At 43.4% G+C, this 143,559-nt stretch overlaps 4 protein-coding genes and 1 long non-coding RNA gene across 5 annotated transcripts; 4 read left to right on the top strand and 1 right to left on the bottom strand.

Moving 5' to 3' along the window:
* Positions 1–12,983: 12,983 nt before the first annotated feature.
* Positions 12,984–24,964, top strand: LOC116423070 (zinc finger protein 501-like). The gene is made up of 4 exons (XM_031964139.1): positions 12,984–13,683; positions 18,367–18,493; positions 20,189–20,281; positions 22,833–24,964. The coding sequence occupies exons 1-4, from the start codon at positions 13,651–13,653 to the stop codon at positions 23,918–23,920; spliced, it is 1,341 nt and encodes a 446-aa protein (XP_031819999.1). The 5' UTR covers positions 12,984–13,650; the 3' UTR covers positions 23,921–24,964.
* A 12,111-nt stretch (positions 24,965–37,075) lies between these two features.
* LOC100928972 (zinc finger protein 154-like) lies at positions 37,076–46,710 on the top strand. The gene is made up of 5 exons (XM_031961843.1): positions 37,076–37,692; positions 38,141–38,276; positions 39,512–39,638; positions 39,939–40,031; positions 42,852–46,710. The coding sequence occupies exons 1-5, from the start codon at positions 37,076–37,078 to the stop codon at positions 43,709–43,711; spliced, it is 1,833 nt and encodes a 610-aa protein (XP_031817703.1). The 3' UTR covers positions 43,712–46,710.
* Positions 46,711–58,218: 11,508 nt separating this feature from the next.
* On the bottom strand, positions 58,219–63,496 carry LOC100929229. Its single transcript, XR_001120905.3, has 3 exons — positions 62,148–63,496; positions 60,695–60,818; positions 58,219–58,576 (listed from the first exon to the last, which is right to left on the bottom strand). It is a non-coding gene; the product is annotated as an uncharacterized LOC100929229 (long non-coding RNA).
* LOC100928454 (zinc finger protein 135) lies at positions 62,507–85,578 on the top strand. Its single transcript, XM_031963560.1, has 6 exons — positions 62,507–62,570; positions 67,964–68,053; positions 68,752–68,868; positions 75,156–75,282; positions 76,438–76,533; positions 81,309–85,578. The coding sequence occupies exons 2-6, from the start codon at positions 68,003–68,005 to the stop codon at positions 83,357–83,359; spliced, it is 2,442 nt and encodes an 813-aa protein (XP_031819420.1). The 5' UTR covers positions 62,507–62,570; positions 67,964–68,002; the 3' UTR covers positions 83,360–85,578.
* An 8,528-nt stretch (positions 85,579–94,106) lies between these two features.
* Positions 94,107–133,645, top strand: LOC100930200 (zinc finger protein 879). The gene is made up of 7 exons (XM_031961842.1): positions 94,107–94,287; positions 94,495–94,575; positions 95,812–95,909; positions 103,138–103,264; positions 104,261–104,356; positions 109,461–111,032; positions 133,113–133,645. Exons 1-7 carry the CDS (start codon positions 94,107–94,109, stop codon positions 133,643–133,645), a joined length of 2,688 nt encoding a protein of 895 aa, XP_031817702.1.
* The last annotated feature ends 9,914 nt before the right edge of the window (positions 133,646–143,559 follow it).

The raw sequence follows: 143,559 nt of genomic DNA, 5'->3' as shown, positions 1-143,559 counted from the left end.
GAGGTTGAAACATCAAATGAAGAGAAGGGCATATATTTCAGAGATGTTGCAAAGGTGAAAGTGAATAAGTTGAGGTAAAAAAGGGATTCAAGGAGAACACTTTGCTTGTGATCCTAAGGGACTGGCAAGAAAGTGTGACTTTTGAGAGGAATAGAGAAAAGAAAGAGAAAGAAAATGAGTTCTGTTTTACACATGTTGATTGTAAGACATCTTGAATTAGTCACTAGTCAAGTTGTGTAAAAGGCAATTGGGAGCAGAAAGGGCTAAGCTTGAAGAGTCTTAAAATTTAAAGTATAATAAAAGCTCAGGTATCCAAGTGAGAGTATTTGGGGGTAATTAACAATAAATATTCCTTAAATAGCTACTGTGAGTCAAGCACAATCCTAAAGGCTAGGCATACAAATATAGATAGTCCCTAATCCCAAAGAACTGGCAATCTAATGGTGAAAGAGGAAAAAAAAACAGAAATTGAGGCAGTGGAGCAGGTATCCAATGTGAAGGTAGGATGGAGAAGTGAGTCTGAGAAAGCCCCAAAGTATTCGAACCAGGTCAGGAATTAAAAGATGTCTGAGAGGAACTTTCTCCTTAAATGAAGTTTGGGAGTTCATATGCTTGTCTCAGGGTGGAAAATGATATATGTGGAAAGACTGGGAAGAAAAGAGGTTTGGAATAGCTTCTCTTGGGTGTGATTTATTAGAGAATTTCCAGTAAAAATGAGTAGATGCCCATCAATTGGCAATGGCTAAACAAATAGTGCTATATGGTTGCAATGGAATTTGATTTGCTATTAAAAATGAAAAGCAGCATGATTTCAGAAGAACCTGGAAAGACTCCCACAAACTGATGCATAGTAAAGTGAATAGAACCAGGAAAATGTACATCATAATAACAATACTGTTCCATAAATTGTGAATGATTTAGCTATTCTCAACAAAACAATGAAGTAAAATAATCCCAAAGGACTATTGATGGCTTAGGGCTAAAATGACAGGAAAAGGTAATGATGAATGTTGGAGAGGATTTGGGAAAATTGGGACATTAATACATTGTTGTGAATCGATCCAACCATTCTGGAGAGAAATATGGAACTATGCCCAAAGGGCTATCCAACTGTGCATACCCTTTGATCCCTCAGCGTCTCTACTGGGCCTGTATCCCAAAGAGATCATAAAAGAGGGAAAAGGGCCTATGTATGTAAAAATATTTGTAGCAACCCTTTTTGTATGACAAGAAACTGGAACTTGAGTTTACCCATCCATTGGAAAATGGCTGAATAATTTAAGATATAAGAATGTTATGGAATATTATTGTTTTTATAAGAAAAGATCACCAGGATGATTCAGAGAAGCCTGGAGAGACTTAGATGAATGGGTACTAAGTGAAATAAGTAAAACCAAGAGAACGTTGTACATAGCAACAGCAAGAATGTATGATGATCAATTCTGATGGACGTTGAACTGAATATGGATCACAACATAGTACTTTCACTCTTTTTCTTGTTGGCTTGCATTTTGTTTTCCTTCTCATTTTTTTATCTGATTCTTCTTTTGTAGCATGATAACTGTAGAAATGTGTATAGAAGAATTGCACATGTTTAACATATATTGGATTGCTTGTTGTCTAAAGGAAGAGGTAGGGAGAGGGAGGGAGAAAAATTTGGAACACAAGATTTTGCAAGGGTGAATGCTGAAAACTATCTATGCATGTTTTGAAAATAAAAAAAAAACTTTCTTAAAAATATTAATAGTCTAATTCTAAAGTGCTTAGCATAGTAAGCAATGTATAAATGTTGACTATTGTTATCAGGATTTGGATTAAATAACATATCAAAGATAATATCAATAATAATTTGTAAGAAGAATAAGTTAAAATTTTATCAAATTGAATAGTTGAAATTTATGAGAAGGACTTAAGAAGTTTGATGTTATGTTTACAAACAACAGAAACAAACCAACATGATATTTCTTAGATGTCTAGTTTTTCAATACTATGTACTGAAGAATATTAGCCATAATTAGAAACATGAATTCTCTTTTAATTAGGACAATATGCCCTTAAATTCATGCTCTTATGTGAAATTTTTCTAAAATATTGCAAAATGCTGTTAGAGAGGTCATTTCTCTGTTGAGTTATTAAAATTAATAAGGCTTAAAATTATAATAATGAAATGTCTTTTGCCTTTGTCTGAAGTGTCTTTTTAATTATTCAGTAAGAGGTTGGAGGACACCGACCACCACCACCAATTGTAATCTGATTTTGTCAGTGTGCTTGGATAAATTTACTTTGAAATGGGCCAAACCAATGTCATTTGGAGTTTAATATGTTATGAATCGAACTGCTATGATTTAGCAAAGTTGTTCCAAAAGGATTAAATATACAGTGGGAAACATTTTTCCTCTAAAAGAGCCTTCTAAAGAGAAAGAGTTCAGTCTTATTATTTATAACAGCCCTGTGGCTCAAGCAATAACTGAGAAATCAAAATCTAAACATCCTGGAATATTACAGAAAGCAGCATTAAAATTCTTTAGAGTAAATTTTAAGAACTAGAAAGAAAGCCTGGCATGTGGTAAACACTAAATAAATGATTGTTACCTCTTTAACTGACTGTAGTTGCTCCATACTGGGTAACTCTACACCAAGTTTTAGATGCCATTAATAATCTGCCAAAGGAGATGAGTAATCATTTTTTCTGTAACATAATTTAAAAATAAATTCCATTGAATTACTATCATCTGACTAGTAATGACTTTCATATTTCAAATACATGGTGTTGCAGTTGCCAAATTTTTCTTTTTTATTACAAAATCTTTTTTTTTAAGCAAGAAATTTACAAGTTTGGGGAAATAACAAATATCTGATGAATCTGAATCACTTGATTTGTGATTAGGTCAGGGACATCCTGAAGCAAGTTGCTCTGATATCATTGCTAATATTGGAAGTATGGGCATTTTAGGGGCGAGCATGACAGGATATTTTTAGGGTGTGACAACTATTAAACCTGGTGTTCTATTGGATTAGGACTAATGTCTGCCATCCTGCCTGTCAAAATGAGATTGCCTTAGAAATCCTGTTCTGCAGCTGGACATTTGTGGTCATGAATGCTACTATTACTGTACGTGTGCAGCTGCTAGAAAAAAAGAAGTTTCTTCAGAGAAAAGAGGAACTATCCCACTTAAGTGGGAAAAATAAACTTAACCTTTAGAAAAAGCATTACAAAATTTAGCTTAATGCAGTGACTATTTATACTTACAAAGATATATGCATATTTGAAATTTTCCACTGTTAAGTAAGTAATAAAGATCTTTGCATTGAGTGACAGTAAGATGAAAGTTCCCTTTGTTAACCCGGAAGCTGTTGCTTACTGGTTCTAAGGAACCTGAGGGTTAAGATCAAATGAGTGTTGAAGGACCTCAGATTTGTAAGTCACCTTAGAGGTTGTTCTAGTCTAACCTGAATGTGAATGTTGTCTGCCAAATCTCTGAAACCTTGGGCAGCTTTTCCTTAGAGCTGGGCAGTGAAGAGAAGCCCTACCTCCCAAAGCAGCCTCTTCCTCTTTGGGTTGAGTCTGGTTTTGTTGACAAGCATGAATTTGTAGCTCACGTTCCTAGTGTTAGTCTCAAAAACCTTATATAACAAATGTACCCTTGATCCTGCTTCAGACTTCCCCCAAAGTCTAGCACTAATGGTGGGGAAAGAAGGGAACAGAATAAGTATATATATACACACACACATATATATATATATATATATAATGTGCCAGTGCTGTGTATTTTCTAATTTAGTCCTCACAACAATCCTCTAAGTTATTTTAATTTTACAGTTGAAGAAACTGAGGCAAATAGAGGTTAATTGACTTGCCTGGGGCACAGAGGTAATAAGTGAATGGATTTAAACTTAGGTCTTTCTGAATCCAGACCCATGGCTCTCTGTACTGCACCCACAACTGCCTCTTATTTTCTAGATAATGCAATCTATAGAAGCAACCCAGGCTTCTGTGGAGGAAGTCAAGCAAACAGAATTTTCTGATTCCAAACTGGCTTTTCAATGATCTCCTTGCCATCCTCCACCAAAGTTCCCAACAAGAAATGCTATCACCATTGAACATCCTGGAAACTGTCTTGTGGCCCCTCCTGCACACTCCCTTTCCCTAAAGAGAACTAAATTACAGGGTTCTCTTCATCCTCATCCTGTCCTTCTTCCTCAGGCCCATAACTTCCATTATCAGAGATGATTTGATCTCCCAGCTTGAGCAAGGGGAAGTCCCATGGATCCTGGAGCAGGAAAACCCAAGAACCTCCTGTGTAGGTGAGTGAGGTGAGAGCAGGTGCAAGAGCATTGATTGTTATCACAGGAGATCAGAGTGGAAGGAGCTGGGCACAGGAAGGCTGGACTTGTAATTCTTTTTAGAGACTTTTTAGCAACGAAATTGGGCAAGTCCCTGACCCACTGTGCTTCTGTTTCCCCATCTAGGAAATGCGAAGGGCTGGAGTATATGGCCTTTCAGTTCTCTTACAGATTCTATAAAGAAGGGTTGTTTGATGCTTAAAAGCATGGACTTTTGCAGAAAGTATCTAAAGAGGGCTGTCCAATATGAGTTCTTTCCTAAACTTTAGTCCACAAGAATTTATTAAGCACCTACTATGGGGTATACCCTGTGCTAAACATCAAGAATATAAAGAGATTCAAGGAATATATCATACCAGAAATCCAGAGCAGGAGACACTCCAGAAGTCCTTGTGGTCTTCAATAACTGGTCTGGTCAGATCCCATTCAAGTGAGAATGAAAAAAAGTTACCTGCTTATAGGTGATAAAATGAAAGAAAAAGACTGAAAGTATAACTCGAGCAAGAACCCATAGTTGACCACTGGGAGAGAGACTAGATTCCATGGACTGAATAGGAACTGGGACTCTGCCTTGACCCCAGGACTCATTAAGTTAATGAACATTCATTCAATGCCTATATGTTCACAATCTAGTATGAAAATAGGAAAGTGGTTTGAGAAGAATCAACAAATCATGAGCCTTGGTCTTAGTTGATCCAAGCAAAAAAAGGGTGTTTTGGAATGGAGATACATTCAATTCAACAAGGGCATAAGTAATACAAGTATAGAAAAAAAATGGCAATTCAAGAAGAGGAGCAGTTTGAGGAGGAAATAGTCAAAATAATAATAGGAATAAAAATAGTAGTTCTGTTGCTCATGACCCAGTCCCCAGGTCAGATCTCCCAGTGGAGAGGAGAGATAAAGATTATGATAGAACAAGGGGCCCTACCTGTACAAGAACCAGACTAGGAGGACAATGACTATCCCTTTTCCTACATCACAACATTTTGGAAGCACCTCAAGCTTACAGGCCCATATACCTAGCATGTCAAAAAAGCAAAATATAAAAATCAGGAACTCAGATCAGGTATTCCCTGCCACCCCCAACTCCACTTACAATGGCTAGGAGAGTCCGATTCTAACATGAAGTACAAAGTCAAAAGTAGGATGGAAAAATGAGAAAACAACAGCAAAGAACCTGACCACATAGGGCCATTTTGATGATAAGAAATTTATGCTATGAAGACTCAAGCACAAAAGATGACAATGACTTGAAGACATCTATAAGCAAAGCCTTAAAGGGGAAAGGGCTACAAATCCAGAATACCTCAAGGAACTAAATAGATTTTTTTAAGTGTACAATTTTAAAAATTGAAATAAGTATTAAAGGAAAATTTGAGGAAAGAAATAAAGTCAATGGAAGAAACTGATATTAAAAAAAAATAGCAGTTTAGCAAGAGCCAAAAAATACTGAAAAATATCCCTAAAACATTATAATTGGCCAAATGGTAAAAGATGTATCTAGGTGGATATAGTGTATAGAGTACCAGCCCTGAAGTCAGGCAGACTGGAGTTCAAATCTGGTCTCAGTCACTTAATACGTCCTAGCTGTTTGACACTGGGTAAGTCACTTAACCCTAAATGCCTTAGTTAAAAAAAAAAAAATGTTTAAAAAATTCACTGAAGAGAGTAAATCCTTCAAATCCTTTCAAAATTGAGATTTGTGAAGTTGAACTTAATGACTCTTTGAGACATCCATAAACAATAAAAGAAATTTAAATAACTTTTTAAAGAGAGCAATAAAATATGAACTATATTCTAGGACAAAAAACAGCCCATAGAATTGATGACTTAGTGGGAAAGTAACATTTCAAAGAATTTATGGTCACCACCTGAAAGAAATTTCAAAATGAAAACTTCCAGGAATATCACAGGCAATATTCAGAACCCTTAGGTCAAAGAGGAAGTATTATAAGTACTAAGAAAGAAAGAAATCAAATATAAACTTATAATCAGGATGATGTAAGATTTAACAGCCACTACTATTTCAGTTTGTGGGATGGAATATGATATTTAAGAAGGCAACAGAAGTAGGATTCAATCCAAAAATAAGTTCCTCAACAAATTCAGTGTAATCCTTCAAGTTAAAAAAAATTTATATTTTATGAAATAGAGGATTTTTACACCTTCTTGAAGAGACTAGAACTGAATAGGAAATTTGAGGTTTAAAAACTATGTAAAAGAAGTATAAAAAATATGAGTGAGAAATCATAAGGGACTTGAAAAAGTCAAACTGTTGGAATTCCTATATGGGAAAATGGATAATCCCTATATAATCCCCATATCCCCTAAGATATTTATAATCATTAGAGTGGTGAGAATGAGTCTAGTTAGAGATTATGGGTATTGGGATGATTCCCCAAAGAATGAAAGGATGAGAAAGATGAATACACTGGGAGGAGGGGGAAGAGAGCTGAGTTAGAGGGAGAATTATCTCATATAAAAGAGGTGTGCAAAAAAGAGTTTTTATAATAGGGGAAATGAAATGGTTAAAACAGGGAGCACAAACACACATATGTATATATACATCTACATATGTTCATATATACACACATGCATAGTATAAATAGCTATACACATATATGCATATAGGTATGTATCTCTCTGTGTGTCTATGTATCTGTATGTCTGTGTACACACACAGTTGACTATAGAAATTCATATTACTTAACAGAGAAGTAAGAAAGAAAAGGACCAAGAGAAAGGGTGAGGTAAGAGAGAGTTTAGATTCGGAGAGATTAGCAAAGCAGACTTTTGAAGGGGGAATAAGGTAAAAAAGAGAAATATAAATAGAAGAGAATAAGATAGAGGTAAATACACAGTTAACAGTTATAATTGTGAATGTAAATGGGATGAACTCACCCACAAAATAGATGAGGATAACAGCTTTGATTAAAAACTAGAATCTAACAATAAGTTTTTTATGAGACATTTCCAAAAAAAAAAGTTAAAATAGGAGACTAGAATAAAATTTATTATGCGTCAGCTGAAATAAAAAAGGCAGAGTTATACATCATGATCTCAGACAAGGCAAGGGCAAAAAGAGCCCCACTTTAAAGAGAAGACTTCAGGGGAAACCATTTTTTGCTAAAATGTATCACAGACAATGAATTGATATTTAAACATAGATGCATCATATAACAAGCCATCCAAAATCATGAGACAAATAAGTGAGTTACATACTAGTTTACACACACACACACACACACAGAGGGAGAGAGAGAGAGAGAGAGAGAGAGAGAGAGAGGAGAGGAGACTTCGATTCACACCTTCAGGCTTACATAAACCTAATAATAAAGTAAAGAATTAAGAGAAAGAATAAATTTTAGAAAAGTGAGATATGATAGACTCCTGAAAAAATATGAATAAGATTATGATGGAGTATTTTCAGCTGTTTTTCAGCTGTGCATGACACCTTCACAAAAATTAATCTCACAAGAAATGAAGAAAAACAAAGCTACAAAATGTACCCTTTCCAGTCCATAATGTGGTCAGTGCTGCAGAAAACATCCCCTAGTGTGCTGCTTTGGGGCTACCTGCTATTTATCACACTGCAAAGGTTGAGAAATGTTAGGGGCTCCCTTAAACTGTCTGAATTGCCAAATCACATCATCCTCTACCTGTTTGTTAGCCCTCATGTACTTGTATTTGGGGAGGTGCTGACATGGTCCCTCTTACTGTCATGGGCCTATCCAAATTATCTTTTATCTCATTACAAAAATTATCAATAAAAGCTGGTTCCATCTTGAATCCCTTGCTGATCTGTAGTGATAAGCCCTTCAATGAATTGCAGGCTTGTCATATTATAATAAATTTCTTTCAATTCCCTTAATCCAGAGTTTTGAAGGTTATTTAAAGATTATTTGTTAGATATTCACCTAGTTATTCAAGGTAAAAGCCCGAACAAAGAATTGTCCTTTTAACAATAAGGAAAATTTAAAAACTTTTTTTGTATTTTCCTCAAAGAGTAAGTTCACCTATCTATGAGTCTGATTAGTTATAAGCTCCATGTTCTAATTTTCTTGTAGAATCTCACTGTAGGTCAAGGACCCATTTTGACCTTGTCTTGATAAATGGTGTGAGATATCACGTAATAACCTTGTATTTGATTAGTGTAAAGACTTACGATTTGGGGATACAAATTCATTTTTTGGTAAGAATTATTCATTTTATGATCAACAGGATGATTTCAGAAAGGCCTTGAGAGACTTACACGAACTGATGCTGAGTAAAACAAGCAGGGCCAGGAGATCATTATATACTTCAACAACAATACTATATGATGACCAGTTCTGATGGAACATCTTCAGCAATGAGATGAACCAAATCAGTTCCAATGGAGTAGTAATGAACTGAACCAGCTACACCCAGCGAAAGAACTCTGGGAGATGACTAAGAACCATTACATTGAATTCCCAATCCCTATATTTATGCCCACCTGCATTTTTTATTTCCTTCACAGGCTAATTGTACAATATTTCAGAGTCTGATGCTTTTTGTACAACAAAATAACGTTTGGTCATGTATACTTATTGTGTATCTAATTTATACTTTAATATATTTAACATCTACTGGTCATCCTGCCATCTAGGGGAGGGGGTGGGGAGAAGGAGGGGAAAATTGGAACAAAAGGTTTGGTAATTGGCAGTGCTGTAAAATCACCCATGCATATAACTTGTAAATAAAAAGCTATTATATATTTTTAAAAGTTTATTGCCTTGCATTTATCAAGTCCTTAATAAGTCAAATAAAAAAAAGAATTATTCATTTTAAACAAAATATACCCAATTAAATAGATGAGAGGTTTTTTTTAACATTGTAACTACATTTTCTATGATTTAATTCATAATTTTAAAGTATCCAGATCAAAAGGACAGTTCATTTTCTAAAGGAACAATTACATATTCCTCTAGAAATCTTTTTTTTCAGTATTAACGACATTTCTTACAAAATGGTTTACCCATATCCCCAAAAGAGAATAATTACAAGCATAATAATAGTATCTACAATGGTACAAATTAAAATATGAAACAAAATTGATGGTCAAATAACATTGTCTATTGATTACCTTATAATTATATTGGATATATATATATATATATATATATATATATATATATTTTTTTTTTTAAACGCGTTATTCTTTCTTTCCACCTGCTCCTCTGGATTGATTCCATTCAGAGAGTACAACAGAATAATTCTGATGCGGCCACATTCAATTTTCATTCTTAGCTCCTAACCCTAACCCTTAATGTCAAATGTTAGGTGTATTTGCATTAAGTGCTTATGGACCCTAAGTGGGTGCAGCATCCCGAGGATCCAGATGAACACATGGGACTTTAAATGAGCCCATTCTAATTTAGATTGGGAGAAATGTGCTGCTAACCAAACCGTCTGGATCTGGGGAACAAACTCTTTGGAAACTAAACTCCTTTTTGCTGTAAATCACTTGTTTCCTGGACATCTCGAGATTGCCTCCTTCTGGCTGGACTCGGCTCCGCTAGGAGAACCCCCAAAGTTTCGGGGAGCGCTCAGCCGGTGGGTGTGCCCAGGTGGAAGCGGAGCCTTGGGGCGGAGTCGGGAGGCCTGGGTCGGGGAGGAGGAGAAGGAACCATTTCAGTGGCCGAGGCGTCCAACGTAATGGAGGCAGGGCTTGGGGAGAAGTGGGCGAGGCCTGAGGTCCTGGTCCTGGGTGTGATTGGAGGAAAGGAGCCGTGCTGGGGGCCTCCGGGGCCGGGCCCCGAGTTTCGGGGACTAGGAGGCCCCTCACGGACCGAGATGACTGAAAACAGGAACTCAGCGCTGAGATCCTCTCTCTTCCTCCTTACGGGTGAACAGTCTCTTCCCTAAAGCCGAGATCAGAGTTCCTTCTTCCCTCTGAGCTGCAATCTCCGCCTCCCCTGGACCCGCGATCTCCGCCTTCCCTGGACTGAGATCTCTGTCTCCTTCCCGGGACCCGCGATCTCTGTCTCCTTCCAGGACCCGTGATCTCTTCTCCTTCCCGGGACCCACGATCTCTATCTCCTTCCCGGGACCCGCGATCTCTGTCTCCTTCCCGGGACCCGCGATCTCCGCCTTCCCTGGACTGAGATCTCTGTCTCCTTCCCGGGACCCGCGATCTCTGTCTCCTTCCCTGGACCCGCGATCTCTCCGCCTTCCCTGGGACCCGCGATCTCTGTCTCCTTCCCGGGACCCGCGATCTCTGTCTCCTTCCCGGGACCCGTGATCTCTGTCTCCTTCCCTGGACCCGCGATCTCCGCCTTCCCGGGACCCGCGATCTCTGTCTCCTTCCCGGGACCCGCGATCTCTGTCTCCTTCCCGGGACCCGTGATCTCTGTCTCCTTCCCGGGACCCGCGATCTCTGTCTCCTTCCCGGGACCCGCGATCTCTGTGTCCTTCCCGGGACCCGCGATCTCCGCCTTCCCTGGACTGAGATCTCTGTCTCCTTCCCGGGACCCGCGATCTCCGCCTTCCCGGGACCCGCGATCTCTGTCTCCTTCGGGACCCGCGATCTCTGTCTCCTTCCGGGACCCGTGATCTCTGTCTCCTTCCGGGACCCGCGATCTCTGTCTCCTTCCGGGACCCGCGATCTCTGTGTCCTTCCAGGGACCCGCGATCTCCGCCTTCCCTGGACTGAGGATCTCTGTCTCCTTCGGGACCCGCGATCTCTGTCTCCTTCCGGGACCCACGTCTCTGTCTCCTTCCGGGACCCGTGATCTCTGTCTCCTTCGGGACCCGCGATCTCTGTGTCCTTCCGGGACCGCGGATCCACTCCCTGGACTGGATCTGTCTCCTTCCGGACCCGGATCTCTTCCCCCGGGACCCGCGATCTCTGTCTCCTCCGGGACCCGTGATCTCTGTCCTTCCGGGACCCGGATCTCTGTGTCCTTCCGGGACCCGCGATCTCCGCCTTCCTGGACCAGATCTTGTCTCCTTCCCGGGACCCGCGATCTCTGTCTCCTTCCCTGGACCCCGATCTCTGTCTCCTTCCGGGACCCTGATCTCTGTCTCCTTCCGGGTACGGATCTCTGTCTCCTTCCGGGACCCCATTCTGTGTCCTTCCGGGACCCCGATCTCCCCTTCCCTGGACTGGATCTCTGCTCCTTCCCTGGACCCGCGTCTCCGCCCTTCCGGACCCGCGATCTCTGTCTCCTTCGGGACCCGTCTCTGTCTCCTTCCGGGACCCGGATCTCTGTCTCCTTCCCGGGACCCGCGATCTCTGTCTCCTTCCCGGGACCCGCGATCTCTGTGTCCTTCCCGGGACCCGCGATCTCCGCCTTCCCTGGACTGAGATCTCTGTCTCCTTCCCGGGACCCGCGAGCTCTGTCTCCTTCCCGGGACCCGCATCTCTGTCTCCTTCCCGGGACCGTGATCTCTGTCTCTTCCGGGACCCGCATTCTGTGTCCTTCCGGGACCCGCGATCTCCGCCTTCCCTGGACTGAGATCTCTGTCTCCTTCCCGGGACCCGCGATCTCTGTCTCCTTCCCTGGACCCGCGATCTCCTTCCCGGGACCTGCCTTCTGAAAGCCAGCGCTGCGCTGTGGGTTGCGGGTCCAGGTGGTCCTGGCCAGCCCCCCCGCGCCTCCTTCGGACTTGTGGGCGCTGCTTTGGCCAAGGGTCTCATCTTCCTCGTCTGACCTCATGGGGAGGGTCCTCCACTTCCACCCCGAAGGTGCCTCCCTCCCAGGCCTGGCTACTGGGCAAGCTCCCTGCCCTAACTGCAGTCCCTTCCCAAATGTCTGGTAACCCTGCCCCCTCAGCACTGCGTCACCTTTCCCCCAAATTCAGACTTTCCCAGGGACCCGGTGTTCTGTCTCCCTGTCCCCAGCTTTTCGTTAGAGATTCAGCTGTTCTGCCTCCAGATCCAGCCCCTCATAGGATCCTCGGTCCTGCCTGCCCTGAGGCCCCGCTTTGGGTGCAGGCACCAGAGCTCCCTGCCTGGCCCCTTGTCTGACCCCTCAGTTCTTGGGCTGCTGCCCTGCCAGCTCCCAGTCCTGGCTCCCTCTACCCAGGCTCCCCTTAGGGACTCCGATCGTAAGTTCTGTCAGAGGGTCCCAGACGTCCTCCCTAGCTCCTAGCTAGACCTCGAAATACGATCATGCTGCTTCCCCAGGCTCAGTATCCACCGGGAGCCCCTCTGTCCCTCCAGTGTCCCCGAGTTCCCTGCCATGAGCTGTTAGACTGTCTTCCTCCCAGACCCTCCCTGGGCTCCCCTATCCTAGGTCTCCTGCTTCCCTGCTCCTGCCCCCTGTCCTCTCCCCCTCTCTAGAAAATCCCAGACTGGGCTGGGGCTCCCAAACTCAGGCTTCCCCTGGTCAATTCTGGCAGCCTTATCTTGGAGCCCTTCCCCTCCCCAATTTTGTCTCGCACCTGCAAGCAGTCTGTTGGCTAGAGTGTGTGTGTGTGTGTGTGTGTGTGTGTGTGTTAGTTGGGATGAGGGGATGCAGGGAGGACAGAGGACCAGGTGGGGGGAGATCTTTGACCCAGGGTTCTTTGAGGATATAACTGGTCTCATCTCTTCTGGAGCCCGGCCTTCTGCCCCTGGTCTCTGAAGGAGGAATGAGGGAAGCAAGTGGGGAGGAACAGAAAGATGTAGAGGAACTCCTATTTAGAACATCTTCATTTGCAAGACTGTCCCTCCCTGCTGCCTCCCTCCCTCTGCAGACTGGGGTCTCTACCCGAGGGCAGGGCCAGGGGCTTTATAACTGTGAGAATTGGGGTTTTCTAATCTTAGCTGTTGTTATTCCACCCCATCCCAGGAAATGGATTGTGGTTGCCATTAAGGAGAAGGTGGGAGAGCTTGCCTCGTGGACCTGGAAAAACTGGGAAAGTGACTTTTACCTCGAGCTCTAAGGACTAAGGAAAGAGCTGCTCTGAATTTTTGCTTAGAATTGGGTGTATTATTACTTTTTTAAGGAAGAATTATAACCTGGAAGGATCTTAACCAATCAGGATACTGACAGGAGGAGTGGGACTGACTAATATAAAAAGGCTTGATCTGGCCTCTGTAAAGTGTGTTCCTATTCTAAGAATTAGGGTACACCCATTTTTGCAAGAATGTCAAAATCTTTCAGTATTTATCAGTTGGGCAGCAGAGTTCTCAGTAAGATACCTTTGTTTCTTACATAACTTTTAGGGGGTCTCACCCTCTCTTAAATCCCCACAGATCAGCTTCTTGCCCAGGAAAAGAAGAGAAAGAAGGGTCTCCCTCTGGAGTCCTGCTCCCAGCTTAAGCCTGCAAAGGTCCAAGGCCTCTCCCAGTCAACAATGGCCCCTGGGAGGCACAGACGCCCACCCCAGGTGAGTGTGCTCTGCCCACTGACGGGGCCAGCGTCCCTGGACAGGGAAGGATTGTCTGAGGCTGGTCTAGGGTGTTTATAAAAATAGGGATGAAATTGAAAACGTAGTGACCCCCTTACCCTGCTCTGGCCTGACTTGGGAATTGTTTGGAAGTTGGCTTCTGAAGCACTAACTCCACCCCCAAATTGCTGTCCTCTGGGGGTTATTTTCCCAAAGTTTTCCCTCCTGATCACTGAGGCACAAGGATACTACTCATCCCTCTATGTTCTGGAGACCTCATGTTCCTGCCCTATTTATGCCCACCCAGCACGCACACAACTCCCCCCTGCCCCTTATTTCTTGTGGCCAAGCTCTCCCTTGTAGAGGAAGGAAGGGCTCACCAATTCTTGTTGGGAGCAGAGCCCTGGAGGCTTTCCCAGCTCTCATTGTTCACAGAGTTGTCACCCGAGAGAAATGTTCCTCCTGGTTCTGGACATTTCCTTCTGCAGCAGGTCACAACTCTTCCCTGGTGTCTCTGCATCCCTCCCAGTTCAGTCAAGTCCACAACATTTAGAAATGTTGTGCCAGGCCCTGTTGAAACCTTCCCCAGGGACAAAGACATATTGAGCAGAGGGCTTGGCCCACTGTAGGTGCTCAACAGATACATGTGTAATTGAAAGGGAAATTACTAGTCTTGATGAGACGTTGGTATATTGCTCTTGTCTCTCTACTCCCTCTTTTCCAGTCCCCTTTCAGGGTCTTCCCAAAGAGGCATTCTCCTACAGTTAGGGTCCTCTTGTCTGTTACTTTCCCCGGATTTCTTCATTCATCCCTATTCCCTCATCTAATTTTAGAAAAATGTTGCTTACTGATCTTTCCATTGTCACTCGGTGTTTGTTTGGATTCTTGATTCCTCCTGCATTTGTGATCTTCAAGTAGCAAATAATATCTTCAGTTCTGTTTTCTTTTTTTCAGAGGCAATGAGTGCTAAATGACTTGCATAGTGTAAGGCAGGATTTGATTTCAGGTTCTCGACTTCAGGGTCAGCAAATTCCCATCCTGGGAATCAGACCTAGTAGTAGTATTGTTGGGTTACAAGGCATAGACAGCTTAATAACACTTTGGACATAACTCCAGATTGCTCTCCAAAATGATTGGAGCCATTCACAATTCCCCATGCCCTCTCACATTTGTCACTTTCCTCTTCCATCACTTAGCACGTGACAGGTGTAAAATGATATCTCAAGATTTTTTACACTTGCATTTCTCTAATCAAAAATGACTTAGAACTGGCATATTCATATCCTTTGACTATTTGTCATTGGGCAAATGACTTGTATTCTTATAGATTTGACAAAGTTCTTTAAATATTTGAGATATGAGCCATTTATATGAGAATGTCTCCCTTAAGAAATTTCCTCCACTCACACTTTTCTGCTTTTCTTCTGATCTTGTCTATATTTTTAAATTTAAAGTGATCAAAATTATCCATTTTATACCTCATACAGCCTTCTATCTCTTATTTTTTTTCATAATTGTTTATCCATAAATCTGATAGGTAAGATATTTTATGTTCTTCACATTTTCTTTTACTCTCTCTTTTTTTATATTTAGGTTATGTCTGCATTTTGACATTATCTTTGTAAAAGATATAAGATATTGGCCTATGTTCAATTTTGGTTAGACACATTTCCAGTTTTCCCAACAATTTTTACCATATGATGAATTCCTTTTCCCCAAATTTCAGTATTTACACTTGTCAAATATAAGATTTATATATTTCTTTGCTGCTGTAAAATTTATGTCTACTCTCTTCCACTGATCTACCTTCCCATTGCTTAATACCAGATAGTTTTGATGATTACAACCTGATAATATAGTTTATGATCTGGTATAGTTAAATCTTCCATTACATTTTTCCCCATTAGTTCTTTTGACAGGCTTGATTTTTTTTGTTCTTCCAAATTTTGTAACTTTTTTTCCTAATTTTTTGTTCATTTAATTGGGCTGACATTGTATACATATAAATTAGTTTAGGTAAATTTGTCATTTTTATTACTGGTGCTGCCTACCTATGAATATTTAATATTTCTCCAATATTTAAATTTGTTTTTATTTGTAAAAAAAAGAAAGAAAGAAAGAAGAAACGACGTTTTTTTTTTTTTTTTTTATAATTCCTGAGTTTGTTTTGGCAAGGGTACTTCCACATACTTTATATTGTCTAGAATTATTTTAAATGGAGTATCACCTGGTTTTCTTTCAAAAAAATATTTCAGACTCTTAATTATTAAACATCCACTTTTTGTCCCATATGGCAAAGTTCACATTGCAGGATAGATCATCCTGGGCTTTGCCCTTACACACACACAATTCTCCTCATTCATAGAGGTTTTGGAATAGTCTTGCATATTCCAGTGGCCTTTCCATTGTATGTGAAAATCTTTTTCTTGGTGGCTTATAGAATTCATTTAGCCTCCAAGGAACTGATAGTCTTAACAGAGGAACACACTACACAAAAGAAAGATGAAGAGGGGTCCAGAAGAGGAGACATTGATTCAGGGGCAGTGTGAAGAAGGCAGTCTGAAGGCAGTGGAGCCTTCAGGTGAGAAATGGGATACTTCAGATAAGCTTTTTTCCTCAATGGTACTTTGGAGTTCCCAAGTACAGCCCATTGTGATAAAGGAAGGATGTGGGAAACTTAGAAAAGGATAGAGTTTGGGTAGCTTCTGTTATGTTAGGCATTAGTGATCAAGCAATAAAAGGCCCTCCTTCCAATCCTGAGAGCCCACATGATGAATACTCTGCAATGAAGAAGAGTGATTCAGAAGACCCTAATGAAAAGGGAAAATGTATATAAATCCATGTGAATCTCAAAGAGTGTAAAAATACAATAGATTACTCAATTGTTCCAAACTGAAAAAAAAATTAGTGTAATGTTGTCTTTGGTTTGGTTTTCTTGGGTTCTCTAGAAGCAGCCTTCATTTCAGTTCAGTAATCATCACACGAGTAACCAGAGGGTTAAAGTCCAAATCCTTTATTGCCCCTTTCCAAGTCTTGTCTCCTTTCCTGGGGCCCAATTAGCTTTCTTAGAGGACTATCTCTCTCCTTGTTTCTGAGAACTTGAGCTCCCACCTGTCTTCTCTGCCCTCTGAATCTCCCTGACTTCCAAGGTTTGTGCTTCAGCTTTCAGCCACCACAAAGGTGGACGGTGGAATGAATCTGTCTCAGTCTCTGAGAGCTTCTGGTGCACTTGTCTTCTCTGGCCCTGATACCTTCCCCTCTGTGGCTCTCAGTCCCTGCTTATATGCCTCACACTGAGTATTCACCAATGATTATATCACTAGGAAACCATTATTTGTTGTAGGATTAAATCAATGCTAAACTAGATAACCATCGTCTCCTCAATTCCACCTAGTACCTTGTAAGCATTCTTTGTTTCAAGTTCAGAGTTCTGGCCCAAAATAGAACAAAGGTAATGAAAGGTAAATATATAAATTAAAAATAGACAAAGAATCAGATGTTTTAAAGAAGAAATTACAATAATAAAAAAGTAAAAAGACAATTTAATGCATAAAGTACATGTATTGTTCCCAAAGGTCAGAATCTCTGATAAAGCGAATCATGTCTTTCTGATGGAAATGGAAGACCCTCACATCCCAAGTATATTAGCCAAATACATATTGTGCCAGTAGCAGTCTGAGAATATAAATGATTGTTCCCAAATGTCAGGGTGGTTCCAGATCTGGCCTCTGACAGGCCTCTACTGTACATGTAGTCTAGCAGTACCCCTCTTAACTCAGGTTCTACATTTTCCTCCCAAGTTTCCAGAATTCTAGGAGTGTCTTCATTTGTCTTAGGGAACCTGAAATTGGCTTTTTCACGAATTACTTTAATCACAACTCACATTAGTTAATTATTGTTTTGATTTTCTCCAGTGAATTAAGGAACCCTCCTTTTCCCATTACAGTTACTTTTATGTCTGTGTAGATAAAAATTATAATTAAAGAATACATGCCATTGACAAATGAAAGCAACATAAACAGAGGCATTAGACGGTTTGGCCATGGCACTTCAAACCCAAAGTAGCCTAAAGGCCTCCATGGAACCACAGAGAACTCTCCTTCAGGTGGCCAGGAAATCTCATGGCACGCAGTTCAGTTTAGATGATAATTAATATCTCTTTGGAATTCTCTTGGTATTTTATCTAGATAAGACTTTATTTCACTTTCTAGAAATAAAATAGATCTTTTTTTTCTTTCCTCTATTTTCTGTGATCACATATAAATTCCCTCCCCACCCCAGAATCCACTGTACTTGTCAGCTTCTCATAAAATCTTCACAGGATTTTCTTTATAACATATTGCTAAGGAAGAACTTTCACATCATCTTTCCTTCTTTTCCACAGATCCACACACGTCACAGATAAAACACTCCTTTTCTCTCAGGTTCCATAGGGAGACATATTCCATAATCAGCCCTTTCTCTGCTTTCTTCCAAATGACCACAGCAAATGCTTTGCTCAATATTCCTTTGGGTTCTTAATGACTATGGTTTCAAGTCTGGACTGTGACCTTCATCAAGGGTATGACCTTTGGGTGAATTCCCTTTCTTTGCTTCAGTTTCCCCATACCAGTTGATTAAGATGGAACTCTTTAATTCTGAAGTTCTTTTCAGCTCTAAGCCCTCTGACTTTTGGTGCTGTAGGAGTTGGTGACATTCCAGGATGTGGCCGTAGACTTCACCCCAGAGGAGTGGGGACTCTTGGACCCTTCTCAGAAGGAACTGTACAAGGAGGTCATGCTGGAGAATACCCGGAACCTTCTCTTCTTGGGTAAGGGCACTTTTCTGCAATCAAAAGGAATATCTTTGTTCCCTGCTGTGCTGGGTTTGGAGCATTTCTCAATTACTAGAAAGGGAAAAGTGCTGGTCTCCTGTGTCCCAGAAACAGAATCCTCCTGCTGTCCAGTTTTCCTATAAAATGTCAGTACATTGTTGAAGAGAAACTGGAGGTCTCTCAGTTGCTCCTGAAGCCATCTCTCCCCAATTCTAGGCAGCTTGAAGTCAAAGATCAGATCAGTGTTGAAGCATCTCAGATATGGAACTAATATCACAGGTTATTTAGTGCAAGTGTAACTTCTCCCTGAATTTTGTCTGTAAACGTTCTGAAAATTGCTTAAGTAGTTTTTCCTTGTGACCCTTTTATCTTTGCAATGGGCCCAATATTGGGAATAAACTTCTTTTAAAGAAGTATCACAGCTCTTAAAGCCTAATATGGCACATTTGTCCCCAATCTTCCCCCAAACTCCAGCACAGATGGTGCAGAAGGAAGAATGAGAACAAGCATTGATTTTCACCTGCTGTTCCCCAGTAAGTGCTTTCTTCACCATATTAGGCCATTAAGTGATCCCATTGTCCCCATTTTACAGTTGAGAAAACTGAAACAGCAGTTTAAGTGACTTGGCCAGTGGCACACAGCCGGTGTCTGAGCCCAGATTGAAATCCTGGCATTGCTGACCCAGGCCTTGGCACTCCACTCCCAGATGTCTCTAATTCTGGGTAATGGAAACTACACCATGAGTCCCTCCTTCCATGAAGAAGGGGCACCAAGACTGAGTTTTCTGGTTCCAAACCAGCTCCCTGACCTTCCCCTGTAGAGGACTGGAACTCTGGAGAAGTCTACTTGAAACAAGGATACTTACAACAAGGTGTTAATTCAGTGGAATTGATGAGATGATGGTTCTCTAGTTTACAGGTACTTAGTACTTAATATGGTGATGTAATGGTTCTCCAATTCACACATACATAATGTGCTGTAATGATGTAATCACAGCAAGGTATTTAAGGGCTAAGAAGACTAGAAATGAGACACTCCATCTTTGACCATCCTCCTGGTGGCTCCCCTGTCTCCTGCACTCCTGCACTAAGATCAAGGCTGGGTCAGACTGTGAAGGAGACAATAAAGTCTTTAAACACTATTCCTCTCCATCCTCATGGTGACTATCCTGCTGAAACCAAGGCCCATCTGGAGGTCCTCCCCCCGGACATTACTTTCCCCAGTTCTCCCCAAAGCTCCCTAAAGTAAAAGGTATGGAGCCCTCCTTAGGAGATCTGGGAACCACACCCCTGCTCTTGCTTGCATGCTCCCGTCAATGGCAGGAACAACAGACTGGCCAGGAATCAGAATTGGGACGAACTAACTTCCTTGAGTTCAGCAGCAGGAGAATCTCCCCCCCTGTGGCAGAGAGCTCCTAAATGAACAAAACTAAGGTTTTTATAGATTTCAGTAAGGGGGGAGCTAAATAGGGGGCAGCTGAAGGGTGATTCAGCAAGGTCTCTTTTGCTGGGGCTCAAGGGTGATCTAACCTGTCTTATTTGGGTGATTGTATTACAAGTGCTGATGGGAGGAAACAGCCAGATGTGTGTGAACCCAATGGAGTGATTCTGAGAATGAGCAGCTTTGCATGCACACTCTTCCCTAAAAGAGGACTAAATTTGTGTCTCTGCATCCTCACCTTTCCTTCTCCAGGCTTGCCGGCTCCCAAAGAAGTGATCTCTCATCTTGAGCAAAGGAAAGCACGGGGGATGCTGGAGCAAGAAGTCCTGAGGAGCTGCTGCCCAGGTGAGAAGTGAAAATAGGTAGATGAGAGCTGTGATTACAAGAGGGTTCTAGGTGTTGTGGTGAAGCAAGAGCTAGAACTGGGGGCAGCAGGACCTCACTTGGAGTTCTTTTCAGATACTGTATAGAAATGGCATTGTGGATATGGAGCCTCAGTTTCCCCATCCATAAATTGGACTCCTTGGTCTTTCCCCTCCCTTCCTGAGATAAATCTATGATCCTACAAAAAGCCATCACTGAGAATTTTGGGGCCCATTTAGTGGAAGTCTCCTCAAAGTGCAAAGGGGGCTTAGGCTTTCCAAGCTGAGCTCCTTTTTAACTTTCTTCAAAGCAACAAACTTTTATTAAGCAGCTACTTTGTTCCAGATGCTCTGCTGAGCACCAGGGATCTAAAGAGATACAAGGAACCTCCCCTGCTCCCGGTAGCTCACAGACTTGTGGGACAAATACCTACAACTGTGTCAGGCAGGGAGGAGAGCTTGAGGCTTCATTTGTGAGCTTGCACTCCTGGGAGGAGGCCTTGGAGAGGCTTAGGAAAGAAGGAAAATGGAGGAGCTGGGGAAGGAGACTGAGTTTGGTTTTGTATACAGTACAATGAGACCCAGGAAAGAAAGTTCAAATCTGGCCTCAGACACTTAACACTGTGTAGCTATGTAACCCTGGGCATAGTCACTTAACCCCAATTGCCTCAGGAAAAAAAAAATTGTGATTTAAATTCAATCTTCTTTTTATTATGTGATATGAAAATGCTTGTTTTAATCCCTAAATTAAAAATAAAATAAGTTTAAAAGAATTAGGACACTTGAAAAGGGAAAATACTGAGGAAGAAGACAAGATTCTAAGGGATGATTCACACCTGGAATGGGGCTAGCTTTAGCCAAGAGCATCTTGCATTTAGCGAACATCATTTCATAGCAAGCAAAGTTCATTAGAGACTGATCTCAAAAGGGAAAAGAATGCATGTGGTTTAGGGGAGATGAGAAGAATCAAATTGCTCTTGATAAAAGATCTAGATTTTTCAGAGAAATGTGAGGCAAGTTCTCTGCTGAGAAGGCAAGTAGGGAGTGGAGGATAAATGGAAAGATTTGGAAAACCTGTTTTGGTGAATGGGATGGGGAGTCAGTTTGGTTGTTGCTCAGTCACTTCAATTCGGCACAACTGTTCATGACCCCATTTGGGATTGTCTTAACAAAGATATGAGTGGTTTTCAATTTCCTTTTCCAGCTAATTTTATAGATGAGGAACTGTGACCAACCAGCCTAACTGCCTTGCTCAGGGTCACATAGCCAAGTGAGGTTGGAATTTTAATCTTCCTGACCCAATATGCTATGTACTGCAGTATCAGTTAGGGAGATGTCCCAGCAAAGCTTTGCCACAGTGAAGGCCACACTGAGATTATGTAGCCTACATTTAAAGTGGGTCAGGTGTGCTGGTTTCATGATTTTTCTGTCTCCATTCTGCAGCATATGAGTAGTAGCAAAACCTGCTGCCCTACTTGGACTTAAAGGCTACACTGATGAATCCTCAACCTGTGTCCCTCCCCTGATCTCTGAGTCTCCATCTTTGGCCCATTCTTGGAGAATCATAGGCCAGATTCAGGGAAATGACAGCCACTCTCTGTTGGAGGGAAAGGGAGGTAGAGATTCCCAGGTATCCCATAGTACCAGTTGTTTCAGGAGCTTAAAAAGAGGCCTCTGTGGTCTTCACCATGGGTCATATCAGGTTTAGAGACAGAGGCCATCTACTATAGGGAATAAAAGGCAGAAACTCAGCTGAGATCAAAACCTGTATTTGCTGGGACCAGAATACAGGGACTGAGGAAGAGGCTGGGACCTGGTGTCAGCTCTGGGGCCAATCAGTAAGCATGGATTAAGCACCTCCAGTTTTCTAGGCATTGGGCTTAGACCTAGAATTGAATACAAAGGAAAGGAGCTCCCAATCTGGTCCACAAACATAGGGGTGGTGTGAGAAGTGGCAAATCAGGAACCTCACTCTTAAATGATCCAGGAAAAAGAAAGTCTTTGGAAACAGAAATGCATTTAGTTCAATGGGATTTAAAGGAATACAAAGTGTGAGGCTAATGATGGTTATAGAAGAGCAGAATTAAAGAGGAAAGAGTCAAAATCAAAATAATGATAAAGATATGATAAAAATGGAGGTACAGCTCAGAGATGTTTCAAGTTGTTTCCAGAGCACCACAGTAAAGTGAATATCCCAATAAAGTAAGTCACAAGTAATTATTGGTTTCCCATTGCATATGAGACTTATGTTTACAGAACAGTATAATCTATTACATGTATAATGCTGTCCTATCTGAAAAATCCATTTATATAGCTTAATTAATAAATTCATTAGGGCTACAAAAGTCTGGCTGTCATCCGAGCCTTCATGATCTTGTTGCCCAGCTCACGGTGAAGTTCGCCACAAGGATTGATTCATCCTTTCACTTGAATACTTACAGCCCATTATGGAGGGCTCTGTGGAGGGAAGGGTATAAAATTATAAATGTGTGTACGTGTCTGTGTCTGTATGTTTTATTGTTTGTTTCTTGCAGGAGAGATTACACTTGCCATGAAAGAGCCTACTGCAAAGCTACGCATTGCTCTGGAAGGAACTCCCAAGCCAAGCTTCATGAGTGCTAGGCCCCAATACATCACTAGGAGACAGACTCGTGTTGTACTTCCCAGAAACCACACAGGAGAGAAAACTTATGATTATCACCATGGGAAAGACTTAAGTCAACAGTCATCCTTTATTAAGCATCAAAAGCTTCACACTGAAAAGAAACCACCTGAGTGTCATGAATGTGGTAAAGCTTTCAGCGAACACTCATCCTTCCTGTTACATCAGAGAATTCACACTGAGGAGAAACCTTATGAATGTAGTCATTGTAAAAAGTCTTTTGGACAGGAATGCCGTCTTGCTGTACATCAGAGAATCCACACTGGAGAGAAGCCTTATGAATGTCATCAATGTGGAAAGGCTTTCAGATGCAACTCCAAACTTTCCCTACATCAGAAAGTCCACACTGGAGAGAAACATAACGAATGTAGTCAATGTGGAAAGGGTTTCAGAAGCAGCTACACTCTTTCTGTACATCAGAGAATCCACACTGGAGAGAAGCCTTATGAATGTGATCAATGCGGAAAGACTTTTAGATGTAACTCCAGTCTTCTTGTACATCAGAGAAGTCACACCGGAGAAAAACCATATGAATGTATTCAATGTGGAAAGAAGTTTCGACAGTACAACAGATTCGCTGACCATCAGAGAATCCATACTGGAGAGAAACCATATAAATGCCATCAGTGTGCAAAAACTTTTAGAAGAAGTTGTGGTCTAGCTAAACATCAGAGAAGCCACACTGGAGAGAAACCTTATGAATGTCATCAGTGTGGAAAGGCCTTTTCACAGAGATCCAATCTTGCTTTACATCAAAGAATCCATACTGGAGAGAAGCCTTATGAATGTGTTCAGTGTGGAAAGAATTTCCGACAGTATAACAAATTGGCTGAACATCAGAGAATCCACATTAGAGAGAACCTTATGAATGTAATCAATGTGGAAAGACTTTTCCAGAGGACCAGTCTTGCTGTACACCAGAAAACCCACACTGGAGAGAAACCTTATGAATGTATTTGATGTGGAAAGGGGCTCATATGGCACTCCATCTTACTCATCACCAGAGAATCCACACTTGTGAAAAACTTTAGGAATGTGTTCAGTGCAGAAAGAATTTCCAACACTACAATCAATTTACTGAACATCAGAAAATCCATACTGGGGAGAAACCTTATGAACATAATCACTGTAGAAAGGCTTTTCCACAGAAGACCAGTCTTAGTGTACATCAGAGAACCCCACTGGAGAGAAACCTTATTAATCTATGTGGAAAGAGTTTCATATGGTGCTCCCATCTTACTCTTCATCAGAGAAGTCACACTGGAGAGAAAATTTATAAGTGTCTAGAATGTGGTAAAGCTTTTAACGCATGCTCTTACAAGTAAATAAAAGAGAATAAATATTAGAAGACAAACCCCTTTAAAAGAATTAATATGGAAAATCATGTAAGCTTAATTCTCACCAGAAAATACATAGGAGGTAGAAATCACCTCCCTATAATGAACATAAAAGAGTATATAAAAGGAGTACAGAGCTTGTTAGATATCAGAAAATTCATCTTATATGAATTCAATGTAAAAAGATCTACATCTCTTCCTTTACATCAAGAATTCATACAAGAGGGAGGACTTCTGAATGTGTCCCATCAGGAACTATTTTTCCCTGGAAGATGGAAGTTATAAATGTGGCAAGGCCTTCACTTGAAGCTCGTGTGTGTGTGTGTGTGTGTGTGTGTGTGTGTGTGTGTGTGTGTATGTGTATATTGGAAAAAATCTGGTGAGACTTTGGATGTAATTATTGAGAGAAGGCCTCTTCCTACATTACATACTTCAGGAGACATCACCAATTCCATACTGTACACAGAACCTTAAAACTGGATTAACTAGTTCAATGAAATCCCAAGGATTCTTATTCTTTTATTCTAATCTGCCACGGCATTCCTATCTCAGCATTTTAGCCATTTCTCTCTTGATTGGCACTCACTGTGACTCATGACATTAGCTGGCAGAAAAAGACTTGAAAATAAATATTTTGGTATCTGTTGAATATTTAATTTGTAATGATTTTTTTTAATGTTGCTGGGTGACACAATGAAAAGAGAGCTGTTCCTGAGTCCACAAGACCCAAGTTCAAATTCAGTCTCTGATACTTACGATGTGACCCCAGATAAGTCTCCTATTCCTGCCAGTTTCCCCATCTGTAAAATGAGGGATGATAATAACAGCCCCTACCTCTGAAGACTAATATAAGGATCAAATGAAATAATATTTGTAAAGTATTTTGCAAGCATTAGATGCCAGCTATTATTATTTTTCTCTGGAATCATAAGACTCATAGCAATTAGGGAGCCTGAATAGCCTGAAAGATATGAATACTTTAGGCACTTTTTCTTGTAAATTCACATTGACATTCAGAAAAGTGTAGGTGAGAACAGGGGGAACATAATTATAATAGACAGGGGGAAGGGTTTAGACTTGGAAAAACTTGACATCAAATTCTCTGACTCAGATGCTCTCTACCTCTATAACTCTGGGTGAGGAACAACCTCTCTGTGCCTCAATTTGTTCATCTCTAAAATGGGGTGGTTTTTATGGTCCCTCCCAACTTTGAATCTATGTTCTAGAACATCAAGAGTATCATAGGTCTCTTTCCAAAGTCGCCTCTGGTATTTCAGAATGAAGGCATAGCAAGATTAACTCTCATAGCAGATTGTCAGTCACTGAAACTCTCTTGTCCTGTTTGAAAATAGTCTGTGAGTGTAATATACTAAAGAAAGTCACCATAGCAACTCAACAAAGTCACCAAGTGTGTCATCAAACAAGGGATAGAGCTGATCATACATAAGATCGACAAAATATAAAATGGTGGGTTTCTATCACACACACACACAAAAAAAAAAAAAAGTAAAAGGAAATTAGCTGGAGATGTGATTTATACTAAGTTTCTCTAATAAAGCTTTTATATCCAATGTATTTAAAAGATAGATAGAAATTTATAAATAATAGCCATTCCCCAATTTACCTGTGGCCAAAAGCTATAAGTTGTGAAGACTGAGTTAGCATCCTGGGTACCATAGAATTAGCCAGAATCAGGATAAGCAAAAGTCCTTCATCTTTATTCTTGGTCTTTAGGAGTAGAAGTGAATTGGATGGACACAGAATCTCCACAACCTCTCCTCTTCCTCTCCTGCCCAAAAAGTGACTCTGGCTAGTCTTACTCAACCCCCTAGTCCCTCCTACAGTTCTATGTATACACCAATTATCAAGCCAGCACAGAATAGTGGGAAGGGCCATTTTCCAAGCATATGCTTACAGAGTATTGTCCAAGTGGTAATTAGCCTTAGGTGCTCTATTGTCCGCCTCAGTGCATCAAGAGTTTCAGCCCTTTACATCTCCCACTTTCTTTTGTTTTAGAACACAGGTGGTCACACCATCTCTGACTTCTCAGGAAAGGAGGTGAAAACACTGAAAAGGAGGTGATCATGACCCCCCTGACTTCTCAGGGAGGTGAGAACCCCAAAAAGGAGGTGATCACTCCCTCCCTGACATCTCAGGAAGGGAAATGAAAAGCACCAAAGGGAAGTGGAGATTGCTAGAGGATTTCTGGGCTGAAGGGTCTTATTAGAAACAGGTATGCACAAACCCATCAGCATGGGAGGTATTACACAAGCACATAGCAATAACACAGAGGCTATTAGTGATGACTCTCCCCACAACCAGTGCAGGCTCAATGTGGTGTAACAAACATGAATTGTACATGCAAGTAGTGGTATAACAAACAATATAAATCAACATGGTATTGTAAAAGATTGCCAGAACTTCTAAAAGGAGGGTATGTAAACAAGAGTCACACATATGCCTTCTTGAGCAGCCAAGAGATAGTCCAAAACCACTCTACTGTCCATTGCTTCATGTGTCAGGGAATCCAATGATCCCCACAAGTTTTTGAAGTCCTGAAACAGTCTTTTCATGTCTCAAAGAATCCAATGATTCCTTAGGGTTTTGAAGGTCCTATAGTTCATTTCATTGTTGAAGAGAGCCACTTCCATCAAAATTGATTATCATATCATTGTTGCTGAAGTGTATAATGATCTCCTGGTTCTGCTCATTTCACAACAGCATCAGTTCGTGTCTCTCCAAGCCTTTCTGAAATCATCCTGCTGGTCATTTCTTACAGAACAATAATATTCCATAATATTCATATACCACAATTTATTCAGCCATTCTCCAATTGAGGAGGTCCCACTCAGTTTCCAGATTCTGGCCACTACAAAGAGGGCTGCCACAAACATTCTTGCACATACAGGTCCCTTTTCCCTCCTTTTAAATCTCTTTGGGATATAAGCCCAGTAGTAACACTGCTGGATCGAAGGGTATGCAGTTTGATAACTTGGTGAGCATAATTCCAGATTGCTCTCCAGAATGGCTGGATGCATTCACAATTCCACCAACAATGTATCAGTGTCCCAGTTTTCTCACATTCCCTCCAATATTTGTTACTATCTTTTCCCGTCATCTTAGCCAATCTGAGAGGTGTATAATGGTATCTCAGAGTTGTCTTAATTTGCATTTCTCTGATCATTAATGATTTGGAGCATCTTTAAATATGGCTAGAAACAGTTTCCATTTCTTCATTTGAAAATTGTTATGTTCATATCCTTTGACCATTTATCAATTGGAGAATGACTTGATTTCTTATAATCAATTCTTTATATATTTTAGAAATATGGCCTTTATTAGAACCTTTGACTGTGAAAATGTTTTCCCAGTTTTTTGCTTCCCTTCGAATCTTGTCTGCGTCAGTTTTGTTTATACAAAGACTTTTTAATTTGATATAATCAAAATTTTCTATTTTGTGATCAATAATAATCTCTAGTTTTTCTTTGGTCACAATTCCTTCCTCCTCCACAAGTGTGAGAGGTAAACTATCCTATGTTCTTTGATTTATAATCTCATTCTTTATGCCTAGATCATGAACCCATTTTGACCTTATCTTGGTGTACGGTGTTAAGTGTGAATCAATGCCCAATTTCTGCCATACTAATTTACAATTTTCTCAGCACTTTTTGTCAAACAGTGAATTCTTATCCCAAAATCTGGAGTCTTTGGGTTTGTCAAACACTAAATTGCTATAGTTATTGACTATTTTGTCCTGTGAACCTAACCTATTCCACTGATCAACGAGTCTCTTGCTTAGCCAATATCAAATGGTTTTGGTGACTGCTGCTTTATAATATAGTTTTAGATCTGATACAGCTAGACCACCTTCATTTGATTTTTTTTTCATTAGTTCCCTTGAAAATCTTGACCTTTTGTTATTCCAGATGAATTTTGTTATTTTTTCTAGGGCATTAACTAGTTTTTTGGGAGTCTGATATAGCACTAAATAAATAGATTCATTTAGGTAGTATTGTCTTCTTTATTATATTCACTCAACCTATCCAAGAGCACTTAATATTTTTCCAATTGGTTAGATCTGACTTTATTTTGTGGAAAGTGTTTTGTAGTTCTGCTCATATAGTTCCTGACTTTCCCTTGGGAGGTAGATTCCCAAATATTTTATACTATTCTCATATCATTTCTTTTTTTTTTTTTAATTTTTTAATTTTTTTTATTTAATAGCCTTTTATTTACAGGATATATACATGGGTAACTTTACAGCATTAACAATTGCCAAACCTCTTGTTCCAATTTTTCACCTCTTACCCCCCCACCCCCTCCCCTAAATGTCAGGATGACCAGTAGATGTTAAAATATATTAAAATATAACTTAGATACACAATAAGTATACAATATTTTATACTATTCTCATATCATTTCTAAAAACATTTTAAACTCTATTTATCTGGTCTGATTTTAATATTTTATTTTCCCAAAATTATAGCAAAAAAACACTTTTTACATTTATTTTCAAAGTATTGAGTTCCAAATTCTCCTCCTTCTCTCCTCCCCCTCTCCACTGAGAAGGCAAGCCATTTAATATTGGTTGTTGTCCTTCAATCTCAAAGAAAACTGAGTCAAATATTTAACATGTATAGGACTGCTTGCCATCTGGGGGAGAGGGTGGGGGGAGGAAGGCTAAAAGTCGGAACAAAAGTGAGTGCAAGGGATAATAATGTAAAAAATTACCCATGCATGGGTTCTGTCAATAAAAAGTTATAATTATTAAAAAAAAAAAAAAGAAAGAAAGAAAACTGAGTCAAGTTACAGTGTGTCTGACAAACCAACATGAGCTTAGAATGCTCTACCACTGGTCCTACACAAATACAAATATTTGGGGTAAATTCTCTAAGTTTGCACATCTCATATTTCTTCAGAGCTAATTCAATTCTGTTTTGCTCATAAAGCAAAACACCTTCTCTGATGAGGGCACACCATTTGGGGTCGTCCTGTACTAGTGTCTTCCATATCATATAATCAATTCTAAAATTTTTGAGACCTTGAGAGTGTCCTTGTGTCGTTTTTTCTGACCACCTTGTGAGTTCTCCATAAAATAGTCTTTTCAAGCAACCATGCATTTGGCATTTGAACAATGTGCTCAATCCAATAAGTTGTGCTTGCTGCAGCAGAATTGGAATTCTTGGCAGTTTAGTTAGAGGACAGACCTGCCAGCTGATCTTCAGGATCTTTCTAGGACAATTCAAATGTAAGAGATTCAGTTTCCTGGCACAATGCTGGTAGCCTGCCTAGAATCATGGGGGTACAACAATGAGCTCATTTAGTGGTCAGTCTAATACTTCTCCTCTCCCACATTTCCCTTCAGAGCCTCCCAGACACTGAGCTAGATCTGGCAATGTGTACATCAAACTCATTGTCAATGTAGACATACTCAGGATATATACTGCCAAGGTAAGTGAACTTGTCCACAGCATTTAAAACTTCACCATTAATTGATTCTCCATATGGATGATGGGTGCTGGGTGATGGAGTGCCGGTGTTTTCTGGTGTTAATTATTTAGGATAGAATCCTAATTGCTAGCCTAATCATTATTGGCCAAAATTAGCCCAAGCAACAGAGAATTGATTCATATTTTGTTGCATCTCAGCTCTAGAGGCTGCAGTGAGTGTACAATCACCTGCGAACAAAAATGCAGGCACCAGCATTCCCTCCACTTTGGTTTTGATTTGTGGCCTTTTCAAATTGAAGAATTTACCATCAGTGTGGTAGCTGATCTTGATGCTGTGTTCATCTTCATTGAAGGCATTTGACATGATTACAAACATGCTGAAAGCATGAGAACAAGCACAGCCTTGTCTTCCTCCATTGGTGACATTATCTACAAACCAGGCAAGGATGTTGTCATGGAACTGATGTACAATACTGATGAACTTTTTCAGGTCACCAAAATGTCAACATGATTTGCCATAAGTTCTTATAACTGACAGTATCAGTATCTACAAGTGTTATGTACAGACCTCTATTCTGCTCCTGATGTTTCTGTTGGTGTAGTCATACAGCAAACTTCATTATAAACTATTACTCAGCCCCTTCTGAAGCCATACAGGTTCTCAAATAGATGACCATCTTTCAGGTGAATCATTAGCTTATTAAGGGCTCTGGCAAAAATCTTACTGAGAATAACTCAGAGAGAGGATCCCTCCTCCCCCTTGTGATTGTCACAAGACAATCTATATCTTTTATAGAGATGGAAAATGGAGGTGACCTTGAACTCCTGGGGGATAACCTTTTGCCATATAACCTAGAAAATTTCAGTCAGCTTTCATATGAGCCACAAATACATACACACACACACACACACCTACTTTGTTAATCTCATCTGGAATAGAATCAACATCAGTTTCTTTGCCACAGGAGAGAATTCACTTCTTTTAATAGGTGTACCAGCTTGTCGACTAAATTAATTTTTCCTTTATCTTATTCCTCCTCCCCCATTTATTATCTCTCTCCTTTCACCCTGTCCCTCCACAAAAGTGTTTTGCCCCAGATTACTGCCTTCAATCCACCTTCCCTTCTGAGAACTCCTCCTTTCATCTCTTTCCCTTTTTACTTTCCCAAAGGACAAGACATTTGCACACCCAATTCAATACATATTTTATTCCTTTTAAGTCAGTTCTGATGAGGGAAAGGTCAAGTATTCCCCACCACCACTGCCATTTTCTTCTGCATTGTAAATGTTCTTTCTTGTTTATTTTATAAAAGATAATTTACTTACCTCCATTCTACTCACCCTTTTCCTTTTTGCCAGGGTATTCCCCTATTTCATCCTTTAATTTATTTTTTTTTTGTAGAAATTTGGCTCATATCTGTACCAGTCTATATATCTAATCTTTCTAATTCCCTAATAATAAGTAAGTTCTTATGAGGTGCAAGTATCATTTTCCCATGTAGGAATGTAAACAGTTTAATGTTTTTAAGTCCCTTATGATTTCCCTTTCCTGGTTACCTTTTTATGCTTCTCTTGATTCTTACATTTGAAAGTCAAATTTTCTATTCAGCTTTGCTCTGGATTTCATCAAGAATGCTTGAAAGTCCTCTTTCATTAAATATCCATTTCCCCCTCAGAAAGATTATACTTAGTTTTGCTGGGTTGGTGATTCTCAGTTAGACTGTGTTAGGGTGCCGGCAGAGCCAGGAGATGCCTGGAGCTAGCCTCGGAACCCTCCTCCGGCCATCGTCTGTGGCCGCTCCCCAGGGGTTAAAGTTAAAGTGCAAATCCTTATTATCTCTTGTCTCCTTTCCTGGGGCCTTTCTTAGAGTCCAGATCCTTTGTTATCTCCTTCCTGGAGATTTCTGCTTTCTGGAGAGCCTTTCAATCTCTCCTTGGTCTTATTGGGGCAAATGCAGGAGTCCAGGCCAGCCACCATGAAGATCAAAGATGGAATTGAATTTTTCCCTTGGTTCGGAGAGCTTAAGTTCCTGTCATAAGTCCTTTGTCTTCTCTGCTTCTTGAGGTCCTCCTGAATGTGTCTTGGTTTCTGGGGAGGAGTCAAGAGGACCACCACCACAGTCTCCTTCTTCTAGTTCTGTCTCTCTCTGAGTTTGTCCAAGTTTATATGCTCTCTTATCATAGGTGTGGTTTGTGCAAGACTGAGCAAGGGTACAACGGGGAGAGTTTTTCTGGAACTGTGGCCATAAATGATGGCATTTTTCAGGGGGTCAGCTGTCTGAAAAGGCCTCACTTCCCCTCAAACCCATCCAATACAATTTAACAAGATAAGGTCAAAAGTAGACCTAAGCTACATTTACAGAAATTTTAAAAAGAAAATTAGAACATGGAACATATTGCTTATCACACAGATGGTAACTAAGAATTTAGGAATAAACAAGAGAATGAAGAAGAAAATTAAATAATAAAAACAATTTAAAATCATACAAAAAATTCAATCATTATTGATTGAGAAAAAAAGATTAAAAAAATTGGTTTCCCCCATTATAGACTCTTCTTTGGACACCAATCTTGGGATTTCAGAGAAAAACTCAAATCTATTTTCTGAGCTACATACACAGTATAAAACTGCAATGTCTAATGATATCTGTACTCTAGGAGAGGCCTTCCCTCATTCATTATATCCACATGTTTCATTTGCAGCAAGATTTCTACATAAAGTACAAGATCCAAGTGAAAGCCTTTCTGCAAATACATTTTGGATAATATTTCTTTCCATTGTGAATATTGTGATTTATATTGACTTTATCTTCCAGGTAAAGGCAAGTCTTCATTCAGTACATTTGTAAGTCTTCTCTCTACTCTGTATCCTTAGATGTAAACTCAGAGAGAAGCCTGGGTTAAAGACCTTCCCATGACAAGTCCATAGGAGATTTGTTCCCAAGTAGAAAATGCCTGCTTGTTAGTATAACAAGCTCTGTCCTCAATCTTTATGCCTTTATCTATGATTTCAATCTTCTAGCAATTTTCTGGAGGCAATTCAGGGATGAAGTGAGCCTGAATCATTTTCCACATGGATTATATGAATGAGATTTTATATCTAGTATGGGATCTCCCAAGTCTAGTCAGGGACAAATATATATATATATATATTAAAAACTTTGCCATGATCCAGACACTCAAAAGTTTTTCCCTAATGTGCATTCTCTCTTGTTAAGCAAGATTTGACCTTTACCTGAAGCTTTCCACTTTCATGAGGTTTATGTCTAATGTGGATTTTCTCATATTTATCAAGATTGCTGCGCTGGGTGAAAGGCTGTCCACATTCATTACATTCATAAGGCTTCTCCCCAAAGTGGATTCTATGATGGTTTACTGGACTGTTTTTGTTTGTGAAAGTCTTTCCATATTCATTGCATCCATAAGGCTTCTCTCCAGGGTGGATTCTCTGATGGACAGCAAGACTGAAGTGAGCTATGAAAGCCTTTCCGCATTTATTACATTCATAAGGCTTCTCTCCAGTATAGATTGTCTGATGTTTAGCAAGACTGGAGTAATATGTGAAAGCCTTTCTATTGGAATCCTTACAAAGTGTTAAGTCATTAGAATTGATAGAAACAATAAATGTCTAATTTAGAAGGTTCAGTATGATTGGTCTGATCCTACAAGGAGATGTTATAGGCCAGAACCTGAAACAAGGTACTAAGTGGAATTGAGGAGACGATGTTTAAATCTAGTTTAGAATTGATTTAATCCTACAACAAATAATGGTTTCCCAGTGATATAATGATTGGTGTGTACTCAGTGTACAGCATATAAGCAAGAAGCTTTCAGGGCCAAAGAACACTCTGGGAGATTGAGAGCCAGGAATGAGTGAAGGCGTCAGTTGAGAAGATTCATAGAGAGTTGGAGGCAGAAGCTGGCAGACAAGCTGCAAGAGCTCTTGGAACCAAGGAGGGAGAGAGGCCTCTAAGAAAGCTACCTGGGCCCAAGGAAAGAGATAAGACTTGGAAGGAGAAAATAAACGTTTGGATTTTAAGAGCTGGCTGCATTTGGGGTGATTATTACTTGGAACTGAAACTAAGGCTGCCTCTAGAAAACCTCCCCGAGAAACCTGCACCCAGAGAACCATCATATATTATAAAAAAGAAGAGAACACCACACCTTCCCACATTCATTACATACATAAGGCTTTTTTCTCCTGTGTGGATTCTCTGATATTGAGCCAATTTGGAATAACATTGGAAATCCTTTCCACATTGATTACATTTGTATATTTATTTTTCTGTGTGAATCCTCTCATATTTACCAAGATCAGATTGCTCTCTCAAAGTCTTTCCAATTTTCTTACATTCATGAGGTTTCTCTCCAGCATAGATTCTCTGGTGCTTGGCAAGGAGAGTGCTAGAAAAAGCTTTATCACATTCATGATACTTAGGTGTTTTCCCTTCAGGATGTATATTCTTATCTTTAGCAACACTGGAACTCTTTCTTAAAGCTTTTTTGTGTGTATTCCATTCACAGTGTTCCTTCCCAATGTGGTTTCTTTTGTGCTTAGTAAGAATAACCCTGTATTCATGATCTATTGAAAAAGGTCTTTCCATGAGATCATTTTCAGATTTGCACTCATCTCCTTCCCATCAAACCATGTCTCTGCATGTGAAAGAAACAAGCACACACATATACAAATAATCCTTTAATGCTGGCTGATAATAAAATCATGACATTTAATTTCTTCAGGCAAAAAGTTTTCAAAGTGAAATGGACACATTCATTTTTAAATGCTATTAGCTCACACCAATAAAGTGACACAAAGTTCCACACACAATATGATGACATTGGAACCCCACAACACACCTGAGACAAAGGCCAGGTGAAGGTTCTCATAATTTAGAAACCAGGCTATGAGCTCTGAATGGCTGAGTAACCTGATCCAAATCCCTGCAGCAGAGATTAGAACTCAAAACTAGAAACTGAGGCTTCTCAATCCATCACACTAGACAGATATTCTCCATTTTACTTTCAATCTTTTCTTTCAAATTCTCTCAGGCACAACCTAACTCTGCACCCCTGGGAATGTGCTTATTTGCCTAAGTTTTCCTGTAGAGTGAAGGTAATATTTGCACCTACTTCCCAAATAGCTGTGAGCATCAAATGAGCTAATACCTATAAAACTTTTGGCACACAGTAGGCACCATATGCTTGTTAAGCACTATCATTGTCACTATGATTTTGATTCTCTCCACCTGGACTCTTCCTTCCTTCATAAACTTCCCCCCCCCCCCCACCCTCTATATACATATGTCTGTTAAACATGATGCATTTCCATGAAAAACACTTTCCTTTGCCTGGATTAGCTAAGAATAAGTTTCATAAACTGTTGCTTATTCTGAAACCATCTATAAATTTATATGCTGGATTTAAAGCTTCTTGACAGCTTTTCTTTGTATACCCATGCAATGCATAGAACAGAACAGGTGGTTAATCGATGTGTATTGATTGGTTGATATTCCCCAGGGCTGATCACATGGCCTAACCCCCTTCAGTGCTTGCATCCTGGTCCCTTCGAGGGGCCAAAAATCTATGTGTCTATTTCTGTCTGTTTCCTGCTCCCTCTCACCTATGAACAAATCCCATAGTAAAGATAACAAGGGACTAGGGCTTCTGGTCCTGTTATGGAATAACCAGGAGTCTTTCCCTCCCATATCCCTAACCTTAGGGAAGCTGTTAGTTATGTAAATTAGACCAATGATGTTCCAAGAATGGGAAAAGGTTGGTCAACAGGAACCAGGACCAGTCAGAAAGCGGATAAATTAGGTTTGAATTCTTTCTGAGTAAGAAGGTGGTCTCCACTCCCATTCACAAACTGATGAATGGAGACAGAGGAAATCACAAAAGCAGAGTCAGGTCCACTCTCGTCAGTCCTTTTTTCTAAGAGAGGACAATGACACGATGGAGGACACACCAAGACCCGTAAGGGACTTGTAATTAAGTGAGGGAGGGTGCCCAAACGCACCAGCCTCATTCCCCCCCAGAACCATCTGTGTCCAGGGTCCAGTTATAGACCAGGATTACTGCAGCTGGCTCTGTGTAATGGGTCAGGACTCTGAAGAAAAGCGTTAACTCAGGGGAATTGATAATACAATGGTTATCTAGTTTCACATAGTGAACGGATACTTCTTTAGTTCAGAATGATTGATTCAATCTTACAACAAATGTCTCCCTCGTACTATAATGGTTGCTTTATACTCAGGATACTGTAACGAAGCATATAACCTGGGACAAATTCAGCCAGACACAGTGGGGGAGAAGGCAGAGGACTGGAGGCTGGAGCTGAAGACCTCGGAGCCAAGGAGAGACATGCATTCCATCCTTGACTATTCTCCTGGCGGCTTCTCCTGCCCCCTGCACTTCTCCACTAAAATTAAGACTGGGTCAGACCGGCAGGCTGTCACAGGCTGCAGGAAGGGAAGTTAATTGAGTTACAGGAAGAAATAGATAGCAGAACTAAACTAGAGGGCATTTCAGCCTCTTCCTCTCAGGGCTAGTTAAAAACCACCACAATCAAGAAAGAAAAGTGTGACAGACTGTGTAATGTTCAGGTTCAGCTTTCTGGAGGTCTTGGGACCAGCCTTCCTTTCAACAGAATAATCAGCTCCAAAATAGTCGGGTTAAAGTCCAAAAATCTTAATGTCTGCTTCAAGTTTGCCTCCCTTCACTCTGGCCGGGCCAGCTTTCTGAAGGGCCTTGGTCTCAGTGGGCGGCAGCAGGAGGAGAAGCCAGCCAGCACCGGGCGCAAGATGGAGCCAATGTCTCTGCCTGGCTCCCAAATCTCCAGCTCCATCTGCAGCGCTCTGTCTTCTGGAGTCTCAGTCCTTTTTCTAGATCTGACCGAGCGCTAAGTGCTTTCTTACAATTAAATGCAGCATCACCCTGAGTGTAAGCCGGCATCACTAGGGGTTGGAATGCTGAGTCGGCGCAGTCGGTCAGGGGGGAGGCCGAGAAGCGAGGAGTCGGGGCTGGGCCGAAGGCAAAGGACCAGCGGCGCCCTCGGAGCCAGAGAAAGCTGGCCGGGCCGTGGGAGAGGCGGTACAAGGCCGAACTTTTGTGGGCGGCTGCGTTGGGGGTTGCCTTCGGGAAGGCTGCCCCAGGCCCCGGAGCCGCCCCGGGCGCGTTCGTCATCGGGAGGGGAGGTGCTCCCGGGCGGTCACGTCATACGGGGGGAGGCCGCCCCCAGAGCCCCCCAGGAGCCGCTCCCGGACAGCGGTTACGTCATACGGGGGGGCCGCCCCCAGAGCCCCCCCGGGAGCCGCTCCCAGACAGCGATTATGTCATACGGGGGGGCCGCCCCCAGAGCCCCCGGAGCCGCCCCAAGCGGTTACGTCTACCCGGGGGAGGCTGCTCCCGGACAGCGGTCACGTCATACGGGGGGAGGCCGCCCCCAGAGCCCCCCAGGAGCCGCTCCCGGACAGCGGTTACGTCCTACAGAGGGAGACCCAGACCTCCCTCCCCATTACACGCCCGCGCTCCCTCGGACCGGCACCTCCCGGGTGAGGGCGAGGCCCCCTCAGCGCGGCCTGAGCCTTCCCTCTGCCGCAGCCAGGGAGCTCTGGGGAGCCGGGGGGAGGGGGAGGAGTAACGCCCGGAGCGGACGCCGCCTCGCCAGGGAATGCGGGGCGGCCCCGCCCGGGCCCCGCCCCCGCCCGAGGCCCCCCCTTTTCGGGCGGCGGGCGCGGCTGCGCAGGCGCGGTTACCGCGCGGCCCGGCCGGCCCTTGGTCCCCGCGTTGCGTGGCCGAGCGCCGGGGCGGGGCGTCAGAGGGGAGCGTCCGAGTGTGATTGGTCAGAGCGAGCGCGTCACGGGGGGCGGGGCCGCCGGGAGCGCGAGCTCTTCCTCCCTCCCAGAGCTGAGCGCGGCGAGGCGTCCGTCCCGTGCTTGCGGCCCCGGTAGGTCCTCGCGGGCCGGGCTGCGCCGGTCTGGGCCGGCCTGTGCGGCCGCGCGCTCCTCCTGCCTTGGCCCTCGCGGGCGCCGGGAAGCCCGAGACCCCGCCCGTGCTTCCCGGGCTCCGGGCCCCCCCTTTCCCTGCCGTGCTGTGGGGCCCCTTCCCCCCGGTCCCGGGCCGGCTGCGGGATCCCAGGCCGGGCGCGTCCCAGCCCAGATGATTCCCCTGGGGGTCCCCGCAGCTCCGTCCCCGCCTCCCAGACCGAGCCCGGAGGGTCACAGGTAGTTTGTGGCTGCGGGGGGGGGGGAAACCCCCGGGGCCCGGGGGCCCAGGCCGGGCTCTTCTGCCGCTGGGTCTGTGGGAGGGAGGGCGGGCTAAGGCCCCCCCCTTCCCCGCGTGGGGGTCTCTCCCCAGGGCGGGGCCCATGTGACCCATGTTCTGAATCCCTGCAGGTCAGCCCCCCGCTGGAGAAAGAAAGCCCTCCCCCCGGCGTCCTCCTCCCTTCCCAGCCCGATCTGCGGAGGACCAGGGCCGGCCCGGCAGGGAGCCGCGGGAATGGCCCCCGAGAACTTGGGGCGCCCGCTCCAGGTAAGCGCTGCTCCTCCCCGCCCGGAGCCACGTTGGAGGCTCCCCAGAAACAATTGTCTGCCTGGCTGGCGACCGTTTCCCCCCAAAGACAGGCTCGCGCTGGATCCAGCAGTAGCGCCGGCCGCGCTGCCTTTGAATGGGTTTCCTTGGCGCTTTGGCGTTAAGTCTCTAGCAGCCGAATTGCTGCCGTGGGACGTTTGTTGTTTGTTTGCTGAGGTGGACGAGCGACTGGCCCGGGTCACGCAGTCGGCAGCCCCGTCTGCCCTCCGACCCTCCAGACTTTAGGGCCGGTGCTCTCTCCGCTGCGCCTACTAAGTGGCCCTTGTAAAAGCGCCGGCAAGGAGCAGCGCTTCGCTCAGTAGCTTCTACTCCACGGACACAATGTCCGCTCTCTGTGCCTGCCCGACGTCACCTGCCCCCACCCCCCCACACACACACAGACAGAAACTTGCAAGAATACGTTTTAATCATTAATTTAACAAAAAAGCAATTTCTTTTCAATAAATTAGCTCCAGTGCCAGGTAATAAAATGTCACGTTTCCCATTTCTCTGCGACATCAAAATTCATGAATATGTATCATTCACAAGTAAAAGGAGTCATAAAGTCAAGACATAACATGTTTTCAGTAAGATTCATACCGGCTCTCATGGTAACCATAGATGCCTCTTTCACTTAGATGGAAACAGTCTCCTTCACTTTAATCCAGATTGTAATTAATATCATGGAAGAATATTCTTCCAAGTTTCCATTCCATGTATTTCAGATTGTGAGAAGCTGTTATTCCTTTCTTTGTATTTATTGATCCTAGGAAGCAATTTATGCCTTGAATTCTTGTGGCTTGATCGTTTCTCATAAATTCTGTCTAGAGTTTCCTTAGCAGAGCATTGATGCCAGTTTTGATTAGGGGAAAATTTTATACCACCTCTTTCTCCTTGAGAGCTGCTCAGATCAATTTATTGACTGTATAACTTCTTAACTTCTCTGATTCCATGAGAAATGGTACTTCAGTGTAAGATATTTTTCAATTTTATTACAACTGAAAATGTCAATTGTTTTTTTAAATTGCATTGGGTTTTTCATGACTATGGTTCCAAGTGTCAACTTGACACTCATAAAGGATGTGACCTTTGGGCAGATCTCTCCTCTGTGCTTCGGGTCCCTTCTGTAAGCACTGGATTAGGTCAGTTATGAAGCGTACTTCAACTCTTAAGTCCTCTGGGTCTTGGTGTTTTAGAAGTTGGTGACCTTCAAGGATGTGGCTGTGGACTTCAGCCTGGAGGAGTGGGGTCTGTTGGACCCGGATCAGAAAGAGCTGCACATGGAGGTCATGCTGGAGAATGCCGAGAACTTGCTCTCCCTGGGTAAGGAGCGTTTCCCTTGGAACTCTGGAACTACCTTCAAAACTAAAGTTTTTATAGAATTTCAATGAGGGGGGAGCAGAGCAAAGGGTGATTCATCCAGGTCTCTTTTGTTGGGGCTCAAAGGTGATCTAGCATGTCCTGTTAGGGGTTATTTATTACAAGTGCTGATGGGAGAAAACAGCCAGATAGATGTGTGTAAACCCAATGGAGTGATTCTCAGAATGGAGCAGCTTTGTATGAATATTCTTCCCTAAAGAGGACTAAGTTTGTGTCTCTGCATCCTCACCTTTCCTTCTCCAGGCTTGCCGGCTCCCAAAGAAGTGATCTCTCATCTTGAGCAAAGGGAAGCACAGGGGATGCTGGAGCAAGAAGTCCTGAGGAGCTGCTGCCCAGGTGAGAGAGGTGGAAACAGGTAGATGAGAGCTGTGATTACAAGAGGGTTCTAGGTGTTGTGGTGAAGCAAGACCTAGAACTGGAGGTAGCAGGACCTCACTTGGAGTAATTTTCAGACACTTTATCAAAATGGCATTGTGGTTATGAAGCCTCAGGTTCCCCACCTGTAAAATGAGGGAGTTGGACTCTATGGTCTTTAATCTCCCTTCCAGAGATAAATCTATGATCCTACAAAAAGCCATCACTGAGAATTTAGGGGTGTAGAAGTCTCCTCAAAGTGCAAAGGGAGTTTAGGCTTTCCAAGCTGAGCTCCTTTTTAACTTTCTTCAAAGCAACAAACTTTTATTAAGCAGTTGCTTTGTTCCAGACGCTCTGCTGAGCACCAGGGGTCTAAAGAGATATAAAGAACCTCCCCTGCTCCCGGTGAGCTCACAGACTTGTGAGACAAATACCCACAACTGTGTCAGGCAGGGAGGAGAGCTTGAGGCTTCATTTGTGAGCTTGCACTCCTGGGAGGAGGCCTTGGAGAGGCTTAGGAAAGAAGGAAGATGGGAGAGCTGGGGAAGGAGACTGAGCTTGGTTTGGGATACAGTAGAAAGAGACCCAGGAAAGGCACATCACTCAAACCCAGTGAGAGGGAAAACGAGTGACTGGCAGAGTCAAAGGCAACAGAGAAGCCAGGAAGGATGAGGATGAAAAAATGGCCATTGGATTTAGCAAGTTTGAGATCTGGGGTAATGTTGGAGATGGGAGTTTTAGGTGAACAATGAAATTGGGAGCTAGAACTCAGGGACTTTCTGAGAAAGCAAAGGAGAGGACTTGGACACACCTATTATAAATGGCATCTAGGGCTGTTTAGCTGTGAAATAGAATAAAGAGACTGGGGAAATAGCTCATGAGGATGAAGAAATTAAGGGACTGTGTTTGAGGATTAGAGAGACATGGTTTTATTAGAGTCACTAGGAAAAGGTAGGAAAGGCTGAAAAGTGGTGAAAAAATGGAGATGCTAGAGAGGCAGTATACTGAGGAACATGTTGGGCCCAATGAACCTGAAAGAGGTTTGCTTTAGGTAGCAGAAGAACCATTTCATCTGGCCTTTGTGTCAAAAAGGAAAATTAGGTTCCTGATTTATGGGGTTGAGGAGGAGAAGATGGCACTGGATTAATGTCCATTTTTTCCAGAGCAATGTAAAGCAGTATCTCTGATGGGAAGAACATATGGGAACATATGAAAAGATTGGGAAACCTTCTGTGGTGAATAGGTTAGGGAGTCAGCCAAGTAATATTTGGTCATTTCAGTTATTTTTGACTCTTCATGACTATTTGTTTTGTTTTTTTGCCAAAGATACTGAAGTACTTTGGATTTATTTCCTTTTCCAGCTCATTTTACAGGTGAGGAAACTGAGGCAAATAAGGGGGAGTGACTTGGCCAGGGTGACAGAACTAGTAAGTGTCTGAAACTTACATGTTCTTGATTCTATGTCCAGCTCATTTCCCATTGCTTCACCTAGTTGCCCCAAGGGAGACAGTTTGGTATTTGTCAAAGGGTAGCCTTGCCACAGTGAGAGTCACACTGAGATTTTCTGGCCTAAATTTATACTGGAACCTGGTTTCATGATTTTCTCCCTCCATTCAGCAGCATGTAAGTAGCAAAAAAAGACTGCTGCCTTACTCAGAATCAATTTAAGGCTGTGGTTTACAGAAGTCATCAGCGTAATTTCTCTCTGATCTCTTAAGTCTCAAATTTTAACCATTTGTGGAGACTCATTGGCCAGATTTATGGAGGTCCCTCTCACTTTAGGGAGATGAGAGGTAGAGGCTCCCCAGTGTCCCATAGAATGAGTTGTTTCTGGAGCTTAGAAAGGGGCCTCTGTGATCTTCACCAGGGGGTTGGTTAGTCAGGTCCCATCAGGGTTAGAGCCATACCAAGGTCACTTACTGTAGGGGGGGTGTAAGAGACAGAAGCTGGCTTAAGGCCAGAACATGAGAATGCCGGACCAGCCTTTGTCATAGGTTTTGAGAATTCTGAGGTCCAGAATTGTTCAGTCTCCAAGAAAAACCACTTTATAAAAGGCTGCATGGATCCCTCCACTAAGTGGACTTAGATCTTCCTGAGATGGCCCTGAACCCTAGGATCTTGTTTTTCTAGGGTTTGATAAGTGGACACTCTAAAAAGAGAAAACAAAGTCCAAGTCCCCATTCCTTGGTAGACCTTGTTTTGAGGGCCAACAACGATACATCAACTAAAAATTTATCAGCAGAGAGGTTGGGTTATCTCTGCCGACATAAGAAGGATGGGTTCTTCCTAAAGAAGAGATGGCAAAAATTGTACGGAGATACCAAAAACAAATTGGGGGATTACTATACCATGTCACCCATGCTAAGTGTAGACTTGGAATTTGAGAAAAACAATGTAGACACAGGATTCTTGGGGATGCTCCAGTAGTCTTTATATCTGGTAAACAAGGAGTCAGTGTTCCAATAAAGTTTCAGGCTTACTATAAAGACTTCCTATAAAAATTTATCTATGATTTATGTAAATTATAAAACTGATTAATACTGTTTGGAATGGAATCGAGGTTATAATGGACCATATCTCCTGGGATCTAATGTGATTCTACATGAAAGTATAAATCCAGTCATCCTGCAGATGTGAGCTAATGGCATTTTCAAATGATTGATTGTGCCCTTTCAACTTTTAAGACTTTTATCTTAGCCTGAAAAAATAAGGCTGTGGATCAGTTTACTTTATACCAATGGGTTATAATTATATATGTCTGTACATGTGTCTTTGTACCCATGTTTTATTTGTTTCTTGCAGAAAGACAGATTAGACCTGAAATGAAAGAGCTGAGTGGGAAGCTGAGCATTTCTGTGGAAGAAACTCATCAGCAAAGCTTCATGAGTGATGGTATCTGTGACTTCACTAGGAGACCAATCTGTACTGTACTTCACAGAGCCAGCACTGGAGGAAAACCTTATCAATGTCATGAATGTGGAAAGACTTTTAGGAAAAGCTATAATCTTGTTAAACATCAGAGAGTTCACACTGGAGAGAAACCTTATGAATGTGATCAGTGTGAAAAGGCTTACAAAAACAAGACTGGTCTTATTGTACATCAGAGAGGTCATACTGGAGAGAGACCTTATATATGTGAACAATGTGGAAAGACTTATAAACAGAAAGCTGGTGTTATTATACATCAGAGAGTCCATACTGGAGAGAGACCTTATGAATGTGATCAGTGTGGAAAGGCTTACAAAAACAAGACTGGTCTTATTGTACATCATAAAGTCCATGCTGGAGAGAAACCTTATAAATGTGAACAGTGTGGAAAGGCTTTCATACAGAAGGCTTATCTTGCTGTACATCAGAGAGTCCATACTGGAGAGAGACCTTATGAATGTGCTCAATGTGGAAAGGCTTACAAAAACAAGACTAGTCTTACTGTACATCAGAGAGTTCATACTGGAGAGAGACCTTATGAATGTGCTCAATGTGGAAAGGCTTATAAACAGAAGACAGGTCTTACTGTACATCACAGAGTCCATACTGGAGAGAAACCTTTTGAATGTGATCAATGTGGAAAAGCTTACAAACAGAAGATAGGTCTTATTGTACATCAGAGAATCCACACTGGAGAGAAACATAAATATAATGAATGTGGAAAGACTTTTTAGAAAAAGCTCTGGTCTTGTTAAACACCAGAGAGTTCACACTGCAGAGAAACCTTATGACTGTAATGAGAGTGAAATGCATTCAAGTAGAGTTCTATTGCTGCTGTACTCCAGAGAATCCACAGTAGGCAGAAACCTTATAAATGCAATCAATGTGGAAAGGCTTTCATATGAAAATGAATCTTTTTGCACATGAGGGAATCCACACTGGAGAGAAACATTGTAAATGTAATGAATGTATAAAGGGCTGTTTAGAAAACCACAATTTACCTGCATATCAGAAACCTCATGAGTGTGATCAACATGCAAAGAATTTCCAACAACATAACACATTTTCTGCCCATCAGAAAATCCCAGCTGGAGAGAAACCTTTGGAATATTATTCGATATGGAGATGCTTCTAGATATCCCTCTGATATTATCTACTTTAGAGAAGCCACACTGAAGAAGGGTTTAGATTGTGGTAAGGTTTTTTTATATGCTCTCTTCCTTGACCTAAAATAAAAGAATCCATACCAGAGGATAAAAATCATTAATGTAGCCACATAGAAAAGACTAAATTCATCACTTATTTCCCATCAGGGAAGAGGAAGTAAAAGGAAATAGAAATTACATCCCTGTAACAAATGTGGAAAGGCAATACAGAGCTTGTTAAATATCAGGGATATTCATTTTGTGAACATGCCCTGCCTGGACTCAACGTGGGAAGGTCTTCAACCAAAGATCATTTCTTAAGACCCTCAGTGGAGAAAAGATTTCAGAATCTGTTCAATGATGACCCGCCTTCCTTACAAAATGGAGATATTAGACACAATGTACTACTGTGTACATTGGAAAAATCTTCATGTAGATAAAAATTTATGGAGCTAAGAGAAGGTATTTCTATAAAGCACAGATTTCCTTAGAAATTACATTTCATATAGTACTTTAAGCCAGAAAAATGGGCAGTATTTCTCAGAATCTTAAAGCTTTGACTTGTGGGAACCAACATGACAGAATAACCTGGAAATTGCTCAAACTCTTTCATATTCACCTCTAAACAGTTATAAAATTATGCCCCAAAATGAATTTTGGAATTGTAGAACCAGTGAAAAAGAAAGGCTCAGACAAATCTTTTCGCTAAAAGAAACTTGGAAAGTTGTCAGGTAAGGTCTCCTAAACTTCTACAAAAGGGGAGTATGGTCCAGGACAGAAAGCATTACAGGAAGTCAGTAGCATTCCCTGCTTCAGCAAAACAGCAAGATGCCCTAAGCCCCGATGCAGTTCCTGACAGGCAGGCAGACAAGACAACATTGGACCCCATCATGTGCCTCAATGCAGCTCCAGTGAACAGGCGGAGACCATCCAGGAACCTCTTCTCTGCCATATGCTTTGCATTCCATCTTTCCAAGGGTAGCTTCCATCTTCTTGAGACATGGCAAAGTACTTGCCACTCACCTCCCTGACTGTCCACAGCCGTAGCAGAGCAGCAGGAATTCCTACGGTCCTGGTGTAGCTCAGCGGTGTCCCATATGGCTCAGCATAGTATCATGCAACTGGGTGGAAGGTCCACAGCCCCATTCCACAGAACTCAGTGCAACCCAAGGCCAGCTCCCTGCAGCATTCACCCATATCAGTCACCCCGATTCTTCTGCAGGTCCCCAGGACAATATCACGCATAATGGTCTCTGTGAGCCTCAAGGGAGTGCTGTCTCAACACTAAGAAAATATCTAGGGCCCACAAAGCACCTGGCAAAAGAAGCTTGAACCTATTTCCCTTGTACCTCAGGAGCAGAACTCAAATTAAGGGGAAAGGTTGGAGAAAGAAAGAAGGAAAGAAAGCAAATGAGCATAGAAAGTTATGCTAACAAGATCAAACAAAAATTGAGAAGAGGGCCAAAATGTCAAATACCTAAGGGAAAATTATAAAGAAAAAACAGGATGGGACTCAAGCTCAGAAAGAACTCATGGAAAAGCTCAAAAAGAAAAACTACGAAAACCGCTTTGAAAAAGTAAGTAGGTTGAAGAAAATAATGTTTTAAAAATTAGGAATGGGCAAGTGGAAGATAAATAATTCTATGGGACGTCAAGAATCAATGAAACAAAATTAAAATACTTTTTAAAATAGAAAAATATGTAAACCATTTCATTGGAAAAACACCTGGTCTAGAAAATAGATTCAGGAATGATAGTTTAGGAATCACTTGAAAGCCTTAATTTAAAGCAAGACTTAGACATTATACTTGAAGAAATTAATATCAAATGTGCTAGAACAGAAGGTAAGAGATTGAAAGAATCCATACACAAATCAACTGAAAGAGATCCCTAAAAGAACATTCCAAGGAATATTCTAGCCAAATACTAGAACAATCAAGTCAAGGAGAAAATAACTTCAAGCAGCCAGAAAGAAAAAATAGATATAGATATATATACCAAAGAGTCAGAATTAGGCAGAACTTTGAAACTTCAATATTAAAAGTTTTATGGGCTTAGAATATGGTATTTCAGAAGGGAAAGAAGTTTTGCTTATAAGAATCAACTGCCCAGCAAAAATAAACATAATCCTTCAGAAGAAAAAATAAACATTCAGTGAAATTGGGGACTTTCAAATCTTCCTGAAGAAAAGATCAGAGCTGAACAGAAAATTCGATCTTCAATTACAAAAATCAACCATATTAAAGTGGTAAAAGGAAAAAAATAATTAAGATTATGCTTGTAAGCCTTAAGAACTTACCTCTATTAGGGCAGCTGGAAGGAGTATATATAGAAAGAATGTAGGCACAAGTTGACTTTGTGATTACATTTTGAAAAGTTAAACGTTAGAAAAAAGGATTGTACTGAAAGAAGAGCAAAGGTTACATGTGAGTAGAGTAAATTATATCACATTAAGAGATGCAAGAATTATTATTGTAGAAGGAAAGGAATGAACAGTGTTTGAATCTTATTCTCATCAGGTTTGTCCCAGAGAGAAAAAATACAAATGCAATTGGGTATTGAAATCCATCCTGCCCTACAGGAAAATAGAGGTGAAGAAAAAAGGGGATGCTGACAGAAGGGAGAGTAATTTGAGGAAGGTATTAGTAGTAAAACACTGTTGCAGAAGGACAGGAGGAAAAAAGAGAGAAGTATAAACAAGCAAAGAGGATAATGGGAAACCCACAGTAATCAAATCTGTGATTATGAACTTTTTCATAGAATGGAAGCAGATAGTGGAATGGATTATAGGAGCAGGATCCTACAAATGTTGTTTACAAGAAACACGTTTGAAACGGTAAAAGTGAAAGGCTGGAGTAGAATATATTATTTTTCAACAGACAAAGCAAGGGTAGCACTTCTGATGCCAGGCAAAACAAAAGCAAAAGTGGATCTATCTAATTAAGGGGTAATTAAGGAATTTTTTTTTAAACTATCATAGACAATGAAGTAATAACGATATTAAACATAATCACCAAGTGGTGTAACATCACATTCTGAGAGAAGTTAAGTGAGTTACAGGAAGAAATTGATAGCAAAAGCATACTAAAGGGGCATTTCAACCTCCCCTTCTCAGAACTAGTTAAAAACCACCACAATCAAGAAAGAAATTGAAGTGAATGGGATTTTAGAAATTTAAATATGATAGACTGAAGAAGGGACCCTGAAATTCTAAAACTCCTTGAAGGAGAAAATTTCCTTCAACTCTGCCTCAGTGAGGGATCCCACCCGAGGGAAACAAGAGTTTTATTCTGTTATCTAGGCGGGGTTGGGTCAGTCCTGAGCAAAAGGATTCCAACCCTATTGAATTAACAATTCCAACTTGAGCTGAAACCCAACTTGTAACTAATAATTTGGGAATGAGTGAATTCTTTCACTCTTAGAACCTGCGAATGATTAAAAGGGGATTCTTAACAACTCTCTTATAGCCACTAATCTAGACTATTCAAACAGCATCAAGACCTCTGGAGAAAATTAAATAGGAATTGAAAATAATATATCTCGGAAGTGGATTTCTTCAACAAAGAGATCTAACTCGGTTTTAATTGATCAATAATGTACAGAAGCAGCTACACCCAAATAAAGAACTCTGGGAAATGAATGTAAACTGTTTGCATTTTTGTTTTTCTTCCTGGGTTATTTTTACCTTCTGAAACCAATTCTTCCTGTGCAACAAGAAAACTGTTTGGTTCTGCACACATATATTGTATCTAGGATATACTGTGACATATTTAACATACATAGGACTGCTGGCCATCTGGGGGAGGGGATGGAGGGAAGGAGGGGAAAAGTCGGAACAGAAGTGAGTGCAAGGGATAATGTAAAAAATTACCTAGCCATGGGTTCTGTCAATAAAAAGTTATAATTATGAGAATATATATATATATAAGAAGAAAAATATATCTCCTGATGCCGAGTGAAATACATTGTACACAGAAATAGCAAAATTATGTGATGATCAACTGTGAATGACTTGGCTCATCTAAGCTGGTTCAGTGATCCAAGGCAACCCCAATAAACTTTGGGTAGAAAACACCTTCTGCATCCAGAAAGAGAACTGTGGAAATTGATTGTAAATCAGCACATGCTATTTTCACTTTTTTGTTAGGATTCTTAAAGTGATAAGTCAGTAGTCTAATTTTAGCATCGTGCTTATCAGTTCTCTAGTTCAGAGTTCATACCTTTCACACCTTTAAGAGTTCACACATTATTAGCATTCGAGATTCACAAGTCCGGATTCAGTATGAGATTCACAAGTTCAGTGGAGGAGATTCACAAGGCAGGAACTCACAATCCCACTCTCAGTCAACCTTTGAGTTCACACCTCTAAAAGAGCATATAAAAGGACAAGCACTAAAGACTTTTTGGAATGGAGAAAACAGGAGTCAGTAGAGGAGATTGAGAGCCAGAATTCAGTTGGGGAGATTCATAGCCAGGATTCAGAGAAAGCTGGAGGCTGAAGGTGGCAGAGGCAAAGGACTAGCAACAAGAGCTCTCAGAACCAAGGAAAGCTAACTGGGATATTTTGGAAGAGACAATAAAGGATTTGAACTTTTAACACCTGGCTGCAATGATGATTATTACCTTGAACTGAAACTATACTGTCTCCAGAAGCCCCTCAAGAAATCTGCTCCCAGAGAACAATATATTTTAGAAAAGAACACTACACTTTGTTTTCTTTCCTGTAGTTTCCCCCCCTTTTTCTGATTTTTCTCTCTCAACATAATCCATAAAGAAATGTGTATTAAAAAGTTAATGTACATGTATAACCTGAAAAAATAATATAAAAAGAAAATGGATGTTTTTCCTCACTCATGCATAGCACCTAAACAAAAATTGACCATGCATTAGTGCAAAAAACCCTCAATTAAATACAGAGGCAGAAATATTAAATGCATCCTTTCATTCATGATGCAATACAAATTACAACAAAGGGCCATGAAAAGCTAGATTAGAAATTAATTGGAAACTAAATAAAGAATGAGTGGGTGAAATGACTAATCATGGAAACAATTTCATCAAAAGAATGATAATGATGAGACAACATACCAAAAAGTATGGCATGCAGCCAAAGCCATACTTAAGGGAAATTTTATATCTTTTTTTTTTTTTTTTTTTTTTTATGTAAAAGTTCAGAAATTCCTTGGGATTTATTCCAAGGGAATTTTTTTTTTTTAATAGCCTTTTATTTACAGGATATATACATGGGTAACTTTACAGCATTAACAATTGCCAAACCTCTTGTTCCAATTTTTCACCTCTTACCCCCCCCCCCACCCCCTCCCCTAGATGGCAGGATGACAGTAGATGTTAAATATATTAAAATATAAATTAGATACACAATAAGTATACCTGACCAAAATGTTATTTTGCTGTAGAAAAGAATCAGACTCTGAAATATTGTACAATTAGCTTGTGAAGGAAATCAAAAATGCAGGTGGGCATAAATATAGGGATTGGGAATTCAATGTAATGGTTTTTAGTCATCTCCCAGAGTTCTTTTTCTGGGCGTAGCTGGTTCAGTTCATTACTGCTCCATTGGAGATGATTTGGTTGATCTTGTTGCTGAGGATGGCCAGGTCCATCAGAACTGGTCATCATATAGTATTGTTGTTGAAGTATATAATGATCTCCTGGTCCTGCTCATTTCACTCAGCATCAGTTCATGTAAGTCTCTCCAGGCCTTTCTGAAATTATCCTGTTGGTCATTTCTTACAGAACAGTAATATTCCATAATATTCATATACCACAATTTATTCAACCATTCTCCAACTGATGGACATCCATTCAGTTTCCAGTTTCTAGCCACTACAAAAAGGGCTGCCACAAACATTCATGCACATACAGGTCCCTTTCCCTTCTTTATAATCTCTTTGGGATATAATCCCAGTAGTAACACTGGGAAATTTTATATCTTTAAACAAACCAATAAAATAGAGGGAAAAGAAGCTCAATGAATATGGTAGCCAAGTTGAAAAAAAAGTTAGAAAAGAACAAATCAAAAATTTCCAATTATATACCAAATTGGAGATTTTGAACATCAAAGGAAAAATTAGTAAAATTTAAAATTAAAAAAAAAAAAAAACTATTGACCAAATAAAACAGCTGGTTTTATCAGAAAAATACAATGAAATCTTTGGTTAATTTGAATATTTTTAAGGAATAGAAAACCATAATGCCAGTATCAAAAAAGAAGATAAATTTACTACCAATGAAGAAACTAAACAGTTATTAGCTTTATTTCTGAATTGTATGCCAATAAGTCTAATAATTTAACTAAAAGAGAGGAATATTAACAGAAGAGAAAATAAAATAACACTCTTTTAGGAAAAAAAAAAAAAAACATGAACAAAGCATAAGTAAATTCCTTAAGGAAAAACCTCTAGGACTAGATAGATTTACAATTGAATTATACTACATAAATAATCTCAATATATAAAACATGTGGAAAAATAGGTGAAGGAGACCTATCAAATTCCTTTTGTGTTACAAATATGATGCTGATAAACCAGGAAGAACCAGAATAGAGCAATAAAATGAGAGAACAATCTCCCTAATGAATTTTAATGGAAAATTTTTAAATAAAATATTAGCAAAGAAATTACAACAGTTCAGGGCATACACTATTACCAGGTGGTTTTTATGCCAGGGATTCATGGCTGGCTCAACATTAGTAAGGCATCCCAAACGATTTATTGTAATGTTCTTTTGTTTGGTTTTCTAGGGGGTCTCCAGAAGCAGCCTTCTTTTCAGTTACTAATCACCAGGAAAACAGCCAGATGTTAAAGTCCAAATCCTTTATTGTCTCCTTGCCTGGGGCTGGGCAGCTTTCTTAAAGGTCTTCCAGAGTCTTGGTTTCAGTGGGGAAAATGAAGGTGGATTGACTGCCACCAGGAGCTTGACTGAAGATCAAATTTAATTTTTTTCTCCTGCCCTCTGAGAGTTTAAGCTCCTGCCTCCAGTTTTCTTGTCTTCTCTCAATCTCTGAATCTGAAGGCTTTCTGAGTCCCAGTTTATATGCTCTACACTGAGTATAAGCCAATCATATCTCTAGGGAATGATTATTTATTGTAAAATTAAATCAATCATACTGAACTTAGAGTACTATTAATCACCATGTTAAACTCGATAACCATTGTCTCATCAATTCTACTTAATTAGTACCTTGTTTCAAGTTCAGAGTTCTGGCCCATAACAATTTATGATTATGTTGTAGTGCACAGATTGTTATAGCTAGTTGCTGTTTACTGTCAATGTTTAACTACAATGTAATGAAGGAATATACATTATGTAATTTAGAGAGACCTGGTATTATTGCAACACTAGCTTAGAGTATATAAACCCTAGCTCTCAGATCAATAAACAAACTTTGACCTTCAGTAAGTGAAGTTTCTACCTGTTCCACATTATACTTTCTCCTCAAACAAGGTCCTGGAGCTAGTCTCAAGGCAGAAACTAGGCATTGACCAACATCTCACATGCTATATCAAAAGAAGGTTGAAATGGGTGATACTAGATGTGGTGTTCTTTGTCCAAAACGCAGCGAGGTGATAAGAGTTCAGATCTTTCTATTGTGTCCCTCAATATAGCCCGGTTAGCTCAGAGGCCTATCTCTCTGCTTGGTTTCAAGAGCTCTTGCAGCTTTGTCCTTGGCTTCTGCCTCTGCTTTCTTCAGCCTCCAGCCAACACCAAGGTGGAAGATGCAATGAATCTCTCTTGCCTCGAAGATAGGGCTTGTGGGCTTCCTCCCAGAGCACTTCTCTCCGACCCCTGGGAACGTTCCCAAGTAACTCTTTCCAGCTCTAAGGGTTTCCTGTATATATATGATCTCCCAAAGGTTAACTCCTCCTTTTGGAGAGAGAGGGATTCTGGGTTATCTCCCAGAGTGCTCTCTGGCCCTAAGAACTTCAAGGGAGGTGTGAATTGGATATCTCATACTAAGCCCTGAAATCTCCCAAACATGTGAACTCCATTGAGTACTTAGACACTTATGAGCTCTCTAAAGGTGTGAACACAAGCATCGTTTCTGTCAGTTGTACCTAGTACCTTGTTTCAAGTTCTGGCCCGAAATATGAGCAAATTATGAGAACAAGGGATGGTTTTCCTGTCAGATCTTTGGAGAAGGTAAGAATTTGTGACCAAACAAGAAATAGAGAACATTATAAAATACAATATGCATAATTTCTATTATGTTTAGTTAAAAAGGTTTTGTTTATACAAACAAAACCAATGCAGCCCAGATTAGAAGGGAAGTAGAAAGCTTGGAAACAATTTTTACACTGTTTCTGATAAAGGACTCATTTCTCAAACACAGAGAACTGAGTCAAATTTTTAAGAATACAAGTCATTCCAGCTCTGAGATACCACTACACATCTGTCAGACTGGCTAAAATGACAGGGAAAAATAATGCGGAATGTTGGAGGGGATGTGGGAAAACAGGGACACATATATTGTTGGTGGAATTGTGAACACATCCAGCCATTCTGGAGAGCAATTTGGAACTATGCTCATAAAGTTATCAAACTGTGCATACCCTTTGATCGAGCAGTGTTACTCCTGGGCTTATCTCCCAAAGACATTTAAAGAAGTGAAAGGGACCTGTATGTGCAAGAATGTATGAGGCAGCCCTCTTTGTGGTGGCTGGAAACTGAGTAGATGCCCATCAGTTGGAGAATGGCTGAATAAATTGTGGTATATGAATAATATGGAATATTAATGTTCGGTAAGAAATGACCACCAGCAGGAGGATTTCAGAAAGGCCTGGAGAGACTTAGACGAACTGATGCTGAGTGAAATAAGCAGGACTAGGAGATCATTATATACTTCAACAACAATACTATATGATGATCAATTCTGATGGACCTGGCCATCCTCAGCAGTAAGAGGAACCAAATCAGTTCTAATGGAGCAGTAATGAACTTAACCAGCTATACCCAGTGAAAGAACTCTGGGAGATGACTAAGAACCATACGTCAAATTTCCACTCCCTATATTTCTGCCCGCCTGCATTTTTGATTTCCTTTACAGGCTAACTGTACAACATTTTGGAGTCCAATTCTTTTTGTACAGCAAAATAATGGTTTGGACATGTATACTTATTTTGTATTTAATTTATACTCTAATATATTTAACATGTATTGGTCATCCTGCCATCTAGGGAGGAGGTGGGGAAAGGAGGGGAAAAATTGGAACAAAAGGTTTGGCAATTGTCAATGCTGTAAAATTACCCATGCATATAAGTGCAAGGGATAATATTGCAAAGACATTTTTTTCAAAATAAAAAAAAAAGAAAGATTAGTTAGGTAAAGTTTGTCATTTTAAAAATTATATTATGAATAGTAGAAAAATAGATATTACTTAAATTATTTAGTTGTAATTTTTTTGGTATGAAAAGTATTTCATGTTTATATTCCTATAATTGCTGTGTCTATTTTGACAGGTTTACACTCAGATATTTCATTCTGTTTGGGTATTTTTTTGTTTTTTTTTACTGTGGCAACTGGGGTTAAATGACTTGCCCAGGACCACACAGCTGGGAAGTGTAGACTGTTTGAGGCCACATTTGAATTTGGGTCATCCTGACTTCAGGGCTAGTGCCTATCCACTATGCATCTAGCTGCCCGTTTGGGTATTTTGAATGATCTAAAACAATATTCAATAATATTACTAACACATAGTATAATTTCTCTATTATTCACTTTTTACTAAATCTATTTTATCTTTAACTTTGTCTGAGATCATGATTATCCTTGCCTACAAAATTCTACTTCTACACTTTATCTTTGTGTGTATCTCTCATTTTTTATAATGTTTCCTGAAAGCACAGTATTGTTTAGTTCAAATTTTAAAATCTGCTATCTGCATTTTATGGGTAAACTTGTTCCATTCACATTTTGAGTTACCATTACTTATTGTATATTTTTCTTTTTCCTATTTTTCATTATTATCCTTTTTTCCTTTTGCCTCCTCACTCATCTGCTTTATTTCTGTTACCTTGGCCATCTATTCCTTAATTTATCAACCTAAAAATCCTTCCCTTAATCTCTCTTCCTCCCATCTCCTTAATCTATACACTCTTCTATGATTCCCCTTTATCCTGATGTCTCACTCTCTCATTTCTTTATAAATTTTGAAGACTTTTATACTCTTCCAAATGTATATATCTTTCTTTAATCTAGATCTTATGTAAATAGGGTTCAATCACTACCAGCCTTCTTCCTCTAATTCCTTTCTATCAATCAGTTCTTCTCATTCTTCATTTGTATAATTACTCTTTTTCCTTTTCCTACACAATTTTGCTTTTTAGGATCACACAAAACTAAGTTCTGGCCCTATCTTTCTCCTGATGTGCCCAATTACTAATAACAATCAGGCATATAATATACATTTCTACATATAAAAAGTAAATAGTTTGTCCTATTGAGTACCTTGTAGTTGTTCTGTGTTAACCTCATAATTCTTTTGAATCTTTTATGTCTAATTTTTTAAATTACATTCTGGTCTTTTTGCAACAAAATCCTGAAAGTCTGTCAATTTATTAAATGTTCTTTTTCCCCCCCAATGACATAGCCATTGCTTTGCTTAAAGAACATGCTTCTGGCAAGAGGTAGTGGATCAGGGAGAAGCTGGAGGCAGGAGGCCCTATGAGGAGGCTCTCAGGGCTATTCAGAGGCTAGGTCTGCAGCCAGCTCTGATCCTCAGGGTACAGGATGCTGGGAAGGTATGTGAGTTTGTTTCTTCCCCTGTAAAATGGAGTGATGGACTCAGATGATATTTTCTGGGACTGGTGAGATGAGGGCAGGGGCTCAGGGCAGGGAGAAGGGGATTGCTTCCCCACAGAGTTTCTGGAAAGTACCTAATGCCTGTTCTCCCCCACCAGATCCCGGGTTTAGGGTTGGCAGGGGGACTTCAGAGTCCAGCTCCCCCAACCCTTTCAATGTCCAAATTGGGAGACTTGGGCGCCCCGAAGGGCCAGTGACTTGTTCACAATTCTGCAGGTGGTTATCATCCGAGGCTCCTTGGATTTTGGGCTGCCTCCTCCTGCCTGGATGTGGTAGGGCCAGGATCGAGCTGTGTTTGGTGCCGGGACAGAGAGTCTCTGAAGCCCTGGAACCTTTCTGGCACCCAGCCCAGGACTTGGGGCTGAGCTCATTGGGATTGGACAGGAGAGAATGCAGTCCCAGAGGATAAAACCCCATCACTATCACTTGTGGAAATAGGTAGAAAGCATCCAATAATAATGTCGTCATATGCCTTGGCAGGGCCCGAGTGCCCACGGCTGCCCAAGGCCTCCTTCCTTCACTTTTCTTTATGGTACTGCCTGATACTCTTGGTCTTTTGTTTTTTCAAGATGAACTTTGTAATTATTTCTTCTACTCTATAACTTTTTGGTGGTTTAATTGGTATGGCATCAAATGAACAAATTAATTTAGATAGGAGTATCATTCTTATTATCTTGTCTTGGCCTACCAATAATCCTTGAGGTCTGACTTTGTGTAAAATGTGTTTTGTAATTGGGTTCATATAGTTCCTGAGTTTATCTTGGCAGGTCGATGTCTGGGGAATTTTGTTTGTCTATAGCTATTTTAAATGGAATTTCTCTTTCTATCTCTTCTTGTTGAACTTTGTGGATCATATATAGAAATGCTGATGATTTATGTTAAGTTTATTTTGTATCCTGCAGCAGTGCTAATTGTTTCAATTTTATTTCAGTGTTGTTAATTATTTTTTAATTGATGTTCTAGGGTTCTCTATGTCATCATAAGCTCTGTAAAAAGTGTTACTTTTGTTTCCTCATTGCCTATATTCTAATTCCTTCAATTTCTTTTTCTTCTCTTATGACTATCCCTAACATTTCTAGTATAATAGTGAATATAGTTTTAATAATGGACATCCTTGTTTCACCCAACTGTACTGGAGGCTTTTAGTGTATACTATTATAAATAATGCTTGCTGGTGATTTTAGACAGAATCTAATTATCACGTTCAGGAAAGCTCCATTTATTTCTATGTGCACTCGCATTTTTGATAGGAGTGGGTGTTATATTTTGTCAAAAGCTTTTTCTGCATCTGTAGATATAATTATGATTTCTGTTCATTTTGTTATTGATATAATCAGTTTTGCTGATAGTTTTCCTAATTTTGAACCAAACCTGCACTCCTAGTATAAATCTCTAGCAAAATTGTTCCCTGATATGGATTCTCTGATGTATAATAACACAACGATTATCATTTAATACACTTCTTGTCATTGGCCAATCTTTGTATAGTAACTAGAGATTTATTTTGTTGACTGATTTCCTTCCCTCAGCAAGAGAACTTTTAAATTCTCTTCCCATTTTCTATCTCATACATTTCTCAGGAAGTATTTTTTAAAATTATCTTTTAACTATAAATAATTTATAGCTAGTTTTTCAATGGATAGAGTGCTGGGTCTAAAGTCAGGAACACCCAAGTTTAAATCTGGCTTTAGACACTTTGTAAGTGATCCTGAGCAAGTCACTTAACCTGTGTTTTCCTCAGTTTGTTAGTTGTAAATTTAGTAAATGCTTTATAAATGATATATGGATCCTACTTATGTGTCTTTTTTTTTTTTTTTTTGCAACAACATGCTATAGCTAAAATATTTTGTTTTGCTTATGGGTCTTTTCCCCTTTCTTTGGTGTTTTAAGTTTATTAGTCTACTAGTGGTTATCACAAAGTCAAAGGATATAGAGTTGAGTGACTTTGGGGACATAGTTTCAAATTGTATTACAGGAAGACATCTTCCATGTTAATGTTGTGGATACACATGCTAGGTTTCTTTTTTTTTTTTTTTTAATTTAATAGCCTTTTATTTACAGGATATATACATGGGTAACTTTACAGCATTAACAATTGCCAAACCTCTTGTTCCAATTTTTCACCTCTTACCCCCCCCCCACCCCCTCCCCTAGATGGCAGGATGACTAGTAGATGTTAAATATATTAAAATATAAATTAGATACACAATAAGTATACATGACCAAAACGTTATTTTGCTGTAGAAAAAGAATCAGACTCTGAAATATTGTACAATTAGCTTGTGAAGGAAATCAAAAATGCAGGTGTGCATAAATATAGGGATTGGGAATTCAATGTAATGGTTTTTAGTCATCTCCCAGAGTTCTTTCTGGGCATAGCTAGTTCAGTTCATTACTGCTCCATTAGAAATGATTTGGTTGATCTCGTTGCTGAGGAGGGCCTGATCCATCAGAACTGGTCATAGGTTTCTGCTTTCTAATGCAATCTGCTACCCTCCTCAGTTTTGCAGGTAAAAATCATCACTTTCACATTTAGTTGTTTTCTTTATTACACCCTTGTATCATCTTTCCTTTTTGTTTTTGCCTCCAACTTTAGAAAAAAAAAAGTGGAAAGGAATAAGTTAAATACTAGTTATTGAGAGAAATGATTATTAATAACCAGTGAACTGGAGCGATAGAGTTCTTCATTTTTTCATAGTCCACATTTTTAAGTGCAGTCTCTAGAAGAACACTGCTGCTAATGAAATTGGATTAACTTTCTTAACAATCTTTTTCAAACCTCACCTAGATGGAGAAGCTCTTGTACTCTGCTTAAAATCTGGATGGGGATAAATTCTTTGAATAGATTGTCCAATGATGGGGAAAACTTAAAAGTAAATGACATAATCAAAGTTCATTAGAATAGATGCAGCCAACTATGCCCAAAGTATATATCCTTTGATCCAGCAGTGTCTCTACTGGGCCTGTATCCCAAAGAAATCATAAAAAAGGAAACAGGATCCACATATGCAAAAATCTTTATGGCAGCCCTTTTTGTAGTGGCAATTAACTGAAACTGAGTGGATGCCCATCAATTGGGGAATGGCTGAATACATTGTGGTATCTGAATGTTCTATAAGAAATGATTAAAGGATGATTTCAGAAAGGCCTGGAGAGACTTACAGGAACTGATGCTGAGTGAAGGGAGTGGAACCAAGAGAACATTGTACATGGTAACAAGATTATGTGATGATCAACTGTGATGGATTTGGCTCTTCTCAAGCAATGTAGTGATCTCCAAGATAATTCCAATAGACTTGGGATGTAAAGAACCATTTACATCAAGAGAAAGAACAATGGAGACTAAATGTGCATTGGAACATAGTATTTGTGTTGATGGAAGAGACATCCTCACTGTGTTTGGGGGTCCCCAGGCCGGTGTGGCAGGTTTTGTGAAAGAATTCACAGTCTCATTTGTAATCTTCCACCAAGGCTACTGATTGCCAGGGCCATACATACCAACCTTCCTCAGATACACATGGAGATGACCGATGTTAAGGTTCTCAGCAGGGCTTAGCAGGAAGCAGAGCAGGTGTATGTATGTCTCTGTGTCTCTCTTTCTACATCTCCGCCTCTCTCCACATCCTTCTTCACCTATGGACTCAAAGCTGGTTATTTATATTTACTCTCCCCTGGGATTACCCCCTGCCTAGCCTACTGAGCACTGCGTAGGTGGATCTGCAAAAAGGAGACATGGGGAGTTAGTGCTGCTTCCTAAGAAAAGATCTAGCAAGAGGACACACCCCTCACCTTCTCAAGGAAACACCTATAAGACACAACCTCCTGCCTCAGAGCCCAAGCCCTTTCTACCTTCTGGGCCCACCCCAGCAGCTGACATGGCATACATGGCAGTTCTCAGAAGGAAAGTCCTGAACACCCAGTCTCGAAGTTAAAGTTGGCAAAATGGGGTTTATTGACACACAGAGGTTCTCAATGGGCTAAGATCCTAATTAGAAAAGGTAGCAGGGAATTAAGAGACAGAGTTCAATTTTATTTAGTCTTCTGTAGCCCTGGGCTAGGGATCGATCTCCAGATAAATTAAGGGTGGTGATTATTTTAGGAGTTTCCCGGAGGATAGAAACTAAAGAGTGATCTCCAGGTGAATTAAGGGTGGGGGGTGGTCCAAGGGCAGAAGATTCAAGGTTTTCTGACCCAAACCCCCCACAAAGATCAGGGGATCAAAGAGTCCTATTATATCATTTTCACTTTTGTTGTTGTTTGTTTTTTTCCTTCCACCTTTTGATCTGATTTTTTTTTTTGTGCTGCATGACAAATATGGAAATATGTTTAAAAGAGCTGCACACATTTAACCTACATTGGGTTGCTTGCCATCTATGGGAGGCAGTGGGGAGGAGGAAGGGAGGAAAATCTGGAACACAAGGTTTTGAAAAGATGAATGTTGAAAACTACATTCTGAAAATAAAAAAAGCTATAAAAAAAAAAAGATAGGTACATCCTCTCATTATAGTATTCATTGTCATTGTTAACCAATCAGAAATGATTGCCACCCTCAGGAATACTCTTCTTCCAAGGGCATATGAACCGTGAACCCACTGCTATGGCTGTCTCAGGCATTCGAGAGTGCTAACATTGTTAATAAAATGCCTCGCTACCCAGAATTATGTCTCTCTCTTGAACTTTTTAAATGCCACATCATATAAGTGAAATGTCTTCCACCCAACCCAGCCCCACAGCATCTTAAAAGCTTTGTTGTGCCACAGTTCCCTTTGATTGTTCTGCCTCAGTTTCCCTAAATTGTTCTGCCTCAATCCCTCCGGTTGCAACTTTCCTTTCCTGTTCATTAGGACTGAGGTAATTAGGGCTTGGAGATCTGGCCATCTGGCATTCCAAAAGAGTCATAAACTGTAAATGTATAATCCCAGATAAGGGGGAGTTCAGCCATCCTGGCTCCTAAGTCCTAATTTATCAAGAACTGATGGTCCTCACCCTCACCCTGTCGGAACCGGATTGATGGTCCCTTCCTGTGTTTACCAGTGTTCAGGCTCCACCCCTTTCTCTCCCTGATCTGGAGCCATTCATTGGAATCTCACATTCGAGTTTGGGACTGCTGCTGCTGCTGCTGCTGCTGCTGCTGAATGCTTTAAGACATCAGCCCTGGGCCCAAAATGGATCCTTTGGTCCCAGAAAATCTCACCCCTTCAGAAATCCAAATAAAATATTAAAAACTCTCTAATCTCTATCTTGACTCAGTTTCTCCAGCATTACAATTTCTATCTCTTGACTGTCCTCTACTTTATTATGCATTCCCTATGATGGAAACTTGTTATAAGGCTCTGAAGCGCTCTGCCTCAATGCCTGCATTCTGGCCTTTCTAGCTAGTCATGAAATGCATGTTCTGGCCTTAGCCCTCTTCTGGCCTCTTTCTCTTACCTTGTCAGCTATGCCGAGTGACGTTGGTCTGACCCTTTTGGGACCTGACCAGCACATGCTGGAGATCACTAAGATTTCACCCTCCTGGAGGGTTCTGTATTCATAGTTGCTAAAACAAACTCTGACCAAGGGTATCAGTGATGGAGAAGCTCATGAAGCAAGGAAACTCTACCCCTACTAAGGTCGGGGGACGATTCCTGTGAGTGTCTAAAGATAAGGCCAAAGTGGCCCTAAGAAATCAACAGCATTTGTCAAACCCGAACAAAGTGAGGCTGCTAGAACCTGTGAACATGCAAAGTTTTCTTCAGAGCTTCCTCCTACCAGAAAGGAGATTCCTCCGAGGCTTTGACCAACAAGAGGGTGTCTGCAGAGGCTTCACCCCAGGGAATAGTTCCTGCAACTAAGAAGAAAGTGCCTGTGGAAGCTTCGACCAAGAGGAAGGTTCCTGGGGAGGCCAAGAAATAAAAGTAGTGGAGAAACATAAGCCATAAGGAAACAAAGTGCGAGCAGCCTCCGAGCCCAGGAGGCCAAAAAGCAAACCCACCGCATAGCCTCCCAGAGGGGAAGCTGCTGTGCCTGAAGCTCAGGGGCTGAGGGAGCCAAGGAGGGTGATGATGAGCCAAAATCAGCTGCTCAGAACAAGGGCATCAAGCTTTCTGCCTCCCAATCTTAGTGTCTCCAACATACTGAAGGATCAACCCAAAGCCAAGGGAAAGAAAACTGGGGAAAGCCTCCAAAATGTTCCAGGCAAGGCTGTTGGCAAAAAGGCTAAATAAAATGCAAAAAAAAAAGGTAAATTGGCTCAACACTTTGTCCTGGGGGGGGAAGGGGAGGGGAAGAACCACTTGATTTTGAAATAGCCTTTTTCTTTTAAAGAATGAGAAAAAAAGAACCCAGCTGGGCAAAAATGTAGTCGCTCTTGTTGTGTTAATAAAGAACTAGAAAATGAGGAGATGCCCATTCATCGGGGAATGGCTGGACAAGTTGTGGTAGGTGAAGATACTGGAATATTGCTGTTCTATAAAAAAATGATGAAAAAGCTGATTTAGCCAGTCCTGGAAAGGTGTGTAGGAACCGGTGTGAGGGAAACGAGCCGAACCAGGAACACATAGTACACAATAACAGCAATAACGTGCGATGATCAGCGGAGAAAACTCGCTTCTCAGTGGTTAGTGACCCAGACTAATCCCAATGGACTTTGGACAGAACATGCCGTCTGCTTCCAGAAAGAACCGGGGAGTCTGAGTGTAAATCAGCGCATGCTATGCTCGTTCCTTTTTCCCCTGTCATTTTTTCCTCTTCCGTGGATCTTTCTTTCCCTACGTGACTCATAAAACAATCTGTATTAAAATAATACTTAAAAAACGAGGCGGCGGTTTTTAAAGGGTTTTCTAGCGGCCGAGGTTGGCTTTGCATTTAAGAAGTCTCTGCCTTCCAGCTCTACACCGAAGGTCGCTTCCGCGAATCTGGGCAAAGACTGGGGGAGGGGGATCCAAGGGGCCGCAGACACAAAGGGGAAGGCGAGCCTTGCGCTACTCCCGCTCAGGGCCGCTCAGGGCCGCCAGCGCAGGCGGGGAGAACCGCGGAACCCGGCCCGGCCCGCCCCACATCCAGGTTCCTAACTGCAGCTGGGCCCCTCCGAGCCAAGGCGAGCCTTCGGGCCCTCGCTAGCCCGTCCCCGCGGCACTCCTCCCTACTCGCCCTTCCCCAAAGTTTCCCTCCACTCGCTCTTCATTCACGCTCACGTTTCACTAGGAAAAGAAAGGCCACTCACCGCGAGCTCCGTTCCACTCATTTCCCCCCGGGAGCGGTGCCGGGGTCGGGAGGAGCCACAACAGGGTCCGGGGGACCCGCCAGACCCCGTTCCTGGAACGTGACGTCAGAGCCCCCCCTTAGCGCCCTTAAAGCTCTTCCCCACCGCCCGGGAGAGCGGGACGGAGCCGCTTCCCCAGAAGCTTGATTACCGGGGGGAGCCCCGCCCACCGGACGCTGCCGCCCGCCCTGTCTCCGGGGGCGCGCCGTTAGCGCGGTCCCGAGCCGCCGTGCCCGAGGGCCAGCTCCCGGCCCGCCCTCGGACCCCCGCCCCCCCCCCGAGGCTGCGCGTCCCTATAAAGGAGGGGGGGAGGGGCCGGAGGGAGCCGGGCCCTGCGGGCGGGGAGCGTCTCCGGACGCGCCCCGGGCAGAGGAGGATCCATAGGTAGGTGCACGAATCACGCTTGTTGGCGGCAGATCGTAAAGGTTTGCTCTGAACCGTTCTATAGTCCGCACGTCCTTTACCTTTATTAGGGAGGGAGCACGTTTGCCTACTAATGAGAGGGGAGGGGGGGCTAGTTTAAGTCTTGGCGGAATCTTGGAAACCTTTTACTCTCCTGAGACTTTTCCTTCCGAGCCTCCCTGGCTCCCAGCGACGCCAGGCTTCGCCTCCGGCCCTTGGCAACCCCTCCTCGGGTCCCACGGCTGGAGTCCCTCCACGGGCGACCCCGGGGCTCCGGAGCCTGCTCTCCGCTAGGGGCGGGGCGAGGCGAGGGCGGGGCCGGCTCTTCCCTAGCTCTTTGCGGCCCGGAGTTCTGAGAGGGAGGGGCCGGGGGCGGGAGGGGCGGGGCGGAGGTGGGAGGGGCGGGGAGGGGGCGGGACCGGCTCTCTCTAGCTCTGCGGCCCGGAGTTCTGAGAGGGCGGGGCCGGGGGCGGGAGGGGGCAGACTCCTTGATAGGTGCGAGGCGAAGGCGGGGCAGGCCGGGCTCAGACCCCTCTCGCGCGCGCTCTCCCCTCCCGCTAGAAAACAAGGGTGGGCCTGACTGCGGGAGGCCTGGCCCCTCTGGAGGTCCCGGGGTCCCAGCGGGTTAACCAGGGGGGTGAGTTGGGGGGCGGGTCCCGCCCAGTCCGAGAGTCCCCGCGGCAGAAGGCTTGGAAAGGCCGGGGCGGCGCAGAGATGTGCGGAGTAGGGGGAGGGTAGCGGGGAGTGGAGGAGGAGAGGGAGCGCGGATCCCACCTCTCGGGGTAGGACAATAACGGCTGTTCAGGGCTTCCACCGCCCCCTGGGTGATGGACGTCCAGCCTCGGTCTCCGCTAAGTCCCGCTCCCAGCATTCCCGCTGGGGCCTCAACCGGAGGGCCGGGGTGGCTGCATTCGGGTCCCCGCCCTGGCCGGTTCCGGGGGCTGCCAAGACGTAGGGGGTGAAGGCCCTGGGAAGGGGGGTTCCAGGCCCGTGGAGTTTTGCTTGCGGCTTTCCGAAAGTGGTTTCCACCCAGGTGGACTGTTGGGGAATGAGGGCTGAGAGGAAGTGAAAAGGTCACCACGTGGGCCCGGCCCCGCCCAGAGTGCCCCAGACTGTGTACCAGCCTGACCCAGGACTACATTTCCCAGAAGGCTGATCGGAAATACCCCCCCCCCGGAACTCTGGGGAGTGATTCCGCCCCTCGGCTTTGTTCCTCGTCTGGCGGACGTTTTACCTTCTTTTTGGTGGGCCTGGGGGGGTTTGCCGTGGGCCGGGGCCGTTGGGTGGTTGTCTGAGGTGAGCGGGGTGGGGGAGGGCAGGAGGAAGGGAGGGGGCTGGGGAGGCGCAGGGGTGAGGGTGTGTCAGGGATTTAGGTGTGTCGCCGGGGGTGGGCAGGGAGGGTGGTGGGGGTCTTGTGTCAGGTAAGGAGGCCCGGAGGGTGTCCCGTGTGGGAGGGCCGGCGGGCGGTGTCACAAAGGGGGGCGGGGATTACACTGGGGGAGGGGGGGATCCAGGGTTTAGGGGCCCCTCCCTCCGTGACCCCTCCCCGTGTGTTCTTCGACCCGCCTGGGACCCCCATCTCTTCTAACCTTCTCCCTGCAGCGCGTTCAGCTTGCTCCGCGCTGACCCCGCTGCCGACCTCTGACCTCTGACCTCACGCGTCTAGTTCTGGAAGGTCCATGAGCATTATTTAAATGACTTTTCCGCTCAGCCCAGATTGAGGAGGGCATGTAAGCCAGGTCTCCCGCTGCTCGGAGGTGGAGAAAAGCCAGCTCCCACCTCGGCCAGGAGAGGACCGGGCACTTGCCGGCTTCCTTCTGAGGTTGTGGCCTCCCGGGAGGTGGGGGCGCCTCCGGAGCCCCAGTCTCAGGCGGGGCCTTCCTGCCCCCCCCCTGCACCTGCTGCTCCCGCCCTCCCTCCGCACCAGCTTCTCTGAGCGCTCTCCCTCCTCCTCCCCCAAAAAGGGCTCTGGAATAGTCTGCGCCGCCTTAGGGCCCTCCCCGGCGCTCCCCCCTCCCCTTTCTCCCTCGGGGCAAAGGCGGTTTGGCACCGCGGGCTCCGTCCCGTTGTTCTCCTTTGCCCGAGGCTTGCATTTCTTTTCCGCCTTTTCCTGTAAAATTCTCTGTCTGTTAGAAAACAACATTTTTGAAACTCTGGCTTCTTTCTGGATTCCGAGCTACGTTTGTGCCTCCCTGAGCTCCGGGAGGTCCCGGCAGATCTTGGGAGGGGGGAGGGGGGGGGATTGGGGAGGGAGGCCCCAGGGTTTGTGCCGGAGGGGTTTCCCCCTGGGGACGGGGCCGGCCTGGGCCTGCGCTGGGCTTGGCCACGAGCCCCCCCGACAGGGCTTGGGTCGCCTGGGGGGGTCGTCCGGTGCCGCCCCCTGGAGCTGCTCCGGGCCGGCCCCCGGGCCCCTCCCCTCGCCTGGGTCTTGTTCTGGATCTGGAGGAGTCTGGGGGGGCGGGAAGTTAGTTATGGGTCTTCAGCCCGCAGCCCCGAAGTGACCTCGCTGTCTCCTCCCCTGTCCCACCCCCCAGTCAGCGAGGCTCCCCCAGCTCCAGCCCCCCTCTGGGCCGGCCCGGCCTCGGGGTGCCCTTTCCCCCAGGCCCCTCCTGCCCCTTCCCCCTCGTGCCGGGCCCTGTCCCGGGGGGGGTGGGAGGGGCAGACCTGGGGCGGGAGGGGCTTCCCCCTGGGGGATGGGGACTACTTCTGCCGGGCTGGGCTGGGGGAGGGGTGTGTCCTCCTGCTCCCGAGTGGGGGGGGGGGTGAGGACCTGGGAGGCGCCTCCGGCCCGGCCTGAGCTGTCTGTGGTGCTTAACTGGCTGGCAGGGCTTTGTGGGTGCCGGGGGAGGAGAGCAGGGGGGCCTGTGTGGGAGGGGGGTGGCAGCCCCCTGGCTTGGGTCCGCGGGGCTCCGGCCAGCTTGGGGAGCACAAAGGAAAGGCCTGAGAAGGGCTGGGGGTGGGGACGGGGAGGGTATGTGTGCACCGTGGGGCAGGGCCTTAGGGCGCCCGGCTGCCGCTGGGCCAGGTCTGGGGGGGTGGGGGGAGGAGGCCGTTTGACCCCGCCTACTTCTTTTGATTTAGAGAAAAAGACCGCCCCCTCCCCTTCTTCTGACTTGGTGGGCCTGGCCCCTCCCCCTCCTCTCCTGGGACCCCTCCCGTTTTCCCTCCTCTGACCCCGCCCCCTTCGTTTGACAGCCCTGGCCTTGTCCCAGAGGCCTCTGTGGAGCCGGGCCATGGCTCCGGGGCGCAGGGAGGCCTCCCCTCGGGGCCGAGGCCCTGTTCTGTTGGGAGGCGCCCACAGGCCTGTGTTTCACCGGATTCAGACCCTTGCCTTTGGCTCGGACCGGGCTGGCCTCCAACAGCAGGCCCGAGGAGGCTCCGGGCGCGCTCCTGCTGCTGCCCACAGGGGCCCTTTTGGGGAGTAAAGGGGGGGCTGGGCCTGCGGCAGCCCTGGAGCTCGGGCCCCTGGGGCCCCCTTTCATGGTGGGCACTTGGGTGAGAGCCATTACCCCAAGGGGGTCCCGGGCCCCCCTCCCCGTGGCCTGGCAGGGGGTGCTTACACCCGGTACCCCCAAGGGCCCCGCTGACCCCCAGGCCCCCAGTGGCAGGAGGCCTTTAGCGGGAGCCTCCGGCCGGGGCCTTTGGAAGGTGGCTGACTCAGGGCCGCAGAGTCAGCGGGCACTGTGGTGGTCCCGGCCTGGTCCCTCCCAGCAGAACTTTCTGGAGGCCTCTGGGGCCTCGGCTGCCTAGGGGCCAGGCCTTCATTAAGCACCTTCTGTGTGCCGTGACCCCGGCAGGTGGGGGGGAGTCACTGGGCCGCTGCTTCGGGGCCCCCTCATGTGGTGACCCCCTTGTGGCCCGGCCTCTCCCCAGAGACTGATGTGACGCTGAGGCCCAGGACTGGCAGCCCGCCCAGCCCTGCCCAGCCCCCCTCTGGGGCACACAGCCTCCCCCTCCGCTCCCGCCTGGATGAGCCCCCAGAAGGCGACTGCTCGCCCCAGGCTGGACGGGGGCCAGAACCTGCACTGAGCCCCTGAAGGGTGGGGGGGTGAGGGGGGCCGTGACCAGGCCCAACAGCCTGGGGAAGGAGGTTTGGCAGCTGTGGCAGGAACAAGCTGGGTCGATGCCGGCTGAATGAGGAAGCATTTATGAGGCGCCTGCTGTGTTCCCAAGCCTCCAGGAGAGCAAGGGGGAAGGGAGGGGGCCCTGCTCCCGGGGAAGAGCAGGATTCTAGCGCCTGACACTTTCTAAGGCTCCCCCAACCGGGCCTGAGGAGCTTGGGGTGTCAGCCTCCTGCAGGGGCCAGGCTGGGGTCCTCCCCTGCACTGGCCGTCCTCCCAGCAGCCCGGAGAGGGGGCATGCCATCAGATCCCTGGGGAGTCGGGAGTCCCGGGGGGCCTCAGGCCCTAGTGAGAACCAGCTGCCCCAGTGCCTCTTCTGGGACAGCCTCCAGGGGGCTCAGCAAACAGCTGGGCTGGCGCTGGGCAGCAGCCTTGAGGAAAGGGAGCTTTCTCTGGTCCCGGCTCCCTCTCCCGAACTGCCCCAGGCCCCGAGAACCCCCATCCTGCTGAAAGGTTCACGCCCAGCCGGGTTCTCCTGAAGCCCCCTCCCATTCCCAGGACAATGCGCCCAAGGGCACGCGGCCCAGTCCCCCCCCCCCCCCCATGAGAGTGCGGCTTCCTGCCTCGAGTGGGGGCCTCTCCTCCTCCAAGGACCAAAGCTGTTCTCAGTTCCTTTCCATTCATATCGGAAGGCTTCCCGACATTGCACCTCACCCCTCGGGCCCCCCTCCCCCTAATGACTTGTCACACAGCGCATCACCTCCGTGTTCTGAGCTCTGGGGTCCTCCGAGCTCGTCGCAAAGTGGGGTGGTTCCAGCCCCGCCCCAACCCCATGTGAGGGCCTGGGCCTGGGAGGCTCCTTCCCCCTCTGCCAGTTGCTCAGGGTCATTGCCAGGAAGGCCCCGAGAGGGGCCACGAAGGTCGGGGGGACGGAACGTGCTCGGCGCCATCACCCTTGCCTTCCCCGGGGTTCTCGTCCAGTTCTGAGCTTGGGACAAAGGCTCTGCCTGGGGAACCTCTGGAGGGCCCGGCCCTGGGCACAGTCCCTCCTGCGCCCACTCTTGGCTGGCTCTGTGGTGAGACCCCATGGGGTGCGTCACCGTGCCCCTCGTTCTCTCGCTTTGTGCCGCTCTCGGGCTCTGTCCTCTGGAGCTGACTGGAGAGTCTTCTCCATTAGCTCCGTGTTCTGAGACCTGGCTTGGGCCCGCGGGGGCCCAGCGCTCCCTTGACCTCTTGTTTCTGCAGACCTTGGGCTGGGGGGGGGGCTTTGAGGCCAGGGCAGAGGGCTCCTTCGTGACTCTGTTCTTTCTCCAGCTGGGCCGCCCTGAGACTGTCCGTTGCCCGGGGAGGAGCATGGAGGGTGAGCAGGAACCGACTTCGGGCTTCCGAGCCACCAGATCCCAGGTGAGTGAGGGCTTCCTCCTCCTCCTCGGGCCCCTTTTTCCTGGGCTTCAGCCTGATGCTTCCCATTCTTTCTCCTTAATGGCAAGAAGGAGATAGAGCACCGGGCCTGGAGCTAGGAAAAATCAGCAAGGAGAAAAGTGAATGATGAGGCTGGAAAGGTAGCTTGGGAACAAGGTACAAAGAAGCAGAAAAGCTAAGAGGGATATTTTTTATCTTCAAGGCAGTTGGGCCCCCTGGAGTTTGTTGGGCGGAGGAGGAACATAACGACCAGATTTCGGCTTTAGAAACAAAACAATTTTTTTCTTAACAAGTATCTGTTTTCTCTCCTCCTCCCCCAACCGCCTCGGTGAAAAAAAAGCTTCTAGAATATGCACAGCCAAGAGAGCGGTGTCCAAACTCTAGGCATCTCCTGCATGGGCTTCTCTGAGCCCCTATGGGGCCGGGGTTAACCGCCGCTCTCAGACCCTGCGGAGCTTTCTGTTTGTTGGCTTGTTCTTGCTTTTGCTGTAACATCATTATTACTGTGTTACCTGTTCTCATACAGGTCATCTCAGAATTCTTTGAACCTGGAAAAAAGAAATTTTACATTGTCTTCTAACACATTTTTGTATCTTAAATGTTTTTACTGATATCTTTTGGTTTTTGTCATTATATTTCCCCCCAATACCCCAGCTCCTATAACGCTTTTTTTTTTTCAGACAAAAGAAAAAAAGAAAACACGAGGAAAAAAAGCAGAACAACCAGTCAACACAATGAGAAAGTCTGAAAACATGAATAACAGCCAACAGCCGTGGGCCTCCCATCTCTGCAGAAGGGTAGGAGAACATCCTCGACTGGTTTTCCTCGGCGGCCCTGCTCGTCATTCGTGTTTGGGCAGCATTCGCTTGGTGTTTTGGCGTGACACATTTTTCCTAGTTTTTTTTCCCATTTGAAGGGCTGCAGAGAGGTCTTTCTGTGCTTTTCTATTTATCTGTGTGTCACTCCTCTCCATACACAAGTGTTCCTTCTTATTAGCTTTCTCCTCTCCATGTGGAAAAAGAGCTGCCACAATTCTTTGGGAGTTTGTGGGGGCTTTTTCCTTCTTATCAATGACTTCTTGGAGTATGAATCCAGCCGTGGGGCTCAAAGGGTATAAGCTTTATTTGCATGAGTCCAAATGCTTTTTCCAAACTGGCCATAGCGTTTTACCACCAGCGCTGCCCCAGTGTGCCTTTCTTCCCATAACCCCCCAGTACTGATGGGTGCCAATTGTGGTCATTTTTGCCACTGTTCAGAGCCTGAAATGGAATGTCGGTGCCGTTTTGGTTCGTATCTCTGTTTTTCCTTACACTTATGAAGGCTTTGAAATTCCTCTCTGAAAAGCTGTCCATAACTTTTGACCATTTGTCTGAGAAGGAGCGGCTTAGTCTCATGTGTGTTAACATGTTAATGCAGCTTTAGCAGATAAATTTGAGGATAAAAATTTCTCCCCATCTGACCATTTCCTTTCTTATTTTGGTCTAATTCTTGGGTCATTTTCCCAGCAGCTTTTGGCAAGGGGTCAGAGCACAGAGGAAGGTGTTTATTTGTGCACCAACAAGTAGGATTGGGAAGGGAGGAGGTGTGGCCTGTACAGAGATGCTGATATGAGAAGGAACAGAGCTAAAGGACGGGGGATCATGGGGGTCTGCGTCCTAAGACAGAGGAGAAAATGGCAAAATGTGGGATCACCTTAAGGAGTTTGAGAGTTCAGGAACACAGAAGTCGAACGTTCAGAGTGGCTGGGTGGGCCAGGGGGCATTGTGGGGGTGCCCATCTGGCATAAGAGCCTGGGGCTCAGATGAGGCCCCAAGTGGGATGAGATCTGAAAGGGGGCAGGGAGCATTCCAAGGCCAGTTGTGCTTACCTGGGAGCTTGCACCCAAGATGTCCAGTCACATAATCTCAATAGGATCCAGGAAGCTGGGTTCAAGTTCTGTCTCAGGAGAGAATCCTGGGAAGATGGTGGAGGAGGAAAATCCTACGGACCCTAAATATCTCCACAAACTAGACAACATAGAGCTGTAGCGGAAATGAAGAGAAGCAAAACTCAGCAGGAGTTGGGGTCAAACAGAGAAGACGCAAAGGAGGACACTTGGGCGAACCTTTGGCCTTCAAAGGCCTGCTGCCTCCCAGACTTGCTCCATGGGACAGGTGAGGGTCTGGTACTGGTGGAAGTGGCAGAAGTGTGGTCTCTGAGAAGAGGAAGACCAAGGGACCTGGGCTGGGAGTGCACAGGCCATGAGGCAGCAATGTGCCAGGATGGGGCACAGGTAGGCCCTGGAGATCTGGGCTTCTGCTGCAGGCTGGAGGGGAAGAACTGAGGGAGGACTGGAGGCCAGAGGCACCATCCCCCCCAGCCCAAAGGTGGTTACAAGAGCAAGCTGCTATAAGTGAAAAAAAAAAAACAAATGCACAGGTAAAGGAGAAGGAATTCTACCACAGAAAGTTACTGTGGGAATAGAGAAGACCGGGGTTTATATTCTGAGAAGGATGCTGAAATGAAAAAGCCTTTCCTCCCCTAAAGAGTAATGTCAGATGCTCACCTATGCAAAAAGAATTCATAGAAGAGCTTAAAAAAAAAAAAAAAAAAAAAAAACACTAAAACTCAAATGAGAGAGATTGAGGGAAAAATTTTTAAAAATAAGAATAATCCAAGAAAAACAAAATTTGAAAAGAAAGCTAGCCAACTGGAAAAGGAGACACAGAAAGAAAACTATTACTTGAAAATTAGAATTGAGGGCAGCCAAGTGGTATAGTAGATAAAATACCAGCTCTGAAGTCAGGAGGACCTGAGTTCAATTCTGGCCTCAAGATACTTAACACTTCCTAGCTGTGTGACCCTGGGCAAGTCACTTAATCCCACTTGCCTCATGAAAGGAAAAAAAGAGAAAAGAGAGAGAGAGAAAATTAGAATTGAGCAAGGGGAAGCCAGTGAAGTTATAAAAGATCAAGAACTAAAAAAATGTAAAGAATAAAAAAAGAGAGAGAATGTGAAACATAAGAAAAACAATTGATCTAAAGAACAGATCATGAAGAGAAAACAAAAATAATTGGGCTACCTGAAAGCTACAATCACAGAAAAAAAGAATCTTGATGCAGTAATATAGGAAATAATGAAAGAAAATTGCCCTGAAGTGTTAGAACAAGAGGGAGAAGTAGAGATAGAAAAACATCCACTGATCACTCCCTGAGAGAGATCCTGGGAGGAAAGAATTCAGATCCTGCAGGGGCACAATTAGAATCAGCTGAGAGCCATCTGGGCCACGCTGGAGAACCACAGGTCTGGGAATCCTGTAGAGCGAAGAGCCAAAGATGGAGGTTGTGGCCAAAATTCAGATACCCAGCCGCATCCTGAGCAAAAGTGGACGTCTGACACCGGGAAAAAACTGGGAAGACGACCAATGGGAGCCGGGGCCAGCAGAGGCAGGTCTGGGCTTTATTCCTTATATAAATGGTTCGCTTACTTTCATCCCCTCCACATTGATCTTGCTGTTTTTCTTGGTTCTTTTCTATGGGTGCATTTTGCAGCCCCTTCTCTCTTTGGAGGTCTCCCCTCTCGGTGTTTTGTGTGATTGACCCCAGTGTGAGCCTTCGAGATGACCTAGCTCTGGGTTGGGGCCTTTGCACTTGGGCCAAAGGTGGGAGGGAGACTATAGGTCTCTGTTGCGGATCGCCTCTGCTTTGGGCCTCGGTGTGAGCTTTCCCAGCCCTCCTGCTGGGCTGGGCTTTGTTCTGGAATCTCTGAGCTGTCTTAATTTGCATTTTTCTAATTGCTGCCATGGTTTTTTTCTTGTGCTTCTGGATAACTCAGATTTCTTCCTTTGAAAACTGCTTATTTATCCCTTCTGCTCATTTGGCTCCTACTCTTAGAAATTTGAATGTTTGTTATATGTCTTGGATCTGAAACGGGTATCACAGAAATCTGCGAGTGTTTTCCCTCAGCTACCCATTTCCCTTTTAACTGTCAGTCAAGAAGTCAGAAGGCGCTTGTGGAGTACCTGTGGGGTGCCAGGCATTAGGAGTGCCCACAGAGACCAGAGGAAGGCGGACAGGTCAGGTGTCAAACTAAACCGGCCATTTGTGGAGGGAGGCCCGGCTCTGAGGAGTCCCGGAACGGCTGGGACTTGAAGGAGGCCAGGAGGGAGGGGCTCAGTGAGCATCGAAGGCCAGCCAGGGAGGGCACAGTAGGGAAATGTGCAAAGGAAGCAGTAGAGATGGAGCATCCTGGGGAAGGGGGGGGGGGGGTACGGCCTGAAAAGAGCTTGGAGACCTGAGAATAAGCAGAGTCGGTATGATAATTAAGTCCATGATCACTCCTGAGATTAGGGAGGAGGATGACATGTGGCCCATGACAGCACTGGAAAGAAGGGATAGGGAGGAGCAGGAGAGAGCTGGAGTAGAAAGCCTAGTTCTTTGGAACTAGGAGGGACACTTGGGCGAACCTTTGGCCTTCAAAGGCCTGCTGTCTCCCAGACTTGCTCCATGGGACAGGTGAGGGTCTGGTACTGGTGGAAGTGGCAGAAGTGTGGTCTCTGAGAAGAGGAAGACCAAGGGACCTGGGCTGGCAAGGAACACCCAGACACTGCCCTGGCCCAGAAGGAACCAGCCCATGCCAGGGAGTGCACGGGGCCATGAGGCAGCAATGTGCCAGGATGGGGCACAGGTAGGCCCTGGAGATCTGGGCTTCTGCTGCAGGCTGGAGGGGAAGAACTGAGGGAGGACTGGAGGCCAGAGGCACCATCCCCCCCAGCCCAAAGGTGGTTACAAGAGCAAGCTGCTATAAGTGAAAAAAAAAACAAATGCACAGGTAAAGGAGAAGGGTGATGGGCAGGGTCGGAGGGTTGGGAGAGGTCCATCAGGAAGGCCACTGACAAGGTGGGGAGTCCAGAGCTGGGCCCCAGGAGCAGCTGCGGGACAGAAGATGGAAGACTGGAGGGGGAGCAGCATACCCAGGGGAGACCTGCGCGAAAGGGTTGGCTTTGTGCAGAGGCTGATCTTATATAATCAAAGCTGTTTGGTGCTTCCTGTCCTTCGTCTGTTCTTGAGCTGTTCTGTAGCCATAGCTCAAAGAGGCACCTTTCTTTGTACTTCTAATGCATGATGTCCCCGACATGAGTCGATTTGAATCTTACCTCGGTCTTCAGTGTGAAACCATCACATAGTTGCTTGACTGCTTTTCGTTTTCCATATCTAGGGATACTTTGCCTTCGTAGCTGAGGCTCCTGAGTTTATGGAACATTAGGCTATTGAATTGGCTTCTATGTCTTATATACCTATATGTCTACTTATATACCTGATCTCTTCCACTGATTGACCTCCCTTTTTTAAAACTAGTACCAAGTTGTTTTGATAATTCCTGCTAGTACCGATGGGCAGTGATAGGAATGGTGAAAATGGGCATCCTTGCTCTTTATATGATCTTACTGGAAAGGCCATCAGCTTTTCTCCATTAGTTATGTTTGATCTCTCTTCTATAATGTTTACCATGTTAAAAGAAATTCCTGTGCGTTCTAATGGAAACAGTTTCTACTTTGTTTTTTGTTGGGAGCTTTTGGTTAATTGCTTTTCTAGTTATTTTACCTAAGTGTGTTGAATTCATTGATTTGTTTTGTTTTTCTCCCTTATATTGCTGAAAGTGTTTAGAGATAGAAAGTATACTAAATGACTAAAGATAGAAAACCACCAATGACTACTTTATATATGATCCATAAGTTTTATGTTCTTTTTTTTTTTTAATAAAATTTTCTATTGCTTTTTTCTCAGCTCAATTCTTTAGGATTAAGTTGCTGAGTTTCCAAGAAACTTTTAATTCCTTTTTTGAAAATAACGTTTATTTCAATAGAGTTCTATATTTTTGTCTTTCACTTCTCCATTTCAAAAAATCTACTCATTTCTGGCCATTTCATCAAGAATGCTTTGAAATCGATTTCATTAATGATTCATTTTTATACTCACTTCTGCCAGCTTGGTTTAAAGCTTTTTTCTGTGCCTTTTGGAAAATCATATTCTAAGCTGTCCTCTTCTTTATAATGATAGCTTCCAAATCTTACACGATCCTGATTTTGGCTTCTCTTGTCTGAACTTTCTTTTTGGCTGATTGTAGAATTTTTTTCTTTGACCTCATGACCGTGGGTTTGATTATGACTTTCCTGGGAGTTTCCACTTGGGGATTTTTACAAGCAGATAACTAATGGATTCTTTCTGTTTTTACTTTGTGCTCTGGTTCTAAGATAAAGTTGTCAGACTTGTGGCCTGCAGAGCTCCCATCATTAGGAAATGTTAAGTCCTATATGCCATAGAAAGTGTTAATTTGTAGTTTTCTAAGTTGATGTACAGTTCATTTTCATTAGAGTTTAGAACCTTGGTTGTAAGTGATCTAGGCAGTTTTCATTTATGATTCTCCAAAACATGGTATCCAAGATGCTTGGGGGAGAGGGGCCATGATTTTCAGGTAGTTTGGTTCTGATATTCTTTTTCCTTGACCTATTTTTGATGCTGTCTGCCTGACATCAGCCTTGATTTTGTTTTAACATTTGTTTTGTCCCTGAGAGGCTCTTTGTTTGGCATATTCCAGTGTTCGGGAAATTCAGTTCTTGAGGGAGGTGTTCTGTCCCCTGTGAGAAAGGGGTTCTCCTCTCCCTGCCCTTTTTCCTGCCTTTTGCCCTCTTTTCTTATGACATCGTCCTTATGTCCGGCTAAAATGCTGTTTTCTCTGAGGCTGTGCTTGGACTCATGCAGTCAGTGTCAGTAGTTAGCAAGCACTGATTAAGCACCCACTGTATGCCACTAGTGTGTTGGCTCCTGGGGGGCAGGCAGTGGAGAGAATGCTGGACTTGGAATCAGGAAGAGGGGAGTGTGACTCCTGCCTCCAGTTGGGGGACCCGTGGCTATCCTGTTTCCTCTGAGGATGAAATGAGATTGGATGCAAAGGGCTTGGCAACTGCCGAAAGCTCTCCAGATGGAGGCTGTCATTAGGCCCACTTTGTTTGCCTAGCCCCTGACACACAGTGGGCACCGAATGGGTGTTTGGGTAACGTCTCCCCGTGGGGCACGTGAATGACCTGGAGCGCTCCCTGTTACAGGCCTCGGTGACCTTCAAGGACGTGGCTGTGGACTTCACCCAGGAGGAGTGGGGCCAACTGGACCCTTCTCAGAGGAGCCTCTATCGAGATGTGATGCTCGAGAACTACGAGAACCTTGTCTCCCTAGGTAAGAAGAACCTTCTCCGGGAAGTGCCGGGACCTGTTTGCATGCTAGGGGATTTCTGAAGTATTCATCTTGAGTTTTAGTTTATGGAATAGAACTCAAGAAATTGTGGACTTCAGCTCTAGTCTGTCAATGGGACCAGACCAGCCTCTAACCCATGGGCCTCTGGAGTCGCCCCAAGCGAGCTGGAAACAGCAGAAGCATCACTAATCTCAGCATGAGGAAGTCCCCCTTCCCGAGGTGGGCTGGCCTGACAGGGGCTGCCCACTAGAGCTGGAGAGAGTCTTCATGGTTCCCTTTTCTTGGGAGCCCCCTGGGAGCATCTTTGCCCCAGAACTTGGGGGTTGTGGCCACCCTGTGGGCCCACCACCAGACTTCTGGGATGGGGTGCTGGTCAGGGACAAGGAACAGGGATTGGGAACATGTGGTGGGTGGTCCTGGGAGATAAGGCGGCCAGATCCCTCTCTGACACCATGCCCAAGGGTGACATCATTCTAGGGTGTGAAGCCCAGGGCCCTGCCAGCTTGCCAGATCTTAGTTCTGGGAAACGGGGTATCTCCAAAAAATTTTAACGTCTTAAGTTGTTGAACTGAGAGATAAAGTGTTTGTGTTTGCTTCAGGTGAATAAATGGCCTTTGCCTAATAAGTCATCAAGTGGCCTTGGAGCTCCCCCTTTTTTCTGTACCCCCATTTGTTCTCTCTTTTTTGAGATGTCTCACAATGGTCTTTCTCTGAAGTTAGGGAGAAAGTTCTTGAAGATATCGCTGTCCTTGTAGTCACTGGTGGTTCAGTAAACTGCAGTTCATTTTGTCTGAGTGCAGCTCCCCCGGCCTGAAAGGCAGTTTTGTGCCGAGCGGAGAGTGCTTGGGTCAGCATCAAAGTCCTGCTTCTAGATCCTTCCTCAGTCCCTTATTACCTGTGGGACTGACAACGAGTTTCCTCCTCTGTAAAATGAGGCAGTTGAACCAGGTGACCTTGAAGGGCTCCTTCCAGCTCCAAAACTGTGACTCTGATCTTTCTGATCCTGCCATGTTTCCTCCTCCAAAAGTTTTACTTAGTTCCTTTGAAGAAAAAAATGTATATTTTTTGCCTGCAAAGTAGGGAGCTAGTGTTGAATTTCCTGTTGGTTGTCTTTTGAATTTCTTTCTCTACGAGTAGGGCTTCCTGTATCCAAACCTGACGTGATCTCCCAGTTGGAGAGAGGAAAAGTACCTTGGATGCAAGATGGAGAGTTCCTCAGAGGCATTTGCTCAGGTGAGTGAAGAAAAATTAGAGAGAAGGAAGCTGGGGGAAGCGGCAGACCACTGGTCATTCAGCGGCCATTTGGCCAAAGGGATGCTGGGAATGCAGAGCCAAAAGCGGACCTCCCAGGGAGCCACACCTGGGCAGCTCCGAAGCAGGGAAACGAAGAAAAGTATAGATATGCACCTGTCTGAGGCAGAGGTCAGGAGGGCACACACATCCTAGGCACAAAGACTAGCCATAAGGGGGCTGGGGGGAGGGGGTGGAATGGAGGCTGTGCCCCCCAAGCAACAAGGAGGCCAGAGTCTGGAAAGGCGAGTTGTGGCAGAGGGATTTCATGGTGTTCTAAGAGCAATGTCATGCAAACAGGGAAGAGACTCACCAACTGTGTGGCGGAGGGTGCCTTGGAGGAGAGAGATTGTGTCAGAGTGGTGGAGGCTCTTGGCCTTCTCCCAAATTTCACTGAAACCCACCTCAGCCCTCCCCAACCCCATTGGACCTGACAGATGGTCACTGCCTGTCCAGAGAATGGTTTAGCTCTTCCTGTGTTCCTGGCCCTCACCTTTCAGAGGTGGGCGGGCACCTCCCCAGCGGTCTTGTGGAGTCACACTGGCCATTAGGTTGACAGACAGTAATGCTCCAGCACCTCGATGCCCCTCATCTGTTCCCCAGTGCATTCCCCACTTTGGGCCCCCCCTCAGGTTCCCACTGTTTGTGTTGTGAACTCCAGCCTCCTTCCAACTCCTTCATTCCTCTCCCCTTCGCCTCCTACTTACTTGTTGAGTGAAAAGCATGTTTGTCCAACTTTGTGTGTGTGTGTGTCTGTAGCCCCTTGAGATGAGAGTGGGGTTCAAAGGTCACTCTCTCTCACCCCTGTTTGTTTAGAGGTTTGCTTCCTTTTCCCCTTTCCCTGCCAGATCCTTCCCTACCCCACCAAGCGTGTTCCCTGGGCCCTCTCCAGTTTTTTTCTCTTAAGATCACAAAACCAAGCCTTGCTCCATAACAATGGCAGGGCCCACTGTTTGAATGTAAGCAGCTTACCCTTGTTTGGGCCTTTATCTCGTTGCTCCTTGATGTTTCTCTTTTTATGTTTCTCTTCACTTCTGTATTTGCACTTCGTCTCTCTTTGGACCTTTAGTCTTTGGTCAGAGTTCCGGGAAGCGCTCTGTTTCATTAAAAGCCCATTTTGTCTTGGTAGCATCACTCGGTTTTGCTTCCTCTTGGCTATAAGCCTGTCCAAGGTCTCCTGGTCAGAGCAGTGGGATGCTCCCTATTAGCCAGCCAGTCAACGCCACTGGTTTAGAGTGATGGAATTATTCCTGCTAGCTTCTAAAATCCCTTTCTTCTTGGTGTACCAGTATTCTGCCCCAAGTCTTGCTATCCCTAATGCCCTTCCTGTGTGCAGATCCCCTTCTCAGTTGCCATGGGTCTGTGACCCAAAAGTGGGTAGCGGACCACAAGGCTACACGTTTAACGTTATAGAAATGAAAACATACATTTGCTTCTGTGTCCATTTGTTAATTTTTTTTCCACATCATTTATTTTTCCAGTTAGTATGTCAGTGTGCATGTTTTTGTTTTGATTTTTTTCCACTTTTTATCACTTCATACAACTCTTTTTTTCCATATGTCACTGCATTCTTCTCAGTACTTCTTTTTATACTTATCCCCTATTTTTCCATTCCCATAATATTACTGCATATGAATTGTTTGCAGTGTTTTTGTTCTTGGAAAAAAAATGCTACTATGAATACCCTGTATAGATAAGCTTGGTGTGTATGTGTGTAATTTGTTAGATCTTATGGTATATTATTATAAGACTTTCCAAAACATCTTCAAGTCATACCATATATGTAGTTGTGTGTCTGTTTTCTTCATGGTCCTACCTCCACTGAATTGTTTTTCATCTTTTTCCAATGAGAAAGGAGTTTAGGAAGAACAGGGTAGACCCTCCCTTCCCAAAGTATCCAAAAAAAAAAAACCCCACTACTTTTACATTTTCCTTATCCAGAGGCAAAGCCTCTGCCTGAGGCCTACCTCAGAGCTGATTTGCTCACAGTAATTCTAACGATCGTGTGATTGGCAGGGGCTGTTCACTCATGTCTGCCCAGTTCTATCAGTATTTGGGAACACTACGGGGGCTGAGTGAATGCCTCCAGTTTTAGATTTTGATTAGTTTGTTTGGGGTCAGTATTGACAGTTGTCAGGGTTGTCAGTTTGGGGGTGAGATAATTGCTTTCTCTTGACCTCTTACTAATGGGTTTCTAAGGGGAAAGGAGTCCAAGATGCCATCTAGACCAATAAGCAGCTGAATGGGACTCATTTCTGCAAACCCCTCTGACAGATGTTCACTCCCCCTTTCCTTGGAGATAGTTGTGAGGGTGCCTCACTTCTGTCTTGCTCTCTAAGGAAGCTTTTTCTTAGATCCAGCCTTCCGTTCTCACTCTGGGGCAGGGAACAACCCTGTGTCCCTTCACTGCTGCAGGGCAAGAGTGAGAGCATCCTTGGAGAGGAGATGTGTCGGGGTGCGTCCCTATCAGCTTGGAGAACCTGGCTGTGGGCTCCTCACTGCCCGGGGCTGCCGCAGCAAATGCTCCCCAGACCCGCTCTTTGTGCAGAGACCCTACTCTAATTTACTAAGGATTGGGGCCATTTGTTGGCACAGGTATTGTTTCTCTTCTTGAGAATTGAATCTTACCATCTCCAAAGACGAGGTATTCTTTCCCTTTTCCAAATCTCACCTCAGTATTTGCAAATTGATCCCATCTCAGCAAGTTTATTTCTATCACTCCCTCCTTCCCTTCTCTCTCTTTTTAGTTTCTTTCAGTCCATTGGCTTCTCCTTTTTTCCTTATAAAAATGGTCGGGTCTCCCACATGTTGTGATTCTGTCTGTATGTGTCTCCTAAATCATTAAGCTTAGGCCTTTACTCTAGTCTCTTGTTGGGGAGCCAGTTCAGTATGGCCATTATCTGTTTTCCTTCGCTTTTGACAGCCCAGCCAGTCAGTGAATCTGAACACCTAAGAGACTGCTATGTGCAGCTAGAGAGAGAAAGCCATATGAGACAGTTGTTAAGGCTTCTGGTGAAGGAACAAATGCCCTGTCATTTGGGGAGGGAGCACTAACAGCGGGAGGCCCAGGGAAGGTTTCCGTGAGGAGGTGGCTTGGAGGTCAGTTTGGAAGGCACGGAGAGATTGGGGAAGGTGGAAGACACGAGGAGTCACATTCCAGCTGTGAAGCCGGTCTATACAAAGGCAAAGAGATGGGAGATGAGACAGCAGGAGAAGGATGGGGATTAGGATCTATGAAGGAGAGTAATAAAAATTAGGTTTTGAAAGGTAGCTTGGATCCAGGTTGTGAAAGGCTCTAGATGAGGAGTAATTTGATCTCATTGGTATTTGGTAATCCCACTGCAGTTTGTTGTATAGGGCACCAAAATGGTTAAACTTGCGCTCTCAGAATATCACCTTAGCAGCCACATCTAGGAAGAACTAAAAAGAGGAAGGATTTGAGACGAGGAGGATAGCTGGAAAGCTTTGTCAATCATTGAGATGGAGAAAGCCATGATGGCTCGGGACTAGAAAGGGGATGAATGCAATAGACCTATAGAGGTAGAGTCAAAATCTAGAGTACTTGGAACTGATTAAATATGGGGCAGTGAGAAAAAGAATTCAGGTGTGAGCCTGCCTGAATGCCTGAAAGGATGGCAGTGTTCTCATTGAGGACTGGGATGTTTGGAAGAGGGGCTGGGGAAGGGGGGAGGTACGCGATTGAGATCAATGCCTCTAGCATTATTAATGTGTGTCCAGTTCTTGGCTCATACAAAGAGATAGTCAACCCTCATTTCCTTATTTGTTGCATAACAACAAATTTGGGGATGTGGGACTGGAGGTGAGAAGAGAAGCTAGAGATGAATCTATGAATCTGGGTGTCATTTCCATGGAGAGAATAACTGAGTGATTGATAAGGTGACCAAATGAGCGATTGTAGAGAGAAAAGAGAAGAAAAGCTAGGGCCTAAGGGTGAGATATACCGCCACATACAAAATAATTTGGAAGAGGATGGGAGGAGAATTCTGAGATAGCGATCTCATAACAATCCAAAGAAGTGACAGGGTGGCCAATAGTTTCAAAGATAACAAATAAAAGATGGTCTTTGGATTTGGCAATTAAGATGTCATTGTTGATTTTTGAGAGGGTAGTGTCAGTTAAATGATGAGGTTGGAAGCCAGCATACAGAAACTTTAGAAGAGAGGAGAGGAAGTAGAGGCACTTTCTCAAGGCGTTGAGCCTTTGTTCTTCAAAGAAGAGAAGACAGTTAAAGGATGATCTCTGTCAGTGGTGATAGGATATAATGTAGTTATTCATTTTTTCAAAGAACAGTGGAGGGGTGTGAGTATACATGTACACACATATACACAGCAAGAAAGGAATCTAGGTAAGGAAAGACTGAAGATAAACAAGAATGGGGATAATAATTCGGGTAGTTTGTTGGGAAAGGGAGAGGAGATGGGATGAAGGGTACATATATCAGGCTTGGTAAGCAAAAGGGCCACTTTTAGCCAGACTGTAGTAAGGGGAAGTAATAATCCTAAACCTGGCCCCAGGATGTGAAATGAGGAAGAGAGAAGGAAAAAGCTCCAAATTAATAATTGTTCTCATTTCCATATTATTCATCATCCTCCTTTATGGAGAAGATAGATAGAATCTAAAAGTTAGTAAATAACAGTTTCCTTTCCCTGAGCACTGAGAATAGTGTATAGTCACATTTTTTTGTTTGCTTCTTTCAGATTCTTATATTCAAGAGACTACATCTGAAACTAAGGACTTTACTCCAAAGCAAAGGATTTATATAAGAGTACCATCCCAAGGAAGACTCAAAAAAGATGATCCCAAGATGGAGAAGACATGGGAATATGATGTCAGGTTAGAGAGAAAAAAGAGCAACCAGAAGAAACAATCCAGACAAGTAACAACCGCTCCAAAAAATCTTGCCAAACAGAGGCATTTCGTTGAAAGTAATGCAGATGGGAGAAAGTTTACTTTAGGATCAGTCTTTGTTCCAAAACAGAATGTTCCTTTAGGAAAAAATCACCAAAATTATGGCTCACAAGGAAACAGCATCAAACCAATTTCAGATCTAGTTAAACATAGTAAAATCTCTAAAGGGAAGACCCTTTCTAAATATAATTGTAAGAAGTCCTTCACTTATCACTCAGATTTTGTTCAGTTTCATATGGTGCATTCTGGAGACAAACCATGTAAATGTAATGAATGTGAGAAAGCCTTCAGTAAGAGCTCACATCTCGCTGAAGACGAGAGAATTCATCCTGGAAAGAAAAATGAATGTAAGAAAGAGTTAAGCCATAGCGGAAGCCTGTCTCAAAATAAGAGAGCTAATATTGGAGAGAAACCCTTTAAATGTCATTATTGTGGGAAGGCCTTTAATAACAACTCAAGTCTGGTCCTCCATCTAAGAATTCATACTGGTGAGAAACCCTTTGAGTGTAATGTTTGTGGCAAGGCCTTCAGCCAGAGGGGAAATCTCAATGAACATAAGAAAATTCATACTGGAGAGAAACCCTTCAAATGTAATGAATGTGGCAAAGCCTTCAGTAGCAATTCTAGCCTTACTCTGCATCAAAGAGTTCACACTGGAGAAAAACCTTTTAAGTGTAGTGAATGTGGGAAAGCCTTCAGCCAGAGGGGAAACCTCAATGAACATAAGAGAACTCATACTGGAGAAAAACCTTTTGAGTGTAATGAATGTGGGAAAGCATTTAGCCAAAGGGGACATCTTACTGAACATCAGAGAATTCATTCTGGAGAGAAACACTTTGAATGCAGTGAATGTGGAAAAGCTTTCAACCACAGAGTATCCCTTATTGATCATCAGAGAATTCATACAGGAGAGAAACCCTTTGAGTGTAATGAATGTGGGAAAGCTTTCAACCAGAGAGGACACCTTAATGAACACAAAAGAATTCATACAGGCGAGAAACCTTTTGAATGTAATGAATGTGGGAAAGCCTTCATCCATAAGGGAAGCCTTACTGAGCACCAGAGAATTCATGCTGGAGAGAAACCTCTTGAATGTAATGAATGTGGCAAAACCTTCAGCCACCGGACTTCCCTCTATTCTCATCTGAGAATTCATACTGGAGAGAAACCCTTTGAATGTAATGACTGTGGGAAAGCTTTCAGCCATAATGCATCTCTTATTTATCATCAGAGAATTCATACTGGAGAGAAGCCTTTTGAATGTAATGAGTGTGGGAAAACCTTCAGCCATAGAAGATCCCTTCTTCATCACCAGAGAGTTCACACTGGAGAGAAACCTTTTCAGTGTAATGAATGTGGAAAAGCCTTCAGCCAGCGAGGGAACCTTTTTTACCATCAGAGAATTCATACTGGAGAGAAACCCTTTGAATGTAATGAATGTGGAAAAGCTTTCAGTCATAGTACATCTCTTATTTATCATCATCGAGTTCATACTGGTGAGAAACCCTTTGAGTGTAGTGAATGTGGAAAAGCCTTCAGCCAGAGGGGGCAACTTAATAAGCATCAGAGAATTCACACTGGAGAGAAACCTTGTAAATGTAATGAATGTGGAAAAACTTTCAGTCAGACAGGACACCTTCTTAGACATCAGAGAGTTCATACTGGAGAGAAACCCTTTGCATGTAATAAATGTGGTAAGTCTTTCAGCCAGAGAGGAAGCCTTGTTCTGCACCAGAGAATTCATACTAGAGAGAAACCCTTTCAATGCAGTGTGTGTTCAAAAGCCTTCAGTCATAGGACATCCCTTATTTGTCATCAGAGAGTTCACAATGGAAAATAAGCCAATAAATATAATGAATTAGAAACTCCTTCAGTTTTGGTCATCCATGATGACCATAACTATCTTATGGTGGACAGAAGTTACTGAGAACCAACTAATTGGGTAAATCTTAGCCATAAGGGGACACCTTGCTAAATATCAGAAAATTCACAGTAATGGGAAACCCATAAGTGTGATACCTGTGAGAACACCTTCAGCACTAGCTGAAACCTGCAAGCACCCAGAGAATTCATATCGAAGATCCTCCTTATAAAAGTCATGACAGACAAAAACCTTTATAGTTCATGCTGCATTAGACATCAGAGGCATTATGTTGGAGATTAACAATTAATGATAGGGAGGAAATATTTTGGGGAAGGCTTCATGAAGATCTGCCACTTGTCAAATACTATATAGTTAAGCTGGGAATATTCCCCACCAATTACATTGTTGTTTGCTGCTTTAAGAGAAAAAGCATACCTTCCTTTATCAACCTTCCTGTAATACACATCAGTTGCCTTTAATAACAAGTTCTGTAATAAGTATGCTCAAGTAGGATCTGAAAAAGCATTTGTGTAACTTAAGGTTACCAAAAAATGCTTAGTAAAACCACTGAAGTGTTACATTTATTTAGTTGCAAGGAATTCTATTCTCCCCATATTTTTTCCTCTTAAAAATTCTAAACTCACTATCCAGCAACAATCCAGTTGCACAAGCAAGCATAAAACATTATTAATTGTACATGAAACTGTAGGTACCATTCTTTGCTTTTTAAGTAAAAATGTGTCTATTCACTTCAGCAGGTCAGCATGGAATACTGGGTGGTGGACTCTGCCATTTATACCATTGTTACTTTTCCCTTCTCTGTATAAAGAGTAATTGCCTAGGAGTTAAATATTAAGAGCTCTTTCTATTGAGGTTGCCAAAAGTCTTCTAGTCACCCAAATTTGCATCCTTGGAGTCACCTTTCCTTCTCCAGCCTCTTAACCTATATGCTATTGACTCTTATAGTTTCCAGTTCCTCAGTTTGTTTTAAATCTGTCCACTTCTTTCCACTCTTAGTTTGGATCCTTATCCTCTCTCACTTGGACTACTCTAGTAGCTTCTTGATTGCTCTCTCTGTCCCTTCTCTTCTTGAACAGTTTTATCCAAGTGGTGAAATCACCAAACTAGGTTGCAAGTATTTGAGGAGCAGGATTTGAAGACCTTTAGATGAGTTTTTTATATCTTGAAGTAATGGAAGAATCAAAGGGGATTTTTTTTTAAAAGCTATTGGTACAAGCAAAGTATATATAATGAGATCTTATGAGCAGGACAGGTTATGGTATAATATAGGTGGCTTGAGGATAAAAAGCTGACTTTGGAGGAAGTAAATTTTTTTTAAGACTATTAACATGTAAGATTGTTTTTTTTTTTCCTCCCAATCTCTGTTTTTCCTTAGCAATTAGTTAATCTCCTTTAAAATGAGTAGTTGTTGTAAGCTGTCATTGCTGTGGCCACAAGAGAAATTCCTGTCTCCTACCCAACCTTTGCTGAAAGTCCAAAAGAAAGTTTGATAAAAGGGAGAAGGATACAAAAAGTGTAAAGGCGTTTCCAAAGCTCGCTCATGTAAAACATAGTTCTACTGAATCCACATACCCTGAATTAGTTGACAATCATGTATGAGTCAGCCCCAGTCACTGGAGACCAGTTTTTGGCATCCTCCCAAAAATGCTCTCGGGTAAATGGCTAGTTCCAGGAGAGGTCCTCAGAAATCTCATCAAATGGATGAATTCTCAAATTGAGCAAAAGTTCTTTTGATCACCTCTACTACAAAAAAAAAAGTATCTCGTGCTTAAAAAGTGTTTCTTACTCTGTTTTCTTCTGTTCATTTTAAATCATCCAGGAATGCTACGTTTTGTCGGACTCTTCTAGAATATATTCATATAGTGTCGATTTTTTTGTTGTTGATATGCTGTAATATGTTGATAATATTGCCTATGTGTACCAACATTTCATTCATGCAATAAACCCTGCTTAGTGATTAGGATATAAATTCCTCAAGGCCATGGTATGTTTTTTGTTTTGTTTTGTTTTGTTTTTATCCCCAGTACTTAGCACAGTATTTGGCATTTAGTGCTAATTATTAAGTGATTAAATAATGCTTGTTGATTAACGTTGAATAATTTTGTTCCCATATTTGGAAACTAATGTCGAGTATTTCTGCATGTATATTAAATAGAAAATGTCTTAAAATTTTATTTTCTAGCATCATCTTGCTGAATCAGCTTGCGAATTTTAAAGGGCATGATTATTCATTGAACTTAATGAGAGAATAGTGAATTTTACCTGTGAAAGCCTTCTGAGTTTCAGATGGCCAGCCAGGGCTTCCTACACCAACTTGCCTGATGATCATTAGGCTCCCTTGGCAATCTTGTATCTTGCAGTGGGGCCACTGCTGTTTGTGTCTTTTGGCTCCAGGGCCTCAAAACCCCTGCCAGGCCTTTGGAGTGCATTAAGCAGACAGGAAGTGGCTACAGGATACCTGCATGCTCTGAAGTAGATCCCCAAGCCCACAATTTGGTGGAAGTGAGGTCCCCTAGTTTTCTTGAGGGGCATTGCAGCAGGCAGAGGACAGGGCTCTGCCTGGTCAGCCCCCGCATTAGACTGTGAGCTCCCTGAGAGCAGGAACTCTTTGGTTTCCTCTCATCCCCAGTGCTGACCACATGGCCCGGCTCGGACTAGTTGTTTCATAAATACTTACTGACTCAATAGGAATAAACTGCCTTGTATCCAATTCATGTTTTTACATGTGAATATTTTTTACTTCCCCCATTCTAGAGATTTTTGAATCATCACTTTTATTATATCTAAGTCCGTGAGGATAATGGTTAATGAACTCATTAGCATGAGAATAGTGACTCTAGCTGCTATTTAGAGATTTGCCGGGATTGAACTTTGTCCACAGTGTTCCCCTGTGCTCTTAGCCTTGATTTTTATGAATTAGGTGAATACAAAATATTTTCAAAGCCTTTAAGAAAAAGGCTCACTAGAGGAATCATAAAGGCCTCAGAAAAGAGTCCACAATGGTATTTCATTCTCCATGAGGACCAAAGCAACATCACTGCGTTGTGGTCAAGGAAAGCTGGTCCACCAGTGGCCTATGAGATACTTGGCAAGCTCTACCACAGGTCGAGCACAAACAGCACGGGGGCCTTCGGAGTGGGACGGCTTCAAAGGTTTGAATTGTCCATTTCTTTTCAGCTGCTGCAATTCTGCTTTGCTCATGAAACTGTCCGCCCCTCTGAAGGATCCTATGCTGGTGACTCCCAGGTCCTGCAGGGGATTCCATGACTTTGTGTTTTGTTTTTTGAGGCAATTGGGGCTAAGTGACTGCCCCAGCAAACCCAGCTAGTGTCAGAGGCCACATTTGAACATGGGTGGTCCTGGCTGCAGGGCCGGTGCATTGCCCACCATGATGGCTAGCTGCCCCCAGGTCCGTGGTTCAGAGAACCTAAAAGTGTCCTTTCATCACTTATGGCCTCCATGTGGGCATGAATCCTGTGTGAGTTCTCTGTAAAATAGTCAGAGATTCATTTGGCGCTGGCCCACGCGGTGGGCTCATGGCGGGCACTTTGCACTTCAGCCTAAGAACAAACCTCAGGGTCTGGGGCCCTAGGGAGTACCAACTGTGTGCCAGGGGCAGGACTCTATGCAGCACTGAAGCTGGTCCTGAAGAGAACCAAAGAACGCAAGAGATGGAGGTGTTTCGGGGAAGCATTTCAGGCATGAGGAACAGCTCCTGTAGACATGGGGACTCCATGAGGGGGGAAAATCCAGTGGCCAATGTAAGGGAGGCGGGAGTCTGGAAAGGAATTGAGGGACAGAAAACACGATTTATTCCTTAAAATAGATGGCCCTGGTTGAAGCTGGGGAGCCGGGCTTTTCAGTAAACAGCCTGGGGAGAGGTGGTGAGGACCTAGAACAAGGGTGGAAGCCCTATGAATAAGTGGTAGAGAGTAAAAGGAAGGTGGAACAGCAGGGCTCGGCAGTTGGTGGGACCCAAGTTGGGGCAGTAGAAGAGTGAGCCATGGGGACAGCAAAGTCCTCAACGGGTTTGGCGACCAGGAGGCACAGGAATTGGCGCTCTGCAGACCGGGAGGTGTCAGGGGAGAGATGAAAGGAGAGAGACAGGAAGGTAGTGAGAGGGAGAGAAGAGGGAGAGAGAAGGGAAGAGGGGGGGAGGGAAGGGGAAAAAAAGGGAGAGGGAAGGTAGAGAGAGATGGGGAAGGAAGGGAGAGGCAGGAGAGACAGAGCCTGCTCTGGCATTCAAGTCACCCAGAATTACAATTCTTGTTTCCTTTCAGCCCATTGATGTTAAGGGTCTCCAGGTCCTCATAAACAGTTTCTTTGACCTCATCACAGTTCATCATGGTGGGAGCACAGGACCCTGGAGCCAATTCATCTGTCATTTCTATGGCTAGCAAATCCCACCACGTCATTTCTTCCTATTCCTCTATCATTTAATAGCTGGTAACTTAGCCCCTAACCCTCACTTTTCATTCTCTCATCCCACTCTCAACCCCACTCTTCTATGTCTAATTGCCCACCTTTCAGTTGTTCCCTTTAGAATTGCCATGCAATAGTGACTCCACTGTGGGTCTAGCGCTAGACCTTAAGTCACAAGGTTCTGAGATTTGGACTGCTTTCTTTCATTGATGGTCAAAATCCGTCCCAAACCAGGAAGTCTTTAATTCATCACTTAACAATAGTCCCCAAAATGAGATTGTGAAAGGCTATGAATTATGAATTATACCCTTTATGATAATACTAAACCTTTTTTCAACTTAGAAAACAACCTTATCATAAAGGGTAATTCATAGCCTTTCACCATTTCAATCTGGGTTAGATTTCCAGTTATTTTTTTCTGATAATAGGTTTTGTTTTTTTTTTTTTTAATTTTCAAAATATACGTAAGCTATCAAAAGATAGCTTTCAACACTCACCCTTGCAAAACCACTCAAGTTTCCAGTTTCTTGCCATTACAAAAAAAGCTGTTACAAACATTTTTGCACAGGTGGGTCCCTTTGCTTTTTTTATGTTCTCCTTGGGATACAGACCCAGTAATGTGGGAAGGTTAGTGGTAGTGAAGAGGTGCGAGAATTGGGGTGGGGAATCCCCTCTGGTCAGTGTAGGTCCAATGCGAAAGAATTCGCAAACCCGAAAGTCTGGCAAAAAAAGGAAATTTTATTAGCAGTGAGAAGCCTTTGCTAGGAAGACAGACTTCTCAGTGGGTAAGATCCTGTCAGGGAAAATGGCAAAAGTTAACACTGAGAATATCTTCACAGTGGGCAAAAGTCCTGGCAGGCAGTCTTGCTAAGAAGAGAGCTTCCTTGGCAAAGCAAATTCCTGCTTCGGATTTCTGCAAAGACTTGGAGTTCAGAATTGTCTTTTATTGTCCTTCAGAGGCTCCGGCTTCCTTCAAGAGTGAATGAGATTTCTTCAATGTTGTCAATGCCCCAGGCCTAGATCTCCAGTTGAAAAGAGATTACTTATCTTGGAGTTTCCAGCCACTCAATAGGACTATCAGGCTGAGATCTGCATCTGAATAGGACCACTTAACTTGGGGAGGGCCTTGTCTAGGAAGGTGTGCTTTTCCCTGGGATGAGCCTGAGACTCAGAATCTCCCTTCTTTTACAGATGAAAGGGGACACAGTTTCAGGGTTCACTCTATTAATGGCGCTGCTAGATCAAAGAGTATGCCCAGTGATAGCCCATTGCCATACTTCCAAATTGTTCTCAGAATGACTGGATCAGTTCACAGTTCCACCAACAATGCATCAGTGTCCCAGTTTTCCTGCATCCCCTCCAACATTTATCATTTTTTCCTGTCATGTTAGCCAATCTGAGAGGTGTGTAATTAAGACAACTCTCAAGAGTTATCTTAATTTGCATTTCTCTGATCAATAGTGATTTAGAACTTTCATAAGACTAGAAATGGTTTTGATGTGGCAAAGATTCTAGATTCCCACCCCCTCCTAGTTAATGTAAATTACCCTTTAACTCACAAATCCTGGTCCCTTTGAATTCCAATAGAAGATCCTGACCTGTCCCAGCCCCACCCGGATCTGAGCCAATTTTGGGGCTACACCCAAAAGCCCCTCAAGCTAAATCTCTCATTATAAAAGGGACACACTAGGATCCCCACTTTACAGAGATCCCAAACATGCCCCCATGTGAGGACTCTCTGTCCCGTGTCGTCCTTATCTCTACCTTCACCTATCTGCTTACTGCCAAATTCAATAATAAACCTCTTTTATCAATCTAGCTCTCAGGCCAATAAATGCCTTTACTGGGGACTCACGCCACTACTAGACCTCATTTACCACCATATCCTTGCACTGAATCCAAGGGGGTTGCAGGGGAGCTCTGTTTGACTCCCTGTACCCCAAATCTGTCACTAGACCTCAACTAAACCCTAATCTCATTTAGGTCCCCCAAATCTAGACCTCAGCAGTTTCTTCGTCTGAAAATTGTGTTTTAAATCATTTATCAATTGGAAAATGACTGTATTCTTATAAATTTGAGTCAGTTCTCTATATATTTTAGAAATGAGGCCATTATCAGAACCCTTCTTCCCAGTAATTAAAAGTGGGACAATAATTGACCCGGATTACCCATGGAAGGTGCAGGTAATCAGTAATAAACAAGCCTATGCCTGGGAAATGTGAGTGCTCTTTGTAGTGCTGTTGACTCTACCCTGAGATAAGGGAAAGGAAAAGGCAGATCCTGGAAAGCTTACTTTGGGATGCTGTGTGAAACACAGCCAATGTGCCTTTCATCAGGGAGCTGGCAGTGAAGGGCCCGAGGAACACATTACACCTTCAAGAAAGAGAAAGGGGGTTAAGCTATTTCCTTTTCACTTTTCCACAACTACTTGTAGGAAGGAGCCGTCTTTGGGCATCTTATATATGTGTGTGTGTGAAAATATGTATGTGTTGTAAAAATGTGCGTGTATATTTGTGTGAAAATATCTGTGTGTGAAAATATCTTTATAGGTGTGTATATGTGTATATATGTGTGTATGTTTGTGTATCTGTGTATGTGTGTATGTGTGTATGTGTATGTATGTGTGTGTGTACATATGTGTGTACATGTGGTGTTCTCTTCTTTTTTATAATATATGATTGTTCTCTGTGCAGCAGGTTTCCTGGGGAGGTTTTCTGGAGGCAGCCTTAGTTTCAATCCAAATCAATAATCACCCCAAATGCAGCCAGCTGATAAAATCCAAACGTTTATTTTCTCCTTCCAAGTCTTGTCTCTTTCCTTGGGCCCGTTAGCTTTCTTGGAGGCCTCTCTCCCTCCGTGATTCCAAGAGCTCTTGCAGCTTGTCTTTTTAGCTTTCCACTTTGCCTCCACTCACCGACTTGCTTCTCAGTCTCCAACTGGCGCCCCCTCCCTATCTTTTCAACTGAACTCTTGACTAGCTCAGTGTTTTATTTTTTTAACCAGAACTCAAGGTTATCCTCCTCTAATGGGAAGGGAGGGTGGAACGGGATATTCCATTCTGAACCCTAAATTCCCCAAATTGGAACTAATTAGCTAATTGAACTTCCAAGGGTTTAATTTAAGATTTTTTATTATTTGGTGATTAATATTTTGAAATTTGTCTAATGTGGAACCTTAAATTGTACAATTCCCTGTTAACACTAGGATACTAAATTATATGTTTATCCATTTTTGTGTTGTTGTTATGTAATTGTTTGTAATTTTGAACTTTTGTTATATTCTTATCTGTGTTATATTATTTTATTTTGTTTTGGATATATGTCTGTACATGTTTATTTTAAAGTTATAAGGTGTATTGTATTCATTATATGTGTACATGTTTTGTGTTATGTTTTATATTTATGTTATTATTAAAAGGTCCTATATATGTTATTTGTATATTGTGTGGGTATATATTGCATCATTATAAAGAATCACCTCCTTTTCATGTTTTTCACCCCTTTTTTGAGGAGCGGAAATTAATCACCTCCTTTTGGGGTTCTCACCTCCTTGAAATCAGGAAAATCTGACCACCTATTTCTAAAAACAAAAAAAACTTGGGGCAGAACTCTATTGAAAACAAAACAAAAGTCTGATATAAAAAATTAATTTACTGTTTGGATATTAAATCCTACAAAATTTAACACTTAAAACAAGGACCCAAGGAAAGGGAAATTTTTAAATCTATTTACATTATTTAATCCTAAACAAATATTTTTCCTAGGATATAAATTGGTTTTATAGGGGAAACATATAACTAAACCTCAGCCAAAGAAAAAAAAAACCCTCGGGAACCAAGGGAAAGAAGACACCTCCAAAAAACAACTACCCAAGTAAAGGGAAACAATAAAATTTTACTTTAATCCCTTTCCACTTTGGCCACTAACAAAAACTGGCCCAAACCCCAAAAACCCCACAAAAACAACATTTCAGAACATTAATTGGTATTACATTGGGAAAATCATGATTGATATTTTTATTTACCAAAACCAAATTATATGTTTTTTGGGTTTTGATGGTTTATGTTGCATTTGGGCAAAATTTTCTTGCATTGAAATGGGGCCTGGCCACCCAAAAACCACAAAAAACCCTTTTCACCTCCCCCCCCCCCAATGGGCCCCCAAAACACCCCGGCTCATCATTATTGAACCTAGGCCACCCCCTCCCCCCCCACACCCTCCCACCCCGGGGACAAGGGGTTCCCAAAAATACCCACCCTCCCATCGCCCCGGGCCAAAAAAACCCTTGGGACCCCAAAACCTTCCCCCGGTTCCTACCCACCTTTCCCTAAAAACCCCCAAAAATAAACCACCCCCACACACAAACCCGCTTGGGGGCGCCAGCGGCCCCCACACCCTTTAAAAACCCACGCCCATGCCGAAAATCCCCCCCTCCGGGACTCCCGTCCCAATTGGGCGGCTTCCCGTTTTTTTAACCAGGAGGGGAATGCGGGAAACATCCCCCCCTGCCACCCCTTCCTGCCCCCCCTCCACCGCCCCATCCCGCCCACCCTTTCAAACCCCCCCCCGCGGGACTCCCCCCCGGGCACCGGGCACAAACTTTGGGGCCCTATCATCCAAACCCCCTTTTTTTCCCGGGGCCGAAATTCCCCTCCCCAAAACCCATTGCTTTCCGGGCACCAAACCAAAACCCGGGAAAACCCCCCTCCCACAACCCACTCGCTGTCTTGGAGGTCGGGGGGCCCAGGAAACGGGAAAAACCAATCCACCGCTTAGGGCACTCTCCCTTTCCCCCCCCACCTCCCTTTCCCCAACCCATAAACGCCCTTTTCCCTAACCCCACCCATATCCCGCTCCCGCTGTAAAACCAAAACCCCATCCCACAGAAGGGGAACCCCCCTCCCTCAACAAACCCTCCCAATCATTTCCGCCGCCAGGGACCCGCCCTTTCCACCCTTCACTCCCGGCACCCCACCCCCTCCTCGGGCGAAAAAAAGGGGGAACCCCCCCCTCCCCACCCACCCGGGCCCCCGCGAAAAACAACCGGGAACCCAGCTAAGGGCAAAACCCCCCGGAAAAACGACGCCCCCCAAAAGCCCGGGACCCCCTAAAAAACCCGGGAAACAAAACCCAGCTGTAAAAGGGCTGCCCCACCCCTAAAAGGGAAAATTCAAACACCCTGGGGAAAACGGGCCGGGACCCCCCCCAGGGTCCGGAAACCCCAAAACCCAAACCCAAAAATGTAGGGAAAAAAGGCAGGGAAAACAAAGGGAAAAACCCCTCCAAACTCGGACCCCCCCAAACCCTAAAAGCTACCAGGGGCGAACCCAGGGAAAATAAAGGGCCCCAAAACGGGGAAAAAAAACTTCCTAAAAAAATCTAAACATCACCCCTTGGGGGGAAAGGGAAAGGGCAACAATTGCATTTACAACGTAAAAATCTCCAAAAAACATCCCGGGGAAAGGGACAAACTGGAAAACCCCAACTACCCCATCGGGGGCAAAGGGTCCCTAAAAATCCCGGCCCACCATCCTAAAAAACCAAAATTCCAGGGGCCCCCTTTCCCCCCCCTCCTCCCCACCCCCTTCTTGTGCCACCCTAACCCCTTTTTCTCCCCACCCCCAACCCCTCACACCCCCCACCCCAAAGGGTGGGAAAACCGCCCGCGAGGAGAGCGGGCTCCAGACCCCTGGGGCAGCCCTTCGTGCTGGGGCCTCCTGCACCCCTGAGGCCCCTGCCCTGTCCTAGAAACAGCCGAGCAGATAAAGCCGTTTCCTCGGGTCAATCCCGTGCCCCCTGGCCCCGAACTAGAGAGACCCCTGTGGTGACCCCAGTTATTGCAAGGGGTGACGTCTTCACCACATGCTTGTGGTCTCTGGGGGCCCATTCTGACTTGGCTGCGCATGCGTGCCTCGGCTTTTCTCCTTTGTTCTGAAAACTAGCTGGACGTTCCCGCCCCCCTCCCTCAGAGTTAGCGGACTTGGTCCCCCTGGAGGGGGCGTCTCGCAGAAAGGAGCCCTTCTTGATGCGTTCCCGCAGCACTGGGGCCATTTCCTCCTTCTCAGACTCTCGGCTCCCGCGGAGTCCCGGCCCTCCCCGTTTCCCCACGGAGGTTCCCCGGCTCGGTCCCTTTCTCTTGTCATCTTGGCCCGTTTGGGCACTGGAGGGATCAGAGCCGCTTAATTTCCGTTTATGATGATTAGTGGCTCGGAGCATTTTCCCCTCGAGTTTATTTTTTTAACCGCGTTTCTTTCTGCGTGGCTCCAAACTGCGCTCCCGAAATGGCCGGAGGCGGTCCCCGCTTGGTGAACAGCGACCCAGCTCCTCGGGCCTGTCCGCACTCGTCGTTTTCCGGTCACCTCCGAGACGCGAGGTCGGCGATGCGGGCGCGCAGTTCGCTTTTAACACTCGTCGCTAACCTGGATTTCTTCCGTCCTAGCGCTCGGAGCCGCCGGCGCCCACGTGAAAACCACTAAGAGACCAGTGGGAGGAAGGCCGGAGGGGCGTGGGGGCCGCCCGGTGCCGCACAAGCGGCTCAGGCTCCCGAGAGGACATTCGGAACCGTCCGACGGCGACCGCTTTCGCCCCGAAATCGCACGGCTCAGCCCGGAGCAGAGGAGGGGGAGGAGTTGGGGGGGGCGAGTCTGGGGTCCGGACTGCGGAGGACAGCAGCGGGAGGGGGGCCCGGACATCCCCGTTTGGAAGAAGGGGAGCCCCGGAGGAGGAGAGCTGCTGCTCCGAAGGAGGAAGGTCTGGGGCCCGGAGCACGGAGCGGGCGCCGCGGCCGGGGGACGCTCACGGGGGATCCGTTTGGGGGCTGGTTTGCGCCGGTGGAACTGGAGCCCGGGGGTGGGGCTTGGGGGCTGGGCGGAGTCGAGTGGAGAAGGGTTATCCCAGTGGCCCGGCCTCGCCACATGACAGAGGGAGGCGGCCGGGCCTGAGATCCGGGCTCCGGGAGCCATTGGAGGGAAGGGCGGGGCGCTGGGGCGGCCCCCCGGGGCGGACTGGCCGGAATCCGAGCCAGGAGCGAGGTCAGGCCGCCTTCCTCGCCCGCCCCGGAGCCGGCCCCGGGCTCGCGGGCCCCAGGTAGGTCCCAGCCAGCGCCGGGCGGCCCTTGGCTCCCGCCCTCGCCTGCGGCTTCCGCCCGTTGTCCCGTTCGTTCTCCAGTGGCCTCTAGGCCCGCTCCCAAGCGGCCGCCCCTTGTCCGGGCTCCCGGTCACGTCCCGAGCTTCCCGGGGCACCGGACCATGGCGTCCCTCCCGCCCGGCCTTCGGGCCCTCCCCGTGGGAGTCCCACCTGCGGCCTTGCTATCGGGACCCACGTGACCCGCCTCCCTGCCCCCAGCTCCTGTAGGGACCCAGGAGTCCTGCGTCCTGGGAAGGTCCCCGGCCCGGCCCCCCCTGACCGGCCCCGGGTTCTCGCGCTGGCTCCCGCAGGCCCCAGACGTTTGCGCCCTGCCCCCCCCTCCCTCCAGGCCCGAGCTCCCAGAGCGGCTCCCAGGAGCCCCAGCCGCCCCCCCCCCCTTCTGTCCCTCCGGTGTCCCCTCCTCTCCCCGGTTCCCAGACCCCTCCTTCCCCGCCCCCGCCGACAAGCAGAACCGGACAGGACTGTGTCCCCAGCCCCGGGCCGTCACTCCTGGCCGCGCCATCCCAGAGCCCCTCCCCCACCCTCCCCCCTTTGGACCGAGCTGTCAGTGCAGTCCGGCTCCTGTGTGGGCCGAGCGGAAAGGGGACCGCCGGGAGGGGGCGCTCCCACTCGGGGGCCCTCGAGGCTCCCCTCCCGTCTAGGGTCCCCAAGCCCCCTCTGCCTCCGGGATCTGGGGGAGGGGCAGGTAGGAATCAGGGAGAGGGAAGGAAGAAGTCTCCCGTTCAGAGCCCCCTGCTGCCGCCCTCCTGCAGCTGGTGGGAGTCTCTCCCCCCCTCTCCCACGGGGGAAAAGGGGGTTCTGTAATGCTGGGGGCGTCTCACGCCCTGTAAATCCCCCCAGGCCGGCCTCCTGCTCCCGAAGGAGAGAAGCGGCCCCGAGTCCTGCTCCCGCTCAGCCCCGCAGCCATGGCCCCTGGGAGGCGCCGCCCCCCGCCCCAGGTGAGTGGGCCCTGGGCCCGGAGGATTGCGGGGCCGATTCCGGGGCGTTTTATACAAGTGGGGGTGAAAGCGGGGACGGGAGTGACGCCCCCTCCCGGCCTGTGCTGGGAACGGCCCGCCCCAACACTCGCACGGGACACACACACAGAGACATATAACACACACAGAGCACAGACACGCCCCCTTCTCCCCTCCTCTTGCCTTCCTGGCCGGGCTCCCCCTTGGAGCCGCCTTGTCTGGAGGCTCTTGTCCCGCCAGGGGAGCAGACCCGCCCTCCCGGGGCCTTCCTGCCCCACGGTGGCTCCTGGCTCTCCTCCGGCGGTCCCTGTTCCAGCCTTCCCTGGGGAGAAGCCCCTCTGCCCTAACGCCATGGCCGCAGCCCGTCCCCGCGAGCTCTCCGCAGTGTGCCCGGGGACCTGGGCGGCGGCAGCGGGCTGGGGCCGGGAGAAGCCGGGCTGGGGCCGGGAGAAGCCGGGCTGGGGCCGGGAGAAGCCGGGCTGGGGCTGAGATGGGAAGGAAGCCGGAGGACACGGCCAGAAGCCATTGGAGAGGCAGCGTTGGGGGCTGGAGGAGCGGAGGCCGGTGCCCGGGTCCGAGAGGAGGAGGAGGAGGGGAGTAGGTGTGAGAAGCCTGCCCGGGAGCCAGGGGCCTTAGAAATCACTCCTCCCTCAGTCCTGGTGCCTGAATGGCCAGGGTCCTCGCTAGCAACAGCCTGAATAAGGAGACCCAGGGTGCCTGGGAGCCGCCCCCAGCCCTGGGGCTCTGCAGGACCATGGGCAGCGCCCCTCGGTGCCCCGAGAACACGCTTAGAGATACCGGACTCGGTTATGTACACACGTGTGCCCCGGTACTGGTTCTCCCAGCTCCCCGGGAGCTGGTCCTGAAGGGAACTGAGCCACTGGCTGAGGGAGTCAGTGGAAAGTTCCTGCTCTTTGCCTTCTCTGATAGGACGGAGAGCCGGCAGGGACCCCACAGCCCTAGGAAGCCCTTGCCGTGGGGGGGCAGCCCCGGAGCAGTCTTTCCTACCGCCCTTTGCGCACCCACAGGCACGTATGGAGACAGGGTGCGTCCCCTCTGCAGAACGCTCACCACCCCCGGGGGCAGGGGCTCATTTTTGTTTGACGGTTGAGGAAACGGAGGCGCCCAGTGGAGAGGTGCCGTGCCCAGGACCCCATAGCGAGCGAGTGTCTGAGCCCGAATTCAAATCGGGATCTCCCTGGCTCCAGGCCCGGGACTCCTCCGTTCCTCCCCGATCCCCTCCACAATCACTGAAGCTTTGGTTAAAAGTCTGGGGAGGGAAGAGAAGAGCCTGGGAAAGGTCCGGCTGCTCTCCTGCTCAGTTGACGGGAACATTTCATGAAATTTGGAATGTCCCAGAAAAGGGAAGACTCCTCGGCTTCCTTCAGGACTCGGCTCCAGCGACACCGGGAAGCTTTTGTGATCCCCGAGCATCCGGCGCCTTCCCCCTGAGACCGGACATCTGGCCACTTCCAGGCAGCAAAAGGCGACCGAGGGGTCAGAGAGCCGGCGCCGACCCTCACGGGGAACTTGGCCCGTCTGCCTCAGTTTCCTGATCTGTAAAGAGGGGTGATAATCGCACCCCCTCTCAGGGTTGTTTCGAGCCTAAATCGTTGTCCACCAGTGACCCTTCCTAAGGGCCTACTATGTGCCAGGCCCTGTGCCGAGCCCCGCTTTTACACAAAAAGCCCAAGGGCGGGATCTGTGACAAACACACGCAAAGCCGGTTATGGACAGTGTGCTGGGGCAGCCATTGCGGTGGGAGGAAGCAGAAGGGAGAGGAGGCGAGGTGGCTTGGGCAGCCAGAGAGGTGGGCCCTCCGAGTGGGAGGGGGGAGCCCGCCCTCCGTGGTGACGGTCAGACACGGGCTGAGAGGCCAGAGACAGCCAGGGACCACAGAACAGGTAGGAGGGTGAGGGAGCCTGGAAGGCCCAAGCGGGCAGGGGACAAGGGGCTTCGCAGGCCGGACGGGGACTCGGCGTTTGCTCAGAGAGCCAAGAGGGACTCCCGGCAGGGCCTGGAGTAGTGGGGTGACATAATGGGACGTGCACTTTAGGAAGCTCACTTTAGGGACTAAATGGGGGAGGGACCAGACCCCCGGCTGTCCAGGGCTGAGGTGGGGGCCGTGTCAGCTGCCCAAATGCTCTGGAGACCCCACAGGGCTATAGAGATCCCAGCTCTCTCTGGGTAATTATTCCCTCACCAATAGTCCTTTCCCCTTTGAGTCCTGAGCCAAGTTTGGCCATTGTAAGTGGCCCCTCCTTGCTTCCCCTCCTGCCCAGGACTCCCAGTGGGAGAGTTAGAAGGACCTCAGGGCACTGAGTGCATCCCCACGCTTCTTGCAGGAAAAGATCGAAGCCCTCCTCCACTCACTCCAAGACTTTGTCTGAAATGTTCATTTCTACACTTTCCTGGGCCCCTGGGAAAGCCACTGACCCTTCGTGGTCTGGGTACAGGCCTGGAAGAGAGTGAATAGAAGTTGGGAGCACTCCCAAGAGGGAAGGCAGAAATGGCAAGAAGCCTTATGAGAAAACGGCTGCTTCCGTGGCTCTAGGCCCAGAACTCAAGAGAGTCGATTCTTTAGAATAATAAAGCAGGAAAGAGGAAGAAAAGTCTAGGAAAAAATTCTGCCAGTCAGCACTTTTTAAGTACCTATTATGTCCCAGGCACTGGACTAGATGTAAGAGTTAGCCTCAAGGAATGAAATCATCCCTATGCAAATGACCTTATATTCTGTTGGGGGAGATAATGAGGGCCCATCAAAATAGCCTCAGTGTGGGAGGGAAAAAACTGTAAGAAACTGCAACACCGGGTGATGCGTAGGTCAATATGAGCTTTAAATGCAAGTGACTTTGTATTTGATGCTAAAGATGGTAGGGAGTCACTGGGTTTATTTAGTAGAGCACTCCCATGATTGGCCCTGTGATTTAGGAAAATAATTTTGTCAACAAAATGGAAGGGACAGTAGAGTGAGGAGATCTTAATTTTAAAAATATGCCAGGTTGGTTTTTTTCCCCCAATTATATGTGATGACCATTTAATTCCAATTTTCTCCCCCCTTCTCCAAGCAATTTAATATAGGTTATATATGTGCAATCATGTACAGCGTATTTCCATATTAGTCATGTTGTGAAAGAACAAACAAGCCCAAAAGCAAAGAACCATGGCAGAAAATAAAATGAAAATAGCCTGCTTCGATCTGCCTTCGGACGTCCTCTTCTTTCTTCAGGTGTGGGTAGCCTTTTCAACACAAGTCCTTTGGAATTGTTTTGGATCATTGCGTTGCTGAGCAGAGTCAATTGTCATAGTGATCATCACATCATATCGCTGATAATGTTCTATTCACTTCAGTTCTTCTATGTTTTTCTAGACTTTTCTGAAATAATTTTTCTTGTCATTTCTTATACCAGAATGATATTCCATTACATTCATATCCTGCGATGGTTCAGCCCAGTGATGGACATCCTCTCAGTTTTCAATTCTTTACAATCACAAAAAGAGCTACCATAAATGTTTTTGTATATTAGGGTCCTTTTTCCTTGTTTGTGATCTCTCCTTGGGATATAGATCCAGTAGTAATATTGTTGGATCAAAAAGTATGAACAGTTTGATTCCTTTCCAGAAATGGTTGGATAAGTTCACAACTCCACTGACAGTACATTAGCATTTCAATTTTCCCACATCCTCTCCAACATTTGTCATTTTTCTTTTTTGTTATATTAGCCAATCTGATAAGAGTGAAGTGATATCTCCAGAGTTACTTTAATTTCCAAGTCTCTACTCAATCATGATTTGTGCCTGACTACAGATAGCATTGATTTCTTCATCTGAAAATTGTCATCCATATCCTTTGACCTTTTATCAATTGGAAAATGATTTGTATCTTACAAATTTGACTCAGTTCTCCATATATTTGAGAAATGAGGCTTTATCAGACACTTGCTAAAAAAAAGAACATGCTTCCCACTTTTCTGCCTTCCTTCTGTTCTTGGTTGCCTTGGTTTTGCTTATGAAAAACCTGTATTCTGTATCATCTAAATTAGCAATTTTACATTCCATAATTTCATTCATAATTATATTTTATTATCTAATTCTCTCTCGTTTGCTCATAAATTTTTCCTTCTTCACAAATCTGACAGGTAAAGTATTCCTTGCTTTCCTAATTTGCTTGTGATATTATCCTTTAGGTCCAAGTCATATACCCCTTTTGACTTTAGTGTATAGTATAAGATGTTGGTCTATATATAGTTTCTGCCATCTTATTTTTTAGTTTTCCCTGAACTTTTTGCCACATAATGAATTCTTATCCCAGAAGCTGGGGTCTTTGGGCTTATCAAACACTAGATTACTGTGGTGATTCACAACTGTGTCTTGTGTACCTAACCTGTTCCATTGATCCACCTGAGTGGAGAGAATTTTGAGGTCGGCTGTCCCAGCCGCTGGCTATTACAATAGTTTAAAGGTGAGGGGGTGAGAGTCTGCACCAAGGTGTTTGCAGTTTCTGAGAGAAGGGGACGTGTCTCAGAGATGTTGCGATTTGGCTATTAGTTGGATAAGAGAGGAGAGGAAACGGGGACTCCCAAGTGATGCTACCGGCTGGTGGGAGCATGGTGCTTCCTTGGATAGTAGGAGGGAAGGTCTCTTTTGGACATGATGAGTATAGGAGAGTGACTGGATATTGTGTTGGAAGCAGGGAGCAGGAGGACCACAGGTTGAGCAACTTTAGTTATGAAAGAAAAATAAGGGAAAGGACAAGGTGTTGATAGAGTGACTGAGTGTTCATTAGTCAATAAATACTTGTTAAGCTCCTACTTTGTGCTAGATCCTGTGCTAAAGGCTGGGAATTTAAATTAGAAAGGGGTTCCTACCCTCAAGGAGCTTATACTCTATGGGAGAAGACAACATACAAGAGGAAGCTGAAAAGTGGAGAAGGAATAGAAGTTGTGACCAGAAACTAGGGCATGGGGAGAAATCAGAGTCCCAAAGTACTACAACCATGTGAGAAATGAGATGAGAGCTGGGCTCTCTCCTTAAATAAGAGTTTGGGAGTTCATGGCCCTACCCTCTGATCAGGGAGGCAGTAGGTGGTAAGGCAGTATAGTAGCAAGGCTGATGAGATGCTACAGGACGATGAGATTATTGCAACAGTAAGCTTCCTTTCAAAGTCGTGTAGTCAGGTGAGAATGAATGTGTGACCTGAGGTCTCTCCTTAAATGGAGTTTGAAGTTCATGGTAAAGGATGGATGTAGGAGGATGGAGAAGGAAAGAAGCTGCAGAAGGAAGGGAAAGAAATTTGGAAGTTTCTGTTGGGAGTGACTTAGGTTACCAATCATCAGTCAACAGAATATCTGCCTTACTATAGTGAGAACCCAGACTGAAATGAACAGTGACTCAAAAAGCTTTAGTGAAAAAGAAAAGTACATAAAGTCTGGAGAATCTAAAAGTGTGAGAAAAGATCAATAAATTCCTTAATTTTTCAGCCGAAAAATAATAGTAATAGATGAAGTTAAAGATGAAACAGGGATTGTAAACCAAGCACAAATCTTGATTTAGAGATCAGAATGTTGAAAAAAAAATTAGAATTTTATCCACGCGATAGAGAATTGGTCTCCTCCCCAGAGTCCCCTCAAAATATCAAGTCTAAAAACTATCATATCACTACATAATAGAAATGGAGGAAATGAGATGGCAGACCACGAAATCCCTAGCACATCCCCAAAGCCCCCTTCTACATCGAACAGGTTGCAGAAAGACATTATGCATTCCAGGTATCAACATGTTTTCAGATTTGATCAAACTTGACTGTATATTGTTCATCAGTCCACCACTGCTCCTCTGGACTCTTGTTCTCCCAAGTTCTACAGTTCTAAGCGTATGTTTAGATCCTTCATTTCTCGGGTGGAAACTGACATAAATTAGCTCAAACCCCTACTTCAATTAGTAAAAGAAAGACCCTCTTATCCCCTTCTTAGTTACTCTTAGTTCTATATTACAAAATATCAAAATTAATGAATATCTCCCATTAACAAATGAAAGCAATCACAAAACAAAGGCATCAAATGTTTTGGCTACAACACAGCATCCTCAGAGCAGTAACTTCAAACCCTCAGTATAACAATAGGATATCTTGATTTTCTCTTGATGGAAACAATCTCACGCCACTCAGTTCAGACCAGATTGTGATTAATACCTTTTAAGAATGTTTTTAAGGACTTTATTTCAGCCACTCAGACAATAAGCTACACCTTTTTCTTTACTCTCTTTTCAGTGAGCATAGGGCCCTCATTCAACCCCCTGGGGACACAGTATTTCATGGCATCCCACCAACCCTTCATGGAGTTTTCTTTATAACATGTCACTTAGATCTGTTCTGATTGGGAAGAAAGTTCACAACAGCTTCTCTCTTTCTCCTCCATTGGTCCTCAGAAATCTCTGATAGATCACATAATTTTTCCAATTCCAGGGGTGTAATGTCTTCTCTAAAACATAATGTTCTCTGGGAGCAGGTTTCTTGGGGGGCTTCTGGAGGCAGCCTTCGTTTCAGTTCTGTGTAAAAAATCACCCCGAATGCAGCCAGGAGTTAAAGTCCAGATCCTTTTTTTTCTCTTTCAAGTCTTGTCTCCTTCCCTGGGCCCGGTTAGCTTTCTTAGAGGCCTCTCTCTCCTTGGTTCTGAGAGCTCTTGCCGCTAGTCCTTTGCCTCTCCAGCTTCAGCCTCCAGCCAGCACAAGGTGGAAGATGGAATGAATCTGTCCCCGCCTCTGAGAGGGGGCTTGTCTCTTAATGGGGCTTGTCCTTTAGTGGCTCCTCCTTATATATGCTCTCTTAAAGGTGTGAATCTTGTGGAACTGTAGTAAGTACTAAGTACATTAGTGGACTAGAGAACTGTTAAGTACCAGGCTAAATTAGATAATTGTTGTCTCTATCAATTCCACTGACTTAGCACCTTGTAAGAATCCTAACACAAGGAGACAATTCATAATGACATTTCTTAATTTTATCCCATCTTTTAATTCCACAGCTGTTCTCAATATCCCATCGGGCTTTTCATGAATGTGGTTCTAAGTGTTGGCTCTGACGCTCATAAGGTGTATGACTTTTGGACCAGTCCCTTCTCAGTGCCTCACTTTCCTTCTGTAAATTGATGAGTGTTGAGCTGGTGAATTCCGAAGTCTCGTTCAGTTCTAAATCCTGTGGGTTTTGATCATTTAGGCATTGGTGGCCTTCAAGGATGTGGCCGTGGACTTCACCCTGGAGGAGTGGGCCCTCCTGGACCCTTCCCAGAAGGAGCTGTACAAGGAGGTCATGCTGGAGAACGCTCGGAACCTTCTCTTCTTGGGTAAGGGCTTCCCCAAGGACGTGTGGGCGCCCTCCAAGGGACCGCCTTCGTCCCCTCCTCAGCATGCTGGGTTTCTGGCATTTATCAATGCTTAGAAAAACTGGCGTGCTGAGGGTTTTCCTGTGAAAGGTCTTTGCAGCCTGGGTTGAAAAGCTGGGGGTTTTCCTTGTGGCCTCTTAGTGGTTCTGCGGAGTCTGAGGTCACAGATCACGCCATGGTGGAACCTCAGCCTGGGAGTCAGCACGGAGGGGACCAATCTAACCTCCCTCTCCATGAATGCTGTCTGAGAACTCTCTGGAAATGGCCAAGGCAGCAAAAGGAACCCCCTCGCTCCCAGTGGAGCTGCTGCTTGCTTGGGTCGGGTCTGACCTTTGGGAGGTTCTTGTGAGCAGTGGGTAGCTCCCAGCACCCGGTTCGTCTCTCAGAAGTCTGGGAGCAAGCGTGTCCTTGTTCTTCCTTTCCTCCTTCCCAGAATTCCAGTGCAAATGATGGCAAAGGAGGGCAATCCACATTTGTATGTACTTACTCTGTTTTAGAGGCTTAAAAAACCCCAAATCCAAACATGATCTAATTCGATCTGCAGAAGGAGCCAGTGAGTCAGATGACGTTATTATCCCCATTTTACAGTTGAGGAAACTCAGGCAAACAGCGGTTAAGTGACTTGCTGGCTCTTGGCCAATAAGACACTGAGCTCTGCCTGAATCCAGCCCCAGCTCTCCCCGCCCCCCCCCCCCCCCCCCCCCTCCCCCCCCCCCCCCCCATGAATGCCTGTGGTTTCTAGATAACGGGATCTCCGGGTTCTGCCCCTTCTAGGAAGGAAGCTTCCAATGATCTCCTGCCCATCCCCCACCAAAGCTCCCAACAACAAACATCACGGAAAAGGTTCTTGGGGAGTCCCGGGCACCCCTGTGACCCTCCTTGCCTGCCCCCCTGCCCTAAAGAGAACTGAGTCACACGTGTTCCTCCTCCTCACCCCTTCCTTGTTCCCACGCCCAGGACTTCCTCTTCCCAGAGAAGATTTGCTCTCCCACTTTGAGCGAGGGGAAGGTCCGTGGATGCCTGAGCAAGCAGAGCCCCGAGGCCCCCGCCCAGGTGAGTGAGGTGGAGCAGGTGCAGGAGGCTGTTCCCCGAGAGGCAGCCCCGTGTCTCAGGGAGGGGGGCAGGATGGGGGCGCTACCACCATGATATTTGTTACAATGAAAAAAGTAAGACATTATTATACACATCCTCAATAGAATTTGCCAGTTGAGGAAAAAGGTAAATACCAAGTGTTTCTTGGTTCCATTTGACTTCAGATAAAAGTCATCGTCAATAAGCATGACCCAAAGGGCATAACAGGCAGCCTCAGATATACCACAGTGGGAGAAGCTCTAGTTTATCCAGATGGAGGAACTAAATGAGAGGATCCTCCCTTGACCTCAGCAAGGTCGTTCTCTCAGTTTGCCCAGAGACAGACATCCTCAGACAGCAGGGAAATGTGGCATTTCCCTTGAGTGATAGAAGAGAGCCGTACGAAAAGCCAGATATCAAGAGCTGAAATAAAAACTCAGAGTAGCAGCAGATTACCCAAGTACCCAAATGTCACTCAGTATAGCTTGTGGCTAGGCTGCCATGATTTCATCAAGCCTTGACTAGCTCTGTGAAAGACTTTAGGAGCAGCAAACTCCTAATGGGAAAGTCGCATCTCTACATTTGGGACCTGTTGTGACGAGACAGACTTAAAGATGTCACTTGATTACACAAATCTGACAGTCTTTAGAAGCAATGGTTTCTTAGATTTTAGTTTTAGAGCAGTTGAGTTAATAAGATCTCAATGACCTCTGGTGATTAGAAAGTTTGATCGCTAGTAACCATTTTATTTATTTGGCTGTTTGTTTGTTTATTTATTTTACTAGTAACCATTTTAAATCAACCCAATAATTAATGCCACATTAAAGAAACGAGACAGTGCAAGACACATCATGAAGGGATGTTGCCCTGCTAATAGTGTTGCTCAGGACTTCAGAAAAAATTTTTACCCAGTCTCATGTATTATAAAATATGAAACAAAACATTTTACAAGTTGGGTGACATTAATTCAATTAAACACGTTTCTGTTTACATAAAAGTCCATTTCTTTCAGATTCTTAAAGCGATTCGGTCACAATAGGGACAATTTAACTATCCAGTGCTCACTTCACAGCCAGCGTTGTAATAATAACACTCGAGTTATGGAAAGAGGAAAGCCCTATCTGTCTGAATCCCTCTTTTAATATTTCAACCAAGCCTTCTCCACTCCAACTTTCTTTATTTGTAAATGGGGCAAACACAACAAGGACTTAGAGAATCATTTCCACAAAGGCTGTAAAAATTCTGGCTCTGGACCTAATGGCCAAGTTAAGGAACATGTTTCCTCATCCTTTTTGGAGGAACTAGGCGTGAAAATACTATAATGGTTTAATATGTGTAGGAATCTAACTGTTCTTAGGAGCCCTTAGAATTGGTTACAACGACGTAGATTTTATATGTGGTAGTCAAATAAACCCAAAGAAATCTCACTTAGCACAACTGCAAAATGTCATATTCTTTCTTAATATTTCTAATTTTTCTCACTGTTGGATGTCACCTTGGGCAGTGAGCAGGATGACTTTGAAGAAAAAGCCACCTGTTTCCTCAAAGTTATCCTCTTTCATCCACCCATTTCTAAAAGAATGGACACATCCCTGACTGAGACATTGGCTGGAGTTCAGTGATGATCACCGATACTGGTACTTGGGAGGATCTCTGCTATTCCCCTTAAAAGAGTCAGTTTTTCTTCATCTGCTGAATCTAGCAGTCCTGGACCAAACTTCACTTCATTTTGTAGAACAGTTTCATCATTCCCAGTTAAGCTGACAATTTGCCTTTTCTCTAGCACTTTTTCCGGGAAGATTCTCATGGAATTACTCCACCCTGTCCTGGGATATTAAATGGGAAACCAACAATAGTGGTCAAAGAGGACGCAGGGAAAGTAATAATTAGAAAGTTGCCATAATTGACCCTTTGGCACAATGACTAGTGGGGCATCCCCCACTGGTCCCAGCCGGTCCTGAGTACGAGGATCGCCCACAGTCCATCCTCCTTTATGACGGAGCCAATTTATAAGCTGATCACACATAATGAATTTAAGTAGTCAATTGTTGATGATTTGAAAAGGGATTTTACTTTAGCTCACTGGGTGTTTGCCCTTCGAGGAGGTCCCTGGCACCAGAATGGTGACACCATGATATGCAAGTGACTTGGATTGAAGGGAGAGAGGCTGGGCGAGGTCTCTGGCCTCACATTTCCCTGCAGAGCCATCAGGGTCCAGTGGCCAGAGAGAGGTCAGGATGCTTGGAGATGACCCCGGATGATGCGATGGGAGACCTGGGCTTTCTTTTTTTTATTATTATTATTTAATAGCCTTTTATTTACAGGATATTTGCATGGGTAACTTTACAGCATTAACAATTGCCAAACCTCTTGTTCCAATTTTTCACCTCTTACCCCCCACCCCCTCCCCTAGATGGCAGGATGACCAGTAGATGTTAAATATATTAAAATATAAATTAGATACACAATAAGTATACATGACCAAAACGTTATTTTGCTGTACAAAAAGAATCAGACTCTGAAATATTGTACAATTAGCTTGTGAAGGAAATCAAAAATGCAGGTGGGCATAAATATAGGGATTGGGAATTCAATGTAATGGTTTTTAGTCATCTCCCAGAGTTCTTTCTCTGGGCGTAGCTGGTTCAGTTCATTACTGCTCCATTGGAAATGATTTGGTTGATCTCGTTGCTGAGGATGGCCTGGTCCATCAGAACTGGTCATCATATAGTATTGTTGTTGAAGTATATAATGATCTCCTGGTCCTGCTCATTTCACTCAGCATCAGTTCGTGTAAGTCTCTCCAGGCCTTTCTGAAATCATGACCTGGGCTTTTTTAATAAAGTCTTCTTTCAGTTTGACTGAAGCCAGCCCATCCAGTGATTGAGGCAAAGAATCTCCTCCTTCACTGGTTCAAAAAATCTAAACAAATAAAAAAAAAATGAACTAACGAATCTGGGAGGGGCATACCTCAGCATTTTTTTCTGGCCAGGGCAAAAATGACTGCTGTTTATATTCAATCTGAGTCAATCAATATAATATATATCAGGCCCACTACCACTTAAGAGAAAGGGAAAGTTACAGCTGAAAAGCTGTCTTGCTTTGACCAACTAACACTTAAAAAAAAATTGTTGGGATTACAAAATTTTCTTTCAATTCTCCTTTCTTTATGAATTTTCTTCCTATTTGAAATCTTTACTAAAAATCTAGTGTTGCAATCGATTTAAAATCTATTTTGTCCATTTCAATTCTCCTTCTCCAATAACTGTTTCAGAGTTCTAGAAATTTTCCTAGTTGGTTTATTGATAAGGATCTTCCATTCAGGAGCTTATCTGGCTCAGAGAAAATTTAGCTCAAGGCCCAAGGTGGTGTCCAGCTTCCAGGACAATCCTCCATGAAGAGTCCTTCTGAAAAGTGGTCCTGGGGACTAGAGACTCTCATTGGGGCTACCAATTGTGCTAAAAATCTGTGATAAAGAGAAATTGGGGCACAAAGGTCTGAGTACAGTTAGTTAGCAAGATTAGCAGTCTCCAGTAACTAGGATCCCATGGCACCTCGGTAGCCAGGGATCCATCTGACAGTCAGAGCAGCACTTTTATAGCAGTTGGTTGTCTAAGATATCAGTGATGTAAATGAAACTCAGACTGTCACTGGTCTAACGTGGAGGTGGGCTCACGTTTGACTTCACTCATAGAGTGATTTCTACAACTTAAGGCAGTGAGAAAACAGCTGACTAACATCCTCTGGGAAGCCTTATGGTGGGCAAACTTCTTTGGACCAGACTGACTCCTCTGTGTTCCCCCCTTCCTTCCTTCAATGGCAGATACAACTTGACAGATTCAGAATCCTTGAGGTCAGTCTCAAGGGCATAGGAAAAGGGAAGTTAAACTTCTACAAACTTCACCATGGAGGCCCAGATAATCAGCTCTAGATTCAATCCACAATGGTAACTCCTCTGATTAACTATAATTTTTAGTCAGTAATTAAATAATACAAAATAAAATGTGTTATCAGTTTCCAATTTCACACATCTATAGAGATGAATACAATATAAGAAAAGTTGGATACAATATTGAAAATTACTACACAATTAGCTTAGCATACAAAATTAACAAAGAATGCCTGTGATAATGCATTAAAACTGGTAAATAAAGAGAAATAGGGAAGACCACAGCCCCACAAGAAGTGTAAACAGCGACAGGCATTTGAAGAAAGGATTCCAGATGGGATAGAGATCTTCCAAAGGGGTAGAAAGAGGAGAGATCCAGAGGAGAGGCATTGTGTGCCTCCCAGGACTTTGCGGTTCTTGCCCCCCGGGGAGGTCTTTAGGAGTACTGAATCCTTAGTGGTGAAATGATGTCTTCCCAAAGAAACTGTTTTCACCATTTTTAGTGAACACAATGAAATTAACTACAGTGTGTGACAAGAAATATAACTTTAAAAGTTGAACCAAATTTAATATTTCCAAGATGTCTGAACTCAAATTCATTTTAAAGAACTTTTCTCATACAGTTTACAAAATCATACATGTGCAGCAGTGTCTCTAAAATGATTTTACTGACATACCAAGTGTATTATTTGGACACTTATTTAAATTGCTGTTTATATTCAATATCCTGCACATATGCTTACAATTAAAACAAGTGAACATGAAATAATAAAATAACAATTATTTTTTTTTAAAAAGGTGCAATGCAGAAAGGATAATTAATACTATGGACAGAGCATGCCCAGTCAGTGTTTGAGTTTTAGTCTCAACTGTAAGAATGTTGATCAGGTTAGTCAGCCATTCATAAATCATGGCCTGAACTGTAAATGTAATGAAGATACTGGGCCTGCCTGTGTCGTGGGAATGTTGTAAGGATCGTGTTGTTGTATGCAAAGCTCTTTGTATATTACATCATCCTGGGGATGTGGGCTAGGGCTAATGGAATTTTAAAATGATTGATTCTGCCCATGTAAGGTTGAAAATTTCTCTTTCTTTAGGGAAATTGATTATAGATTAGTTACTTTCTATCAATAAAGAGAAGAAGACATATTTGTGTATGTGTCCCTATATATATGATTGTTTCTTTGTTTTCTTCAGATAAAGAAACTAGGCTTGAAATAAGGGAGACTGCTTCAGAGATGGAGTCACACCATCAAAGATTTGTGAATGATGGTCACTGTGACAGTTTAAGAGAAAACTGTAACTCTGATATCAAGATGAAGAAAAAACAAGAGAGTTACTCTGAATTTGATAAATATGGAAAGAGTTTCAGACAATGTTATGTTTTAATTCCATGTTTGAAAATGACTTCAGGGAAACTCTGCTCTCAGGACAGTAAATATAGGAAAAGCTTTACTGATCAGGGAAAGGTTGTTAAGTCTCATGAGAAGCTTTCTGAAATACAGACTTATCAATGTAATCAATGTGAGATGGTCTTCAGCTTGAATTCAGACCTAATTAAACATCAGGAAAGTCATACTGAGAAAATGCACTATGTTGATAATGAAGGTAGGAAGGCCTTTAGAGAAAATTCAAAGGTAGATGATCATCAGAAAACTCAAAATGAAAAAAAATATGGATGTAATGAATGTAATAAATCCTTTAAGCGACAGTCATCCCTTATTCGTCATCAGAAATTTCATACTAGTGAAAACCAACATAAATGTGTGCAATGCGGAATGGCCTTCAGGCGACAGTCATCCCTTATTTACCATCAACGAATTCATACTAGAGAGAAATCTCATAGATGTCATGAGTGTGGTAAAGCTTTCAGTGAAAACTCATCTCTTATTGCACATCAAAGAAAACACACTGGAAAGAAACCTTATCGATGTAATCAATGTGGAAAGACTTATAGATGCAGACGCAGTCTTGCTGAACATCAGAAAATCCACACTGGAGAGAAACCTTATGAATGTCATCAATGTGGCAAAACTTTTGTTGAAAACTCATCCTTTATCATACATCAGAGGATCCACACTGGAGAGAAACCTTTTGAATGTGATCAGTGTGGAAAGACTTTCAGACAGAGTTCTAGTCTTGCTGTACATCAGAGAATCCACACTGGAGAAAGACCTTATGAATGTAATCAGTGTGGAAAGAGTTTCACACAGAGGGCTAGTCTTGCTGTACATCAGAGAATCCACACTGGAGAGAAACCCTATGCGTGTGATCAATGTGGAAAGTCTTTCAGATGTAGCTCCAGTCTTGCTCAACATGAAAGAATCCACACTGGAGAGAAACCTTATGAATGTAAGCAGTGTGGAAGGGCTTTCAGCTGTAGATCCAGTTTTGCTAAACATCAGAGAATTCACACTGGAGAGAAGCCTTACGAATGTAATCAATGTCAAAAGACTTTTAGATTCCGCTCCAGTCTTGCGAAACACCAGAGGATCCACACTGGAGAAAAACCTTATGAATGTAATGAATGCGGAAAGACTTTTGGACAGAGCTTCAGTTTTGCTGAACATCAGAGAATCCACACTGGGGAGAAACCTTATGAATGTAATGAATGTGGAAAGACTTTCAGACAGAGGTCTAGTTTTGCTGAACATCAAAAAATTCATTCTCGAGAGAAACCTCATGAATCTCATGAAGATAGAGGGCTTTCTCGGCAGCTCAATCTTGCTGAACATCAGACTAATCACACTGAAGAGAACCCTTATCAATGTAATAAATGTGGAAAGACTTTCAGATTCAACTCCAGACTCTCTGTACATCAAAGAATCCACACTGGAGAAAAACCTTATGAATGTAATCAATGTGGAAAGACTTTCAGATGCAGCTCCAATCTTGCTGAACATCAGAGAATCCACAGTGGAAGAAACCTTATGAATGTAATGAATGTGGAAAGACTTTCAGATTCAATTCAGACTTTCTGTACATCAGAGAACCCACACTGGAGAAAAACCTTATAAATGTAATCAATGTGGAAAGAGTTTCATAAGGAGCTCCAGTCTTGGTGATCATCAGAGAATCCACACTGGAGAAAAACCTTTGAATGTAATCAATGTGGAAAGACTTTTAGATGCAGCTCCAATCTTGTTGAACATGAGAGGATCCACACTGGAGAGAACCTTTTACTGTAATCTATGTGGAAAGACTTTCAGACACCGATCCAGTCTTGCTGAACATCAGAGAGTCCACACTGACTAGAAACCTTATGAATATAATTAATTAATTGAGATGAAATAGATAAATAAAGCCTTCAGTTAACAGTCATCCTGTATTTCCCATCCTTACTAGATAGAAATCTTACCACTATAATGAAACTATAATTGTTTTGTGGGGAAAGACATTCAAATAGAGATTGTTCGATGTCAGAAAATTCATGCTAGTGGTACACTCAATATGGACTCAATGTTGGAAGACTTTCAGTCAAGTATATTTTTCTTTACATCAGATAATACATAGTAAAGAAAGACTTTGATTGTGCTCAATGGTGAAAGGCATATTGCTGAAGAGGAATGTCCTTAAACACCAGAATATTCACAGTGAAAAGAAGCTTTATAAAAGCAATGATAATAGGAAAACTTTGACATAGATTCATATTTGCCTATATACAGGAACAGTGTTAGAGGTAAAACTTAGGATCTATTTAATAGCTTGCTTTAGCCCAGACCTAATTAGACATCCCAATTTTCATACTATGGAAAAACCCTATGAATGTATGAATTTTTCTCTGCAGTACTATTGGTTTTATTTCAATATTCTTCAAAAATAGTCCATAGCATTCATATGCTATAACTTCATCATCTATTCTCTAATTGATTAATACTGACTTGTTTTCTGTTCTTTGTTGACACAAAAGACTCTGGTATAAATATTTTTGTAATTCTCAAAAATTTAGCTCTGTAATGATTTCTTTAGACTTGTAGGTGGAACAGTGCATAGAGTGCTGCTCTTGGGCTATAAGACAAGTTAAAATTCAGTCTCTAACACTTACTATCCATGATCATGGGCAACTGTCTCCATTTTCCCCATCTGTAGAATGTATATACTCTTAACACCTCAAAGCTGATGGTAGGATCAAATGAGGTAATGTCTGTGAAGCTCTTTACAAGCATGAAATGACTATTTAAATGCTAGTGATTATTATTATTATTCTTTGGGTCATAAACCTCTTAGAATAGTCATTAGTCATAGCATAGACAGTTTAGTCACTTTTCTTATAATTGAAATTGATGTTCAAAACAGTGTAGAGGAAGGCAGTGCATTTTAATGATAGAATATTGAATTTACAGTCAGGAAGACTTGCTTAAAAATCCTGCCTCAAAGACTCTGTAATTGTAACTTTGGACAAGGAACAACCTCCTAGTGCCTCACTTTACCCCTCTTTAAAATGAGGAGGTTGGACTCAGTGTCTGTGGTCTTTTTCAGCTCTAAATCTGTGTTCCCATGTCTCTTTCCACAGCCTCTTACAATATTCTATGATGGAGGTCTAACAGGAACTATACTGAAACTATAGCACAAGCTATTTTGTAGTATTTTTAAATGGAAAGCTTGAGAAATTCAACAGATCAGGTACATAACATACAAAAGAAAATGGGTGGGGATCCAAGATGGTGGAATAAGACCAGAATGCTTGTATAGTCTTGTAATATACCTGTCTTTAAAACAAATGTACCTAAATAAATCATGAGGAAAAAAAAAGACAAAGTTCTCAGTGAATTTTTTTTTTTTTTTTTTTTGCATCCCAGGATAACTTAAAAGGACATAAAAAGAAGGCATAAAAAGGTCTCTGTGGGCACTGGGGTGGGAATCATTTTGGAGCTTGGTGCCCTGAAATTATCTTTGGCTGTGGATACGAGAGCCCACAGTAGCAGCACTGGGGTAGTAAGGAGACCATTTTGCTGGTCAGAAAAAGATTCCATGGCATCCCTGAGCTAGTATTGGGCAAGAATCGGGAGATATCTGGCAGCTCTGTCAACCATCAACCAGTTCCTGATCAGAATTCTAGGTTGGAGAAGTGCAGTTAAGTTGAATCAGAGCACAGAATAAGAGGGCAATGATCATATCTTTCCCTGGATCATACCACTTTGGAAGCATAAAAAGCTTACATACCCCTAAATCTCGCCATAAAAGCAGCAGAGCAGAATTCCAACATGAAATCCAAAGTCAAGAAATAGGCTGGAAAAAATGAGAAAACAAACCAAAAAAAAAAAAAAAAATAGCCAAAAGTAGTTATTATGGTAACAGGAAAGCTCAAGACCCAAATGCAGATGACAATAATTAGAAAACTATCTACACACTTTTGAGCAGAGATTAGTAAAATAAATAAATTAAAATAAAATAAAATAAAAAGATGGAGGGAAATACAGGGTTAGCGATTATAATTGTGAATGTGTGATGAACTTACCCTTAAAATAGAAGCAAATTGTAGAATGGATTAGAAACCAGAACCCAACAATATGTCATTTATCAGTGAGACACTTCAAACAGAAATTCAGAGTTAAAGTTGCAAGGTGTAACAGGATCTCTCATGCTTTAGCTAAATTGACCCCAGACAAAGCAAAAGTAAAGATAGCCCTATTAAAAGAAATAATCTGTTCTGTAAGAAATGACCAGCAAGATGAATACAGAGAGGCTTGGAGAGCCTTATATGAACTGATGCCAAGTGAAATGAGCAGAACCAGGAGATCATTATATACGTCAGCAATGATACTGTATGAAGATGATTCTGATGGAAGTGGATTTCTGTGAAAAAGAGACCTAATTCAGTTTCAATTGATCAATGATGGACAGAAGCAGCTACACCCAAAGAAAAAAACACTGGGAAATGAATGTAAACTGTTTGCATTTTTGTTTTTCTTCCTGGGTTATTTTTACCTTCTGAATCCAATTCTTCCTGTGCAACAAGAAAAATGTTCGGTTCTGCACACATAGATTGTATGTAGGATATACTAAGACATATTCAACATGTATAGGACTGCTTGCCATCTAGGGGAGAGATGGAGGGAGAGAGGGGAAAAATCGAAACAGAAGTGAGTGCAAGGGATAATGTTGTAAAAAACTACGCAGGCATGGGCTCTGTCAATAAAAAGTTATTATAATAAATAAATAAAAGAAAAGAGGACTTAAAAAATAAAATGAAATAAAAGAACTAATCAAGGAAAATATTTTTTGCTAAAAAGTACTAAAGACCAGGACAGCTAGGTGGTGCAGTGGATAGAGCACCAGTCCTGAAGTCAGGAGGACCTGAGTTCTTATCTGACTTCAAACACTTAACACTTCCTAGTTTTGTGACCCTGGGCAAGTCACTTAATCCCAATTGCCTCAGCAAAAAAAAAAAAAAAAAAGTAAAAAGTACTAAAGACTATAAACCCCAAATGGCAGAATATTTAAATTCTTGGGAAAAAAGTTAAATGAGTTTCAGGAGGAAATAGATAATAAAATTATACTAATAGGGAGCCAAATTACATCAAATATAAAAAAGATCAATATGCCACCAATGAAGATGATATTAAAACTATTTAAGGGGCAGCTAGTTGGTGTAATATGTACAGCACCAGCCCTGAAGTCAGAAGGACCTGAGTTCAAATCTGGCCTCAGACACTTCCTAGCTGTGTGACCCTGGGTAAATAACTTAACCCCAATTGCCTCAGCAAAAAAATAACAGCAAAATGACCAGCAGCCATCCCTGAGAGGTTAAATTTCTTATCCAATGCCATACATGTGTGGTAATGATTTTATAAGTGATTTCCAAATATGTGTGACCTTCTGTAAATTAGTTAATTAAATCTGTTGAACTGTTTTCTTTAAATGTGTGAAAACATTTAATAATATATGGATTAAAGTTCAATTCACTATTCCTCATACCAAGTCCATTATTTATGTAGTTAGAAGATTTCTGATGAGGTATTTTAATTTGGTGTTACTCTGATTTAAGAGGAAGGAGGCAAATCTGTTGAATGCTCTGTATAACATCCTTTAAAGGAATAGTTAATAACTATGAAATAAAGGTGTTTCAATTAAAATAAATAAATAAAAATGACCAGCAGGCCACTTTCAGAAAAATCTGGACTTAAAAGAACTGATGGAACAAAAAGTGAGCAGACCCAGAAGAGTATATACAGTAATAGCAATATTGTGTGATGATTAGCTATGAATGATTTAGCTATTCTCAGCGATACAATAATCCAAGACAATTCCAAAGAACTTCTGGTGAAATATGGTATTTCACACACAGGGAATGAACTGATGTAGTCTGAATGAAGACTGAAGCATACTATTTTTCACTTTATTTTTGGAGTTTTTGGCGGGGGGGTTTGGTCTCTGTCTTCTTTCACCTTCATGACTTGCTAAGTTATGGATTCTGCTGAGAAGGAGTATGTAAAGGGATAAAACTTAAAAGGTGTGCTAGATTCAGACAACTGGGCACTTAAGGCTAATTACCTATTTGTCAATAACTATTTGCATAAATTTGGAAAAATGGCCCTTCTCACTGTTTAGGGCTAGCTCGATGTTTGGTGTATACAGATAATCATAGGCAAGGATTAGAAGGTGGGTTGAGACAAGCCAGACTGACTTGATGGCAGGACGCGGAGGAGAAATGTGGAGATTCTGGGCTCCAGAACCGAGAAAAGATCTTTGGCTAAACTTCTGACCACTTCTCCCACTAAAGACCAAGGACTTTTACTTATCCTGACTCTTGACTGATCCTGAGGCCTCCAAGGAGCTCGCCCAGATTTAACATTTTGGCACCCAATGTGGACTAAGGACCCTAATTTCACTGAATTAGTCCCTGTTGACCAAGAAATGGGGTGAGTATTTTAATAGAGAAACAGGGAACTTACTCTGTTAAGAGCTAAACTAGTAGCTCTCATTTTCTAGCTGAAATGGGCCAGATATTTTGTTATGGGCCAGAACTTGAAACAAGGTGTTGACTCACTGGAGTTGATGGAAACAATGCTTATGTGCTTAGGTTTACACCTTTGAGAGTTCACACATTAGAGTTCACAAGTTTGGGAGATTCACCTCCCACAATCCCACTCTCGGAGGAAGAGTCAACCTTTGGGTTTACACCTTTAAGAGATCATATATAAGAAGCTCTCAGAGCCTCAGTTAGGAGTCAGTGAGGATTCAATTTGGGAGATTGACAGAGCCAGAATTCAGTCTGGAGATTCAGAGAGAGCTGGAGGCTGAAGCTGGCAGAGGCAAAGGACAAGCTGCAAGAGCTCTTGGAACCAAGGAGGGAGAGAGGCCTCTAAGAAAACTAACTGGGCTATTTTGGAAGAGACAATAAAGGATTTGAACTTTGAACAGCTGGCTGCATTTGGGGTGATTATTACTCTGAACTGAAATTAAGACTGCCTCCAGAAACCTCCCTCCCCAAGAAACCTGCTCCTGGAGAACCATTATAGTTTAGAAAAAAAAAAAAAAATACTACAATATTAGGAAAAGATTCTCCCCCAACCCAACCCCAACTCCACCCTGAGGGAGATCTACAGGAAGCATACTCAGACTAATAAAGAGACTGGGTTTGATTCTAACTTGGGAGCAGATTGATGGACTCGTGGATACATTAGAATGCACGTCCCCTTAGTTTTTCAAGGAAGAAGAAATGGAGGCAGATAATTGGAAACTAGTAGGAGATCAACTATGTGAATAGTCCTGATTCAATTTCCAAGGAAACATTCTATATGTCTCACTTAATACAATTGGCCTTAAAAAATCCTGCAAGCTGTAGAAAAAAGAAAAGTTTTAAGAACAGCCAGATGAGGAAATATGAGGAAAAAGAAGAAGAGACGGGAGAAGTTAATGGAAATATTGCCAGAGAACAAGAATGTGATTCTCACTCTCACAGCCCAGTTCAACTCCACCTACACCTGAGCAGATCCTTGACTCTCCCCCATCAACTTCACCTTCCTGGGTGGAGGGACGAGGAGGAGTGGGAGGGGCAGTGATATCACCTGCACCTCCCCCCCAGCAATCACCTCCTCCTATGACTAGATTGCAAAGGGCACCACTTAAAGCCCAAGAAGAAGGACAGAATACAGCTGATTTGTGAATAGAAATGTATCCTGTGATTGAACAATTTAACTCTTCTGGTTAAGAAAGTAGAAGATATGCGCCTTTTGATCTAGAAATCATTAAAGACCCGAAAAAGGCTTGCACTCTTTATGAGGCTACATCATCTTATGTTAAGATGTTGTTACAGAATTTCCCTAAGCCTAAATTTAGCTTATGAAGTCTTAACCCCTAGGGACTGGAAATCCATAGCAAGGCCATGCTTAGAATCTGGACAAAACTTGTGGCTTTCTGAATATAGTGAGCTCTGTAGGATACAAGCCCACCAAAGTAGTCATGTTGGAGTTAATCCTCCAATCACCTATGACCAACTAACAGGTGTAGGTTCTTATGCTGACACTTCAGCACAGATTAATTACTCCATAGCAACATATAAGCAAATTGCTGCTGCTGCTATCAAAGCATGTGATTTTATCCCAGGTAAACAGGACAGAGGAGAAGCCTTCACGAAAATAACACAAGGTCCAAATGAACCCTTTGCTGATTTTGTGGGACGTCTCTGAATCTAAAGGTTTGTGTTTCAGCCTCCAGCCACCACAAAGGTGGAAGATGGAATGAAACTGTCTTAGCCTCCAAAAGCTTCTAGTGAGCCTGCCTTTTCTGGTCCTGAGAGCTTCTCACTTATATATTCCACACTGAGTATACACCAATCATTATATCACTAGGAAACCATTATTTGTTGTAGGATTAAATCAACACTAAACTAGATTTAACTATTGTCTCCTCAATTCCACTTAGTACCTTAAGTTTCTTTTTTCTTTTTTTTTTTTTTTTTAATTTAATAGCCTTTTATTTACAGGATATATACATGGGTAACTTTACAGCATTAACAATTGCCAAACCTCTTGTTCCAATTTTTCACCTCTTACCCCCCCACCCCCTCCCCTAGATGGCAGGATGACCAAGTAGATGTTAAATATATTAAAATATAACTTAGATACACAATAAGTATACGTGACCAAAACGTTATTTTGCTGTACAAAAAGAATCAGACTCTGAATTATTGTACAATTAGCTTGTGAAGGAAATCAAAAATGCAGGTGTGCATAAATATAGGGATTGGGAATTCAATGTAATAGTACCTTAAGTTTCAAGTTCTGGCCCATAACATCTCCTTGTAGGATTAAATCAATCATACTGAACCAGGCTAAATTAGATAAATATTGTATCTATCAATTCCACTGACTTAGCACCCTGTAAGAATCCTTTGTTTCAAGTTCAGAGTTTTGGCCCATAACAGGGAGCCACAAGGTAACCCCAGAGAACTTATAAATTTAGCTCTTTATACAATTAACTTCTTGATTTTTGACAAAGATGCATTGGCTCTAGCAGACAGGTTTTATAACCCACTGGAAGTGCAGTGTCTAGTGCGAGCAGCTCCACTATCTTTAGATAATCGCTAGGTGATGTGGAGAGACCCAGAAAGTGGTGAATGGAAAGGGCCAGATAGGCTAACTGCTTGGGGGAGAAGGTTTGCCTGTATCTCTACAGATGGAGAAGGAATGAGATGGGTGCCAATGAGCCATATTCACCTTGTCCATTGGAGAGAGACAGAGCAGACCTTTGAAACAAAGGAGAAGATCCAAAAAACATCAGATGGTTCCGTCACTGACTATGCCTACCACTGAAAGAGCGTGGCAGTTATGGCAACTGACTCATGGACATCAAAAATTGTTGGACTTGAAAACCCTCAGGAATCATTGGATTTTCTGAGAAATGATAAGACTGTTGCAGGATTTCAAAATCTGCAGGAATTATTAGATTCCCTGACACTTGAAGCAATGGACAATAGATTGGTTTTGGACTATCTCTTGGCTGCTGAAGAAGTCATATGTGTGATTGTTGTTTACATACCCTCCTTCTAGGACTTCTGGAAGTCTTTTACAAAAAACATCATGTTGATTTATATTGTTATACCACTACTTGCATGTATAATTCATGTTTGTTATACCACATTGACCTTGCAGCGGCTGTGGGGAGAGTCATCACTAATAGCCTGTGCTTTATTTCTATGTATTTGTGTAATACCTCCCATGCTGATGGGTTTGTGCATATGTGTTTCTAGTTTCATCCCAGAAACCCGCTAACAATATCTGGCTTGACTCCCACTTCCCTTTGGTGTTTTTCATCTCTATTCTTGAGAAGTCAGGGAGGGTATGATCATCTCCTCTTTAGTGCTTTCACTTCCCTTCCTGCGAAGTCAGGGGGAAGGTGATTGCCTCCTTTTTGGGGTTCTGACCTTCCTTGAAAAATCAGGGCAGTATGACCACCTGTGTTCTCAAACAAAAGAAAGCGGGAGATGTAAAGGCTGAAACTCCAAAAAGATATGCTTGAATCATACAACCAAGCACTTAAAGCTAATTACCTATTCCATGTGAGACAATGACTCTGTTAGCATATGTTGGGGAAAATGGCCCTTCTCACTGTTTGGGGCTGGCTCGATGTTTGGTGTATACAGATAATCATAGGCAAGGATTAGAAGGTGGGGTGAGACAAGCTAGACTGACTTGGTGACAGGATGAGGAGGAGAAAGGTGGAGATTCTAGGCTCCAAAATTGGCTAAACTCCTGACAGTTTGCCTGCTTCTCCCCTAAAGACCAAGGACTTTTATTTATCCTGACTCTGGCTGATCCTGAGGCTCCCAGGAGCTAGCCCAGATTCAACAGGAGTACTGAGGGCACCTCGACCTTGGTGCACAACAAGTTTTCTGCCAAATTGCAGAAATGCCCTTGTTGAACTGGAACAGTGATTTATCATCGTGGGAAAGGGTGTAAGTCAAGGGTCACAGCCAGTGGCTCATATCAAGGAGGCCTGGGAAGGGCCTCTGGCCTGTGAGCAAGCTGCTGAATGGCTGGATCAGCTCTCCTCCCATTTGCAGATACCATGCACACACAAAACCCACGAGCTGCTTCTCTGAATGGTGATAGGGGGTTTTCCTATTGTTCACACGTTGATCACATTGGCAAAAATGTATATCAACAAGGCTGTGCTGCATAATAAACTGGAGCTCTTTTCACACCCTATGAATCTCCTGCCCCATTTATCTCACCTCTGAGTTCAAAGGGCTCATATGCCATGAGCTCTTAAAAGATGGCCACAACTAGCTCCCAGGGAACAGGGACAGAAACTTGGAAGGCTGCCAGAGCGACCACTTCTCGGTCAAGCATTGTTGCGTGGTTAAGACAACCTCCAAGAGGACTCCAGAGGGAGAGCCCACTGAACCGCACTGTTTCTGGACCAGACAGAGTGCAGTGAAGAGTGGTTAAGTAACCTAGTAGTAATCAGAGGGAAGCATATGTGGGGACCATATATAAATGTATGAAAGAGCAGGGATGCACAGTTGAATTGGGAGACAGGAAATTACTGGACATTGCTTACAAAGTTTCTCCAAGGTTACCTGAAGAGGGCTGTTATAATTGTGAGAGATGGATTGTTTTTGGTGAACAGCTTACCACTAATGATAAGCAATGTGCAGGAGAAATACAAAAAAAGCCATTTTACTATCTATAAGCTCATTAAACAAAGTCTGAAATTAGAACCAGAAAAGGAGGTCAGGAAAATTACAGTTGGAGCACAGACAGGTCCTTCTCTTAGCAGTAGATGTCCCTCTCCTGAGCCTGAGCAGGATGATTTTGAATAGCCTCCCCCCCCCCCCCCCCCAGCTTCATCCCTGCCTTATTTTTGTGTTTATCCAGAGTTACAGCCTTTCAAAGGTTCTCCTAATGTAAAAAATGAAATGAAATAAGAACCGAGGAAAAGCAGGATTAGAAATATGAAACAAAGACTGCAGCGACACTTAGCAGACAAACAGCAAAAGGTAATCAGTTATATTCTTTATCTTCACTTCAAAAAAGTTTTGCAGTTAGCTATAGATTAAGGAAAAGACAAAGAGAAGTGGGAAGAATTATATCCTGTTGTAGAGGAGGATGACCCTTTTAACCCAGGGCAGAGAAGACGCAGACATGAACCACTTTCCTTTAAAGTTCTAACCCAGCTTAAGGATTCTATTCATAAATATGGACCCAGAGCATCTTTTGTTACAGTACAACTTGAAACAATGTCATGGGCCATTTTGACCCCAGGGATTGGAAAGCACTTACATGGGGAGTGTTGACTCCAGGCCAGGCAGTGTTCTGGATGACAGAATTTTTAGATCAGACTCGGGTGCTGCCACTCAGGTTGCTCCAGGGGCAAACATGAACTACTATTTTGAGCAAGTTAACAGCACTGGGGTCCCGAAACCAACTTGGGAAATAACAATTCAAGTAGGATCAGATGTAAATCAGGAATGGAGGAACAGGAATGCAACTTTAGACACTAAGGGAGACTCAAAGTAGTAAAACTCAGGAGCAATGATTATTACCATCTGCCCCCTCATGCTGTGTGTGAAGTGTCCATTCAACAGTATCAAAGAGGAAAACAATTAAAAATCCTTGTTATAAATCCTCTACTGCCCCAGTATTCATTAGCTATCCCGGTCCTACAAATATATGAAGAAGTGCTTGTGACTGTAACTATAATTAACACTGACAATATTGAAACATATATTAACAAGGGACAATGTATAGCTCAAGGAATAGTCATTCCATCTGAACTTACAGTGAAAACAAAGATAATAATTGTGAATTAGTCCTACAAATGGGTCCAAATTCAGAGGTCACTGTATAAACATGTCTAACAAAGGCTATCACACTCACTTGGCTGATACTAACCCTTACTTTGAAGGATTAATAGACACTGGAGCTGACAGGACTGTTGTGGCTGCTTTTTAATGGCCCCCTTGACAGAGGTAGGAGACAGTAAGGAGGCTTTGATGTCCGCTGAAATGGTAAATTGGCAAAAAGATGGAAAGATAAGACCATTTTTTCCTTTAATAATAGATAGTTTACATATTAACTTATGGTGTAGGGATATATTACATCAATTAGGGATGAAAATCACCACAGAATTTTAGGAGGGATCATTGCTGTTGCAGTTTCCACCACTCTAAAAATTACTGACATATCAGTATAGGTGGAGTAATGGACTCTGACCAAAGAATAATTAGCTGCTCTACATCAATTAGTACAAGAACAATTAGAATTAGGGCATCCTGAGGAAACAAATAGCCCATGGAACTCCCCTGTATTTGTTATAAAGAAAAATCTGGTAAATGGAGAATATTAATAAATTTGAGAGAAGTAAACTCAGTTTTGAAAGATATGGGTCCTTTACAGGCAGGTTTGCCATCCCCAAACACCAACATATAATTCTCAAAGACCTGTAAGGCTGGGGACTAATCCCAGAGGTGACAAGCTGAATGATATATGGCAAATGGATGTCACACATATGGGGAAAACTGCATTCATGTTACAGTTGATACTTATTCAGGCTCTGTATCTGCATCTTCTCAACAAGGGGAAGCTGCTTCACATGTAATAAATCACCTATTTCACTCTTTTGCCTCTATTGGTATCCCACACACCATATAAGACTGATAATGAGTCCTCATATACCTCAAAAACATAACAGTTCTTACAGGAATTCTCCATACATCATATTTTGGGGATTCCTTACAATCTCACAGGACAGGCCATTGTAAAGGACTAATCAGACCCTCAAGCGATTTATCAAAAAACAAAAACAGGGAGATGGAAGTAAGGTCACTCAGAAAGATATAGATAAAGCAGTGTACACAATACATTACTTAAAATTTGATTCAAACGATTTAAGTCCAGCTATGAGATACTCTCTGGTTAACATAGACAGAGAATCACTCAAAGATAACACCCCATCTTCATTAAGAAGGCTCTCTAAGAACAAGACTGTAGTAATGAAAAAGGGTCCTGAAGGATGGAAGGGACCCTATAGGGTTCTAATGTGGGTCCAGGATATGCTTGTATCTACACAAGAGAAAACCTTCAGCAGTGGATTCCCACCAGACATCTCAAAGTTGTCCATAGTACTGAAAAGGAAAAGAAGGAAGAAGAAGCGACCATCCAATAAGAGGAGAAGACATTCCCCCAAGACCACTAGCAAGATGTTTTCTGTATATATATATATATAGGAGTGTATTACACGCACTCGGGACTGGCAAGATTAGAAGAAGCATTAATGAAGGCAAAAAATGAAGGAGAAAATATCTGATTTTATAAATGCATATCCTGTGATTGAAGAGCCTGACCCTTCAGGTCAAAAAGGGAGAAGATACACTCCTTTTAATTTGGAAAAAATTAAGGATTTGGAAAAGGGTTGCACTCTTTATGGGGCTACATCCTCTTATGTTAAGATGTTACTAGATAATTTGTCTTATGAAATCTTAACCCCAAATGATTGGAAATCCACAGCAAAGATATGTTTATAACCTGGACAAAATTTATTGTGGCTTTCGGAGTTTCATGAATTGTGTACGATTCAAGCCCAATGCAATAGGCAAACAGGAGCTATTAGACAAATTACTTTTGACCAACTAGCTGGTGAAGGTCAGTATGGAGAGAATTCAGAACAGATTTATTATCCCATAATAGTGTATGAGCAAATTTCTAAGGCTGCAATAAAAGCTTGGGATTCCCTCCCAGGACAAAAAGATTGAGGGGAAGCCTTCACAAAAATAGAGCAAGGTCTCAATGAACCTTTTGTAGATTTTGTGGAACATTTGCAAACAGCTGTAATAAGAACCACTGGAGATAATGCTGCCACAGAAATAATGACCAGACATCTGGATGAGATTTGCAAAAGAATTATATGGGGACTAGACAAAGATGCTCCTTTAGAGGAGATCATAAGATGCTGTGCCACAGTGGGCACAAATGCTTATTACACCCAAACTATGATGAACATGGAAAGACAGGGTCCTTTTTGGCAAAGGAATTCTATAGAAACTCGTCAATATTTTCAGTGTGGAATGTAATCAGTGTGGAAAGGCTTTTACCCAGCACAGCCATCTTGCTTGCCATCAAACAATCCACACTGGAGAGAAGCCTTATGAATGTAATGACTGTATAAAGGCTTTTACACGGCGCGACAGTCTTGGTAAACGTGAGAAAATCCATATTGGACAGAAACCTCATGTAAGTGGAAACCTTCAGGCAAAGCTCAAATCCTGCTTAACAAGAGAGAATGCACATTAGAGAAAATGTTTGAGTGTCTGAGTGGAGAGAAGACTTACAAATGTGCTGAAGGAAAGCTTGCCCTTACCTGGCAGATAAGGGTCACTATAAATCACAATAGTCACACTGGAAAGAAACATTATAAAAAATCTATTTGCAGAAAGGCTTTCACCTGGATCTCATCCTTTGTGTAGAAATTTTGTTGCAGATGAAACACGTGAATATAATGAATGAGGGAAGGCCACTTCCTATAGCATAGATCTCATTAGATATTGCAATTTTATACTGTGTATATAGGTCAGAAAATAGATTTGAGTTTTTCTCTGAAATCACAAGACTGGTTTCCATAGAAGGGTCTTTATAATGGGGGAAAAGTTGTTTTAATCTTCTTTCTCAATAATGATTAAGAGATTTTTAAATCTGATTTTAAATTGTGTTTATTACTTAATTTTCCTCTTCGTTCTCTTGTTTATTCCTAAATTCTTTGGCTTTCCATCTGTGTGATAAGTAATATGTTCCATGTTCTAATTTTCTTTTAAAATTTCTGTAAATGTGGCTTAGGTTTCCATTTTGAATAATTTTGTTAAATTATGTCGGGTGGGTTTGAGGGCAAGTGAGGCCTTTTCAGAGGGCTGACCCCCCCCCCCCCGAAAAGTGCCATAGTTTAGGGCTAAAGTTCCAGAAAAACTCTCCCCCTTGTACCCTTGCTTAGTCTTCAACAAACCACTTTGCCACATCAGCAAGCTTTGTAATGTATAGTTACTGTTCTAGAGATAGAGCCATCATCATCCTGAGTTCTCACAGCCATCAAACAGAGCACAACCTACATGGAAAACCTGAGCCATTCTGAACTCTCTGCCTCCTCGGAGCTCTTTCTCAACCTTTCCCTGTTCTTCTCTGCTACCTTGAGATAAAGAATGGATGCTTGAAGCACATCTTAGGCAAGGCAAGTATGTGTTAGAAAATAGGGCAAGAGGAAACAGTATAACTAAACATATCCAAGGCAGAAAAGCAACAGCAAGCTTGATACATTATTAAGAGGATTGGGTTGATTTATCCAATATCATGAGGATCAATACCATTGTATGAGAATCAGCTATTTTAAGTTGTATCTTAGACAACTTAGGGAGGCTTGAAACTCATCTAGGGAGTGGCAAGCATGTATTAGAAAACAGTGTAACAAAACATATACAAGGCAGAAAATGTAACAGCAAGCTTGATACATTATTAAAAGGATTGAGGTGGTTTCTCCAATTCAGCACGCTGACCGCAATATCATGAGAAGCAATACCGTCAATATGAGAATCAACTACTTTATGTTGTATCTTAGAAAAATGACTAATTTCATTATTAATCAGAGAAATGCAAATTAAGACAACTCTAAGATACCACTACACACCTGTCAGATTGGCTAAGATGACAGGAAAAAATAATGATGATTGTTGGAGGGGATGCGGGAAAACTGGGACATTGATGCATTGTTGGTGGAGTTGTGAACGAATCCAACCATTTTGGAGAGTAGTTTGGAACTATGCTCAAAAAGTTATCAAACTGTGCATACCCTTTGATCCAGCAGTGTTACTACTGGGATTATATCCCAAAGAGATTATAAAGAAGGGAAAGGGACCTGTATGTGCACGAATGTTTGTGGCAGCCCTTTTTGTAGTGGCTAGAAACTGGAAACTGAATGGATGTCCATCAGTTGGAGAATGGCTGAATAAATTGTGGTATATGAATATTATGGAATATTACTGTTCTGTAAGAAGACCAACAGGATGATTTCAGAAAGGCCTGGAGAGACTTACACGAACTGATGCTGAGTGAAATGAGCAGGACCAGGAGATCATTATATACTTCAACAACAATACTATATGATGACCAGTTCTGATGGACCAGGCCATCCTCAGCAACGAGATCAACCAAATCATTTCTAATGGATCAGTAATGAACTGAACCAGCTATGCCCAGAAAAAGAACTCTGGGAGATGACTAAAAACCATGACATTGAATTCCCAATCCCTATATTTTTGCCCACCTGCATTTCTGATTTCCTTCACAAGCTAATTGTACAATATTTCAGAGTCTGATTCTTTTTGTACAGCAAAATAACGTTTTGGTCATGTATACTTATTGTGTATATAATTTATATTTTAATATATTTAACATCTACTGGTCATCCTGCCATCTAGGGGAGGGGGTGGGGGGGTAAGAGGTGAAAAATTGGAACAAGAGGTTTGGCAATTGTTAATGCTGTAAAGTTACCCATGTATATATCCTGTAAATAAAAGGCTATTAAAAAAAAAAAAAGAAAAAGAAAAATGACTAATTTCCCATGTAATATTTTCAGAATGCCAAGCACCCTGTAGCTTGTTCAATATTTACTCAGTAATTCAGTTGGTAGAGTTGGAATATCCATAAATAGAATAATGATAATTACATTCCCAAGTGAAGCGAGCTTCTAATTTTACATCCCTACCTATTGCTATTACTGAGTGTTCTAAAACATCTTTTTTTATATAGCTTTTTTATTTACAAGATATATGCATGGGTACTTTTTCAGCATTGACAATCGCAAAACCTTTTGTTCCAATTTTTCCCCAGATGACAGGTTGTAATAGTCTTCTCTAAAAGATAATGTTCTCTGGGAACAGGTTTCTTGGGGGCTTCTGGAGGCAGCCTTAGTTTCAGTTCAGTGTAATCACCCCAAATGAAGCCAGGAGTTAAAGTTTGAATTCTTTATTTTCTCTTTCTAAGTCTTGTCTCTTTTCCTGGGGCCCAGTTAGCTTTAATAGAGGCCTATCTCTCTCCTTGGTTCCAAGAGATTAAGCTGCCTTCTCTGGCTTGTGAATCTCCTCAACTGAATCCCGGCTGAGGTTCCGAGCTTCTAGTGGGCTTGTCCTTTAGTGGCCCTGAGACCTACTCCTTATATATCCCACACTGAGTACACACCAATCATTATATCACTAAGAAACCATTATTTGCTGTAGGATTAAATCAATGCAAATTAGATTTAACCACTGTCTCCTCAATTCCACTTAATACCTTGTTTCAAGTTCTGGCCCATAATATCTCCTTGTAGGATCAGATCAATCATAGTGAACCAGGCTAAATTAGATAACTATTATCTCTATCAATTCCACTGACTTAGTACCTTGTAAGAATCCTAACAGAAGATAGATTAATACATGTTAAATAAAAACATCATATTCTTGTTGCATTATAGCATTTATATCAGTGTGATGTTGTAAGGCTGCAGACATGTTCTGAACTAAATCATTAGGAAAGTGAGTTTGCGAGGCAACTGCAGACATGGGGAGTGAGCCAATAATAGAAACTGCAGCTAAAATTCCTACAACTTGAACCAATAGATTGAGCCAATCTAGGTTTCCAAGACCTGTTTCCTGAGCTATTAGGTCAAAAGTTTCTTCTCCAGAAGACTAATCCTACACTTTCATTGGAAACAAGGCATAATGTGGTTGTTCTACAATCCAAATTAAAGGTCTTGAAGTGGCATCTATGCATCTAGATAGAGTACAATTAATACAAGTTATAGTAAGAATTTGTTTTATGAAATTTTGGGTGGATAAATTTCCATGAAGAAACATTTCGAGGTACTTAATGTGTGCTTTTACATAAAGAACTTTAGAACTAATGAATTGTTTCCACGCGAGTTTTTGTGTTCTTGGACCCAGCTCTGACATGGCTCTCCAAAGATCTTCAGAGACCTTTCCTGATTCCATTGCAATTATGTTCTCTGTAAGGGATCTGATGGGTACTTGACCCAAGTGTCTGACCATGCAAACAAGTTGGGCCCCCCATCCCATACAGTGTGAGTTATGTTTGGATGACTGATGCATTTACTTCAAGGTGCGAAAGAGTGCCTTGTAGCATTACTAAGAAAGGAAACAATGGGATAAAAAGGTCTAAGTATTGGTGGCATGGACTTATTTTTTCTGGCTGGGGGATCTATATAAACAATTTCCTCACAGATCATCATTGCACATGTTCAAAGAATTGTACTTTCTTGGAATCTGGCAAAAGACTATGGGCCATTTTTTTCCCCCTCACAAGTCAAATTAACACCATAAAAACATCTAGGAGCTCCGGTAGCTAAAAGCTGCAAAGATACAATCTTATATGTATTTACAATATGTGGGTTATTTCCTCCCAAACTCAGTTTCATTTGCAGTTTTCAGAGTCAAGTTATCATACCAAGTGACATGTTTAAGCATAGGAGGGGTAAGGCACATAAGTCCAATGCAATCTTTTTTCCAACCTGTAGGCAACTGTGATAGACATTGCTAGGAGAGATCAATGTCTGAACCCCCTTCTCCATTGGGGTCTTGCTTTCGTCTTCCCATTGTTTCTTTTTTTTTTTGGAGGTTTCTAGAACCATTCCCAATAAGATAAGGATGAAGCAAGGTTGCCCACTATCACCATTGCTATTCAATATTGTATTAGATATGCTAGTCTTGGCTATAAGAGAAGAAAAAGAGATTAAAGAAGTTAGAGTAGGTAATGAGGAAACCAAATTATCACTTTGCAGATGATATGATGGTATGTTTAGAGAATCCCAGAGAATCAACTAAAAAGCTATTAGAATTAATCCACAATATTAGTAAAGTTGCAGGATAAAAAATAAATCCACATAAATCATCAGCATTCTTATACATCACTAACAATATCTGAAAAGTTTTACTTGAATCTGAGACAGCAGAGTACTTAAGGCTAATTACCTTATTCAATGTGAGATGATGGTTCTATACACATATATTTAGATGAGATGGTGATGTGATGGCTCTCCTCACCATTGCTCTTTGCTGAATGTGTGGTGATGAGGTAATTGTAAGCAAGTATTTGAGGGCTGAGGGAAAGAGGTCAGAGTCTCTCTGCTGCAGAACTAGGACGAGAGAGTGTTCAGGCTTTGGACTCCAGAGTCCAGGATTCAGCTTTGGCAAGCCGCATGGCAGCTTGCCTGCCTCTTTTACTTCTCCCCCTGAAGACCAAAGATTTTGATTGATCCTGACTCTGACTGATCCTGAGGCCCTCCAGACAGCTAGCATGGACACTATGAAATTCTATTTAAAATAACTGTTGATAATATAAAATAGTTGGGAATTTATCTGCCAAGGGAAAGTCAGGAACTATATAAGCAAAACCACAAAACACTTTCCACACAAATAAAGTCAGATTTAAGCAATTGGAAAAATAACAAGTGCTCATAGATAGGTTGATCAAATATACTAAAGATGACAATATTCCCTAATCTATTTATTTATTGCTATACCAATCAAACTCCTAAGAAACTATTTTACTGAACTAGACAAAATAATAACAAAATTCATCTGGAAGAACAAAAGGTCAAGAATTCAAAGGAATTAATGAAGAGAAAAGCAAATGCAGGTGGCCTAGCTGTACCTGATCTAAATGATATTATAAAGCAGCGGTCACCAAAACCATTTGGTACTACCTAAGAAGCAGACTAGTTGATCAGTGGAATAGGCTAGGCTCACAAAACAAAATAGCCAAAGACTATCACAATCTAATATTTGAGAAACCAAACAGCTCCACCTTTTGGGATAAGAATTCACTATTTGACAAAAATTGCTGGGAAAATGGGAAACGAGTATGGAAGAAAGTAGCCATAGACCCACATCTAACACCATATACCAAGATAATGTCGAAATGGGTTGGAAATCGGGGCAGAAGTTGCCTTTCCAGTGGTCAAGACATTTCACGTAATGGAGGGCGTGGTTTGGGGCAGGGAAGCAGCTCAGGGTCTGAGATCCTTGTTTTGGTGTGATTGAAGGAGACAGCTCATTTTGGGAAACCCTAGGGGCTGGCTAAGGTGGGAACTCTTGGGCGCAGGAGAAATCTAGAGAAAGCTGGCTGGAAACTGGAACTTCTGGACTTGAGATCTCTCTGTCTCCTGCAAGCCAACTCTGTAGGTGCAGGTCCCAAGTAGGCCCAACCACCTCTCGGAATATCTACCCTGACACCTCCCTGCCCACCTCTGAGCTTTGGCTAGTTACCTTTGTCTTTGCTAATGGAGGTGTTATCTGATCTTCAGCAGCACCTGAAACGTCTGCTCTATTAAACAAGCTCTCCCTCTCCAGCTCCCCACCTCTCCTTCAACCCTGTTTTTCCACACCCCAAATACTTATATAACATTGGAGGTTATAATCCCAGGATTCATCATTGATTTGCATTTTCCCTATTTCAGATCTTGCCCATAAGGAACCAGGAGTCCTATCTCTTTCCAGGATCCAGATTAGAAATGCAGATTGTTTGCTCTTCCCACTTCTATCCTCTTGTTCTAGAACTTCAGAGCAATTTTCTTTTATAATTTCTTGAAATATTGTATCCAGATTCTTCTTTAAATAATAACTTTTAGTAGTCTAACATTTCTTATATTGTCTCACTTTGATTTGTTCTCCTGTTTTCCTAATGAGACGTTTCAGATTCTCTTCTGTGTTTTGTAGTCTAATTTTTTTTAATGGCTCACAATGTCATCCAATTCCTCCTTTTCAATTTTATTTTTCAAGAAGTTTTTTGTTACCTTTTTCAAATTGATTAACTTTCTTTTCATAATTTCTTGGATTGCTTTCATTCCCAGACACACCCTCCTCCCACCCCCCACCTCCCCACCCCTCCTCTAACATTTCCTTGATCTCTTATTTTGATTTTTGAATTCCTTTTCATATTCTTCCAAGCGTTCCCTCTGGCCTTGTATACCTTTGATGTTACACTTTGGGACAGAATGGATTTTTTTTTTAACCTCATAATATTCTTCTAAATATCAACCCAGATCTTCTTGATCTTCTTTCATACCAAAGTAGCTATTATCAGGTCCTTTGTCCTTTCCTTAGTCATCCTGAATTTTCATTCAATCAATGATCATTATTATAATCAAGTTTGAATTCTGAGTTCTGGGTCATTGTGTCTTAAGCCACATTTCCTCCAGATTGTTATGTTCTGCATTCTGTCCATGGGCTCGACCTCAGGAACAGTTCTCACCTAAGTCACATGCAAGGTCTGTCAACTGCTGTCCTGGAAATATTTTTGCTCCCTAAAATATTGCACTTTCCTAATAAGTGCTCATTCCTCCTTGTCCACAGATACAGCCCAGTGCAAGATCTGGCTAAGAACTGTTAACCCTGATTAGGATCCTTCAATCTTGCCCTCCTCTGTTTTCATGAGTTGAAAATTCTTGACCCCATGTGTTTTACATTTTTGTACCTCTATAACTTTAGCAAATTGCTTATCATCTTAGGGTGATGGGAAGTGAAAAGGGGAGGGAGAGAATTTGGAACTCAAACAAAATTTTCTAAAGTGCTAAAAACTGTCTTTATATGTAATCAGAGAAAAAAAAGTAATATTTTACATATAAAAAAAAAATTGAGGTCAATCAACCTCAAGCCCTTCTGTTCGAAACTGTCTTTGAAACATCTTGAACCAGTTGTCTAATTTGAGATGTCTTACAATGAACATGTAAGATAATTATTTGAAAAGCAAAAGTGATGGTTTCTCCCTAAGGCGCTTCTGGTTGGTTTGCCTTTGAAAGTGTTTTGAGTTTTATAAAGAGAAAGTGGGGCTTTCTTTTGCCTTTTTTTTTGCTATGGCAATTGGGGTTAAGTGACTTGCCTAGGGTCATAAGGCTTGGAAGTCTAAGTGTCTGAGGCCACATTTGAACTCGGGTCCTCCTGACTTCAGTGGGCCATCTAGCTGTTCCTGTCACTCCATTCTTAATTGAAATTCAGGCAATATCCTGCCTTTTCTCTCCCATCCTGACTCCACCATTTTCATTGTTCAACCTGCCTCTCCTTTCCACCTCCCTTCTCCTGTTGCTTGGGATTCTTCCCTAAGTTCAGGGCCAGGGGCTTAGTAACTCCCCTGGAACTTCACCTATGTAATTTCCTGTAGGCCAGCCCCCTGTCCAGGAAAAGAAGAGAAGGACATTTGTTCAATGATAATCGTACCCAGCAACAGCCTGCAGAGGACCAAGGCCTGACCCAAGCAGAGCCTGGAGTCAGAGAGAATGGCCCCTGAGAACAGCAGAGCCCCGCCCCAGGTGAGTGTATTCTGCCCACATACGTGGGCAACATCAGCCCAAGAAGCCATTTCCCTGGATCTGGAGGCTGGTCTGTGAGGCTGCCCATCTCTCTTTTCTGTGGATCCTTTACAAAAATGGGCAGGAAAGTGACTGAAGCAATAACAACACTGCCTCCTCTCTGCATGTTTTGGACTGATTCATTCCCCCTTTGGCATCTTGAGCACTAACTCCCTTCCCCCAGTTGTGCCCCCATAGGTTTGTTTAAATTTTCCCCCAATATAGGCCACTGACAAGGGTGACCACTTCCCTCTATCCTGGGGTCATGTCTTTACTTTGATCCAGCACCATCTCCCCACTGGACACACACACACACACATCTCCCAGCCACTCTGTGTCCTGTGGCCAAGATCCCTCCGGTACCCTAACCCCACCGGGCGGGGCCTCCTGCTCCCCGAAGCCCCGTTTCCTCCCATCACGCCCAGGACCAGCCCCTCAGGCCCCGCCCACTGCTCCCCAAACCCTGCCTCCATCACGTGGGACGCCTTGGCCACTGCAATGGCCGCTCCCCCCCTCCCCCAGACCTCCGGACTCCACTCCCAGGCTCCGCTTCCACCTGGGCCACACCCACCGGCCGGTCACCTCCCAGCGCCCCCCGCGAGGTTGGGGCCTCTGGTCGCGGAGCCGGGTCCGACCGGGAGGAGGCAGTGGAGATTCCCAGGAATCCAGCGATTCGCAGCCAGAAGGAGTTTAGTTTCGTGGGGGACGTGAAGACGCGGCTCCGACTGCGCGCTCGGAGGCGTCTCCGCGTCCAGGCCGCCAGGTTCTGCCTTGTGACTGCGAGGAGCGGGGCGGGCCCTTCGTTCCCGGCGGATCCGGAGCAGAAGCCGCGTCCTGAAGCCCCAAACCGTAAGCCTTCCTCCCCCGCCTCGGAGCTGCTCGGGCCCAGGCGCTGGCGGCCCCTCCTGCGCCTCAGTCGGCACTTACTCCCGGCTGCCCGCCGCCGAGCCGGCTCTGGGCGAGGCGGGAGGGGGCCACACGTCCGGGAGGTGTCCACACGTCCGGGTCACACCCTGACCTCTCTTTTGAGAAGTGGAAACAGACGTAGGCTTTGAGCGAGCCCAGCTACTAATATTGGGAGTCTTGGCTTTGTCTGTGCCGGTCGGTTTCACAGTCGGGTCCCGGATCCGGCGGGTTTGGTTAGCACGTTTCCCCCCCATCTAAATGAACATGGGCCCATTTAATGCCCCGTGTGTCCTCCCTGGAAGTCACCGCGCCGCTGGACCCACTTAGGGTAGATCAGGCCTCAAGGTTTGACATTAAGGGGCCGCGCTTAGGAGCTGGAGGAATAGAAATCGAATGTGGCCGCAGCGGAACTGTGCTGGTGAACTCTCCGAACGCCAGCAGGCCAGAGGGTCCGATGGAAAAAAGGACAGAGGGGGTAAAAAAGGCCGATATAAGGATAAGGTAACTGAGTTAGGGCTATTTGACTGGCAGTTTTGCTTCAGATTTTAAACTGGGCCGTTGTTGACGGTGTCGTTATGCTTCGAATTATTCTCTTTTCGGGATTTGGCTAAAACATAAGAAATGTTGCTAAAACGGAAAAAGATTGATTATGCCCCTAGAAAATAAACTCTTCTTTTGATTCTGGATTAAACTGTAGAAAATATAGTTAACAATGTTTAAAAGAAACCTCATGCACTTAATTGGGTAGATTTTGTGTCAAATGAATACTACTTCTTAGCAAATAATGAATTCTTATCCCAAAAGCTTAAGTCTTTATATTAGTCAAATACAAAGTGCGTGGGCCGGCAACTCTTACCCAAATTAAAATCGGAGACTCTTCCGGTAAAAAGCAGAAAAGGATTTTTTACAATCTGAGGAGAAAAGGCAACTGCCAACAGCCAAGAATCAGTATGCTTTCTGATGATATAGACCGGGAGGCAGAAGTCTACCTCCAAGCCTGACCTTTTGTGCCATTGGCTGGCCAGTTCTGAGTAACCCAGAGACTAAATATCTATGGACCCCAGAACACTTCCTTAGGTATTTAACTGCTAATGAAAAGCCTTGTGGATGGAGGGGCCGGGGCACAAGAGAGAAATGTCTGTTTGTTATTGCAAAGTCTCAAGTCACAATTAGGGCATAGGTGGATGCCACATTCTTAAGAAAGGGGCTTCTCAGTTTATCCCCTTCCCAAGGTTATTATGTTTACATGATATTGCACAGCATTTACCAAGGTAAAGTCAAAATGGATACACGACCTGCAATGTTTTAAAACTTAAATAATTAATTTTAACTTAGAGCTGAAAGGGACTTCTGGGCTCATCTAGTCCAACCCTCGCCATGGAAGGTGAGGAAACTGAAGAACAGAAAGGGAATTTACCCAAAGGTCCTACCTATCCTTACTGAGGGCACAGTCAAGACTTGAAGCCATAGTAAGAGAACAATGGAATATTGAGAAAAGCATTTTCTTTGGTCAGCTGGAAAAAAGCAGAAAAATGTCTTATTATAGAATGTGTCTCCCTATGGAACCTGGGACCAAATGAGGGTTTTATCTGTGACCTGTGTGGATCTATGGAGGAGAAAGACAAAAGATGTGAAAGTTCTTCCTTTATCGGAACTGATATGGGTTCTACCCTATAGAGAAAATTCTGTGAAGCTGTAAGAAGCTCTCAAGCACAGTGATGGTCGGGGGGTAGATGTGTGGTCACAGAAAAGAGTTGGGGGGACAAAGGAAAGACCTTGCTTATTTCCAGAGAGGTTGAAATAAAATCTTATCTAGCCAAAATACAAGAATTCCAAAGGCATGTTAATTACTTGAGATGATTGATGACCATTCCAATGATCTTGTGATGGAGAGAGCCATCTGCACCCAGAGGACTGTGGGAACTGAATGTGAATCACAACATAACATTCTCATTCTTTTCTCTGAGCACTCAGGCGATAGACTGCCTTCTCACAAGATGCTAATAAAACTTCTAATCTTCACTTTGAGAGATCTCCGAGGTGAATCACGGGTCATGCTATCCCACACACTATGGTTTCTCCAAATCTCAATAAAAGAAAAATTTGAAGCATAACAATAATATAAATAAATAAGATTTTGTAATGCCAGAGAAACTGAGACAAGGTAGAGGTTAGAAAGTCGTAATATATTATTTATTGGAGAACTTAATTGAAAAATCTTTGGAGATTATTCCAAATAATTCATGTACTATACAATATTCATCTTTACATCTTTCATAAAATTCACTTGTAAATCCAGCTGGTTCTGGTGCTTTTTTCTTAGGAACTCGTGTATGTCTTCTTCAATTTCTTTTTTTTTAAATACCTCTATTTAGACATTCTATTTTGTCTTCTGCTAATCTGATTAATTTATATCTTTTTAGATAGTCTTCCATTTCACTTAAGTTGGTAAATTTACTGGCATGTAATTGGGTAAAATAACACCTTGTGATTGATTTGATTTTATCACAGTGGCCTATGCAATCTTTTATTTTTTTCATACTAGTGATTTGGTTTTCTTCTCTGTATTTTTCAAATCAAATTAACCAACGATTTGTCTATTTTGTTGGTTCTTATAATTACACTTTGTGAAGGGCCCTCTGTCTTATTGTTGCTCACTATTGTCCTTCTCAGCCTCTTTTTTTACCCAATCTCTATTACCTTATCTCTCTCCCCTGCCCCTCTGGGAGTTCCTGTCTTGAAGTTGAGCTCCAGTAGTGAAATAAGGTTGTGTTATTTCAGGGGGTAGGTGGAGGGAATTCATTATGAATTCTTCAAATTGTATTGATCAGAGAGACAAATATATAAGTGTTATGTATGTTTCTGCTATTCAATAAGAAAAGGGAAGCTGGTGAGTCAAATTACTGTAAGATTCAAGACCTGGAATGGATTCTCACCTCCTGGCCCTCTACAACTCTCAGTTTCTTGTTTAAAAGATCAAGTCTGTGGACTTGAGCTCTCATGGTTGAAAAGGATTGCAGAACATGCTTAAAAGCACAGAAGGCTAAGCCAACCAGTAGCAAAGGAAAACATGTGAAAGGAACAAAATGCAAAAGCATAGAAGGTAGATTATTCACATGATTTATCCTTTTAAACACTAGAATATTTGGTTGCTACATTGACAAGATCAATTCCATGACTCTTAAATAGACAGTAGCTGAAATCGAGATTCCAAATGGTTTATATGATTCCATAACCGTATTAATGATTGTTTCACTAAATTCAACTCTTGTTTTATATCATATCTATATGAATTTGTTCTAAAAAGCTTACAATATAATTTTTGCTAATTTATCTGAGAATTGCACAATCTGAACAGATTTTAAAAGAGCTTTAGGTAAAACAGCAATTGTAATACTTGATATATATGCTAGTGTAATGTTCTCTCTAAAAATGTAATGTTTTCTTGGGGTTTCTGGAGACAGCCTTTGTTTCAGTTCAGTAATCACCACAAGTGCAACCAGCTGTTAAAGTCCAAATCCTTTATTATCTCCTTCAAAGTCCTGTCTCCTTCACTTGGGGCTCAGCTAGTTTTCTGGAGGCCTTCCAGAGTCTTGGTTTCAGTGGAGAAGTGAAGGAAGACAGCCTGCCACCACTTCTGTCTTTCCTAGTTCTGGTTCTGGCTCAGTTTGTTCAAACTTATATCCTCTCTAGTCAAAGGTGTGAATTTTGTGGAACTATAGTAAGTACTAAATACATGTACTGAACTAGAGAACTGTTAAGCACCATGCTAAACTAGATAACTATTGTCTATCAATTCCACTGACTTAGTACCTTATAAGAATCCTTTGTTTCATGTTCAGAGTTCTGGCCCATAACATTTTTCCCTATTAATAACTGGGGAAACTGAGGCACATCTATATGAAGTAATGTGCCCTAGGATGTAGAGGGCCACAGATAGTGGGGGAACTCTGGGTAAGGAATAAGACCCTCAGTCCAGAGGGAACCTGACAGTGTCTGGTTTGGCTCCCCACCTCCCTTAGGTGTTCTCATCCTTCCTAAGAAGTCAAGGAGGGCATGACCACCTGTCTTCTACTTGAAGCAAGGGATCCTTACAGCAAGAGGCATTTACACAGCAGGGTGCTTATAGTTAGCCCTTGCTCAGTATGATTGATGAGATAATGGTTCTCTAGTTGGCCCATGCTTAGTGTGCTGTAATGATATAATCATACTGAGGTATTTAAGGGCTGAGAGGACTGGAAATGAGACACTCCACTTTTGACCATCCTGGGGGCTCTCCTGCCTCCTTCACTCCTCCACTAAGACCAAGACTGGTCCCAAGATCCTCCAGAGAGCTAGTCCGGACACTATACTGGGACACGCAGCTGGTAAGAGTATGAAGATGGATTTGAAATCAATCTTTTTTGAGTCCAGTCTCAGGATTCTTAGCACTGCAAGAGCAACTGGCTCTGATTTCTAATTGTGGAATTTTTAATTAAATAAATATGGAATGAAGGGGGGGGGGGGGAATCACTGCAATTTCCAGGTGTTTGCTATCACAAAGAACCACTTTAAACATCCCATCCAAACAACTGATTGTCCCTCCATAGATTTACTCACCATTCTCTTTCTCAAGCCTGATTTTACCCTCTCCCTGTCACTTGATCTCGCTCCCACTCCCCATCCCATCCAGCTAAAAGTCCCTCCCCCTCCCCATCCCCCAGGGTCCTCACCTCTATTCAGAGGGTTTCTACATCCTTCTGGATGTATACATTGTTTCCTGGGAAATTCAGAGAGGAAGGTTACAATGTTACCAGCTCTCCACCCTCCTCCCCACCTGATTTCTCAGTATCACTTCTTCCTCTTGCCCAGTTTTTATAATTGTTTCTTTTTACCTTTTCCTACCCCATCATACACTACTGAGCCCCACTCTTTCCAACTATCTACAGTTATACTGACGGCATTTTCACATATATAAGTAAATAGTTGGTCTTAAGGAATGCCTTAGAATTAGTCTTTAATGTTTTCCTTTTTTCTGGACCATTGAGCTCTGGTCTTTTTGTCACAGATACATGAAAGCTTTTCAGTTCATCAAAAGTCCATTTTTTCCCTTCATTCCAGATTATATTCAACTTTCTGGGAAAATGATTGTGGCTGCAACTGTACTTTTTTTGTTCTATGAAATTTAATGGAACCAAACCTGTGGTCTTTTATAGTAGAAATTGCTGGGTTTTATGAAATCCTGACTATTTATACAATATTTTAGTCTCTCATTTTCTGCTTAGATTGCACTATTTTCTCATTAATATGGAAATTTTGAAACTTTGCTAGGATATTCTTGTAAGTTTGCCTCCTCTGATCTCTTTGAGTTGGTGAACAGTAGATTTTTTTCTTTCCCCCTTTATGCTCTTGTTCTAGAACATCAGAGAAATCTTCTTTCATAATTTCTTGAAATATTGTATCCAGATTCCTTTAAAAATAATAACTTTTTAGTAATCCAATAATTCTTATATTGTCTCAGCTTGATTTGTTCTCCAGTTTTTCTGATGAGATATTTCAGATTCTCATCTATTTTTATTTACAAAACATATGGATGGGTTAATTTTTCACCATTAACACTTGCAAAACTTTCTGTTCCAAATTTTTCCCTCCTTCCCCCAACCCCCTTTCCTAGATGGCAGGTAGTTCAAAACATGTTAAATATGTTAAAATATATGTTACATCTAATATGTAACATGTCTCTATATGCATATTTATACAATTATCTTGCTGCACAAGAAAAATCAGATAAAGAAGGAAAAAACCCTAAGAACGAAAACAAAATGCGAGAAAACAACAGAGAGCGAAGATGCTTTGCTGTGGTCCACACTCAGTTCCCACAGTCCTCTCTCTGGGTGGCTCTCTACATCACTAAACAACTGGAACTTGTTAAAGACCAGGCCTGGGTGAAGGGGCAGGTCAATTCTCTGAAAGCCTCTGAAGTTGTGGATTGTGACACTTGAGGGAGTTTTGGGGCAGTCTTTGTTGACACAAGTGTTGCTTGGACACAGGGAATGAAATAAATTGGAAGCAAAGGGAAGAGGAGAGAGAAAGCTAGCCACATCCACCAGAATTGATCATTGTAAACTCTTATTGTTGCTGTGTGTAATGATCTTCTAATTCTGCTCATTTCACTCAACCTCAGTTCCTCTAAGTCTCTCCAGGCCTCTCTGAAATCATCATGCTGATCGTTTCTTACAGAGCAATAATATTCCATAATGTTCATATATCATTATTTATTCAGACATTCTCCAATTGCCAACAAACTTGATAATCTAAATGAAATGGGGGAATAACTACAAAAATAGATTGCCCAGGTTAACAGAAGAGGAAATAAATTATTTAAATAGTCCCCTTTTAGAAAAAGAAATAGAACAAGCTGTTATTCAACTCCCTAAGAAAAAGTCTCCAGGACCAGATGGATTTATATGTGAATTCTACCAAATATTCAAAGAACAATTAATGCCAGTATTATATTAACTATTTGAAAAAATAGGGAAAGAAGGAGTCCTACTAAATTCCTTTTATGATACAGATATGGTGGTGAAAGCTAAACCAGGTAGGCTGGAAACAGGGAAAGAAAATAGTAGACCAATTTCCCTAATGAATATTGATGCAAAAATTTTAAACAAAATATTAGCAATGAGATTACAGTAAGTCATCTCCAGGATAATACACCATGACCAAGTAGGATTTATAGCAGGAATGCAGGGCTGGTTCAATATTAGGAAAACTATCAGCATAATCAACTGTATCTCTTCTATTTTTTCAAGTTTAATTATTTTTTGTTGTCTTATGTTACTAGATTCCTCCTGTTCACTTCTAATTTTCAAGGACTTTTTAAAACTTCTTTCCAGTTGATTAACTTTCATAATTTCTTCGATTACTTTCATTTCCCCTCCTAAAATTTCCTTGATCTCTTATTTGATTTTTGAATTCCTTTTCATATTCTTCCAAACACTTCTGGGCTTGTACACCTTTGATATTGCTCTTTGGCACAGAATGGCTTTTTTTTTTTTTTTTAACCACACAATATTCTTCTGACTATCAACCCAGATCTTCTTTCATACCAAAGTAGCTATTGTCAGGTTCTTTTTCTTTTGCTTACTCATCATTTTCATTTAATCAGTAATGATCATTATTATAATCAAGTTTGAATTCTCATTTCTGGTTAGTTGTGCCTTAGGCCTCAGTTCTTCCTGACTGTCATGTTCTGAATTCTGTCCAAGGGCTCAACCTCAGCAACAGTTCTCACCTAAGTCACATGCAGGGTCTCCCAACTGCTGTCCTGGAAATGTTTTTTCTCCCTAAAATACTGCACTTTCCCAGGAAATGCTCATTCCTCCTTGTCCACAGCCACGGTCCCAGCATAATTTCTGGCCAACACTGCTCTCCCTGACTAGGATCATTCACTCTTGCCCTATTAACTTTTCATGAGGTGAAAATTCTTGAACAAATGTATTTTACATTATTTCACCTATATGACCTTTGCAAATTGCTTATTATCTTAGGGTGAAAGGAAGTGAAAAGGAGAGGGAGCGAACTTGGAACTCAAAAAAATTATTTTAAAGTGTTAAAAATCGTCTTTACATGTAGTTGGGGAAAAAAGTAATATTTGAATTATTGTTCTGTAAGAAATGACCAGCAGGATGATTTCAGAAAGGCCTGGAGAGACTTACACGAACTGATGCTGAGTGAAATGAGCAGGACCAGGAAATCGTTATATACTTCAACAACCATACTGTATGATGATCAATTCTGATGGACGTGGCCATTCTCAGCAACGAGATGAACTAAATCAGTTCCAATGGAGCAGTAATGAACTGAACCAGCTACGCCCAGCAAAAGAACTCTGGGAGATGACTATGAACCATTACATAGAATTCACAATCCTTCTATTTTTATCTGCCTGCATTTTTGATCTCCTTCACAGGTTAATTGTACACTATTTCAAAGTCCAATTCTTTTTGTACAGCAAATTAACTTATGGATATGTATACATATATTGTATTTAACTTATACTTTAACATATTTAACAGGTATTGGTCAACCTGCCATCTGGGGGAAGGGAGAGGGGATTTGAGATTTCTTACAATGAACATGTAAGGCAATGATTTGCCTTACAAGGGAAACTGGGACGATCTCCTCCTCCTCCTCTTTCGGCTGGCTTGGGGATATCTGGGCAAGGTTGTGTGTGGTCCCCACAGTTTTGCTTCCCCTATTCCTACAGGTGAGGCAGAATTTGCATTTCCCTCCAATTCTGAGATGAGAAGAGCGAGCAAACAGAGAGACTTGGGCTACACCAATCTTGTTAACAATCCCCATGACTGAGATGTTTCAGGAATATTTTTGTGGCTACAATTTTAAACTAATGCACAGAACAAACGTGAAACAGACGTTCTACACAGAGATGCAGACACAGACAAAATGACATGAAAGAAGACTGGCTCATTTTTGTCAAAAGCTACCCTGTAGCACATCTGCCTTCTCTGGCAGATCAGGTGAGAGACCCCAAAAGTCTGGGGTCCCAGACTGATGTCATGAGGTGTCTCAACAGAACAGGCTTGAACCCATCTCCTGGGCAAGGGGGAAAGCTTCATTGCAATAATAACACCATTACAAAGCCGGGTGAAACACCAAGGGAATTCTGCAGAGAAACAAAAGCAAGATTTATGATCAAACTTTCAATCATAGATAAGCTAATTCTATGGCCTAAGGTTAGGGCTAGGGCCAGATTTAGCATTTCCTGACTTATTGTTAGAAAAATTAGAAGCACAATAATAATATAAATAAGGGTTTCGATTTAAAACATGAAGAAAATTTGCCAGTGATACGACATCTTCCTATCAGGAGCTGAGTCAGAATATCTTTCTCCCAAACCTTACCTGGGCTCTCCTTTCCCAGGCCTCCAGCTTCCCTACCTCCCCTTCTTTTAGAGCATTCAGATCTCAGCTCTCCACTCTCCTTTTACCAGGGGGCTGGATCCCAGACTTCCCCAGCTTTCCCTGATACCTCCTGCTAGAGCCATCCTTCCATTTTCAGTGTTTATTAGCCTCCCTTCTTCCTGGATCAAGCTGTCAGTCTATTGTAACTCAGGGAAAAGGGTTAGCAGAGTACCAATGGGAGGCAGAGCTCTGACAGGTCTCATCCCAGTGGGATCCCAAAGGCTTCTCTGCCTCCTGGGTCTCTGTGACTGGATGAGGGGGGAGTAATGTTCCTGTTCAGATCATTTTCACTTCCAGGTCTGCCCCTCCCTGATCCCCACAGTGTTCTCTTGATCCTGCTCATTTTACTCTTGATTTTCAGTCTTTTTTGTCTTGCTAAGACCAGTGAGCTCACTTCTCACAGACCAGAGACTCCACCACAACTGAACACCACGAACTTCGTCAGGGATTTCCTGATTGATGGGGATCCCTGCAATTTCTTTTTTTTTTTTTTTTTTAATTTAAAAAAAATCCTCATTTTTAAAGTGGCAAAGAGCCACTTTCACCATCCCATCCAAACAAGTGAATGTCCTTCTGCTGCGGCCTGGTGGGAGTTGTGGTGAAGTGCGAGAATCGGGGTGGGGAATCCCCTCTGCAGAGGTGCAGGTCCAGTGTGAGGAATTCACAAACCCGATGGCAAAAAGGGATTTAATGGCACTTGAGAAGCCAGCTTGTGAGGAAGACCTTCTTCTTAGGGGCAAAGGTTAACTCTGAGAAGAGAATATCTTCACAGAGGGCAGGGGTCCTGGAGGCAGCTTTGCCAAGACTGTTTTCTTGGCAAAGGATAATCCTGTTTTAGATTTCTTTAGAGATTTGGGGCTCGGAATTGCCTTTTATTAGTGGTCTGAGGCTTGGGCTTCCATTAAATGAGATTCCTTCCATATTGTCAATGGTCCCAGGCCTAGATTTCCAGTTGGAAAGAGATTGGCTCATCTTGGGAGTTGAGCTACTGGGAGGGGCTCAGTTCAATAGAGGCCACACCTCTGGCCAGATCTCCCACTGCATGAGACACTCCCTGCCCTGAAGGCTGGGTCTCTGTCAGGGGGGTTTCAGGGTTCACC

Source organism: Sarcophilus harrisii, chromosome 3 (assembly GCF_902635505.1).
Source record: "Sarcophilus harrisii chromosome 3, mSarHar1.11, whole genome shotgun sequence".
NCBI lineage: Eukaryota > Metazoa > Chordata > Mammalia > Dasyuromorphia > Dasyuridae > Sarcophilus > Sarcophilus harrisii.
Note: the sequence above shows the minus strand (reverse complement) of the source record. Positions and strands in the feature narration are given on the sequence as shown.

Bases quoted from the DNA above. Each gene is read 5' to 3' on its own strand.
- LOC100928972 (XM_031961843.1), top strand. From the start codon at position 37,076: ATGTCATACGGGGGGGCCGCCCCCAGAGCCCCCGGAGCCGCCCCAAGC. The intron at 39,639-39,938 runs GTAAGGAGCGTT...TTCCTTCTCCAG, and splicing joins CGAGAACTTGCTCTCCCTGG to GCTTGCCGGCTCCCAAAGAA. The intron at 40,032-42,851 runs GTGAGAGAGGTG...TGTTTCTTGCAG, and splicing joins CCTGAGGAGCTGCTGCCCAG to AAAGACAGATTAGACCTGAA.
- LOC100928454 (XM_031963560.1), top strand. From the start codon at position 68,003: ATGGAGGGTGAGCAGGAACCGACTTCGGGCTTCCGAGCCACCAGATCC. The intron at 75,283-76,437 runs GTAAGAAGAACC...CTCTACGAGTAG, and splicing joins CGAGAACCTTGTCTCCCTAG to GGCTTCCTGTATCCAAACCT. The intron at 76,534-81,308 runs GTGAGTGAAGAA...TGCTTCTTTCAG, and splicing joins CCTCAGAGGCATTTGCTCAG to ATTCTTATATTCAAGAGACT.
- LOC100930200 (XM_031961842.1), top strand. From the start codon at position 94,107: ATGGCCGGAGGCGGTCCCCGCTTGGTGAACAGCGACCCAGCTCCTCGG. The intron at 95,910-103,137 runs GTGAGTGGGCCC...TTGATCATTTAG, and splicing joins GGCGCCGCCCCCCGCCCCAG to GCATTGGTGGCCTTCAAGGA. The intron at 104,357-109,460 runs GTGAGTGAGGTG...TGTTTTCTTCAG, and splicing joins GCCCCGAGGCCCCCGCCCAG to ATAAAGAAACTAGGCTTGAA.
- LOC116423070 (XM_031964139.1), top strand. From the start codon at position 13,651: ATGGCCCCTGGGAGGCACAGACGCCCACCCCAG. The intron at 18,494-20,188 runs GTAAGGGCACTT...TTCCTTCTCCAG, and splicing joins CCGGAACCTTCTCTTCTTGG to GCTTGCCGGCTCCCAAAGAA. The intron at 20,282-22,832 runs GTGAGAAGTGAA...TGTTTCTTGCAG, and splicing joins CCTGAGGAGCTGCTGCCCAG to GAGAGATTACACTTGCCATG.